The sequence below is a fragment of the Pinus tabuliformis genome, chromosome 3_1 (genome assembly GCF_031772625.1).
Source record: "Pinus tabuliformis cultivar Carrire ecotype Pingquan chromosome 3_1, CPIR1, whole genome shotgun sequence".
Lineage (NCBI taxonomy): Eukaryota > Viridiplantae > Streptophyta > Pinopsida > Pinales > Pinaceae > Pinus > Pinus tabuliformis.
In genome coordinates this window covers 369546930-369691108 of record NC_142301.1, presented here as the reverse complement: position 1 = coordinate 369691108, position 144179 = coordinate 369546930, and positions in this window count along the sequence as shown.

Below are 144179 nucleotides of genomic sequence, written 5' to 3'. Positions count from 1 at the left end.
TTATTATACTTACATAAGGTTAAACTTCAAAATATTCCTATAAAAAAATTAATTTAATTTGTAAATTTTGAGATAAAATTGTAATAATTAAACTTTATTTTAATAAAAAAAAAAAAAAAAATTAATAAACTAAATAATTAAATTTATAATTAATTTAATGAATTTTAAATGCAAAAAGTAAACTTTAATTTAATAATTAAATTAATACTCCTTAAGATTACTATCAGCTTTGCATCTTGAACATCTATTTATTGAACTAAATGGTAGACCAGTCTTTCATAAATCTTTCTCATCCTGATGATGAACCACCGTTGCTGGTTCGAAACGTCAATCACAACAACAAACTTAATGTGATATGAATCCAGAAAATGATTTACACAAATATGAAGATCGCAGAAACTTGAAATCTGAGAGAACTTTGACATAGTTGCTATATATATTAGTTGTGATTGTTTTGAAAGGTTGTAGACTTATTTTGAGGTTAATTTTTGAACAAAATCATCACTGAAAGTTTGGTGATAAAAAATGTCACATAACATTCCTCAAGGAGACCAAGGATACATGGGATCGAAATCAAGGGATTATAAGGATGAAAAATGTTATTTCCCTTGTAGAAATTGTAGGGGCTTGAGGCCAAGGAGAATTCTACTAAAATCAACTAAAAAGCATTATAGAGACTATGGACACAATGAAGGCAGATATGAATATCATCTATTTGTAAGTTATTTATTATATTTATTTGTATTATAGATTGTTTTGTAAATGTTTATATGTATATTGTATTTTAGATTGTATGTCTTTGTATTGTAAATTGTATTATATTTCTATTGTAAATGTATTTTATAATATTCTTTTGGGAGGTGTTTGAACTATGTTGTCATCTTGATGTGGACTAGAAATATTATTTGATTATTTTTGTTAGGGTCGTTTAAGGGGTTAGGTCAAGTTAGGGGTTAATTACTTTATGGGCTTATGGATAAGGGGTTATTGTTTAATGGTTTAGGGGTTAGGGGTTTAAGGGCTTAGGGGAATGGGATTAAGGTGTTAGGGGGTTAATTTGGATCTAGAGGATTTAGAGGTTAATCATGCATTTTTTTTATTTTTATTTTTGTTTAACAAAGCCGGTTGCTGTATTAATAGTTGAAAAAAGGAGGGGAGTCAAGAGTCCTGAAATACATTGAGTGTTGAGGGCAGCCTGGATCAATGGAGTTACAAAACAGATATCTCTCCTTGATCCTACTCCTACTTGTTCTACCTTGAAGGACTGCTAAACTACTGTAAACTCTTACATATTGGAGCAGCAAATATTGACATTTGCAGAGCATTTCTAATCTATGTTTATATGACTAATGTGCCTTGCAGTAGATTCCTCCGGCTTTTCATCCCTTTCTACTTGCTTGGCGCTTGAGGAGCTTGGAGTTGCGTTGTTGCGTTTGTCCATCATGTATTTCAGGATCGTTATGGACTCTTCCGCATGGTTGCACCTGTTTGACAAATGATTGAACTGTTCATGAAGTGAAGAGACCCTGTGCAAGAAGAGATCAATTTTTTCTTGGTATTTGTCATTAATGATGCAGTTCTGATCACTGATTCTGGCTTCCAAAATCCTCTACTGGTTCTCTAAAATATGCTACTGGGCTCTGATTTCTTCCATCTCAACTTGCAGGTCCGCACAGTGCAAGCAATCCTCATTGCGAGCCATAACTGATGTTGTGGATGGGGAGATTAAAGGGCAGATGGGAATGAAGAGAGGCTGCCAGAAGATTCGATTAACAAGGCGGGAAGCAGAGACCTTCCAGGAAACAAAGGCGAAAGAGGAGAGTCGGCTTGCGACGCAGCACAAATAGGACTTCCTGAGGACCTGGTAGTTCCACTTGTTGTCGGAGGCGGGGATGAGAGGGTCGCAGAGGGGAGCAATCGGGAGACAGAACCACCTGGAGACAGAGGCGGGGGAGAAAGAATCGCAGAGAGGGAACCACCTGGAAACAGAGACGGGGATGAGTGAATCGCAGAGAGGAGAAATCAGGGGATGGAGCGCTGGAGTAAGGAGGAGGGAGTGAAGATATAGGGGGAGGCGAGAAAGGAGGGAGCCGATCACGGGAAAAGAGAGGGAATCCTGAGAGAGGCACGGGAAGATCAGAGAATTGTCCTGGATAGCCCGAGAGACTGGACTGAAAAGATAGAAACCGACAGAGCTATTGAGATTGATAAGAGGAGCGAATCTATGCCATATCCCTATGCAGATTGCGATCTTGCTGAAGGTCTGATAGGGCTGATTCCAATCGTTGCTGTCAGTGTTGTCTGATCTGATGCAGATTAGCTTGTTTTGAATCATGGCAGGGGTTGATGGACCTCCTCAGAGTTGCAATGTAGGTTACCTAATGACCTTTCACACACTCTGTTGGCGTATCTATCGCCTGCTTGTTGAGATTTCGCAGGATATGGTGGTACTGCAGATCGTCCATTGTCTGATGCAACAGTTGATTGCGCCTGATCACTTGCTGGAGGAGGGTATTGGGCGATTCCTTCTGGTGAACCATGAGGCGGATGACAACAGAGGAATCCCCAAAGATCTTTGCTGATTTTATCCCCAGTTTACTTAACTGAGTTAGTCCCTGAAACAGAGCTAACGCTTCAGCTCTGTTATTCGAGACTTTTCCTAGACCCCATTCGTAATGAAGGATGCGCTCCCCATTAGCGTTGATGATCAATCCCCCTGCTCCGGCTGTACCTGGGTTCGATTTTGATGCCCCATCGAAAAATAGACAGAAGCAGTTGCAATTTTGAATCCAGTTGGCGAACTCCTCCTCTTTTAATCTGACTTTCCAGGAGTTGGTTTCCAGCCTGCGTTGTTCATTCGCCATGCTGCCTTTCTGTGCATTGTAATTTTTTTCCAGAATGTAACTTATAAAATCTCGCTCTTCCACACTATACGTTGCTGCATCTACCCTGCCTGTGGTTTTGATTGAAATAGTTTCCAGGGCGAGATTTTTGGCCTTGTTACAGATGATTCTTGTAGCTGAGCTCTTGTTTTGGAATATCCTCCGATTTCTTGCCAGCCAGATTCGCCATAACAAGGTATAAGGGAGAGTGTTCCATACTCTCTTCGCCAGGTTGCTTCTTTTTTCTTTCCAGGGGCAGCGTTTTCTCCAGATGTGAACTGCTTCAACTATAGAATGCTGAGGATTCCAGGGTAAGTTACCAGTGAAAGATAGTCTTTTCCAACATTCAACTGCAAAGGGGCATTCTACAAAGAGATGGTGCATCGTTTCTTCAGTGTTGCAGCAGTTGGGGCATCTTGATGGGCCGTTGATGCCTCTCTTTTTCAAGTTCTCTACTGTTAAAATCTTTCCTTTCAGCAGAAGCCATATGAAAAATTTTATTTTTGGGAGCGCCTCAGACCTCCAAACTATTTTCCAATGGTTCCATAAAGTCATGGGAAAGGTGTTGTTGCAAAGAAATTGGTGGCCTACTTTAATTGTGTAATTTGTTCCAGTTGAATCCCAACGAAACCCATCCCTCTCATTCTTTTTGATGGGAGCTTTACTGTGGAGGAGAGTCTGTAGATAGCATAGGCTAGGCTTTAATTCACTGGGTATTTCCAGAAAGGACCACCCTGTCCAGATATGGGAGTGGGGATCCCAACTGGAGATTTGATCCAGATGGTGTATACCCCTGTTGTTGAAGAAATTAATGATGGGTATGGCTTCTTCCTGCATGTTTATAGGTTGTTGACCCAAGATTTTATCAGTTCCAATGTTGATTCTAGCTCCCCCCCTGGAACTTTAGAAGTATTCTGAATCATGATAGGGATGGCTTTTTTGCAAAGTTGCCAGATTTTAGAGGAGTCTCTGATGGGGATATTGGAGTCAAGGAGTTGCTGCCTGGGGAATTTTAGGTATTTGGTCTCCAGCACCCTTTTCCACCATGATGAGGGACCTGTTATGAGCCTCCAAACAATTTTCCCACCAAAGGCAAGATTTAAGAACTTAGGCGACCTTATACCAATACCTCCTCTACCTTGGGTTTGGATGACATGTTTCCAGCTGACTAAGTTGAACTTGCTTTTATCGTTCTTCCCTCCTTGCCAAAGGAAGTGGCGTAGAACAACTTCCATTTTGTGGTGGAAAGTAGCAGGAGCTTGATGAAGAGAGAAACGATAAAGGGGGAGAGAGGTGATACCGGACTTGAGAAGAATAAGACGGCCTGCTGGGTTGATCCACAATGATCCCCATTACAGCACCTTCCTCTTCACCTTGTCAATGATTCCATCCCAAGTTCTAGCCTTCAATGGGCCAAGGCTCACAGGCATGCCCAGATAAGAGAAATGAGTCCACTCCAGATTGCATGAGACACCAAATATATTTGCGATACTGTGAATAACCTGATTTGAGGTGTTCCATTCGTATATACAGCTTTTATGCTGGTTGACCAAGCCTCCAGAGTACCCCATAAATTGGTCAAGGAGTTTCTTGAACCTCCTTGCTATTGTGGTGGAAGCTCCTCCAATTAACAAAGTATCATCAGCAAACTGTGAATGATTGATGTTCTTGGCTCCATTCCCGAATTTGATTCCAGATATGAGGCCCACTCTCCTGTTGTGATCCAGAGCTTGGCTGAAGGATTCCGCCATGAGAATAAAGAGATAGGGGGAGAGGGGGTAGCCCTGTCTAAGACCCTGGGAAGATTGGAATGCTTCACCTGGTCTGCCATTGATCAGGGGGGAAATCCAGGGCCCACAGATGCAAGCAGCTATGAGGTTAATGAAGGGCAACTCGAATCCCATCTTTTTAAGGACAGATATAAGGAAGGAGTGCCTAACTCTGTCAAAGGCATTGGCCAGGTCGAGTTTTTAAAGTATATTATGCAATATATGACATGAAGAAAGAATATGACATTAAAATGATGAATGAAAAATAAGATCAATATGTATTTTATTATGGTCATGACTATATATCTCAGAAAGTGTCTCACTTCCTACATGTCAAGAAAATTAACATCTTTCTTAGATTTTTTCAACATATTCTTAAATATCTTGATAAATTGCAAAAACATCATCATTGATTTGTTGTCTTTGTTTTTTGGTCTCACCTAAGTTGCCTTTCTCTTTATCTTTGGTGTCTTTGTTTTCCTAGTATATTACATTTGTAAATTTTTGTTATATATACATTTCAATATTTGCTATATATACTAATATTACTTTATTGATTGTAATTGTATAGTATCGCCCCCCTAGGGCATTGCTCGATGAGGAAGAGGTGGTTGTAGTACAAGCGTTTGTTCAAGAACATGGAGAGATTAATATTGAGGATCAAGCTAATGATCCTATGGAAGAAGATAATGATGTTGATAACATAGTTGAAGAAGATGGGACAAATAGATTGATCCAGGAGACATTTAATAATGTTGGAATGGATGATGATGATGACAACCAGTATGATGACCGTGCTTTTGATTTACTTGTACTTGAGAGGGAAATTAAACCTCTTTATGAAGGCTCAAAAACATCTCTTCTCTTTGTTGTATTGTTGTTCATCAACTTAAAGGTGGTGAATGGTTTTTCAAACACGTGTGTGACACAGCTCCTAAGGTATGTAATATATTTTATGACATTTAATACTATATACATGATAAAGCAATTATTTTTTCCATTTTTTTTAATGGTAGTACGTTGATCTGTATCATTTCATTAATTTGTAACATTTTGATGAAATATGTACAATTAATATTTTTTAGTACATTAACCAATACTATTTTTTATGTTGTAGATTATTAGGTGAATTTATGTTACCATTGTCAAATGTTTTACCTTGTACGTACCAAGATTTACATGTCGTTATGAAAGATATTGGAATGGAGTATCAAGCTATTCATGCATGCCCTAATGATGATATTCTCTATTATAAAGAACATGCGTTGAAAGACAAATGCCCAAAATGTGATGAGAGTAGATATCAAACCGATAAAGTAAAAAAAAAAGTGCCTCACAAGGTTCTTCGTTATATTCCCATAATTCCACGTCTGCGACAATTGTTCAAGTGAAAAAGCATAGCAAAACTTATGGATTACCATGCAAGGAATAGAAGTGAAGATGGTGTTCTTTGAATGCATGTAGATGGATCTGCATTTAGGAATATAGAGGAAAAGTGGCTAGATTTTAAAAGAGAACCTCGTAATCTTAGGCTTTCATTAGCAATTGACAGTGTCAATCCATTTGGAGAGGCTAGATCTACTTACTTGGTGTGGCCCGTTTTTTTTATCAACAATAGCATTCCTCCATGGAAGTCAATAAAGAGAGATCACATAATGTTGACAATGGTTGTTCCATGTAGTAATTTGTTTAGAATAATTTTTTTAGCACAATAACATCTTATTTGTCTTGTTTGTTTCATAATTATGTCCTATATTTTTTTGTTAATTTACTCATATATGTTCAATTATGCCTTATAATTATGTCTTATAATTTTTTTTATTTACTCATATATGTAGTAGTTATGTAGTGTATGTTCAATCAATTAGCTAAGTACTAGGTCAAAGATATGAATGTATATCGATGACTTAGTGGAGTTATAGAATGGTGTCACTATGTATGATGTCTCTGGACCAATAGTAGCACAAAGGGAATTTGAATTCCGTGCAATGCTTGTATGGACGATTCATGATGCCCCAAGGCTAACACATTTTTTATATGTTATAACATTACCCTGCACTTTAATAATGTTTAATTTTATGAAGTTCATTTCAAGTATGTTTTTTAAATAGTTCGACCTTCATTGTACATACTTAAAATAATTGATATAAAAAATATTCCATCTCTTGTAGGTCTTCAAACAAAGGGTAAATTTTCTTGTCCAGTTTGTGGTCCTAAGATTAAATCTCGTCATTCAAGAAGCTTAGGAAAGGAGGTGTTTGATGAGTATATGCACTTCCTTTCTAAGAACCATAGGTACTAAAAAAACATATTTTCAATGGGAGAGAAGAGACCAGAGTAAGAGCACGGAGAATTACACCTTGTGCATGGAAGTTTCAATATAATAGAGTCTCTAAATGTATGGATCGAATTGTCTATGTATCAATACACATTATATGTTTGGATTATTTTATCTTTTTATGGGATTTTGTTCACTATACTAATTGATAGGTTATATTGTTGTTATAATATATTTATCTATGATTCACATTGTAGGTCGTGAAGGCATTAATAACAGGGCACTTCCATGAGGAATGAAAATTTATCCCAAGCAATTCAATAGACTCCCCTACTATGAGCACCTAGAAATTGTTCATTTGTTTGATACAATGCACATTGGGAAGAATGTAACAAAGACCTTATGGTGAATCTTAGATGGAAGGAGAGATAAAGAAAAAATTGTCAAGATTTGTAATGACATTAAGGAGGCTGACCATGCATTGCAAAGTGTGATTCATTCAAATAACGATGGAGACGACCAAAATATAAGCACCCTTCCATGGTTATTGACAGAGCAACAAAGAAAGCATGTTAAAGAGGTTATTGAAAAAATTAAAATTCCAACTAGATTTTCTTCAAACATAAAGAATATTGTAACAAAGAAAGGTGAATTAGGTGGGGTAAGAACTCCTGATTGGTTTACGTTCATTAAGGAAATTATTTTGGTGTATATATATTTTATACATTGGTGAAACATCTTGTTAATTAATGTTTTTTTTCTACTAATCTGGGAAAAAATAATGGTCGGTCATTATTTTTGTTACAGTATGTTCTGTTAGAGCCTAGATTTGCCTCAGGCTGAAAAGACAAGGTTCTAGGTCCACATCAAACCACGCTCAGCCTCGTAGCTAGCCCTACGAGGACAGGAGAGGGCTCTCTCCGAGTCAATCTCAGCGAAAGATGATCTATGGGGCTTGAGATGACTGATTTAACAACTGATTTTAGGCTAGGTATTAAGTACAAGGATTTGTTTTGAGTTTTTGGGGGTTTTGTTGGAAAAAAGGGACAGGAAAATTTTGGGTCCAGGGATGAGGGCCAGTTCTTGCAGAGTTCAAGTTGGGGCGAGAAAAGCAATGGTTAGGATGCCTTAAATTGAATGAATGGATAGAAAGGACTGCTGAGAAACTAAAGAGGGCAAGATTATATCAAGGATCCTCTACAAACTAAAGAAAACATATAAAACTAAACAAAATTCAAAGGCAGAGCATAGCAATTTATGAATTCCACCTTAAGTACTCATCAGTTTAATTTCAGAAGCAAGAGAAGGGAAATGGCATACATAAACATTCATGAACTTACAAATACATGGAGAAAAACACCATCCAAACACAGAGCCACAAGGATCCCAACAAGTGTTGCAAAACCTTGGTCTTTCCTTTGCCAAAATTGCAGAAATGAAATGTACAATAGAGTCCAAGCAATCCCAAGTGTCCAACCCTGAAAATGACTTTGAAATTACATAATATAGACAAGCCAAACCTATTCCCTTGCCTCTAGGGGTCGAGCTCATCATTCTAGGAGTTGTTTGAACTAATTCTAAACAAGGAACTGAAATCTAGGTAGTCAAACCACTTACCCCTATATGCTAGGAAACTGATTCATTCACTCACATTTCACCTTTTGGTGAATGAATCTTCTAGAATAAGTAAAATTGTGCCAATATTACATCATGGTTGTCAAATTACATCATGAAAATTCAAGAATAACATCAAGAAGCAAAAATGGTCAATTTTGGGCGAATTACTGAGCTAAACAGTGAAAAATAGGCAAAAATCCTCTATGCGTCACGCCAAAATCTGTATGCGTCGCGCCACTTTGGAGCTGATTTTGAGGCACTTCCTGAAGTCCAAATTGAGATCCAAGTGTTCTTGTTGGAAAGACCTGCCTGTCTACTTTCCAACCCAAGTGGAATTTCTAAATTTTCATGTCATTTTCCCCTCCAAAACTTCAATCTCCCAAGACTGCTTCCTGTGTGTCAAAACAGGGGCAGTGAGGTCATTTTTTGAGTGTTTTTGACCTCCTTGGGACTCAAAACTTGCCCAAATTTCTTAGCAATGCACCCGAAGCCATGATTTTTCATGAAAAATCCAAAAATATAAACTTTTTTCAATTTGGAGCTCCCTAGAAAAAGTGCGCGCCATGTGGCGCGGTACATAGGGAGAAAACCCCTGTTTTTTGTGCCAAAATTTGTCAAAATGCCAAAAATGCCCCAAATTTCTTGAAATTTGGGCTAGAGCTTCTTCATTAAGTTTCATGTTGGGCCAAAGAGGCTTCGGCCAATATCTGAAGACGATCAAGCTCCCTTTTCCTCTTTTGCTTCCTTATTGCCTTCTTTAATTTTGCCTTTAAATTCCTGATTCGTGCCTTGCTGACCTTGTTCCGTGCCATGTAGTGGAAATCCATGTGTCTCAATAATGCATGGTCCTTATCGGCCTTTTCCAACAGTCCCTCCAAGTGAATGTTGACTCTCTCAAGCCAAGACTCTCGATCATCATTAATCTCTTGCTCCAATGAAGTGAGCTCAACCCTTCTCCTTTGTGCAGCTTAGAGATTCTCGCGGATGTTTTGTAACTCCATGATTGCTTGCTGGTCTTCAAGTTGTTTGTTCCTTTGCTCCAAGTATTTCACAGTCCACTTAGCCCTCTCCAAGTCAAGGGATAAGGCTTTGATCTATGTTTGCTGCTCCTGAATGATCTCTCTAAGATGTGCACTTTGTGGGCCCGTATCTGTATCATCATCATGAATGAGAATGAAGTCAGTCTCTTGTTCACCTGAAGGCCCCTCATCTTGCATTGGCCTCTTGCCTTTGTCCTGTACCTGTGGTGCTGATGTCGGAAACGAGGCCCCTTCCACACCGAGTGGAGATAACACTCGCTTCGCTGCTGCAAACAAATGTCTAGTGCCCCTCTGATATGTGATGAATACCGGCACACCAGCGGTCTCATGGTGCTCATACTGATGAGAAGATCCACCTGTCTCATGTTGAACCTCTGATAATCCCTGCGAAGCTTTGAAGAAGTCACGAGAGATGAAATCATCCCAAGTGATGCCCTGCAATCCAAGCTGATGAACCACCAAAATCTTGATGAGAGCAAAATGGTAAGCATTGTTAAGTTGCTGCTGAGGGGTTTTGTGATGCACAAGGGTGGTCATCCTCTCTATGTTCCGGCAAATGAAATACGGAATGTTCATCATCCATACCCTATTGAAATGCATGAGCAACCTGATGTGATAAGCATAGAGACGAGAGAACCGTCCCTCACAGCTGAAATATTTCATGATCAATTTCATTAGTGGAGCATATTCATCTTTCAGATATCGGAATGGAAACACTTTCTTGAGCTGCCTCAAGAAACCGGTTTTAAGGTATGGCTCATAATGCTGCCGGTCAATCTTCTTCCTCTTGGCACATGGTTCCCCAATGTTTGGTATGCCGGTTGCTAGTGAGACAGATTCTGGTGTAAGTGTGAAGGTGACACCGGCTAAGGTAGCCTGATCTCCATGTAAATGCAACACAAATAGATGGGCCAACTCATGATGAAATTGAACACTAGCCACCTTTTGACAAAACTCATAGCATGACTGATGCTGGAAACAAAACATGGCAAGAGGGCAGGCCTGTAATTCAGTGAGGGTGACTGGTTCTTCTCTGATATGCCTACCTCCTCTATGAGGCCTCCGGGGTGCATGTTCCTCTATGGGAGAGTCACTTTGGGTTTCCATTTCATAATCCGATGAATGCTCAGATGCCATGACTGCTGTTTTTCAAACTGCCTTGGAGAAAAAGATGTTGGTGTATGAAAACTGTTTGGACTGCTCTTTTAGTGATGTGTTCAAACTCTGCCACCAAGGGGAAACAAATGAAACAGGGATTGTTAGGAAAGGGAAATAATATTAAGGGATTAGGGACTATCGGGACAGATTTGTTAGGGAAATATGGGAGAGGGTTTAAGGGATTTATGTGTGGGAATAGGGTTTAGGGTTTCATATTTAAAAGTTTGGTAAAGGGAATTTGGGATAGGGGTTTAGTAACTTTAGGGGATAGGGAACAATGAAGTCAGGGAAAAACTGGAATCAAGGACAAAAGAAAATGACGGAAAAAGAAAAGCTTGGTGGCCAACAATTTTTGAAACCCTAGGCAACAGCTTATATGTGAGGAATTCAAAATGATAGGGTTTGATCATTTATTTGGAAGCTCAACACATCAACCATAACATACAACATAAACTTGGATGATGAATAGTGGAGGAGGAGCTCAACCTACTTGAATTTAAGAAAAAATTTCACGTTTTGGGCGTTTTGAGGCTGTTCTGGAAATTTTTGGGCCAAACAACTGAGTGCGCCACGGCGTCCCAATGCGTCGTGCCCATTCAAAAATACACTGCGCAACTTCTCCAAGTGCACCGCAACTCCCCGGTGCGCCGCGCCACCTACTCTATGCGTCGCGACTCCTTCCAGCTCACAGTTTCGGCATTCAAATATGAAATTCACTTTTCCACAGCTTGACTCAGCTTTCCAACGATCTCTTGGCATACTAATGATGTTTCAAACAATGAAAAACACTTATATAGTGATGGGTTTGATTTTTGCTTCTCGAAAACCCATTTTCTTATGTTTAGTTTTGGCACTTTTTAACACTTTAATACAACTCTATTTTTCAAGTTTCTTTTTGATTTTGGCTTTAAATGATGAATCTTTTTGGCATTTTTGCAGGGACGGTGGCATGTTTTGACCAAGGAAGACCAGGGCTACACCTGGAGAATTCAATAACTGAAGAACTTTAGAAAATGTTACAAAAGACAAAATGTTGACTTTTCTTCAAAACAGAGTTTTGAAGAACAGTCATAATCCATCAATATGACGATGAAATTCACGAAATAAAAAACATGTGTAGAACCTCCCTCTGGCCTGCTGGCATTTGGACACTTTAATGACTCAATTTGTGAAACCCTAGACCTATGATTGACATGACTCTTTGCCCATTAAAAGATCAAACATTGACTGTCATGGACTTTAATAAACATTGATGAAAAGACCTAAGCCAGCAGGTACAAGACATGAGGGGAATGAATGACAAAGCCCTTCCGTCAGATTATGGCATGCTCCTAAATGGAATGCAGATGATCAAGCAGGATGGGACACCTAAAAATGAAATGCAAAAAGAGTTTTCATCTCTGACGGAGGACTGACAAGACCGTCTCTAACATGTTCTACCTTTATCTCTCCTAGAAAACTTTGACAACAATGTCAAAAAAGTTATATATGACCTTGGAAAATACATGACGCAAGTGGAGATTTATGTGCAAAGTGTGATTTTTTCAATAAGTTGTTGTGTCGCATATTTTTCACTACATGTGTTTTGCTTGTCATCATGTGCTATATTATCCTTTTTTTGTTGAAAATTGTGTTTTAATTGCTTCATTTGTTGATGGTTGTCATCTAAATAAATCGATAAAGAAGATATATAGTATTTGAGAAAACAAATTCCTCGTCTAATGTGTGAAATGAAAACATATCTACCTCTGGCATTTTTCAATGCACAATAACACTACCTCATACACCAAGTCGAGGAGATTGAAAAGTGTGGACCTGTACACACAAGATCAATGTGGATGGTTGAGAGGCACTTGAAATCACTAAAGGCTTTGGTCAGACAAAGAGCACGTCTTAAGGGTTCTATGGTAGAGGGATATATGGTATATCAAACCATGGCTTATATTCATCAATATAGTGATGAAATAGGAAAAAGTATTAATGTATTGGATCGCATTTTGGATGTCAACTCCATGGATGATTTTGAAGGGGAGCACCTATTGGGGAAAGGTAGAATGAGAAAAGTGAGATGTAAGTATATAGTGGAGATTTATAGCACATTTGACTTATTTGTTTTTATGTATATCATACATATTTAATTTTTAGTCTTCCTACGTAATCCATTATTATGAAGGTATAACATTGTAACTAATATAATATATGTGAGTTGTTTTATTTTAATAAAGTCGGTCGAGAATGGGATGTAATACATTTATACATTGTGAACAATAAAGATTGGATGAAGGTATGGATTGAACGATGCAAACAAGTTAATAACGGTGGGTTATCATGGTATGGTGTGTCTTAATTGGTCAAAGATTCTCAACGTAGTGGAGATACCAATATTACACAGAGGGAAATTGATTTAGCACATGGTTTAAAAGATTATCAGGCAAGCATATTCACCCATACTACATAGTTTTTTTACAATTATATTGATGCAACATATGGCGTGTTTTTTTCTTAATTTTCAAATTTTGCAAGTATAAATATGCATGCTTATCAATTGGCGATGCATTCTTTATGCGTTTGAATGTTTCAGTTGAAACACCATAACAAAATGTGGTCCAATGCTCGCAAATTTCACATCAAAAGGTTGGATGAAAAGATGAAAACTTTTGATAGTGGGATAACTGCAGTATTTCAAGTTATCAATGTTTCCTCTAGAGGTGAAAAACATCCAGAACTCTCTGAGAATCGATACTATGGGTATCTACATGATATACTTGAGTGTGAGTTTGAATCCTTAAAAATAGTTTAGTTCAATGTTGAATGGTTTGGGATATGAATCTATAAACGTGACCCTGATAGAACTGTTATTGAGCATGCTAACGGATTTACCATGTTTGATACAAGGAATCGTGGGCTAGGATTAGAACCATATATTTTTCCAAGCCAATGTGAACATGTATTTTATGTAGACATTCTGGGTAAAGCGAGTTGGTCATATGTTGTTATATATGATCCCAGAGGAAGGCCTGTAAAGTATAATGTAGCAGAAGAAGATGAAATTGAAGAACAAGATGATGTAGAGGAGCAGGGGGTTCATGAAGTTTCAAATGGAGATGTCGAAGAAGTTCAAGGAATATATTTTAATCAATACAATGTTAATTTGGATTAACAATATGAAATTGACATTGTATTGGAAGAAGAACTTGAAGAAGTTGAACCAAATGTAGAAGAGCATGTTCCAGATGATGATATAGATGATGATGATGATGTTGATGTTGATATGGTGAATCCTTTGTACATGAATTTTGAACTGGATGATACAGATGATGAGATGGATGAGGAAGAATATTAATGATATCAAAATGTTGAAAAGTACGTCAAGTTATGTATTTATATTTTTTCAGTTGGTTTGTTCTCTTTCGTTCACCTTAAATTTTTATTTTCCTAGTTTAATGTTTGAATGTTACTACGTTTCTTTCAAATATATTATAGTAGATAGAATGGGTATGGTGAATTGAGGGTGATGTGAGAAGTGGAAGGGGCCATATAAGCTTCCATATTCATGTGGTTGGCCTTGTTAAGTAAAGAATATATTATTCTTGAAACGAAGAGAAGCTCATTTACGTTTATACCATAATTTCAAATTTTCACTTTAATGGTTTGTTAAGTAGATGTACCAGACGAGTTATGTGATGGGTGAACCAAGCGACAAAGTGGTTGGGTAGACATGCAAAGTAAGGTCAGCCCATGACTTCCCATGAATTGAGTTCCCACCAGGGTGTATCATAATGATTTTTAGAAAATTGACTAAATTAATTTTTAGGTGTTAAAAGTCGGTTTATAATTGATTGATTATGAAGCATGGGATTACTAACAAATGCTAATATTTTGTTTTCATTAATGAGATAATGATTTGTGTTGATTTATTTGCACAGCAGGGTGAACGCCAATGCCCTAGACACATTTGCACAAAGGAAGAGTTCTTGGGCGCCCCTAGGGACGTCGTGAGCTAGGCACGCCAGGACGTCCACCCATTAGAGGCGCCCGTGCGACGAGTTGGTGCGTCAACCTGACTTGGCAAGGAGCACCTGCATAAAAGAAGTAAGTTCAACCCATGACCTATCATGGAAAAATTTCCCACCAAGGGGTCTCATAATGATCTTTATAAAAATGACTAAATTAATGTTTAGGTGTTAAAAGTTGGCTTATAATTAATTGATTATGCAACATGGTACTAACAAATTATAATACCTTTTTGTCATTGATGAGTGAACCAAGGTGAGGCGCCCATGGGGGTGTCACGTTCTACGCATGCCAAGGCATCCGGTGCCCATGGGGGTGTTGCTTGTTGGGAATGCTAGGGAACCCGCACACTAGAAGTGATGTCGGCCCATGACTGCCCAAAACAGAGTTCCCACAAGGGGGTCTCCTAATGATTTTTAAAAAAATAAGTAAATTAATATTTAGGTGTTAAAATTTGGTTTATAATTGATTATTGATCACACAACATGTAAATAAAGAATGATAACATTTTTTTTTCACTGATGATATAATGATTTATGTTCACTAATTTGCACAACAGGTCGAACACCTGTGCTCTTGGTGTGCCCGCACGAGGTGGGATGCTTGGGATCCCATGGGAGCATCGCGTGTTGGGCAAGCCAGGGCACCCAACGCCCATGGGGGCATCGCGTGTTGGGCACACCAGGGCACCCAGCGCCCATGGGGGCATCACGTGCTGGGCACGCTAGGGCGTCAAGAATCCATGGAGGCGTCACGTGCTAGGCACACCAAGGCACCAGCCCAGCAAGGGGCGCCCTCATAAAAGAAGTAAGGTCAGCCCATAACTTATATGTTTTGTATTGTTGATTTTGTTGTGCTAATATCAATTATAGATTTATAAACATGTGCTTGTTTATTGCTTCTTGTGTTGAGGTTTCTTTAGGTTTTTGGTATATGTAAACAGGAAACTTTCCTTAAATTTAATGTGACATTCATGAGCAAAAATAGATTAAATGAACAATGTTGAATTGTAACAGTAAAAAATACAGCAAACCATAAGATAGACACATAACATAGAGTTTTGATGAAGGAGTTCACCCCTCCTGGGTTACATCTCCTTGGTCCAGCTTCCATGGCTTGGGCCTCTGTATTAGCTCAATATGGGAAAATGTTGATTTACAAAGCTCTATGGCTCCTGATACCTTCACCAATGTGTTCAGAATGTCTAAATTAGCTAGGAACACCTCTTTCTGAGCTCAATTTAGTCAAAAATTTCTCTCTCTATGACTCAGACAATTTTTCCCTTGAAAAGTTCCTGTAAATCTGGAAAACTCCAATTAGGACCGCTAAATTTGGGCTTGTCGCCAAGAATGTTAGAGTCTTCTAAACCATGCTAGTTTAAACTCTAGGTTAATTAAATGTTAAGTGAGTTTAACTGGAGTGAGTAGCACTAATCCCGTGGATTAGGCTAACCGTGGTCTGAAACCACTGGCGATCTCGTTGGAGGGTCACATGTATGTGGTTTCGTAGCGTTGGACGCCGCATTAACTAACCTCCACCGAAACCTTGACCTGTTCACATGGTTGTGATAACCATCGGGGTTACGGTTTATGGAGTTGTTAGCATCAATCGTCTACAGTTACCATAGGCGCATTCACATGGGTAGAGACTGTCACAGTTATGGGGTTTGCTGGAGCCGCCCGCCTAATCGTTTACGATAACCTAGTTTATGTTCACATGTGGAGGGCTGGCCCTCCTAAGCACCCATTCCATCCATGATAAACTTTAAATATTAACATAGAACCTTATGGTTAAGTAACACATGGTAGCAGAGGCGGTTAAGGCTTGTGGACTCTATGCCGGAGGTCGTGGGTTTGACCCCGACTTCCACCAAAATTTTGTTCAACTATGCCAAGCCCTGCCTAAGCCTTTGGGAGGTGCCACGTGGTGGCCTCCAGACATGCCATGTGGCATTCCAAAAACTGACCAATCACACTATGCCACATCACCACTTGAAACCCAATAGAAGTGCGCCACTTGTCAAACTGTGATTGCCTATTGACCAAATTGACCCTGCCTAGTCAATTGCCACATCAACAGTATGGACTGCTGACTGTGCAGACTAGGATTTTTTTTCAAATTTCACCTGTTTAGAAAACCAAACAGAACATAATAACTTTCTCATACAAACTCAGTTTTCAATGAAATTAGTTGTGTTAGGATTGTTTTTCTGAGATGGACGCGACCTTTCAAGTTTCAAGTCATTCTGAGAACTTTGATTTTTGAGCTAAATGTTGAGCGCCTGATCATTCCTCCCCACTAGAAGCCTTTTGGACCCCAAAATATACTATCAATTATTCAGCAGGTGAGGGTACATCTCCCTCACCTTCTTGATCTGCAACCATTTGGCTTGAGAAGGATTTTGTCCCTTGAGTCCCACTCTAAGGTATTCGACATCCCCTCTCTTCGAAGTTCTGATTCTTCTATCAAGTATGAGATCTTGCTAAAGCTCATCTAGATATTCTGGCGAGAAATCATCTATTGATGGCAGCTAAACATTCTCTCCTTGATCGTCAATCAAAGGAGGCTCAAACAATCTCAAATTCTCAACATTAACAATAGAGTATATTTGCATATAAGGAGGAAAATCAAGCTTAAATGCATTGTTACCAATCTTTTCCAGAATTTTAAAAGGACCATAATGGATTGGCTTAAGCTTTTTACCTTCCCCTTGAAGTCTCTCTTTGCTAATATATAACCAAACTTCATCGCCAACTTGAAATTTGTGATCAACTCGGTGTTTGTCATGCCTTGCCTTGTAGCTGCTTTGACTTTTCTCAAGTTGTTCCTGCACTGTATGATGTATCAACTGAATTTTCTCTATGAACTTCCTTGCCTTATCGATGTCATTGTGACCATCGATGGTGACATCTTTCTCAAAGATGAAGTCCAATGGCGATCTTGGCAAGTACCCATAACATGCCTCAAATGGTGATGTGTTTGTGGAAGAATGCTTTGCCCTGTTGTATGCATGATGTATGTAATGCAACTGTTCATCCCACAACTTGGGATGTTTGCTGCAATATCCTCTAAGAAGATGAATGACTGTTCGGTTTACCACCTTGGTTTTTCCATATGTTTGTGGATGAAAGGTTGTGCTCTTCTTCAACATAGTGCCCATCATGTCCCACAAATTTGACCAAAAATTCCCAACAAATCGAGAATCTCGATCACTTACAATAGAAGTAGGAAGACCAAAATGAACCCAAATGTTTTGGAAGAAAAGATGAGCTGTTTGTTCAGATGTAATTTTCTTTTTACATGGTGTTAGTATGCACATCTTGTTGAACCTATCTACAACTACATACAAGAAATCATGACCTTTCCTTGACAATGGAAGACCTCCTCCAAAATCCATTGAGATACTCTCCCATGGACATGAAGGTACTGGAAGTGGAGTGTACAATCCAATTTTCCTATTGCTAGGCTTACTTGTTGCACACAAAGAACATCCTCTTATGAAACGAGAACCATTATCAAACATGCGTGGCCAATAACAATACCTTTGGAGATTCGTTATTGTCTTTCCTACACCAAAGTGTCCAGCAATCAATGAAGTGTGTGCCTCCCTTATGATATCGTTTATTTCCCCTTGTGGAATACACAACTTTCCCAAGTGATACAACAAACTGTTATGTACATGATAATCCAACTCTTGAATTTGGTTTCCTTGACTCAAACTTGCATACACTTCTTGAAAGTCATTATCATTTGCATATTTTTCTATGTAACTTTCTTGTAAAACAGAATTTTTCTTGAGTATAATAGATGAATTTACAATAGGCCTTGAGAGCATATCAACTACCATATTGTATATTTTTTATACCTGATAACCAAATGAAATTGTTGTAGAAAACCCGTCCATCTAAAATGTCGTGACTGCTACAACTTTGACTATGACAGTAAGTACTGTAATGGTTGATGGTCGGTATGGATGATGGTCTCCTTCCCCATCAAATAATGCTTCCATTTCTTAACACTTTGTACCAATGCGTAAAGTTCTTTGTCATAAGTGGGATAGTTGGTTACAACTCCATTAAAGATTTCAGAATGAAATGAAATGGGCTTACCATGCTACATTAGAACTGTTCACATGGCATAATCGCTTGCATCCATTTGAATTTCGAATGGTTGTCTAAGATCCAGAAGAGCCAATTCCAGTGCTGAACTTATCTTTTGCTTCAAAGCATCAAATTCTTTCTAATGTACATCTCCCCAATGGAAGACTTGCTTGACACTTGTCAATGCATGTAATGGAGCTGCAATTGAAGAAAAATTAGCAATAAACTTTCTCCAATATTGTGTTTCCCCTAAAAATCTTCTTACCTCTGTAACTGTATTGGGCTTGGGCCAATTCAAAATGACCTTAACCTTAGATGGGTCTATCTTTAGCTCACCTCCTCCAACAATGTTTCACAAATACATTAAAGAAGTCTTGCCAAATTCACATTTCGACATCTTTAAAAACAACTGTTCTTTTCTCAAGACATCTAGTACTTTGTTTACATGCATGACATGTACATCTCCTTATTTTCTGAATATGAGAATATCATCTAAGTAGACAATGACAAAATCATCTAAAAATGGTCTCAACACATCATTCATTACCCTCATGAAAGTAGCTAGAGCATTTTTAAGACCGAAAGGCATAACAAGGCACTCAAACAATCCTTGTTTAGTTTTGAGTGTGGTTTTCCAAATGTCTTCTTCAGCTATCCTAACTTGATGATAACCACTTCGTAAGTCTAACTTAGTGAAATACTTTGCATACCTCAACTGATCAATCAAATCATCAATTCTTGGGAGTGGATAACGAATATTTACCATGATTATGTTCAATGCACAGAAATCCACACACATGTGCCAAGTTCCATCCTTCTTTGGCACCAATACAATGGGCGAACCACATGGCGAAGTGGATGGGCGTATGATACCTTTGTTCATAAATTCTTGAATTTTCTTTTTGATTTCCATACTTTCCATTCTCGACATGTGATACATGCCAATATTTGGAAGTGGAACATCCTGTTGCAAGTGAATCTCATGCTGAATTCCCCTCTTGGGAGGTAACCCCTTTGGTTCCTGAAACATATCACCATGCTTGCTTACCACATCAAGCAAATCAGATTTCAATTTTTCATCACAACCTCATTCATAATCAATATCATTCTTTTCCTTGATCATGAGAAGCACAAAAATTTTACTTGCATTTACTAGTCTCTTCATCTGCCCTGTATTAACCAAAGATATATTTAGCTTTTTGCAATGGGCTCTCACAATGTACTCTACCCCATTCTTGAGCAATATGTATTTGTTGTCATGGCGATAAAATATTATTTTTATATCATACAAATAAGGACTCCCCAATATGATTCCAAATATGTCAATTGGAACTACATCTAACTCAACTTCATCAATGAGCTTTTTAGTAATGGCGAACTTGAATAAACACTTCCTTGTAACCTGTAAGTTTGAATTGTTAACTATCCAACCCAATGGATAAGGCTTCTAATGAGGTATAGTTTCAAGGTTTAGTTTCTTAACCAAGTCTTCTGAAATCAAGTTTTATTGTGACCCACTAACGAATAATGCATCAATCTTTGTATGATTTGAAATCACTCTTATATGAAACAACTTTATTCTTAATTCTTCATTTGGAGTGTCGTTTTGACTATGTGAGGAACTAGTGCTTGCAACAGCTTCTTTCCCTTTTGTGACCATGGCTGAAATATTGGTCTCATCACAAGAATTTGAACCAAGGTCATGTTGTGTGGTAGCAGTTGTCTTTTGTTTTCCCTTATTGTTTTGTTTCTTAGGCCTTAACTCGGGATGTAACTTCCAACAGTGGGATTCATCATGCCAACTTTGGAACAATGTTGGCATATGGTTTTCTCCCCTTCTTTCTTCACACTTGCATTCTTCTTTCCCTTCCATTTTCCACCCTTCTCTTTCTCCTTTCCCTTGAATGGCTTCCTCTTACTACCCTCTTCATGAATGTTCTTTCCTCTAGATTCGAGGTGTGTGGCTTGCACACATACCTCATCTAAACTATTTGGATAAAAATAGTGTGTTTCAAATATGAATGCAAACCCCCAATATATTTCATCAGTGTATCTTGGGAATTCAAATTTACTCTTAACAAAAAATCCCTTTTCCTAAACTCTTGTGTATAATCTTGTACTGTTTGGCCTTTAAGCTACCTAAAATTTTGTCAACTCATAATGGATTTTTGCATATAAGCTAAAGGATAAAACTGTATTTTAATTGCAGAAACAAATTCAACCCAAGAAATTGATATCTTACCATGGATTCGCATTTCCTCTTGAGTCTTTGCTTCCCACCAAACTAGTGTAGCTCCTTCTAGCCTCAGTGAAGCCAACTGGATCTTTATATCATCTTCTTGAAGGTTCTGAATTCTGCAGTATACCTCCAATTGTCGAATCCAATTCTCTAACTTTTCTACATTTACCTCTCCATTATACATGGGAAGCTCAAATTTAATGTCCAATTTGAGTAAGGGGCTTTTTTCCTTTTGGAATTTTTGAATGAATATGGGCAGTTTCAGTGGTGGTGGTAGTGGAAGATGATGTTGTGTGAGATGATGAAGGTGGTGGAGATGGAGGTGGATTTCCATCATTACCCTTGGAATCCTTCTTACCATCTTTTTTGTCTCCTTGGAATACTTCTTGAATTCTTCTTCTTCTGAAGAAGGACCTCCATGTTGTCTTTCTCCAGACATAATGGTTGTGGATTCAGGCTCAAAAACTGGTATTGCTTGTACCTCTTCAATCTCAGTTGAAGGCAAAAATTGAGGAGTTTCAAGTGTAGCTGGAATTGGAACTTTGAGTGTTGAAGACTGTGGCCTTGTAGCTCTCCTTCTTCTAATCATTACCTCAGGAGTTGCAACCAACAATTTCCCTTCTCCTTTCTGCAACTTTAACCTTGTAAGCATCACAATTTTACAAGCATTAAAACCCTAATTGCACACAATTCAAGCAATCAAGCAAATCAAATTGTGCTCTGATACCAACTTGATCTGTTTTTTATTTTTATTTTTCTTGAGCTAATATCAATTACAGATTTATAAACGTGTGCTTTTTTATTGTTTCTTGTGTTGAGGTTTCTTTAGGTTGTCGGTCTATGTAAATAGGGAAATTTCCTTAAGTTTAATGTGACATTCATGAGAAAAATAGCTTAAATGAATAATTTTCAACAGTAACAGTAAAAAATACAACAAACCATCATATAGACACATAACACTAAGTTTTGATGAAGGAATTCACCCCTCCTGGGCTACATCTCCTTGGTCCAGCTTCCGTGGCTTGGGCCTCTGTATTAGCTCAATATGGAAAAATGTTGTTTTAAAAAGCTCTATGGCTCCTGATACCTACACCAATGTATTCATAATGTTGAAATTAGCTAGGAACACCTCTTCCTGAGCTCAATTTGGTCGAAAATTGCTCTCTCTATGACTCAAACATTTTTTCCCTTGAAATGCTCCTCTAAATCTGGAAAACTCCAGTTAGGGCCACTAAATTTGGGCCTGTCGCCAAGAATTTCGAAGTCTGCTAAACCACCCCCAGTTTAAACTTCAGGTTAATTAAATGTTAAGTGGGTCTAACTGGATTGATTAGCGCTAATCCCGCAGATTAGGCTAATTGTGGTATGAAATCGCTAGCGGTCTCATTGGAGGGTCACATGTCTGCGGTTTCATAGCATTGGCCACTGCGTTAACTAACCTCCATCGAAACCTTGACCTATTCACATGGCTATGGTAACCGTCATGGTTATGGTTTATGGAGTTATTAGCGTTAACCATCTGCATTTATCATAGGCGCATTGACATGGGCAAAGACTATTAGAGTTGTGAGTTTGCTAGAACCACCTGCCTAACCATTTACGGTAATCAGGTTTGTGTTCACATGTGGAGGGATAGCCTGCGGGCTATTACTCCTAACCTCCCATTCCATCTACGATAACTTTAAATATTAACAAAGAACCTTATGGTTAAGTAACACACGGTAGCAGAGGCAGTTAAGGCTTGCGGACTGTATGCTGAAGGTCGCGAGTTTGACCCTGACTTCTACCCAAATTTTGTTCAACTGTGCCGAGTCCTACCTAGGCCTTTGGGAGGTGCCACGTGGCAGCCTTCGGGCTTGCCACGTGGAATTCTCTCATTGGCCCAAAAATTGACCAATCACATTGTGCCACATCACCACCTAAAACCCAATAGAAGTGCACCACTTGTCAAACTGTGATTGCATGTTGACTAAATTGACCCTGCCTAGTCACTTTCCATGTCAGCAGTATGGATTGCTGACTATGCAGTGACTGGGATTTTTTTTGCAAATTTTGCTTGTTTAGCAAAGCGAACAACACACAATAACTTTTTCATACGAACTTGGTTTTCAGCGAAACAAGTTGCGTTAGGATCGTTTTTCCAAGACGGGCGCGGTCGTTTAGGTTTCGATCCATTCTGAGAACTTTGATTTTTGAGCTAAATACTGAGCACCTGATCAATAACTGTCCATGAACAAAGTTCCCACCAAAGGGGCTCATAATAATTTTTTGAAAATTGACTAAAGTAATGTTTGGGTGTTAAAAGTCGATTTATAATTTATTGATTATGCAACATGGTACTAACAAATTATAATATTTTGTTTTCATTGATGAGTGAACGAAGGTAGGGTGCCTAAGCAAGGAGCACCCACACAAAAGAAGTAATGTCGGCCCATGACATCCCATGAACAATGTTCCCATAAGGGGGCCTCATAATGATTTTTAGAAAATTAATTCAAGCAATGTTTAGATGTTAAAAGTCGGTTTATAATTGAATATTGATCATGTAGCATGGAAATAACAAATGATAATATTTTGTTTTCATTGATGAGCTAATGATTTTTGTTCACTGATTTGCACAGCAGGGCAAACACCCAAGCCCTAGGCATGCTCGCATGAAAGCGGGGCACCCAAGAACCCATGGGGGCGTCGCATGTTGGGCACACCAAGGCACCCATGTGACGATTTGGTGGGTCGACCCAACTTGGCATGGGGTGCCCACACAAAAGAATTAATCTTGTCCTGTGATTGCCCATGAAGCTAGGTTGTCCTAATCTGATATTGGCAATGTTGGTTTGATAGGAAAAGCTCTAAGGTAAGGCTCTAAGCTATGACCTACGAGCTATGTCAGTCTCCTCAAGTCTAATCAAAATATCCAGTAGCAAGGCTCCTCAAGTCAGGCATGCTAGCTTGGGGTGAATATATCATTATAGAACATGCCTATAAGGTCTTTTGTTCAAGTCGGCCTAGATCCTCTCCTAGGTGTCTTCTTCTAACTAGCACATAGAACTATATCTATGCACTTGTCCCTTCAATATATCCATAAGATGCCTTTCAAACATGCCTTATAGTGGACTATTATTTCCCTTCTGATGATAATGATATCTTCTTTCACAAGCTTGATACTTCCTATAATATTTTCTGCAGTAGAAGCTTCCAAGGTGCTAAGTCAAGAAGCTCTACTCAAGGTGATAGATTGATCCTCTTCTTGAGTTCAAGTCAGAGTTTTGTAGTTTCTCAACACTTACATATAATTTCTTCTTGAGTCATCAATGCTTATGGTTAATTAATGCCTTCTATTGAGTATTGAATGCCATGAATTGAAATTATTTGTTTCAAGATGCTCTTATACTCACCAAAAGATGGATTGAATGCATATTAATGATAGTGATTTCAAACATCCAATAACAATTGATAAAATTATCAACTAAAGTCTACCTCTACTAATTCAAATTACATGAATTTTTTTTTTAATGTAACCATTAGTGTAAATTGATTGTTAATTAATAAAATTAATCACTATTTTCTATCACATAGTTGTTGATTTTTTTTTAATTAACAATTACATTATAAATTATACTATTAAAACAAAAACATATTATATTATTAAATCAAAACCATATTATATTAATTATTATATTATTAAATCAAAACCATATTATATTAATTATTATATTATTAAATCAAAACCATATTATACTAATTATTATATTATTAATTCCTAGCTCGTATATATGTTTTTGGCAGTCATTGCATATGGTTTTCGCATAGACTATGAGTTTTCTTGGTGGCTTCACTACCTTATATGTTTTTTGCATGTCATTGCATATGGTTTTCGCATAGACTATGAGTTTTGTCGGTGGCTCTACTCCCTTATACATTCAATTCTTGCAACATACCCGAGGGTTTTTGGGTGACTCTGCCTCCCACATTCAATTCTTGCATCAGACCTTAGAGTTTCTCTATGTCCCTACTCCCCACATTCGAGTCTTGCAACAAACCTTAGGATTTCTCGATTGCTCCACTCCCTACATTCGATTCTTGTAGCAAACCCGAGGGTTTCTCGGTGCCTATGCTCCCCACATTCAATTCTTGCACCAAACCCTCAAGGTTTGTTGGTGGTTCCGCTCCCCAGATTCGATTCTTATAGCAGACCTTAGGGTTTCTCAGTGGCTCCACTCCCTACATTTGATTCTTGCAGCAGACATGAGGGTTCTCGATGGCTCTGCTCCCCACATTTGATTCTTGCAGTAGACCTCAGGGTTTCTCAGTGGCTCTTCTCCCCACCGTTGATTCTTGCGGCAGGCCTCAGGGTTTCTCGATGGCTTTGCTCCCTATATTCAATTCTTGCAATAGATCTGAGGGTTTCTCGGTGGCTCCTCTCCCTACATTCCATTCGATGTTCCCTTGAGTGTTTCTCGGTGGCTCCTCCCTACATTTGATTCTTGCAAACCTGAGGATTTCTCAGTCGCTCCTCCCTACATTCCATTTAGTGTTTGCTTGAGTGTTTCTCAGTGGCTCCTCCATACATTCAATTTTTGCAAACCAGCCTGAGCGATTCTCGATGTCTCCTCAATACATTCGATTTTTGCAGACCATCCTGGGCGATTCTTGGTGTTTCCTCCCTACATTTGATTCGGCATTCCCTTACCTATGCGGAATCCTTCAAGAATTATTAGTAGTTTGTGAATTTTTTCATCAAGGTTAAGAAATGGTAAGTCCACACTCCTAAGACCTACAATTCTAGGGTTTTCAAAAAATTTCCACAATAGGCACAATCGAGACCATTTATGCCCTAAAACAAAAAATTATAAGAGAGTAGTAGCATGGTTATCAATTAATTAATATGTTCATTCCTTCTTGAGTCCTTTATTTAGTCATGGGCTATGACTTATTCATCCATTTGTGAATATCTTATTTAGTCATGGGCAACCAGAGGTGGTGAACCGAGAAACCCGTTGGTGGTAACATGAGACCAATAAGTTCATATGTGGTACTCGGAAGATGATATGTGGTATCCGGAAGAATTCATAAGGCAAGTTAGGGTAAAGAGTCAATATACTAGTGTTGTATCCCTGCCTCGGGCTACTTTGGACTGTAATTCTGAGTGGTTTGGTTTTTTTTCTTTGCTTTGTCACGTCTTCATTGTTCAAGCTCAACCAACAGCTTAGATTTGTGAAGACCATGGCTATTTGGACCCTTGCAAATAGTGATATTGTTCTCTTCCAAATTTTAATGATTTTGAATGCAAGTCTGCGGTTCTGGACTTGAGAATAGGGCTACATATAGTGCCTAGAACTATGATCCAATTAGCAATGAGTTCAATCTTGAGAGGATGGATTTATTGATTGTTCAGTCTCTTGAAAATAGGCTTAAGACACCTCTGCTTACTTTTGAATAGGACTGCACTTTTATTACAGTGATAAGGTCTTGGATTTATGCTCAGAACTTGGATTTTTACTAAGGTCTCGTCTCCATTGGTGGCATTGTTGTTCTAGGAACTGGTGTACTGTGGTATATTGGCACCCCCTATTGTATATATGCCACCTCTATTATGTGACCTCATTGCATGGTATAATTGGCAAGCATCGTATATATATATGGATCTGTATGTATGATGATCTCGTTGTAACATAATACAACATTGTTCAACTATATAGTCTATTATATTGATATGATATTAGCATGGCATGATTTACACATTGCAATTTAGTATTGGTGTGACACAACATGTGTGCAACACAATAGTATGGCACCATGTTTGATTTATTCATTGCAGTTCAGTATGCAACACAATAGTATGGCACCATGTAGCAAAGGTATCCATGCTATCATTTCTGAAACCTCAAACCTTAGTGACAATATTGGCATGACAGAGTTGATGATATTACAGTAATGACAGTTCAGATATGTCAGTGGTTTCAGTGTTTCTATGGCTAGTGTAAAGTTGTAACAAGTGTCTCTATATGTGAATGATTTTCTTCTTATGTTCCTTTTATTTTCGTTGTATTGTTATTGTTCTTTCTATATAATTGCACATAATGTTATAATTATGCAGTGTTAGTCCATTATCATTATTATTATGATGTGTTTATCATCAAGACAATGCCAATAAAGAAAATCACAATGCAAACAAGAACACTAGAAATAGGCTCCATGCCAAGGGAAAACCCCTGCATAGGGGAAAACCCATAAACTTCTCTTCTTTTAGAAATTCAAGGAATACTTCCAAGACCTTTGATCAAGAAAACTCACCAAGTGATAGGCCAGCCACCCAAACAACAATGCTTATTTATTTAACTCGGTTTGTTTCTCTTCTTTGGCTCAAAATCTGAACAAAGATAGCTTCCTTCCCAAGTATGTGAGCTTTCCAAACAAAGAATTAATGCCCAAGTCAAACAAACAGACTTTTCTTCCTTTCCTCGTTATCCTTCTCTTCTTTCTCACTCTGAATTTTTCTTAGACTTATTGAAGAGTTTGAATTGCTTATCTATCTCCAATGAGGTCGAATACCTCTCTTTTATATAGTCTTTTGGTGAGGTCCAAGGGCCTCTTGTGGGGCCGACTTGATGGGTTGGCCGACCCATCACTTGGTAGCTTCTAGATCTCATTTTTACATTTAAAATATTTATTTTACATCAATTCAAGAGCCCTTCATGGGACTTTACATCATGACCTTGACTTTGACCTTGTCACAACCCTAGAGCACACAAATGGGTGCTAAACCTAAGACAAAATAATCAATGGGAAAGAAACCCATTCTTGAATAAATAATTTTCTTTTGCAAAAATACAATTTTCTTTTCTTTTTCTTTTGACAAGTACATTGATTACATCAAGTCATGGTACATAGACAATTATGAAGACCGAAGATGAGTAAGTATTCACTGAAAATTCCTAACATTTCCACTCATGGATTTGGCAGTCTACATCCACCATCATTTGAGATTAATAATAGGCTTGAGACCTCTCATGTGGCACTTAATGTGGATGTTTTTGTGGGTATGGGTGTCCATAACATGACATGTAGCACTATCCCAATGGAAGGTGGGTCAAACTCTACGTTTGGCACTCTTTGTCCTTTCCCTCCATTGGAGTGGGATTAAGGATTGAGGAGCATAGAGGTTCATTACCTATTCCAAAACCAAGCCACAATAGTCATTGGTATAGGACAAGGCTCATCAAATCCCATGGGAATAGTATTTATCTTGTGGTAGGAAAGGAAATTTCTCTTTATCAAGTTGAGGAATTTCTCAACAAAACATTAGTTAGTAAGTTCTTCAATTGATGTGTTAATATAGGTCATTTTTCTTTGTGTATGCAATAATTTGGGTTTCCTTTTCTCATGTATAGTGTCATTATGTTGAGAGGATGGCATGGTTTTATCCTTTGGTATGAGGAGGGAGCATGGAAGATATTGGCCCAAATGTGGTTATTTAAAAAATTATTATTTTCTTGGGCTTATACTATGGTACCCTTTTTTTTATGTGTGGATATGTATAAATCATATAATGTTTTGATTTGGGTAAAATTGCCCAATATCCCACTTGAACTTTGGAATAATGTAGGTATTAAAGCCATAGGATATGCAATTAGGGCCTATGTTATAGGTGATTATGCGTATGTAGAGAATAAATTGTGGTTAATGGCCTAGATTCTAGTTGAAATCAATGTTAGGTAGGGTTTATATGAATCAATCCAAAATGTTTGTGGTGATATTTCCTATAATCATATTCTTAACTATATGGATATGTCATTCGTTGTTCTAGATTCCATGTAGTGGTCCACTTAATGGTGGATTGTTCTCGATTTTCCTTTACTTGGCATCATGGGGTGGGTATGTGTAATGGAGAAGTTCTTCCCAAGGACATGAATGAGAATAATTCACGTAGAGTAGTTCAAATTGTGGATAGTGGACATCTCATTATTGATCTAGTCAAGGATATGGATCCTATGACTCATCCTATTAAAATTCGTATTGTGATGCAACTAGAGGGAGTAGTTCCATATGGTTAAATGCAGAAAGCGTTCTTCTAACTCACTTGTACTATTATAATGTTCTTATGGTTTCGTCAAGATGTTTCTCAACATCCCTTATGATACTCGCTAACAGTTTTTGTCATTTGATGGAGTTTTATAGGATGTTCAACCAAATAGGTATTTGTCAGATCTATCTTCATCGAGTGATAGAAGTTCAGGTAGGATAGAAGAAATTGACCAAACATCTGCTACGTTATCTAGCAGACGAAGATCAACTAGAGGTGAAAAGATTAGAAGAAAATTTCATAGACGCATGGAAATTTTTCTCGCTAAAGGGGGGTCATGTTCTTATGATAATGAGAGCATAGATGACATTGAGGTGCCCTTGAGGTACAAACATCTATTGAAACAATGGGCACCCAAGGATCTTCCTGAAATAAACACTAATTTTTCTATCAACGAAAGGATATACTGCGTTTCCCCATCGAAATTACATGGTTTGGGGCTATTTTCCATGGATGGCATAAAGGTATGTTACGGAGGATTAACTGAATTGATGGAGTATGTCAGACCCTGTTACAACTACAATGATTGGGTATGACTAGTCCAATATACCAAAAGTATGTGAAGATATGGAGTGGCCATAAATTATATACAACTAAAAGACAATGACGAAAATAAAGGAGAAACTATGTATATTGAGGAAAGGCCAAAAGCAACAAGGAATATTGCAGGGTTTATAAATAGTACACAGTTCATCACCACAAATAGCAATGCAATTTCATATTCGAGGGATGTGAAGGAAACTGTGTATTCATATGTGCCATTAAATCAATAGTTGCAAGGGAAGAGTTTCTCATTGATTAAAATTTGAATAAAATAAATACAAATATTTCTATTATGGGGGTGGTTTGTATTCAATTTTACCCAACATGTAAGCAATGTCTATTGTATGTTATGATTGTCATTTACTACATGAAGTTTCTATATAAATTTATACATATGTCAATAATGGTTTTATTATTAATATAATGATGCTTAATTGTGGATGAATTGAAAATTACACTTATTTGATAAGGGAAGGCACTAGCCTTAGAGTATTCCACATATGCTCATGAGGAAGAGGTTACTGATGATGCATTTTTTATGTTCGTCGATCCAATCCAAGCAATAAGGAAGCTTAAATTCAAAGCAAACAAGAAACTTAATTCTTTAATTTTGATTGAGCCTTAGACAGATGAGATAAAAGATGAAATCATAACCTTGCTATAGCGAGTTCATCGGTATGGGGTGAGCAACTCATTTAATTATCCCAATTATTTTTTATGATTTAGTTATCTCATTCTTTATAATAATAAAAAACTCTTTATTTTATAGGAGCTTTTGCGGATTTCGATCCTCATGCTACGACTACGGTTCAGGCTGACATTAGTAGCAGCGTCGATGCTCCACTTGTAACTGAGTCACTGATCATTGAGACTGATACAACCGCTCAACCATCCACAGCAGGATCTGCACCCCCTCAACAACGTATGTCATGGTCTACACATGTGGATGCAAAGCATGATACAATTGCACAATTTGAAATGAGATTTCTTGGATATTCCTATGTTACTAGCACAAGATCACTAATGATCACATTTTTGGTAGATGAAGACAATGTCCCTATGAAAATAGAGAAACTTCCAGGTATTTAAGAATTGTTTTAAATATTAAGTACAACCAAAATGAAATTAATGTATAGTTTGTGATTATTTTAAACTAATGATAATATCATTTTGTAGGAAATGATGTATTTTATAGGCATTTGTATGACATAACCTTGGAAATATTTGGGCTGACCATTCGCACAAACTAGAAATCCCAAAGTTCCAAGTTAAAATAGGAACTTATTAACAAGATGGTTCGCCTGTTTGGTGATGGTACCTTCAACAAATATGGAGTTACCTCAAAGGCAGGCCTACATTTAAAATATTTGTGGGACCAATATAGGTCTCAATTGGAAAGGGTCAGGTCGCATGAGCACCCTTTGTCAATTCCAGAGATGGAGTGGAGAGTGCTCGTGGCATATGCACATGAGAAGGCACTTTGAAAAGTAGGGAAGAGTCCACCTAGACCAGGAAGGTATGAGGCACGTTTAATAATGTAATTATGATGCTTTATCATCATTGTGAAATCTAATTATTTTTTTCAAATTTTTAAATATAGGCTCCCAGATACTTCCAAAGCCACACTGGCTAGAATAGCCAAACACGGGTAGCATCATCTTGGCCTGGGTGGTTACTCTAAACTGGCCACAAAATTGTAAGTATATAAAAAAATAACTTGCATCCAAATAATAAATTGTTAATAATTTTAATTTAATATCACAGAAGAATAAAATTCCATGTTCTAATGCAAAATTGTAGGGGACACAATTCAAAGAGACTCCCATGAAGGAATACCTACAACTTGCTTTCAAGTACGACTATCAAGTCGTGGTTGAACGGAGGACAAGTTTGGCATCTTCACAGTGTTCTAGCATCAAAAATAACACTGAGGCAAATAAAAACAACTAATAGCATTTATAAATCATTACTTGTACAATATATTGGTTATTTTTTTAGCCATAAAGTAATGTGCTTGATTGTAAAAAGCAGGATCAATGTACATAAAACACATGAGCCTACTAACGGTGGAGTTCCTGATATTGAGACTGATGTTTATCTTGGTATTAGAGGTATTTCATGTGTTATAAAAAAAATTGTAGTATGGAATGCAATTAAAAATATTTAAATGCAAATGGTGTATTAATTATAACCTTTATTGGTTCTACACCAGAGCATATACATGATGTGGCTAGAGAGGGGATGAACATATATACACATCTGAAATTGTTTTGCTTCCCTCCACTACCGAAGCAAGTAAAGAACACTCTACTACTCTTTTTGTTAATAACATGTTTGTAATAATAATAACTATAAATATGAATTTAGATTTTCTTTCTTCTTGCATTTGATGCTTGGCCCCACTTGCAGCAGCACAGTCGTAGGACTTGGTCAACAACAAGAAATATTACACTAGAGACCACAACAACTGAAGGGGCCAAGATCAAGACATCTTCATTAACTTCATATTCAAAAAAAGTGAAAGAAATGTAATAAAAAATGACTACACTTGTTTATTTAGAGCCTGTTTTTTGAATACCATATTTTTTACTGAGAGATTGAATATCTCATGGCATGTGCACATGTAACTTTAGACTATCTTAATAAAAAGTTGTGATTTTTCTGTTGCAAAAAAATTAGAACGATTTTGTTTCATATTATGTAAACATATTTTTTGTGATACAAGGAGGGTGTAGAATACCATATATTTGATAAATTCATGGTATAAGTCAATTAAATTTGTTACGAACACCAAGAGCCTATAATCAGATTCTCGTGTTAAACTAAGCCTTTACAAAATTCGTGCCCATGATAAGTCAACCATCTACTAATTTATATACCTATCCCACTCCACCATACACTACCACTGTAACAGCCCTAGTCAAAATCCATGTAATAAAGTTAATAAAGGCAAAATAAGGCCTTGGTCATGGGACATGTATTCCAAGTTTAATGTTGGGAAAAAACATGGTGACGGGGATCACTTGTGATTAATTAATGGCTATGGAAATTGGAAAAATCAATGGCAAAGGCTTCAGAAATGCAAAGTGGCATTAATTTACATTTTATTTATGAAAATAATGGAAAGTAGGAGAAAAGGAAGGTGAAAGGTCACGGGTTGCATGTGAGGAGGAAAATGAAGGAAAATAGTGGAAATTGAAGAGAATAAAGGCCTCCTCAATAAAAAGGATTATGAAGATCAGCTTAAAGACTTTTCTTAGTTCAGTTTTGGAGCCCTCTCTCTATTCTCTCTCACGCATACTCTTGGACACTTAGAGTTTTCTCGGAGCATTGTTGGAGGATTGTGGCATACTTGGGATTTGGAGCAAGAAGGAAAAGGAAAAGTAGGAAAGCGAAAGAGGACATCTGGATCAACAGCTGCAATGAGTTTTCCTTGCAGATACTGAGTTGCATGTATAATTTCCTTGCTAGTTTCAGCATGCATGGCATATGCATGTGGTTCTTTGGTTATGATCTTTCATTGGGATGGAGGATTGTCTAGATTGACAGTGGTTTTGCCTAACCTTTCCATTTCCTGGATAGTCATCATGTTGTGGGTTTACTTTTTTTTTTTGGTTGGTTCTCATATTCCTTACGGTTGTGGGTTGAGTTATTAGTTCTTGGAGCCTTGGTTGGACAAACGCTCCAAAATCCCTTGTAACAGCTTGGGTTGAATTACTAGTCCTGGAGCCTTCGTTGGACAAACGCTTTAGAGCCCGATAGTAGTTGTGGGTTGAGTTACTAGTCCTGGAAGCCTTGGTTGGAACAAATGCTTTAGAGCCATGGAAAACTTGGGCGGAGACCAATTTGGTGATGGTTAATGATGTACGACCGAGAAGTGGAATCACTAGTTGAGGGTTGAGGTGGTTTGGCCTTGAGAAGCCCTGGTTCGGTTTTGTTGGATTTGTTTCATGAGATCCCACATTCATGCTTGGAATATGACACGAGGGTGATTTGCTGAAAGAGATATTTAGTTCAGTCCAATCTATGGCCAGGTGGTTTGTCGAAGTCCCATACCTGGTCGGCGTGTTACACAGTAATTTGTCACTGCCTTCACTCCAGTCCTTCTACTGTGTCATGTGACTAAGTCAAACATGCTCATATTGAAAAAATTCTCTCTTGTGTTGCCAAATGACCCACTTTTCCTAAGTTATCTGCCTCATCGCGACTATGGACTAAATATACGCGCTGAAGGGCGCTCGTAAACAGTCTAGCTGCGCTGCCAGTGCAGAAGTACATCTAATTCTCGTGACAGTCCGATTTCATGCTCCAGCGCGAGGTTACGTATTATCTTTAGCGATGATCTGACTAGCTACATTGCTCACTAGCGATGTCAGCGCTAAATCTCAGTTATGCACCCGCGATGATCCAGATTGGGCGAATTTGTTCCAACAGTCAGCCTTCTGGATGACTCCAGACCTAGTTGTTGGCATAGTTTGTATCACCCTCCTTTCTCTGGCATGGTAGTTCCATCATTTTTGCTACCTTCCTTGGGGATAAGCTCACTCTTCCACCTTTCATGGAGACTCCTTCTCCTATTTAAACTCTCACCATTGCTATGCACTGCTAGTTTTTGATAGTTGGCTAGTTGGTAAATTCTTGGATTGAGCAGTGTTGTTAGTGTAGTTGGTGTGAGTGTGCCAAGTGTGAGATTGTTGATAGTTTGTGTAAGGTTGTGAAGTGCCTTTAAATTTGTGTAAAACTTATGAGTGAGAGAGACTTCTATGTTGGGAGATCCATCTTCAAAGAGTGAATGCTTGAGGAACATGTTGGCTGGATCCCTCTGAGAAGGCTTGCGACGTCAAGACTTTGGTTGTAAGCTTGCTCTTATTTCATTATTAATACAATCAATGATGTTTTCCTATGTCTTGTATGTAATTTACTTGATAGCTCATGACTTCTTGACTTTGTGAGTAAATAGATCATTGTTGTTTTCCAGTTACGTGCTTTGTTGTATTTCCTTTGCATTGTTTCATGTTGATCACTCATTAGGAGAAGGAAACGGAAGCTAGAGCAGCGCAGCCAAACTCCATCGACCACCGGTTGAGGTAGGCCTCCAACTATGACTGTTTAAGGAAAGCTATTGTTGATCTATCCTTGTTTGTGACTAGACCCACTCTAGGGCTAGAGGGGTTGCCTCTGTCCGCAGAGGGAACACTTTCCTACATCACAAATTGGCAACTCCGCTGGGGAGTTTGGCCTTTGTTCTTCCCTTGTTTGCTCTTGTTTTGATTTTTGATTTGGTCTCTTTTGAGGTTTGGGGATTAGTTATCAGTCTTTTGAGTTTCCTGGCTTGATCTGGGAAATACCTCTATTTGATTGAAGGATTGACTGTATTTGATTTGGGAGTTTTTTGTTCGCTTGTCATTGTTTTGAACATCATCGTGGATTTAAATTTAACAGTCGTGCTGTCATCACGCTCACCCTTTTGTAATATCCTGTGCATTATGTAATTACATCTCACAGTCGCGACGGTTCTGCAAATCCGACCATCGCGGAAAAGTCGTGTACTTCCATGCTGATTACCAGCGTTGATTGCTGTAGAATTGATTTTCTCAATTCTGCCTCCTGAGTCCATCAGTCCTGCTGGTCCCTTGCTTAGTAGCTTGTTTTTCACTGTTTGTGGTTACGGCACTCTCTCGTTGGCTTTGTTGAGTGAATCTTGCTTTTTGCCTGTGTGACCTAGTTCATTATTTCAAATTTCTTGAATCAGTTGGCTTAGTTGTTGGTTTCTTCAAGGTTCGTTTGCAGCTTTTTGTTAGTTTGATTGAGCCTTCCCCTTTTCTTGTTTTTGGTTTATTGTTTAGTGAATATTATTGAACCAATCTTTGGCATTGATTCGATTTCTTTTCACTACCGAACATAGATCACAATTGTTTGGATCAACCGGTTTTTTCCACACTTGCTTCTTGCTTTTTTGTTTCTTCTATATTTAAAGACATCAAAATTGAAAGGATTGCATCCATTTAGTATATGAAAGTGAAAGTGAATTTGCATTTCAAGTTTGCATATTGGAAAGTGAATGATTAAATCTCTCATTAGTAGTATTCATGCACTTTAAGAATTGGTGTCTGTATGCATTGAGTGACCGTCTTTGTTTATCTTGGTTTTCTTGGTTTGGGAATGATCTCTCTACCCTCCCGTAGGTAGGTGTTCATTGAAGAAAAATGACATTCCATTCATTCTAGTTGCATCCTAGGATTTTTTGTATACATACGGTAAGGCCTGAAAACTGAAACATAGTTCAAGATCAACTCTAAAATGAACTGAATAAACCTAACAACGCATTGGAACATAACGCACACTATTTAGAGGTCTAGGTTAGAGACGTGCTCCGGCGTCGTTAAACCTAGTCACTTTTGTTTTCACTCAAGGTTGGGTGATTCCTCCTTCTGTGACTCAATAGTGGTCTAGTATGGAATTGCGCTCCCAGGTACTGTCGAGTATATGTTGGGAGACACCACTAGGTTATCATCCTTTATCCTTAGGAAGCAGTGTCTGTTGCCTTGCAAACCGTAACGCACCGAACACAGCATTCCGGAAGATTGACTGTCGTACGGAAAGTCCTTGGTTTTCATATGATTGCCCAGGTGTATATGCAATTTTACGGGTTGTTTGGTAAACCTTTTTCCTAGTTCTCCAGAGTAGTCACTTTCGTTCCTTTTCGAACTCCCTAAAAGAAAAGGTCCATCTGAGCACTTGTCACTTCAGGCTCATTAAATATTCGAAGGCGACTAGAGTCATCTTTTTGTCCTTTTCTCGACTCTTTAAAGATGAAAAGGTCAAGTTCTGTTCCTGTGTCTTAAAATTTATTCGGCCATGTTCACATTTACTCTATTAGATCTTTTTTGCGTTAGCTTGAGTAGGGTTCTTTCTCGTTAGTTTTCCTAGGATTTTTCAATCGAATCATCCTGACGGAATCACTAATCCCGTCTCCCATTCCAAGTGACCAAGGGTCTCCCTCTTCTGTTGCTCCTAAGATACCAATTGTTAGTGATACTCTCCCTGTTATTCCGAGCATCCAACCGATTAACTCTCGCGCTACAGAAGACGAGTCTTACAATATTCACTAGAACCCCATTTGGGAGCCTTTCTAAGAAGATATTCCCGATACTCCTCCTAGTGTTTCGGTCCCAATTTCTTCTTCTGACATGGATGACACATCCCCCATCACGAGTGAAGAATCCGTTGTGATGAGCGGTGAAATTCCTATCCCAACGGAATCTACACCTTTCCATGTCACCCCTCTCGGTGTCATGTTGCCTTTACGCTATAAGGCTTTGAGGGATGTCATGGGTTCTAGGACCTCCCTTACGAGTTCCATGTGGTCTCATACCGTCACTCCGACTTCGAAGTCTTTTATTCCTCAAATTCACAATGTGTCTGTCACCTTAGTCCCAACTATTCCAACTATCTGTGTGGCTTCTTCAGCCCCTGTTGTTGGTGCCGTCACTGCATCCTCAGTTGTGACCATTGTTGCTGGACCTTCGTCCAGATCGGAAAATAGTGGCCCATCAGCATCTGCATCTGAAGTTGTTGATCCTACACTAAATGCCCCACCTTCTTCTGGTTCCATTCCAGCAGGGGGGGCATACGATCAATATTTACAGGCTCTTCAGAATCCGGACCCCCAAGATCCATTTCATTATTACGATTCTCGAGGAGCTCATATTTATTACCCCGGACCTTTGCCATCTCAACCTGCGGTTGAGGTCACGGTCTCGTTATCCGTTGCTTGGGGTACCATCGGTTATCATGGTGGCCAAGTACCCCCTGCCAATTTTCAAGGACCACCCTATCAAGGTCAATCGTCTTACACGCAGCCCTCCTATGGGCAGCAGTATTATAGACAACCTTATCCAGGGCAACCTGGAGGCCCACAAGAACAAATCTTCTAGGGAAAACCTTCGGCCTCTGGTGGTTCATCTTTTACTTATTTCGGGCAACCTTCTGGTAATCCGGGACAACCTTACATGCAACAAGGCCAACCTGGTGTCCAGCAAGGCTACCCTTCTAGGCAAGTCGGTCAGCCTTACGTTCAGCAAGGCCAACCCACTGTCCAGTCTGGTCAACCATCTGGACAAGTTGGTCAGCCTCAAATCCAATCAGGCCAACCAACTGTCCAGTCTGCTCAGCCATCCGGTCCATCAGGACAACCCTCAGTTGTGCAAGGACAACCCAATACCCAACAAGCTCAACCTTCTGGGCAAATGGGTCAATCTCAATCTCAACTAGGTCAACCTTCTGGCCAGATGGCTCAGCCTCAATTCTCTCAAGGACATCCTTCTGGGCCTGCTCAACCGGGCACTCAAATGATTGTTGCTTCTCAAGCTCCACCCGGTTTTCAGCCCCAGTCTGGGCTCCAGACCCAATCCGGTCTTCAAATGTAGGTTGGATCCCAATCTCAACCTACTTATCAAATGCAGCCTGGCTCCCAGGCTCAGTTTGGAGCCCAGCCGCCTTATGGTTTCCAGCAATCCCAAGGGCAAACCCAATTTTCCCCGTACCAAAATTATCAACAACTGCAGGTGAGTCCTTATCAGAATTACCAGCAACCGTATGTTGCTCCTGCAGGCCAAGTTGGTAATCAATGGAATGCTGGGGGGAAGATCCAGGGTCAGCCATCCAATTATAGCTATAACCCCTATGGACAAAATCCCTACGGACAGAACCCTCCTGGGCCAAATCCGTCTGGACAAAATCAATGGGGGCAACAAGCAGCTGGCTAGAACTCTGGTGCTACCTCCTACCCACGGCCTCAGATGTCCTTTAATCCTCAATTACCCTTCTTAGCAACGTTGGAGTTACCGGATGTGTCCAAACTGAAAAATGATCCTATTCTTCATAATCCGTATTGGCCACCAGTTCTAACTAAGATTCCTGGTAATTGTCCCAAGTTTAACGGTAAAGCTGGAGAAGATCCCCAAGCCCACATCATGACTTATCATCTATGGTGTTCGTCGAATTCGTGGCTTGATGATTCAATCCGGCTCCACCTTTTTCAATGGACCCTCACTAGATCTACTGCTAAATGGTATATTGAGTTAGCTCACTGATCTTTTCGGGACTTTAACTCGTTGGCTATGGCATTTTTAACTCATTTTCAGTTGCTAATTCGATATGAAATGGGCACACACCTCCTGACATCCTTGAAACAAACAACGGCTACACATATCTCCGATCATATCCATGAATGGAGACAGCATCGCCATTTGATTAAGTTTTGGATTCCTGATCAGCTTCTGACCGACTGGTTCACGACCTCATTTTTCGGTCCGATAGTGCAAGACATTGCTATGGGGGCATGTGTAACTGAAGAGCAGGCTATTGTGCGTGCTCAGTACCTTGACTTGGTTTACTCCCAGTCCGGTACATTATATGATTATTTGCCTGATGCCCCGAGGCCCGGAACTTCCAAAGCCCTGCCAACACCATTGGTTCTGTTAATCCGTCCTCTAAGAAATCTTTTGCGAACCCTGGGAAGCAAAATTCGAATGCTCTGAATGAAAATTCTTCTCAGGATGTATCCAATTCTGGTAATACTTCCGAGGTTAACGTCGTCCAGTCCACCACGGTGGACAAAGCCTCGAAAGGAAAGAAGAAGGGAAAAGGAAAGAATAAAGCTAATCAACCCAAGCAGGATTCCCCTAAACCTCCACCCGAGGAAGGTACCAAACGCAAGCCTAAGTATCCTTGTCTTATCTATGACGAGGATCACTATACCAAAGACTGCCCGAGGCGGTTTGAAGTTAGTCGTTTGTTGAAAGGTGCCCACGGGACTCCTGTCCTGCTCAAAGAGCCTTTTCTCGCACATTAAACACAAATGGTGGCTGATCCATCCCAATCCTCTTCTCCCTTTGGTTCAAGTGTTTATGGCTGGGACGATTCCCATCCACATTAGTACTCAAGTAAAATAATATATGTTGCCTGCCGGGAAAGAACCTGAGGTCCCCTCTAGCGCTCTTCCGTCCAGTTCTGGTCCCCTCCATATCGAGAGACCTAGCACTGAGACGCCCATCTGACCCCCTCCTAAAGGTGTACTCTGGAAATCTTCTTACAACCCTAATGCTCGTGCTGCTCAGCACTATAGCATCATTGAGGACTTAGCCCAGGCTCCATCAGCTATGTTCGCTTTAGAAGTTCTTCAGAGCTGCCCCTCTCAGAGGAAGTCCTTGTTATTGGCCATCGGTGGCATCGACCCGGCCGACTCAGATTTGATCACTTTTGACCTCGACAGTGATATACCGAGACTGCCTCACCAAATCGCCTTCCTTATCCAGGTCATCATCAATTCTAAAATGATCCATCGCCCCGTCATTGATGAAGGTGCTTCGACTTGCATAATGTCTGTTGCTTGTTGGAAGGCTATTGGTTCTCTGACTCTAAGCCAGTCTCCTATGACCTTGGAAGCCTTTGATGGGAGAGAGTCTCACCCTTATGGTATACTCCAACGCTTGCCTTTTACTTTGGAAGCGAAGACAGTTGAAGTGGAAGTTGAAGTCGTTGATGCCAACCTAACTTACAACCTCCTTTTGGGACGAAGCTGGACATATGCCATGCGAGCCGTGGCTTCATCTCTATTTCGTGTCATTCGTTTCCCTCATCAGGGGAAGATCGTCACAGTAGACTAGCTGTCTTTCTTCGCCTCCTCTTCCGATGGCAATGTGCCTTTTGTGGAGCATACCTCCATCCCATGTGAGAGTGTGGGAGCTAGACTCTTTAAAGATCCTGCCCTTATGGGTGTTTTTTCACTCCCACCTCCCAACGTCGCTCCTATTAATATGATTTATGTTCGCTCTAATCCTTGGGTTCTTCCCCCCGTTGATCAGATAGAATCCTGGGGCAATGAGATGTTGTTGAGTCCTACCGAGCTCAACTACATCGAAATTGTTTCTGCATCGGCTCCACCCCCTGAATCTGCTCCTTCGAGTAGAGCTCTCGACTCGTACGCTCATTCCCCTTGGCTTGGAGACGACACTTCTTCAGACCCTTTAAAGGAAATTTTTCCTTCTGATGAAGCCATTATTGAGACCATGTCTCTCGAGGAACCCCCTTGGTCCAATCATCACCATCGTTCTTCGTTTCTCCCTACCCACTGGGAAATGCTTCCTTGTCTTGAGTGATTTGCTTCTAGTTTCCCATTGCACCCTGTTGTTACCATCGGCCCTTTTGTTGAATGGGGCATTGATTATATGACTTGTAACCCTCGCTTGGTCGGGGGGCATGGGTATATCATCGTTGTCATTGATTACTTCACAAAATGGGCCAAGGCGATGCCTACACTATCCGGGGACGGTCACACAGCGGCGCAACGGGATAAGCCCCGAAATGGGCTTTACTTGAAAAAATATTATGCGTGAACTTCATGCACTTTGATTTGTACATATGTGTGTTTTTAGTAGGTGTGTTGTGTGTGTGTTTTCATGTTTTGGCTTGGTGTGTAGGCATAATTGCCGCTTATTGTGTCTTTTGCTTCTTGTTCAGATGTCTGGTGCACCTTACGTTGGTTTTGCTGATGGTGCCTGCCGTAGTACCTGCAACCTGTCTTCTGCGGCATGGGTGATCTACGATCCTCACGATGAGTTAGTAGACCTTCAAGGTTTTTGTCTAGGTTGTACCACAAACAATGTCACTGAATATAGTGTTATTATGAGTTACTGACCAAGGCTGTCAATCTCAGTATTCGTACATTGGTTGTGAACCTGGATTCTCAGCTTGTCGTCCACCAGCTCAATGGGCAACATTCTGTCAGAGACCATCGGATTTTAAGGTTGTATTTATGTGTTAAATTACTAGAAAGGAATTTTGATTTTATCACATATCAACACATTCCTAGAAGATTAAACACGTTAACTGATGCATTGGCAAACCATGTATTAGACAGACATTTGCGTAACATGTAATCAAAATAGCGTATAAGAAGCATGCAAAACACAATAATGAACCATAGGAATATGTATATATTGTTGGAAATAATACTGAGGGGGGGGGGGGGGGGGGTGAATCAGTATTATCAAATCAAACACTTTTTCATTTCCATACTCAGATTCATATACGCTACTTCAGTGAAGGGAACCTGCATGTACACGCAACTATGTCTAATGCAACTAGCGTATATCCAGTAAACTTATGATTCAGTTAATCCATTAAAAGTTGATCTTTAGTTAGTGCATCAGAACTTTTATTAACCATATGAATAGTAAACAGGAGTAGTAAAATAGAACAGATCATCACACACAAGAAGCACACATGAACACCATGATGTAAGGTGGAAACCCAATGTGGGTGAAAACCACCTGCTGCAAGTCGTCTCAATCTTCTTTTTAATAAGAAACTTCTTTTACAATGATTCTATACTGGTGCAGTCTTATACTAGTACACAGGCTTCTACCTGCAGAAGGCTACAACCTTCTCTCATTCTCCAGCTTCTCCTCGAAGGGAGCTACCACCCCCTAGCTCTTGTACTAGCCGATCCTTTTACTAGTAAGTAGGTGCCGGCCTACTGAATGCTCCAACCTTCACTCGTTTTCCAGCTGCTACTAGAAGGGAGCTACCACCCCCTTAGCTCTTGTACTAGCTGATGTACTAGTATGTAGGTGTCGACCTACAGAAGGCTACAACCTTCTCTTTCTTCCTCCAGGTACCACGTTTCATAAATTTTCAGACTGGATACTCCTGAAGCACAACACCACAATCTGAAGGCCACATTTCATCTAATTTTCATACTGGACCCATCAATATCATTGAAGCACACAATCAATCAACACTAGCATCATCAATCTTTGAATCACTGAAACCCTGTCAACAAAATGCAGTCACCAAAACACAGAGCAGAACACTGAACTCTGCAACAATATTCAGAACCAACTGTATCATCAAAAATCATGCATCAGAGTGCATACACTACTTGGAAGTGCTAAACCAGCGTGTATACGCAACTTCACCAAGGCGAACCAGCATATATGTCATTAATTACTTACTTATAACTTCGCTCCACTTCCTAACTTCATACATACCCAGATTATTACATATACAAAGATAATATGTATGTTAGCAACCAGATCTAGTTCATTAGATCCATTATAGATCTCATCCATCAATACTGAAGCTAAACATAATCAACCAATCTGAATATGCAGAACACTGACACCAGTAAACAGTCATCAGAACTCATCAACAACCAGAAACACCTATAACTTCAAACATTATAGCTCATATGGTATACGCTACTTGGATGTATCTAACCTGCGTATGTACGCGCTTTTATCATAGTCAACCAGCGTATATATCTATAAATATTCATTCATGATTTGCAGCTATTCCAAACTTGAGTTATACCCAGATCATAAAATTTACAGAACATTACATGCGTCAGTATATAGATCTAGACTAAACAAAACCATATAGAGATGATTCATTCCAATCCATTAGATCCCGATCTATCCTTAGATCTTGTTCTCCATCAACCATTGAGATTCCTCCTTAGCTTAGATAAGCAATGCATCATGAACCCATAACCTGCACAATGGATCGCATCCTTCATCAGATATTCAAGAATTTCTTAATTGCCTTTGCCTAATGATCTTCTTCTCCTTTTATAGTCTTAGGCCTTACTCAATACCATGGTCCAAAACCATTGAGAACCAATACTAGGGACCCAATACCTAGGTTCAACACTTCGGACGCAATGCCAAGGACCAAAACCATAGGTCTAAATACCACAGACCCAAAAATAAGCTTTCCCACATGTACGTGCTTTTTCGTGCATGAAAGTGCGTGCATACGCATATGCGACCTTTGATCAGAAATTCCGCGTGTATACGCATCTTTGTATATAGTGAACCTGCGTATATACTCTTCTTTCTTCATTCTTTGTAGTCTGATCATCAACTCTTTGTTACTGACCTGCTACACTATGATCTATCATCTGTGTGAGTTTCCATCAAGGACAACACTTGTATCATAATGCCAGCAATCTCCCCCTTTGGACTTGATGGCAAAGCTAACTTGTCGTACTGAGAACTGTCATCTGATTCCTTTGAGCTATCCAGCATCCCATGTATTCGGTCACATCTTATATCTCTTCTGTAGATTCATCTAGTTATATATAAGTGAGTTGTTCTTCTACGAGTGGGTTGCCATCTAGTACAACACATGCATCATAATGCCAACAATCTTCCCCTTTGGACTTGATGGCAACAACCCAAATCACTCTCCCCCTTTGACATCAAGGGAAAAGGGCGAACCAAGATATTCTCTTTCCTTGATAAACATTCCGCTGTCCATACTCCCCTAAGTACCTGCTGAAATTCATGAATGAGCTCCCCCTTTGTATATGCCAAGGTGTACCAATTTTTCCATGCTAAAGTCTCTGCTCTATTGAAGTGTGTTGTTCATGCTCCCCCTGATTGTAAGCAAGGTCTGCAAAAAGATGTTCTACAAGAAGAACATGACTCTATCATAAATGACCTTCCTGTCACCAAGGACTCATACATACATCCATCTCCCAACCCAGTGGGGATATACCAATATTGACTCATCCACCCAACCAAGTGGGGATATGCCAGATACCAAATGTTTGAACTATTACATCATCCTTCCCATGCATAGTGGGGGTACAAATTACATCATATGACCAAAATGGATTCATCAAATGACAACAATAGATAGAGACAAACTATTACATCATAAGTCTTGATATGACCTTTACATGACATTTATAACAGAGACCAAACATCTAAATAAGATCATGATAGTCATCAGCAACTATCATACACAATGTATGATCTGCTCCATAATCATCTGACAACAGCATCTAGACCAACAACAAGGTATGTCTGCATCAACTCATCCTTTTGAACAGAATTCTGCATATGACATACAGAATCATTCACATTATATCATATGTGAAAAACACCATAGCCATCTCATCAACATCAAGATCTGCATGATCCAAGTATCATCACATGGGAACATTTGCATCAATCAACATATGTAAGTATCAACCTATCATCATATAGGTAAGAACTTATCATCATCATGTCTCCAACAATGCAACTTTGAGTAAACATTCATGTATCTAGCACTATGTATCTTGAGCTCAAGATCATTTGTCAAGACTTCTTGATATCATCAACAGCAACAATCCTCATCCACATGAGCGCCAAGAACTATAGGAATCCTGCATCATAATTGTATTATATGATCTTTATGCATATGACAACAGCAGCATATGAGTGACTCATCATCAAGTGTATTCAAGCTTTGTACTTCTCCTTATCCTTATGAAGATCACCATGTAAGAACCATATATGCATCCACAAATCTGATCAGAACACCAACTATGTAAACCCAATAATCATATGAGATTTTGTCATGGACAACTCATAACCATATCATAGCACGATGTATCATTTAGCCATATAAGCATCATCACTAAGGACTACTAACCATAATGCCAAAAATGCATTATTAAAATCATATGCTCCCCCTGAACCTATGCCATCTTGCTTACTGTCAAATCTGATCATGCATATATCAGCAAGAAGTATCATCATCCACAAGTTAAGATCAAATCATTCCTAAACATCTTACAAGTATCAAGACATTTCCACACAAAATAAACAAATTGTAACCATTATGAAACAGAGCAAATAATGGACTAAATCATATCAGACCCCTTTTCCTGAGCCTGTCCCACTGCTTTTCCTCAAACTAACATATACGCGACTGTGCAGTAACCAACTCACGTATATACGCGACTTCCCTTTATGAAACTTGCGTATGAGATTTAGGACACTGAAGTTTTGCACTTTCAGGTCCCTCTAAGTCTGTTATGTCTGTAAATTGTGCTATGCCACATCTTTCTGACTGTACTTCCTTCTTCTTCCATATCTTCAACTGTAATGATGTTTTCTCCTTTTGGTATGGTACCCGTACTTTTTTCTTGCATTCCTTTTGCTGTATGTCCAAGCTTGTTACATGCATAACATCTTACATGTTTCATATTCCTTCTATAGCAATCAACAGCTCTGTGACCAAACATATTGCAAGCAAAGCAATATCCCTTAAAGTACCTGGAACGTGATGATCTTTCTGAGTGATAGTCTTGAACCATTCTTCTTCTGCATCTGGCTGCAACATGTCCAAGATTATGACATACATAACATTCAACATTATTCATTTGAGGAATTGACCGACTATTATTTCCATAGTTAGGAATAAAAGATTTTCTTTGAAGAATTTCTTTCCTTGGTTGTTGATGGGATTGACCTCTCATCTCCTTGTTGAGCATTTCAGATTTTACATTAGAGTCCCTTGTCTTACTTTGTGAACTAGATTCTCCTTCAACAGATTCATGAAAACCAAGACCCGTTTTGATAGCAGGAGACCTTTGACTACTAAGAATATCATCCAAGATCTTAGTACTATCTTGAAATCGTAAGAGCTTATCCTTTTCTTCTAAGTTATCTTTAAGAATATTTACCTCAACCTGATGTTGCTCCTCCTTTTCATGATACTGCTTCTTCATGTTTTCTTCAGCTTTTCTTCCTTCTTCCAACTGATGTCTTAGTTCAAGAACTTCGTTTTCTTGTTTTTCAAGAGCTTGGAGTAGTTCTTTATTCTGCTTATTTGATTCTTCAAGATCTTCTTTTAGCGAGAGGATTATAGCTTCAAAACTTTCATAGTAACTGGATCTATATCTGAGTTTCTTGATTGTTGTGCTCCTTTCATTAACTTCATTTCTTAATGATGTCACCTCATCCTGCAACTTTTGACATTGATCTTCCTTGTCCTTGAATAACTTCCTTACCTTGTTTCCTTCCTCTAGTTGAGCTTTTAATTTGGTAGCTTCTTCTTTGAAGGCACATTCCCTTTTTTTCAATAGATCTTGTTGATCTCTAATTTTGTCTGTAAGCCTTTTAAATTCTGCCTCTATTTGATATCTTTCTTGCTCACCCATAAGAGAAAATTCAGTTGTTTCGCTATCACTTTCATCATCTTCAAATGGATGGATAAATGTATCACAAGAGGATAACAAATTCATACCTGATAGTTTTTTTATTGTTCATCTTCATTCTGAAGTGATTCTGAATCTGAAGTGCTTCTTCTACATATTCCCCAATTGATTCTCCCACTGTCATAGCTCTTCTGAAATGTTTTCTTCTTCTTAGGCGCTTTCTTCTTAAGCTTCTTTCCCATTGATCTACAGATCTCCTTCAAGCGATCAAGCTTCTACCAAAGGACCTGCTCTGATACCAATTGTTGGAAATAATACTGAGAGGGGGGGTGAATCAGTATTATCAAATCAAACACTTTTTCATTTCCATACTCAGATTCATATACACTACTTCAGTGAAGGGAACCTGCGTGTACACGCAACTGTGTCTAATGCAACTAGCGTATATCTAGTAAACTTATGATTCAGTTAATCCATTAAATGTTGATCTTTAGTTAGTGCATCAGAACTTTTATTAACCATATGAACAGTAAACAGGTGCAGTAAAATAGAACAGATCATCACACACAAGAAGCACACATGAACACCATGATGTAAGGTGGAAACCCAATGTGGGTGAAAACCACTTGCTGCAAGTCGTCTCAATCTTCTTTTTAATAAGAAACTTCTTTTTACAATGATTCTGTACTGGTGCAGTCTTATACCAGTACATAGGCTTCTACCTGTAGAAGGCTACAACCTTCTCTCGTTCTCCAGCTTCTCCTGGAAGGGAGCTACCACCCCCTTAGCTCTTGTACTAGTCGATCCTTTTACTAGTACGTAGGTGCCGGCCTACTGAATGCTCCAACCTTCACTCATTTTCCAGCTGCTACTAGAAGGGAGCTACCACCCCCTTAGCTCTTGTACTAGCTAATGTACTAGTACGTAGGTGCCGACCTACAGAAGGCTACAACCTTCTCTTTCTTCCTCCAGGTACCACGTTTCATAAATTTTCAGACTGGATACTCCTGAAGCACAACACCATAATCTGAAGGCCACGTTTCATCTAATTTTCATACTGGACCCATCAATATCATTGAAGCACACAATCAATCAACACTAGCATCATCAATCTCTGAATCACTGGAACCCTGTCAACAAAATGCAGTCACCAGAACACATAGCAGAACACTGAACTCTGCAACAATATTCAGAACCAACTGTATCATCAAAAATCATGCATCAGAGTGCATACACTACTTGGAAGTGTCGAACCAACGTGTATACGCAACTTCACCAAGGCGAACCAGCATATATGTCATTAATTACTTACTTATAACTTCGCTCCACTTCCTAACTTCAGACATACCCAGATCATTACATATACAAAGATAATATGTATGTTAGCAACCAGATCTAGTTCATTAGATCCATTATAGATCTCATCCATCAATGCTGAAGCTAAACATAATCAACCAATCTGAATATGTAGAACACTAACACCAGTAAACAGTCATCAGAACTCATCAACAACCAGAAACACCTGTAACTTCAAACATCATAGCTGATATGGTATATGCTACTTGGATGTATCTAACCTGCGTATGTACGCACTTTTATCATAGTCAACTAGCGTATATATCTATAAATATTCATTCATGATTTGCAGCTATTCCAAACTTGAGTTATACCCAGATCATAACATTTACAGAACATTACATGCGTCAGTATACAGATCTAGACTAAACAAAACCATATAGAGATGATTCATTCCAAGCCATTAGATCCCGATCTATCCTTAGATCTTGTTCTCCATCAACGTTGAGATTCCTCCTTAGCTTAGATCAAGCAATGCATCATGAACCCATAACCTGCATACTGGATCTCATCCTTCATCAAATATTCAAGACTTTCTCAATTGCCTTTGCTTAATGATCTTCTTCTCCTTTTATAGTCTTAGGCCTTACTCAATACCATGGTCCAAAACCATTGAGAACCAATACTAGGGACCCAATACCTGGGTTCAACACTTCAGATGCAATACCAAGGACCAAAACCATAGGTTTAAATACCACAGACCCAAAAATAAGCTTTCCCACATGTACGCGCTTTTTCGTGCATGAAAGTGCGTGCATACGCATACGTGACTTTTAATCAGAAATCACGCGTGTATACGCGTCTTTGTATATAGTGAACCTGCGTGTATACTCTTCTTTCTTCATTCTTTGTAGTCTAATCATCAACAGTTTGCTACTGACCTGCTGCACTATGATCTGTCATCTGTGTGAGTTTCCATCAAGGACAACACTTGTATCATAATGCCAACAATCTCCCCCTTTGGACTTGATGGCAAAGCTAACTTGTCGTACTGAGAACTGTCATCTAATTCCTTTGAGCTGTCCAGCATCCCATGTATTCTGTCACATCTGATATCTCTTCTGTAGATTCATCTAGTTATATATAAGTGAGTTTTTCTTCTACAAGTGGGTTGCCATCCAGTACAACACATGCATCATAATGCCAATATATATATATATATATATATATATATATATATATATATATATATATCTTGTATGGCGCACCAAGGCGCTCAAAAAATAAGTGTATATGTCCAAATAGAGTCTGTGTTCTCCATACATCTGAGACACATGTCTCTCAAAATCATTAGCAGGAAATAAAACCTAGGCGTCTACTGCGGTGGGTTATGCTCCCTATAGCACACCACCGCTCATGCCACCCGCCTCAACAGGCGATGCACCCTGGGTACCACTCCTACTGTGTGAATCTGGAACGCTATGGGGACCTCCTCAATCCCCATATAATTAGGGATCCCCACCGTCATGCCCTCAAGATTTCGGGCCACTGTCTCCACTAGATCATCAGCTGGGGGAGCCAAGGCCAGCGCTGCGATGCCCTGTGGATCCCTCCGTGCCTCTGGTGCCAACCCTACAGGCCTCATTGGTCCCACATCTGCGAATACCATAGATTTCATCATTAGGACATATACATGAAAAAATCTAAAAAACATCATAAAAATAAAATGCAAAAATAATGTGATCAAGTGTCTTACCACCATCATCCCACTACTCACCAGCGGGCAACTGCATGTCAAGATCTCTGTGAAAGTCCATGCCAGCATATGGCCAATCTTCAACGAAGATCATCTGGCGCTCTAGCCACTCTCGAAACAGTGTCCCCCACGACACTGGTCGTCCGCCACCTCCTCGTGGCATAACGTGTGCCCACCGTGTGATCCTGGTCTCACGTGGTCTGGGCAAATCCAAATCCATGTCCTGCAACTGCAGTGCCGGCACCCGCTCCAGCATGAGCGGGACTAAGATGGACCCATAGCCAAACTGCTTCATCTCTCCTCGACGGTAGTTGGTAAGTTGTCTCTTCATATTGGCCGTCACTGTTTCCACCCAGTTGAACATGGTTGGATTGAGACATTCGAGAGCCAACCGGAGATGGGTCTTCGATGCCTCATGTTGGGCTTGGGAGCCCGCTGCCCGTGTCACCATAAATAACATTGCACAAAGAACCATGTCTTCCACTGTTGGGATTGCCACCTTCCCGCTTCTCAATTTGCATGCCCGTGGGCACACTTGTGCCATCAGCATCTCTAGAGAATCGCCCCCGGGTCGCTGCCCCTCTAGAATGGGCCTCTCACCGCGACAGGACAGCCCGATCAGGAAATATACGTCTGTGGCATCGAACTTGATGTCTCAGCCTCGGATTATGAATTTCCCATCTGTTGGATTCCAGGCACGGATCAGTAGCTCCAGTAAATCGGGTTGGGACCTGAAGGTGCGGAGTAAGGAAGAATTTTAGCAACCCGCATGCCCGTAAAGCATTTCGGCACCCAACATCAACAAAAGCTTCCACATCGTTATCATCATGCATTCGTTCTTGCCAGACAAATGCCATTATGGCTTGCATAATGAGAAAAAATGAATTAGAACTTCGTTTGCAAATTTCAATCCATAATTTGCACAAAAAAATAGTTTTGCATCGCCATCGCGACTGTTTTTAAAACAGTCGCAATGACGCGAGGTTGCCAGTTCAATTTTCTCGTGGTCATCGCAGAAGTACATCACTTTCCCGCGATGATCGGAAAATGTTATGTGTAAATATTTTCGGTCATCGCGGACCCGAGCGGTATACCCGCGATGACCGAGCGGTGGAGTCCGACTCAAAAAATCCGCCTAAACTCACATGCCTAATGTCAAAATGCATAAAAAAGACACTGAATTGAAGTGCAGGGAGAAGTCTATCTACCTGGTAGAAGTTTCAGGATGAACGGTGGACGAATGGGGCCGAAATCATCTCGCCAACTTTGGTGATCCAAATTGCTCCAAGGTGAAATGAACAGTGCCAATGGTAAAAATGAATGAATTACCCCCCCCCCTTTTATAGTAATTTTTGAGAATTAGAAAATTATATTTTAAAAATGTGGGTTTTTTCTCATTTTTATAACATGGTTAATTAAAATTTGGCTTTTTAACTATGTTTCCACATATATTGTTCATTTTATATTGAATGGGTTTACGTTTGACGTGTTTTTGTGCAGAGCTACAGGTAGTGGAGTTATGTCATGCTTCGTGTACACTTGATCCATAAAGTCATCTTTAATGCTCTTTTCCGACTTGAAAAATGAAAAGATAGCCGAGTTGTTCCTCTTGACTCGTTAAAAGAAACAAGAGGCGGTCGCCTTTAAGCTCTTTTCCGACCGTGTAAAAACGAAAAGATTGTCGGGCCTTTGTCGTTTCGGGTTCGTTACTGGTTACAAAATGATGTGATTTCGATCGCTTTTCTACTTTTTCAGGTCGAAGTCACTAATCACGAAAAGTACTCCTCGATCGTAATGGTTGGGCGGTTCTTTCAAGTATCATTTTATACTTTTTCGGGCTCGAGAGACACAAATCTACGAAAAAGGACCCCCCTGGAGTTTTCTTTTCCGTGTCTTTTTCAAACTCTCTAAACATGAAAAAGACTCCGAGTTTTACCTATGTCGGACTCGTTAAACCCTGACAACACTGGACTTGTCACCATGACGAGACTCGAGATTCTTCTCCCTAGGGCTCGTTAAACTATTACTAGGTTGGATTCGACCGACGGTCGAACTTAATTTGCAAGCATATGTTATCCCCTTCAAGCTTGTTTTCAAAAATAATAGGGGTACTCGCTAGAAATGGTGGGGAAAATTCGGAAATCATCATTGGCAGCTAGTCACTCTTGAACATTGACACTTTTGCTTCTTGTCGGGTTGGGACATCCATACATCGTCGTTTGGCCTTCCATGGGTTTGGGTTGCCATTTAGCCTCATTCCATTTGATTCACGCCGTCTCCATCAAGCCTCTGATCCCTTGGTACCTGAATGCTGCCACCCTCCGGAGTTGTGTCGCTGACATTTTCAAGAGTATAATCCCTCTGCAGTTTACACCCTTGTCCTCTGATACTCTGTTTCTCTATCTACTGCTTGTTCCTTATCTCGTGTCGTTGATGGGGGAAGCATTATGGCCCTCCTGCGATGAATCGTCTCCTGTCGACATCATCTCATTATCCAGGAGATTGATCTAGAGATCCCCTTTGGTACCTTAGAGCTTGCATGCCTCAATGGCAAGTTCTTCGCACCTGACGGTCAACTTTCATCATTGGTCATCGATTGGGTGATTCCACAAGTGTTCGACTTCAGCTCCTTTTTCACACTTTGTGGATTGTGCTAGATAGTACCTTGAGAACCATTGGCATTATTGGTGGTTTCTCTCGTGCTTGTTAACGGTTTTCATCATTGACCGGTAATCAAGTGACTTTCTATATGCTCGACCTCAGCACATCTAGTCGCATGCTAGAATTTGTGCTACGATCAGTTGGTTTCAAGACCCCAAACTCAGGTTACATATGTTCGGGCTGCGTGGATTGGTTCGTGATTACATGACTCATTGACGGATGGCTGCGACCATACCTGGGTTGGGACATCCATACATCGTCGTTTGGCCTTCCGTGGGTTTGGGTTGCCATTTAGCCTCATTTCATCTGATTCACGCCGTCTCCATCGAGCCTCTGATCCCTTGGTACCTGAATGCTGCCACCCTCCGGAGTTGTGTCGCTGACATTTTCAAGAGTATAATCCTTCTGCAGTTTACACCCTTTTCCTCTGATACTCTGTTTCTCCATCTACTGCTTGTTCCTTATCTCGTGTCGTTGATGGGGGAAGCATTATGGCCCTCCTGCGATGAATCGTATCATGTCGACATCAACTCATTATCCAGGAGATTGATCTAGAGATCCCCTTTGGTACCTTAGAGCTTGCATGCCTCAATGGCAAGTTCTTCGCACCTGACGGTCAACTTTCATCATTGGTCATCGATTGGGTGATTCCACGAGTGTTCGACTTCAGCTCCTTTTTCACACTTTGTGGATTGTGCTAGATAGTACCTTGAGAACCATTGGCATTATTGGTGGTTTCTCTCGTGCTTGTTAACGGTTTTCATCATTGACCGGTAATCAAGTGACTTTCTATCATGCTTGACCTCAGCACATCTATTCGCATGCTAGAATTTGTGCTACGATCAGTTGGGTTCAAGACCCCAAACTCAGGTTACATATGTTCGGGCTGCGTGGATTGGTTCGTGATTACATGACTCATTGACGGATGGCTGCGACCATACCTGAGTCTTCATGGATGGCTGTGACCATACCTTTGTTATTATCATGGTCTTATTAGCTGGATGGCTGCGTCCATACCACAGACCTAGTTCATATGTCTTTTGGATGCCTAGACTACCTATACTTTATTATCAGAGATATCAGTTGTACTTGTATGCAGGTTCTTCCGGATGGTGTTCCATCTCAGTCAGTTTCGTAAAGCATTCCACCCCTCCCACTCTCTCGGGCTTCATACTTTAGGGGGCATCTGTTACACAGTAATTTTTCATTGCCTTCACTCCAGTCCTTCTACTATGTGATGTGACCAAGTCAAACATGCTCATATTGAACAAATGCTCTCTTGTGCTGCCAAATGACCCACTTTTCCTAATTTATCTGCCTCATCGCAACTATGGACTAAATATACGCGTTGAAGGGCGCTCATAAACAGTCCAGTTGCGCTGCCAGCACTGAAGGGCGCTCGTAAACAGTCCAGTTGCGCTGCCAGTGCAGAAGTACATCTAATTCCCACAATGGTCTGATTTCATGCTCCAGCGCGAGGTTACGTATTATCTTTAGCGATGATTTGACTAGCTACATTGCTCACTAGCGATGTCAGCGCTAAATCTCAGTTATGCACCCGCTATGATCCATATTGGGCGAATTTGTTCCAACGGTCAGCCTTCTAGATGACTCCAGACCTGGTTGTTGGCATAGTTTCTATCGCCCTCCTTTCTCTGGCATGGCAGTTCCATCATTTGTGCTACCTTCCTTGGGGATAAGCTCACTCTTCCACCTTTCATGGAGACTTCTTCTCCTATTTAAACTCTCACCATTGCTATGCACTGCTAGTTTTTTATAGTTGGCTAGTTGGTAAATTTTTGGATTGAGCAGTGCTGTTAGTGTAGCTGGTGTGAGTGTGCCAAGTGTGGGATTGTTGATATTTTGTGGAAGGTTGTGAAGTGCCTTTAAATTTGTGTAAAACTTATGAGTGAGAGAGACTTGTATGTTGGGAGATCCATCTTCAAAGAGTGAATGCTTGAGGAACATGCTGGTTGGGTCCCTCTGAGAAGGCTTGCGACGTCAAGACTTTGGTTGTAAGCTTGCTCTTATTTCATTATTAATACAATCAATGATGTTTTCCTATGTCTTGTATGTAATTTACTTGATAGCTCATGACTTCTTGACTTTGTGAGTAAATATATCATTGTTGTTTTCCAATTACGTGCTTTGTTGTATTTTCTTTGCATTGTTTCAGGTTGATCACTCATTAGGAGAAGGAAATGGAAGCTAGAGCAGCACAACGGAACTCCATCGACCACCAGTTGAGGTAGGCCTCCAACTATGACTGTTTAAGGAAAGCTTTTGTTGATCTGTCCTTGTTTGTGACTAGACCCACTCTAGGGCTAGAGGGGTTGCCTCTGTCCGCAGAGGGAACACTTTCCTGCATCACACGGCGTATGCATTGATTAATAAGATCTCTTTATACTTAGTATTTTATGTGTAAATGTATTGGTTTATACGTGGATTTTATGATTGTTATATTCTCTTCATTTATGTTGTTTATATGTTGGTTATGAGTATGTTTTATGAGAGTGACGATGTATGGCTCTCATCATGTTTTGAATTGTAAATGAATGAACAATGAATATATGACCTAATAGATGATAATGCAGCTAAAGTGATAAGGCATCAATGCTTCTTAGCGATTCTCAAATAAGTATGAGACCCCAATGCTCAAATTTGTTGTTATGATTTGTAGAATGCATATTTGTGACGTGCTTGATGAAATGCATGTCATGTCTAGTAGGGGTCCAATCAATTCTTTGTTTAGGTATTTGCATTAGTTTCATTGTTTCGATGTTACTTTTCGTTTCTTGAAGTTCCATGAAGTTCTGAGCATTGGCATGAGTGTCAACCCTAAAAAAGTGGCACAAAATCTAGGGTCTCGGGCTCAAAACTCGCTGGAAAAGTCCCTAATCGTTGTCATGCCCTTATTGTGGGAGTGACTGGAGGGTCCCAGGCGCATCCATGCCCATGTCATGGGAGAAACTGAGGCTCTAGGTCAGTAAAATGTCAAGTTACCTCAGGGGTCGATCACCTGGAAGGTGTTGGTAAGCTAAATTGTCCTATTTTTTAACCTCTATCCTACTCTAGACACATGACCTAAAACTCTGTTTTAACCTAAGAACCTATTCATTCCTATAACTTTTTCTAAAATCATGCACATTCCTACACCCTCTTTATATTTTCATATTTAAAGGCTTATCATGGACTTAATTACTTATTTATGGATTTTATACCTTTTTAATTATCCTCACAACTAATATTTGTATTTCCTAAAGTATTTGATAAACAAATGTATTAATTGTTGTGATAGAATGGTCGAGTGCAATTAGGATTCCTGCACCAACTGGTGGATTCTTGCACTCCCGTGACAGCTCACCAACTGACGCATATCTTTGGTAAAGGATCAGTTGACCTCGAGTTGGGCTCAGAGCAGGAGAGAAATCAGTGGATTGAAGATCATGACCTCGGCCAGATATCTTAGATTAGCATTTTGTAAATAGCCGAAAGGCTTAGTTAAGCTATTGTTATGATTTCGTTACGGTCGTAGGCCTGAAGGCTTGTATATAATGTAAAACTCTAATAGGAATTAAGGAGCGATGTTATGGTAAAATTTTTCTAAGAGATTGTAATTATTTTGGAGTATCGCCTCTCTGGGCTGGATCACAGATTCAAGATGTATTTTTTCTTCTAAAACTAATATAAAGGAATGTGCCAGTTTCATTTTCCATTTGCGTTGAAATGAATCTTTGACCAACTGCATTTCTCAATTTCTTAACAGGGAAACGAGTTGGTTGGCCAGGGCCTGGCCCTGGCCAACCCAGCTTGTTCTCCATTTCTTTAAAGGTGTGTTAATTTAATTTAAAGTGTAGGCGTGAATTTGTTATTTACTTTGATTTTCCTCACAAGTTACAGATTTGATTTCATTTATAGTTATTGTGTTACGTATCCATGGTGTGCAGGGTTAGAAGTATTTGATTTCAATTTCCATAAGATTTCATTTTAATGTTTGATTTCATTTCTACAAGATTGGTACAAGCACGTTGCCTGTACAAGCGCATTTCTAGTTCTGCAAGTTCATTTCATTGGTTCAGCTTCGCAAATCTTTTACTCCTTTCCTTTCGCAAGAGTTCTTTATTCCTTCTTGCAATAATGATGTTTGTTTCTAAACTAAGGGCATTATTAATATTTGAGGTTTCACTTAAGATTTAATTGTGTTGTGATGAATATGGAATAAACGTTGTAGTAACTTACAGGTCTGTGCTTGCACTAAACACTTTCGAAGAAAGGATTGAAGTCCATGATTAATTATTAAATGGACCTTCAAAGTTAAAACATTAAAAATATATCTAAATTATATGCACATCTATCTCAGAAAAATCCTGTTTACACAACCAGATAATTTCCGTAATTACATAAAAGAGTTTTCTATTTTAAAGAAAGATTTACTTTAACTTTTGAAAATCATTTCATGTCTAGAATATAAGTTTGGTTGAAGCATCTTTATGCTTGTGAGAATTTACTTTCAAAATTTTTTTGCCTTTCACTCTATTTCACTTAACACACTTTTTATTCTTCGAAAGTAATCTAGAAACCGAGTGCAAAAATATTGATTATCTGGTGCAGGAACCTCAGATCCGGTACAAGATCAGAGTGTTCTAGCCCGGAGACTTAGAACTCCTACACGAAGGTCAGAACTTCAGTACAAGTACAAAACATCCTTCCAGTATCTAAACCTCATTCCAATGCAGGCACAACGTTCTGGTACAGGAACGTTGTTGTAGTACAGGAATAACAGTTTAGTGCAGGAAAGAATCTTTAAAGAAGACAGATACATTGAATAACTTATTTATCACATTGTCTCACTAAAGGTAAATATAAAGGGTCATTTCATTAGTTAAGATTGTTCACAATGAATTAAGAATCCATTTTAGTTTCTGCAAAAGTACTTTTCATTTATTCCAGCACCAAACTTTCTTTGAGTATCAATTGCCGCTTGATCATCATTTTTCTTTCGATTCTGTAAATTTTTGATTTAAGAAGTAGGAATACAATTAGAGAAGGTTCATATCATTTCTTGGCATTTCCTGTGCTACGCCTCGAAGTGTACGAAACCCCGGGTTGACAAATTAAGTGTTGAAAGGAGCTTGCTTAATTGCAATTCCTGCACCCAACAGAAGGGTTGGTTGGCTCTTGAAGGTTCTGTAGCATGTGTAGAAGGTGAGATTGGTTGTGTTTTGTTGATTCCACTTCCTTAACTGTACATGTGGAGTTGAATCAGATCATAGTAGCGTAGTGTCACATGTTTACCCCAGCAGACCGATTAACTTGGGTAAATGTGGGAGGAGGGGTTACATAGTGGTATCAAAGCATGGTTCAACCCTTGAACTGGATGTGTGGTATGTCGATCATGCATACATGTCGGTTGCATATGTGTTCCTTATTCTTGTGGTCTATGTGCTTGTTGTGTATGCATGGTGGTGGTTGTGGTTGCATTTGTGTCACCAAGTGAAAGTTGATGGTGTCGTTACTAATTGTATTTGTTGTGAATATATGTCAGTTATGCATTGGTTATGCATGTCAGTGTTTATATGTTGTTACACATACATTGACTTGGTGATGGTTGTTGTGCATGAAGTCATGGTATGTGGTCAGTATAGTCATGCATTGATAACTGGATAATGGTTGAAATGATGATTATATGTTGACTTGATTATGTTTATCTATGTATATTGCTAATTTTCTTGGCCTTCCAGACAAGATATCCTCCATGAATTATACTAATTTATGTTGTTTTGTTTATGATTTGGTTCAGGTGACATAATATATCTTGCAGGAAGAAGAGAACAAAGATGGCTAGTAAAATGGGAGACTACAGTTCATGAGAATCTCCCTATGGATAAGATGAGCAACGTGGTGTTGGGAACTCTTCTGACATAGCAGACACATTGATAAGCTTTAAGGAAGAAATAAGGATTTGCAAAGAAGATAATGGAATAATCATGCAGGCACATGAGAAATAAGTAGAGTCAAAGTAGTAATTCTTCAGAGTTTGTCAGAATTGCAGAGATAAGGACCACTTCAGATCATCCATGGATAGGAGGATATGATGAATGGGGCATATGGTAGTAGATCTCATATTGGCCATAGGTTGGAGAGATATGGCAGGTTTTTGGACACTCTAGATAGGAGAGGCGATGGACACAGGTTCTATTCTAGTTTTGTCATTATCATCTTTATAGGGGGGGTGACAGGGGATATTTATCAGATGAATTCAAGAAAGAAAAGCCACCTACATTTGATGGGGAAATGAATAAGTCACAGGATGTCAAAGCATGGTTGCTTGGGATGAATAAGTTCTTCAGGTTGCATGATTACTCAACGAACATGAAGGTTAGAATAGCTACATTCAGTCTTAAAGGTAAAGCAGACATTTGGTGGGAAGATGTAAAGAATGTCAGAGGCATTCATGAAGAGGAGTTGACTTGGAATGAGTTCAAGAGACTATTCAGGAAGAAGTATCTATCAGAGAGATACTATGATGACAGAGCAAAGGAATTCTATGAGCTGAAAATGGGATCTATGACTGATGAGGAGTACACTAGTAGATTTTTGGAGTTATTGAGATATGTGCCTTACCTCAAGGAGGAGAAGGCCAAGATTCAAAGATTCATCAGTGGGTTTCCGATAGAATTCAAGGACAAGATTGAATTTGATGAGCCTAGATCATTGGAGGAGGCCATCCGGAAGCTAAAGCATTGTTATGAGAAATCAAAGCATAGATATGAGACTAAGCAGGACTGGAAAGGTAATGATAAGAATAAAGGAAAATGGGACAAGAAGCGAACAATACCTCAAGATACAAGTAACAAAGAGAATGCAGCACCACATAATAAGTTCAATGCATCTAATAGAGGACAAGGATTTCGATTTGAGCAGAACAAGGGTGATGATAGGAAGCCCTTATAGTGTTGGACTTATGGAGGAGAGCATTGCAGGAGAGATTGTCCACAACATCAGGGTGGTAGACCGCATATCTAAAGTGCTCAGGAGGCGCACACAATGGGGGATGTTAGACAGAGTATTCCTCGGCTCTATGCATCGTTGGATAATAAGCAAGCAAATCACTAAGCATCTATTATTGAGATAGATGGTAAGATTTGTGATCAAGTTGTTTCTATTTTAATTGACCCTGGATCTAATTATAATTATGTTAATTTTGACCTAGGGGATAATTGTGGTTTGAATAAAAAAGTGCATGCATAATCTTGGTTAGTGCAGTTAGCTACAGGTGAAAAGAAGTGAGTTCATCATTAGGTAACAACTTGTGCATTTGAGTTGAATGGTATGCCTACATCAACACATTTGAATGTATTGTCGTTGGGGTCGTATAGTATGCTTTTGGGTATGGATTGGTTGTATCTTCATGGGACTAAGGTGGAATGTCATGGAAAATTTATTGAGTGCTTGGATGACAATGGAGAATGGATAATTTTGCGGGGTAAGAAGGGAACATCAGTTAGAATGGTGACAACTATGCAGTGAAAGTGGAGTCGCATGAAAGGGTGTGTGTTATTTGCAATGCATATTTCCAGTGACAATGGTAAGGAAGTTGAGGATGAGGATGTCTTGAGTAGGTACTCGGTTCTACAAAAGTTTCAGGATGTGTTTCCTGTAAATATTTCAGAGTTGTCGCCTCACAGGGAAGTAAACTTTTCTATTGAGTTGGTACTAGGGGAAGCACCAGCACCAAAGGCACCTTATACGATGAGCACACTGGAGTTGGTCGAGTTGAAGTTGTAATTGAAGTGAATGTTTGCAAGGGATGCATTAGGCCAAGTGTGTCACTTTGGGGTGCACTAGTGTTGTTTGTGAAGAAGGATGGTACTCTCTGGTTATGCATTGATTACAGGAAGTTGAACAATGTGACCATTAAGAATAGGTATCCAGTGTCGAGGATTGATGAATTGTTTGATCAGTTGAAGGGAGCAGCAGTATTCTCAAAAATTGATATGAGATACGGATATCATCAGGTATGCATTAAATAAGAATACAACTACAAGACTTCTTTTTGGACCAGGTATGGGCATTATGAGTTTTTTATAGTTCCATTTGGTTTGACTAATGCTCCAACTACTTTTATGTGCTTAATGAAGAATTTTTTGCGTCCTTATCTGGCCAAGTATGTTATTGTATTCATTGATTTTATATTGGTATATTCTAAGAATGAGGAAAAGCATGCCAAACACTTAGCAGCAATATTGAGATTACTAAGAGAGCATTGGTTGTATGCCAAGCTTAGAAAATGCAGTTTTTTTCAGACATAGGTACATTACTTGGGGCATGTGGTTTCCAAGGAAGGCATAACAGTGGATCTGGAAAAGATAAGGGTTATCATGGAATGGGAAGCTCCTAGAAATGTGGATGAGGTAAGATCGTTCATGGGGTTAGCAGGTTATTATAGGAGGTTCATCAGGAACTTCTCTCGCATTTCTTATCTAATTACATCGTTGCAAAGGAAAGGTAAGAAGTTTGAATGGACAGAGGAATGTGCAACAAGTTTTGAGCAGTTGAAGCAATTGTTGACAAATGCTCCAATGTTAAAGATTGCATATTCAGACAAAGAATTTGTGGTATGTACAAATTCTTACAAGAGAGGACTTGGTGGAGTTCTTATGCAGGAAGGACAGGTGGTATGCTATGAATCAAGGAAACTAAATGAGCACGAGCAGAATTATCCAACACATGATCTTGAGTTGGCAGCGATCATCCATGCATTGAATATGTGGAGACACTATCTTTTGGGTGGGAGGTTTTTATTGATGAGTGATCACAGTGGATTGAGGTATGTATTTGAACAACTGAATTTGAATGGCATGCAAGCTAGATGGTTGGCCATGATCAGTGAGTTCAACTTTGATATCAGGTACATTAAAGGTAAAGAGAACATGGTTGCATATGGTCTTAGTAGGTGGATACAGGTAAATCATATATAAACTATGAGTTCTTATGGGACAGATTTACAAGATCATATCTTATAGGCGAGACAACAAGATGACAGGTACATGGAGCTTATTCATAGGCTACAACAGGTTACAGGTGACCAGGATGTAGACTACCGTCTCACAACAGATGGCTTGGTTAGATTTAGGGACAGGATGTATGTGTCGAACGATAGTGAGCTCAATAATATTATCCTAAGGGAATCTCATGCTAAGTCGTAATCAAGTCACCTAGGATATCAGAAGACATTGATAGTGGTGAAGAATTTCTACCATTAGCCAAATCTAAAGAGGGAAGTGGAAAATTTTGTGGCTAGATGCTTGGATTTTCAATATTAAAATCAGAGTGTAAGCATCCAGGTGGATTACGACAACCGATTTTGATTTCAGAGTGGAAATGGGAATTCATTTCCATGGACTTCATCACAGGTTTTTCGAGGACATCAACACATCATGATTATATTATGGTTGTGGTTGAAAGGTTGACAAAGGTAGCGCACTTTATTCTGGTAATGTCTACATATTTAGCTAATGATGTAGCACAAGTATTCATCATAGATGTAGTGAGGTTGCATGGTGCACTGAAGGAAATTATGTCAGAGAGGGATGACAAGATTACTTCTAGATTCTAGAAAGAGTTATTTGTAGGTTTGGGTACATAGTTGGCCTTCAGCACAACTTATCATCTACAGAAATATGGACAGATAGAGAAGTTCAATAAGATTCTAGAGGACATGTTGAGGATGTATGTGATGCATCAGCAGCAGAAGTTGGAAGAGTATCTTCCACTGGTTGATCTTGCTTACAACAATGGGTACCAAGAATATTTGAGGATGATTCAGTTTGAGGAATTGTATGGGCGAAGTTGTAATACTACCATCAGTTGGAGTGATCTAGTGAACAGGGTGTTGATAGGACCAGACATGTTGGCAAAGATGGAATAGAAATACAGGTAATCAAGAAGAATCAGAAGGTAGCATAGGATAGACATAAGAGTTATGAATATCATAATAGAGTGTTTAAAGAGTTTCAGGTTGGGGAACAGGTGTACTTGCGCATCAAGCCCAAGAAGATATCCTTGAGGATTGGATCATGTGCCAAGTTGGCACCTCAGTTTTGTGGACCTTTCAAGATTCTTGAGAGGATTGGACTAGTAGCCTATCGACTTGCATTTCCCCTAATAATGAAATTCCATTATGTTTTCCATGTGTCATTTCTTAAGAAGAATGTTAAAGATGTTGATCATGTGATTGACTAGTTTGTATTGTAGATGGAGCCAGAAGGAGAATTCCAGTCAGAACCTCAGTGAATTTTGTATAAAAAGATGCTCACACTCCAGAACCGAGGAATCAAGCGGGTTAAAGTGTAGTGGAAGCACTTTGGGCCTAATGAAGCAACATGGGAGATGGTGGATCAGATGTGGGCTATGTATCCTTCTTTATTCGTTGGTTGAGCAAATTTTTTTGGTATATGTTTTGGTGCGATGTTTTGGTTCATGCATATATGTAGATGGATGTAAATACCGCCATGAGTTGTGTTATAAAGCTCCAATAAGTGGTATGGTTGTTATTTCGTTATGGTTTTCATGTTGTTATGTTTATCATAATGGTTTGATTTTAGCAAGCTGATTATTGTAAATACTACATTGAGTTAAGTTATAAAGCTCCATGGGAAATATGTTTTGTTTTTCAATGGTCTTGCTAGTTATAGGTTTCATTGAACACCGAGGACGGTGTTCCCCAAAGAGGGAGGGCTCTCTAATAGCCCCAGTCAAAAATCCATGTAATAAAGTTAATAAAGCAAAAGTAAGACCTTGGTCATGGGACATGTATTCCAAGCTAAATGTTGGGAAAAAACATAGTGACGGATATCACTTGTGGTTAATTAATGGCTATGGAAATTGGAAAAGGATTTGGAAAGGAAAAGTGGCATTAATTTGTATTTTATTTATGAAAATAATGGAAAGTAGGATAAAAATAAGGTGAAAGGTCACAGGTTGCATGTGAGGAGGAAAATGAAGGAAAATAATGGAAATTGAAGAAAATAGAGGCCTCATTAATAAAAAGGATTTTGAGGATCAGTTGACAGACTTTTGTCAATTTAGTTTAGAGCTCTCTCTCTATTCTCTCTCTCACATACTCTTGGACACTTAGATTTTTCTTGGAGCACTCTTGGAGGAGTGTGTCATACTTGGGATTTGGAGCAAGAAGGCAAAGGAAAAGTAGGAAAGCGCAAGAGGACATTGGGATCAGCAATTACAATGGGTTTTTCTTGCAGGTACTGAGTTGCATGTATGATTTCCTTGATACTTTAGCATGCATGGAATATTCATGTGGCTTTTTGGTTATGATCTGTCATTGGCATGGAGGATTTCCTGGATTGACAGCGATTTTGCCTAGCCTTGCCATATCTAGGATAGCCATGGTGTTGTGGGTTTATTTTTATTTTCTAGTTGGTTCTCATATTCCTTATGGTTGTGGGTTGAGTTATTAGTTCTTGAATCCTTGTTTGGAAAAATGCTTTAGAAGGCTTGTAACATCTTGGGTTGAGTTACTAGTCCTGGATCCCTTGGTGGGTTGAGTTACTGGTGTTGGATCCTTGGTTGAATAAAATCTTTGGATCCCGACAATAGTTGTGGGTTGAGTTACTAGTCCTGGAAGTCTTCGTTGGAACAAATGCTCGGGAGCCCTAGACAACTTGGGTGGAGACAAATCTGGTGATGGTTAGTGATGTCCGAATGAGAGGTGGAATCACTAGTTGAGGTTTAAGGCGGTTTGGCCTCTCGAAGACCTGGTTCGTTTTTGTTTGATTTGTTTCATGAGATCCCACATTCGTGTTTGGAATATGGCACGGGGGTGATTGGTTGAAAGAGAGATTTGGTTTAGCCCAATCTATGGTCAGGTGGTTCATGGAAGTCCCATACCTGGTTAACTTATGCATTCATTAATAATATCTCCTTCTCATTGGTATTTTATGTGTAAATGTACTAGTTTATATGTGGATTTTATGGTTGTTATATCCCTGTGATTTCTGTTGTTATATGTTGTTATGAGTATGTTTTATGACAATGATGATGTATGCCTCTCATCATGTTTTGATTTGTAAATTAATGAACAATGAATATATCACTTAATAGATGATAATGCAGCTAAAGTGAGAAGGCGTCAATGCTTCTTAGCGATTCTCAGATAAGTATGAGACCCCCATGCTCATATTTGTTGTTTTGACCTGCAAAATGCATATTTGTGACGTGTTTAACGAAATGCATGTCATGGCTAGTAGGGGTCCAGTCAATTATTTTTCCAGGTATTTGCATCAGTGTCATTGTTTCAATGTTACTTTTCATTTCTGGAAGTTTCATGGAGTTTTGGGCAGTGGCATGAGTCTTGGCCGTGAAAAATTGGCACAGAATCTAGGGTCGCAAGCTGAGAGCTAGTTGAAAAAGTCCCCAGTCGTTTCCATGCCCTTGTTGTGGGAGAACCTGGAGGGTCCCAGTCGCATGCATGTCCATGTCATGGGAGCAACTGAGGCTCTAGGTTAGTAAAATTTCAAGTTACCTCATGGGTTGGTCACCTGGAAGGGTTGGTTGGCTCTTGAAGGTTTTATAACATGTGTAGAAGGTCAGATTGGTTGTGTTTTTTCGATTTCACTTCCTTAACTATACATGGGGAGTCGAATTAAATCATAGTAGCCTCTCGTCACATTTTACCCTAGAGGAATGGTTAACTCTGGTAAATGTGGGAGGAGGGTGTTACAACCACACTCCTAATTTAGGTGCTAGCTACTCTTGCTTCAATGCCTAATCACAACAATTTGTGATTATGATGATAATTTAAGTACATATGTGTGTAATGTCCATGGTGGGATGTATGAATTGTCATCCCCAAATTGCCCGTCAATGATTATAATAACCTTGAATGGGCTAGCACTGGTTTGTCATCATCATCTCAAAATGACCCAACAGATGAAAATTTTCCATGTTTGTCATCATCACTTCACACTATCTCATGGATGACCCTTTTTACAGATTATATGTATTAATTTATGGAAGTTGATCCCCTCTACCTATCCTATGATTTATTGTGACAGTAAGTGAATAAAGGACAATTAACAGATCTTTGTTGGCAAGATCCCCTATTTATAAATTGTACTTTGTTCACTTGTTCTCATAATCAATCACAGGCTAGGTAGATTGAATGGTCTGCCAGAAATTCATGCATGTAATCTGTAGAAGGGATCATTTATGAGACAATGCGAAGTGATGACGACAAACATGGTAAATTTTCATTTGTCGGGTCATTTGAAGATGGTGATGACATACCAGTGCTAGCCCATTCAAGGTTAAAATCATTGATGGGAAATGTATTGAGGACAATTCATACATCCCATCATGGACATTACACTCATGCGTACTTAAATTGTCATCATAATCACAAACTATTTTGAGTTTACAACTAATATATGTTAGAATTTTGTTAGACTAATATATATTAGAAAATGAAACCAATATATAAATTAGTTGCAATAAATATAATGGAAATTAATATAACATCCATTCATTCCAACAATGTCAACTGGTCTATATTGAGACTAATCTTGATGCTTCATGGGATGGTGTATCAACTCGTCTCATGCTTTATCGCAATAATCATTGAATGTCATAATGTTGGTCTGAGGTTCTATTCAAATTTTGGCAATTTATAAGACTTGTATCCTTCCATTATTTGCACAGCTATCTAGCTTCAAGTTGTACACTAAGTCTAGGTTAATGAGTATACGTTTAATGAAGGTAGTTTGTTTTCCTCACTCCATAATCAGAAAATCTTGCAAACATTTTGTCATAGATATGGGCTCCTATAGGTTATTCATATTCTTTATTTTCTTATTTTGATCGATATTAGAAGTTTCATGCTTATAAGACACACACATACACATATTCCAATATTTATCAAATATTAATCATTTAGATATATGCATCGAACATAGGTCTCATGTTTTATAGTCTTTTTTAGACTTCAGATCTTATATATGTATGTGTAGGACCACTTTGTCCTATTCAAGTACGGTGACTGTAGTTTTCAGACTAGGTCTAATCTTTTAACAATGTGTTTTCAAACTTAATTTGGATACCATGTTTAGAAAGTGAATTTTGGTCTTTAATCATGATCAATATTTGTTTCTGGATTTTTGAAATGGTGCAACAATTCAGATGCCTAGTTTCAAAAACAATGCTCATGCATCATGTTTGCATGAGACCTAATATGTCGAAGGATAAATCTACAATTATTAATTTTCCAATGCTATTAAATTTCTCATTTTAAGCATCTGAAAACATCATTGACTACACTCTTCCCTAAATATTTTATACAAATGCCTCTTATGTATTCCCCTAAACCCATAAGTATTTTGTGTCTATGGTTACTGAATGAATGAATGTTATATGTTAATGAATAATTGATATATGTCTCTTTATGTACATGACGTTGTTTCATATTATGTAAACATATTTTTTATGATAAAATTTATTGAGATGAAATATTTTGTGGATTTACGAATGAATGAAAGTTATATGTTAATGAATAATTGCTATATGTATCTTTATGTACATGACATTGTTTCATATTATGTAAACATATTTTTTATGATTAAATTTATTGAGATGAAATATTTTGTGGATTTATGAATGAATGAAAATTATATGTTAATGAATAATCTCTATATGTCTCTTTACGTACATGACGTTGTTTCATATTATGTAAACATATTTTTTATGACAAAATTTATTAAGATGAAATATTTTTTGGATTTACGAATGAATGAATGTGTGCTATTTGTGTTTTTATGTATCTTAATGTATTGTTTCAACTATTTCATATATAGTAAATAGATTGGGTACTGGGGAATTCAAAGTGATGTGGTGCGCTGGGGATGAGATCTTCCACCTTCACGTGGTTGTCCCTATTCAATAGAGAATAAATTAGGATTTGGGTAATCTTGGATCAAAACACCCTCAATCCAACAGAGCAACAACAAAGTCAATGTTGACTTCGATGTTGCTTCATCAAGTGGAGGGAGGTTTGTTCGACCAAGATTAAACTACTCCAAAAATTTATTCTTGAAACCAAGAGGATCTCATTCAGGTATTCATATTGTCTATATTAGAATCTCCATATTAGAACGATTTTGTTTCATATTGTCCATATTAGAATCTCCATATTTCCTTTGTTGTCCTCTTCTTGGAAAATACAACGTTCAACCATTGTAGCATCTCCACAATCCATTAGTGATTCATGTTTAAAAAAAAAATGACAGATGTTAACAAAACCTAAAACTGATCTTCAAAATTTTAAAGTACTCCAACAATTTATTCTCGAAACCAAGAGGAGCTCATTCAGGTATTCATATTGTCTATATTAGAATCTCCATATTAGAACGATTTTGTTTCATATTGTCCATATTAGAATCTCCATATTTCCTTTGTTTTCCTCTTCTTGGAAAATACAATGTTCAACCATTGTAGCATCTCCACAATCCATTAGTGATTCATGTTTAAAAACAAAATGACAGATGTTAACAAAACCTAGAACTGATCTTCAAAACTTTAAAAAATAAAACAATTACCACAATATCAAAATGGAAAAGTACAATTTTGCAGATACTTCTCAAACAAAGCATCAATATTGATCAAGAGAGCCAATATTTCCTCTTGTCTTCACCAGTAGCATTTGGGGCATCTATGAATTCCAAACATACTCCTGCATAGATGCCATACACGCTACTGGTGAAGATGGGAGGCAATATTGGTTGTGTTGACTAGTATCGACGCTTTGTATGAGAAGTATCTACAAAATTACACTTTTATGTTTTGATATTGTGGTAATTGTTTCCTTTTTTAAATTACAGTGTCAACTAGTGCATGAGGTAAAGAAAACTCCAATGTTATTTTTATTAACGAATAATAACAAAAAACATCAATTTAACATTTTGTTAGGTCCCTATAATATTAGTGATTCCCTCAGCATTATTGTCATTTTATCACTTATTGTTATTGTTGTGCCCCTATTGTCCCCATATTGTTATTATTGTGCCCCATAGAAGCCCACTATTGTTATTTTTGTGCCCTTATATTATTATTGCTATGTCAGCTTAATTATATTGTGACCCTTTAGACTCCTATATATATGAAGGAGGTTTCGTCATTTGTATCATCCAAGAATTGTTCATTTGTGTAATGTAAAGGAGGTTTACCCCTCGAAGAGGCTGTTTGAAGTCATAGATCTATCTTTTCTTCTATTATGTGAGTTGGTTGCATAATATTTGGTATCACAGCTTTGGATTCTAGGCTTTTGCCACTCCAAACAAGTCATTCTGGAATTTTTGCTATAAATTTTTTTCTACGACGTTTCAGAAGCTGAAATTAAAACCCATTTGAACCAAAATCTGGATGAACCTTGGATCCTAATTTCCTATCTTGTATTGCTATATTTTAAGAGATATGATCCAAGGAAGTTAGGATTTTGGCAGGCTCCAGAATTATATCTCAAACAGGTGACTTGGGTAAAATCATCATAGCTTTCTCTTTAAGCATCACATTGAAATTTCATAAAAAGGTACAAAAAGAGGATAGACTATAGTTTTTTGTGTATCGGTTTCAAGTCCGAAGGTCTAAATAGTGACACGTGGAACTTCGTAAAAGTTCGCTCTACTGAAACAGTCTATAATCAGGACATCATGGGAGATTTGGCATAACTATTTCTTGGAGAATCCAATCATGATCATAATTGCAGGGTTGGAACGAGGACGCAGAGTTCTACAACAGTATGGAATTTCAGACCTAGGAAATCCCCAATTATAGAGATATAATAGATTCAATATCAAGCTCCTACAAAGCCAAAAAAGGTGTGTAGTCTTTTTAAAATTTTGCATAAGTTTGGTTTGAAAAATTAGTTTGAAGGAATTCAAAAGACATAGTGAAGCATAATTATCATTAATTGATGCCCCGAAGAAAGAAAATGGAAACACCTAGTAAGCAACCTGAAAGCTCTAGCATGACTCATGAAGAAGAGGAAGAAATGCAACATGATATATCAAAATTACGAGACCAAGTGCAACAAATTTCACTCTCACAAAAAGGAACAGAAGCTAAGATGGATGGTTTAAAGAAAGGTGTGGAAGCTAATATGGATGGCATGGATACTAAGATAGAAGCAAAACTTAAAGGCAACATGGAAGATTTGAAGATAGATTTGACAAAGTTGCTACAAGAAATGCTTACTAATGGCGAAAGGGTAGTAAACGAAACTCATGATGAGAAAAAAAGAAATGCTAAGCATGATTTCATAGACTCTCATGCTAGATTGAAGACCCACCATGTTCCAAATATCGATATGAGTAATTTTGATGGCAAGGATCTCGTAACATGGATACTACAAATGGAGCAATATTTCGATCTCCATAATGTACAAAACACACAAAAGGTATGCATTGCAACTTTATGTTTGGAAACTGTTGATGCCCCATAATTCTGTTGCAACAACATGGGGGATAACCACCCGGTCCGAACTTTGGAAGCAGCTCCTTTTCCGTATGGTGTGGTGGCTTCGATCGGGGATAATGGGACCAGTTTCCCAGCAAAGATTGATATGATAATGATGTTGGGTTGATATAATATATAATGGAAAATGATTTAACTAAAATGATCTATTTAAACATTAAAACACATGCATCTATCTATTCTAACATTATTTTACTATATACCCGGGAATAACTCAAATCATGTGATCTACAAATATGTCTTAAAGCAAAAGGTAATAAAGATCATTCTTTTTCTATAAGAAAAGAAATTGTTTAAAGATAATTATTTTGACTAAATAGTTAAGCAAAATAATTATGAAAAATATATCACATATCAATTGATCATGTATTCAATAAGGGATTATAGCTGAAACATTTATAAAAAAGTGCTTTGATGTTTAACTATAACTCAGATTTCATACATAACACAATAAAAGAAAGATTATTGTTAATTCATAAATGAAACATAGTCATAAAGATAGAAGTACCAGATATGAAATGTCCTACCCATAAGATCAGCAATATTGATCTATTTCTCTTTAATTAAATCTACTTTAAGAGTATAGAAATACAAATTCAGTAGAGTATGCTTTAATCTCTAAGAAAATTAGATCTTGTTCAATTATCTCATAAAAACAGTCACAAAAGTACAGAAGTGCAAGCTCTTGCAAAGTGTTTTTGATAAAATTCTGGACCCTTCTCTAAATGCATGAGAGGGGTTTAAATAATACACATATGTTTCAAAAATTACATAAAAAATTGAGGTTTCAAACAAGCTTCCTTAGAATAAGTGAAAATAAAAACTAAAAAAAAAATAAAAAATGATGACAAGATTCTTTAAATTGAATGGTCATATTCAGTGATTCGTTCCTTGAGCTCACAGATGTCTAACATTGGGTTAACCTGGGGAGGCTAGCCAATTCTAGATCTCAGTTGTCCCGTGAATACAGCATCAGTGAGAGGTGGCACCATCTTTTGAGAAGAATTGGTTAAATAGTGTAGAGTCATCCAATGACTGTGTGGTTTTACCAGAAACTGCCAGTAGGTTTCCCAGTCAAGCTTAGACAGTTGCTTGATTGCCTCTGCATTTGTTTTGGCAGTTTCTTTCCATTGTTCTTCTAATTGTTTAATGTATGGGAGAGATTTCGGCCTGCACTATTTGATAAGAGTTCCAGTGTGGAGGTTTTCATTGACAGCCTCAATGATGTTGTTTGATGTACTAGTTGCTCTTGTTGATGCCCTTTCTGCTTGTTTTAACTGTATGTCCCAATCTGCGAATAAGATGTCCTTGTGGGACTCCTTGATCTTTGGTAGATCGGCCTTTTTTCCTTCTTCAGATTCTTGCCAAGAAATGAATTCTGATATCCTCTTATTTAGCTCTTCATATTCTAATCTTTGATCAATCACTTGATTGTTTAATTTATCACTTGATTCACAATAGGGATTGATCAATGAGATTCTTTGATAGAATATTTCTTGTTGTTGTGCCAAAAGAGAATTTAATTCAAGTGCCTCTTTAATGAATTCATATGTTTGAGGATTGTCTTTGAATTTATCCAGTATATCCTGCATTTGGTGAATCTGTGCGTTCTTCTCTGCAATGTCTATCTGATGTTGTACTGTCATTTGCTCAAAATCTTGTTGAAGTTGTGCCATTTGTATTTCCACTTGCCTATTGGTGCTCTGTCTTTCCTGCTCAAGTTGTTGTTCAAAAAGTTGAACCCTTTCAAAAAGTTGAACTTTTGTTGCCTTATCAATTGTTGAAGTTGCAATTGCATACGGGACTGCAAATTGCGATAGCTTTGTAAGATTTTCTGATGGGAAAATGGGGGTGTCTTTCCACACTACCTCTGTTGATTCGCTTCCAAGAGTTGCTGTTGCCGATAAATCCAAGTTTCTTTCTTCCTTTTCCTTTTCACTATAGCCTTATGTGTAGGGTTGTAGAATATGTCTAGTGGCAGTATTTCCTCAAACTTTTAAAACAATTTCTAAAGTTGGGTGTGTCGGGATGACTTCAATTTCTTAAGTAGTTACAATCTCTTGTATTGTTGTTTCTCGATTTATAACTTTCTGAGTGTGTTATGGAGTCTGGAATCCAGAAGTGCCTTCAAGACTAGTCTATGTTTGGAGATTTTTATTGAATTGCTCCCACTCCTCTTCCAAATTGATGATTGGGATCTTTTCTGTTTGAACCTGTGAGGGACCAGTTTCCATGTGTTGTTCAATTGAGTCCTTTTCAGTCGTTTCTTCAAGATTTTCCTTTGTGTCTTGTTCAGGGTCTGCCCCAGGGCTTCCCTCTTTATTCTCAGATTGGTGTTCAGATTCTTCTGAATCTTGAACTTACTTTTCTTATGATTCCTCATCGGAATTGTGCTTGGAACTCTCCTCTAGGCTTACGCTGGCAGTAGGTTCTCTTACTTCTTCAATTTGTAACAAGTCCAAAGGGACCTGTTCGAGCCTTCTATTTCTGTATATGTAGAATTCTTTGAGGTCCATTGGGTCTAGTCTTATTTATGCTAAATGTAAAACTTGTGAAAATGTCTCGACTTTCTCAAAGAGATTATCAAATTCATCATTTTCATGAATGAATTGCTTGATTTTGACCATATCAATGAAACTCTTGGTGATATTGTTGGGGTCATATTGTCTTCCTGAATCCAGATTCAAAGACGTGATGTTCTATATTTCTTTTGTTGCATGCCAAAGATCATGTAACACAAAAGCACCACAATGCAATGGGAAGGTTGGCCAAATGGATTTCTTCTACTCTTTAAGGGTTTTGGTTATACCATCACCCACTGTCTAATAAGCAATCTCTCTTGCCAGTAATTTATCCAGAACATAATATGGAAGAACATGGGGAGCTATAATACTCCCGAAAACTCTGATATAAGTAAATAATTCCTCACCAAACCATCTTGCCACCGGAAAGATGTCTATCTTTGCTTCTTCTGAAAGCCTGGGGGCTTTCTTATTAAAAATGGTCTGATAAATTGGCAACATGATGCCATGACAAATTTTATAAAAATGGGAGCCAAACTGTGATTCCCACAAAATTTTATGATAAACATGGATGGGTGTAGGATCCTTTAAAGTCCATTTCCAACCCATGTTTGGAAAATGTGAGCAAAAACATATAGCATCCATGACATAAGCACTCATGTAAAAGGGAGGGATAACCCAAGTGGAGACAATTCTATTACGCATGTATTCTCTAATGGCCATGGCTAAATTGTCTGACAAAATAGTACTCCAGTTCATAATCATAACATTTACAATTGCATCAATCAAGGGAACCCATTCAATAGAAAACTTGGTGGTATCATCTTTTCCGAATAGCCTACACAACATTGCAGCTGCAAAATTGTGTGGGGCTGACAGAGGTGAAATGGGGTACATACTGGTTTTCTCCTGTCTGAATTTGTTGGAGCCAAACCTTCAATTTTGCATAACATCCATTGGGTCCTCATTCTCTTTGGAAAAATTCTCATTAAAGGCTTTATCATAGATCTTTTGTGGTGGCGACAGGTGGTACATTTGGTTCAAATTGGCTGGTTTGAATGATCCCATGACTTCTTACCTAGAGTTTCTGAATGTTTTATCTGAAACATCCACATCATCAATAATCCATATTACCATATCCGTGTATGGTAAGATTTTCGGCCTTGCAACAATCCTATGTAGGAAAGAACATGTTGCTTCAAAGTAAGAAGCATCAGATGAATCTATGGCATTTTTTGTTGCTTTAGGTTCCAGGGGCCTTCGGTTTTCTCTTCCAATAAATTATACATTGTCTCCCAAGATTTAGTTCCTCCATCCTTATTACAAGTGGTATCAGAGAAGAGTGGTTGCATGTCTGACAGTTCAGGCGTAGTAGCCTCTACGGTCTTTTTCCCTTTCTGAACCATTTCTGTGAGTGTTGTATCCTTCGAAAACTTCCTGAAATTCGGGAAAATGGAGAAAACAGGATAAAAGCGGTAAATATAAGCAGAAACCCAATTAACACAGTAGATTCTGAAAGAACGTCAGGATGGAGCTTTTATTTCAAACACGAATAAGAAATATATCAATCATCTCGAGTCGTTAACGAATAATTTCATTTAAACCCGATTAACTATGCATTAATGCTTACACAATATTTCCTTTATGTCTTGTCAAAATATCGCATCGCAAGTTTCAAAATGATATTTCACGTTGGTTTGTGTCATGTGTAATACTGATCTTGCGATTACGATAAATCGCAATATCGGAATATCGGATGATCGCAAATATTAGAATATCGAAGACCGCAATATCGGAATATCGGAAGGTCGCAATATCGGAATATCGTAAATCACAAAGAAGAAGTAGACCAATTTAAATTTCCTTTGATATTTTGTGATTTGCGATGAGCAATATACTTTTTACCTTTCAAGGTGTTTTTTCTTTATGCGGAGGCTTAATTCATTAAAATAGATATTTACGATATGCTGGACCTGATTGAAGTTTTATAATAGTTTTAATATTCCGTCGGGTCCGAATCTCATCGCATTTCGCATTTTCTCTTTGGTTTGTATGTCTTGAGCTCTTATAAAGGTCGCAATGCGATTAAGATAAATACTTTAAAGAATATATTAAGCCTTAAGTATTATAAAACTTTAATGTTATCTTTGAGTATTTTACAAGGTTTCTTTTATCGCATTTCGCGGATTCCCACTTACGACTATCCTTTATTACTTCGGATCCTGCGATTTGCGACAAAGCGGGAATGCCTAATCACAAAGTGACTTGGTTAGATATCTTAGTTTATCCAAAGTTTTATTTCGAATGGTTTCAAAAAGGCAAGCTTTTATTTGCTAAGTTTTTTGAAAAAAACTAAAGGGTCCCCATTTACTAATATAATACTAACTATTAATATTACTAAATGGGGGAATTGTTGAATAGTACAACAATTGGCGATTCACTGGAAGAACTAGTTATCTCTGATAATTTTGAAATTTCTAAAACTTTCAAAATAAATATAGTTCAAGAAATAAGAATTGTATGAAATTTAAGATAAGTAACATTTATCTGAATAAAAAACAAACTCACCTAATTAAAATTCATTTGATATCCTCTTCAAAATGAAAATTCCTTTGTCTATATCAATCTTTACTTAGTTTAAAGATAAAGTAGGGGGCTCTTGCAGATCAGCTTTTAGATGTACTCATTTGTCACAGGTAGAGCCTCTGCTGCCAGTAGGTGTCCATAGCCTCGACAGGGTTACCTTTTAACCATCAATGATTCAGTGTCCCATCCAGATAAGAGTGCAGTTTTTAGAGATAAATTCAAAATCATATACTTATTTTCTTCTTTTTTCTTTTTTCTTTTTTAAACAGTTTATTTTTCAAAAAAAAATATTTTTTATTACTTAAAATTCATTGTCTTGGTTTGGTGGCAAAATAGTGACAATGCCATTCACTGGTTGTAATTCAACTAAACAAGCTGGCTCGTGATGAGACCCCTTGTCTTTTGATTAAAATAATCTCAAGCCATTACCCTATTTTGATATGCAGTATTGGTAATGTCAGTCTATTATTTCCCTATGAACATGGTAAGCAGGCTCTTGATTAGACCTATTATCTTTTAGGTTTTAGCATATTTTAGAATTACACTTTAAAAAGAGAAAATTTTACTAGATGGGGAGAATCATTGACTCCTTAAGCATTTTTGATGACAATTATAGAGTCGAATATGCTTATCTGTGAAGAGTCCTTACTTTGTTAAAGATACTTTACTTGACTGATAATAGAACAAAAGTCTCTTTATAAAGTTGGAGGTTTCTCAAAGAATAAATAATTTTGGTGGAAACAAGCAGATTTCAGATAGATAGAACCTAGTTAATTTTCAAATGTCATAATTATTCCCTTAACAATCTCTACTTATAAAAGTGAAAAATAAACATATTTCAAGATATTTTTTATTGTAAGGCCAAAATAAAATACTATTTAACTTTTATTTTCCTAGGAAAAGTAAAGGCGGTAGTGTACAAGCGATAGAAGAAGTTATCTCCTATGAAAAATATTTCTTCAAAATCTGCCCATTCACAGGCCGAGAATCTCTCTTGCCTGTTAAGTCTTGCAATAGAAACATTGATGGGTCAATTTGTTCTGCAATCTGAAATGGTCCAAGCCACTGTCAGGCCAGGTAGTAACTCCGTTAGGCAGAAAAGATGATTCGATTTATTACACTAGGTAGCTATTGTTATATACAAGAATGTGACTACTCAGTTCATCTTCTTATGACTGTTCACATTCCAGATTCACCCAACCGCAGAGGATTAGGTGTCAACATTCCCCCCCTTAATCTGAAGGGATGTTGGTGAGTCCAAGCATCATTCTGAATCGTTCAAGCTTTTCCTTTCCAAGTGCTTTGGTGAAGATGTCTGCAATTTGCTCATTTGTGGAACAATGACGGAGATGGATTGTTTTGGCCTCAACATGATGTCGAATCAGATGATATTTAGTATTGATATGCTTTTTTCGATCATGGAACTTTGGGTTCTTGGCCAACTTTATTGCAGAGGTGTTATCAATCATGAGTGGAGTTGATTGTACTTGTTTTACTTGCAAATCTTAAAGAATTTTCCTGAGCCACACAATTTCTTTCGTTGCTTCAGCTGCTGCCACGTATTCTGCTTCTGTTGTGGAATCTGCTGGAACTGATTGTTTGTGTGATCTCCAGGAGACAGCTCCTGATCCAAGACTCATAGCATATCTTGAAGTAGATACCCCAGTTTCTTTGTCTCCATCGAAGTCTGAATCAGAGTATCCAATCAAGCTGAAGTCGTCCACCTGTGTATACTTGATTCCAAGGTCTTGAGTTCCCTTCAAGTACCTTAGAACTCTTTTTGCAGCAGACCAATGTCCCTCACAAGGCTTTTGCATGAACCTGGAGATGATTCCAACAGTAAATGAAATGTCTGGTCTGGTAGTAGTGAGGTAGATGAGACTTCCTACAAGCTGTCTATACTTTGTTGCATCCTCAAATTCCTTCCCTTCAACAGATGTGAGCTTTAAGTTTTGTTCCATTGGAGTAGAAAGAGGATTGCACTCTGTCATGCCAAATCTGTTTAACAAATCTTCAATGTATTTCTTTTGAGAAAGAAATATGGATTTTGGATGTTGGGTTACTTCAATGCCAAGATAGTAATGAACATAGCCCAAATCAGTCATTTCAAAACTTTTCCCCAATTCCTTCTTTATGAATGCAATGTAGCTTTCATTGTTCCCTGTCATTAAAAGATCATCTACATATACCACAAGATAAACAACTGTTTTGCCAACTTTCTTGACAAATAAAGTTGCATCATCAAGATCAAAATGATTGAAGTTGAGTTTCAGAAGATGCTCAGTTAGTTTTTCATACCAGGCTCGCGGTGCTTGTTTGAGGCCATACAAGGACTTCACAAGTTTGCATACTTTATGTTCATGTCCTTTCACAGCAAATCCTTCAGGCTGGGACATAAAAACATTATCTTTTAGATCTTCATTCAAGAATGCAGTTTTTACATCCATTTGATGGACTTTCCAACCGTTCTGAGCTACTAATGCAAAGAGTGTCCGGATGGTGGCCCATTTTGCTGTGGGGGCAAAAGTTTCCTCATAATCGACCCCTTCCTTCTGTGCAAAACCTTTTGCCACAAGCCTAGCTTTGTGCTTGTCAAGTGAGCCATCAGCTTTGTATTTGTTCTTGTAGACCCACTTGCAGCCAATTGGTTTGGTTCCAAATGGAGGATCAACCAGCTTCCAAGTGTCGTTCTTTATGAGGGCATCATACTCCTTTTGCATCGCTTCTTTCCATTCATCATGAGAAGCAACTTCTTTCAAGGAAGTTGGTTCAAAATCTGTAGACAAGTTCAATTCACAATCATAAGTAACATCCATATCAACAGGTGAATTAGAGTCATCTACATCACCTCCATTTTGTTGGTTTGAGTTTATGGTTCCTGTTTTTCCAATTTCATCAGGATGAACACTTTCAAGTGTCTTTGTCAGCCACTTCGGGGGACCTTTCTGAGATGGTCCAGGCTACTCTGTTGATTGAGTTGGGACTGAATCAAGATTGAGTCTCCCAATTCTATCAATTACATCACTTAAAGCATCATCCGTTGTTGGAGTTTCATGCAGGGGAGATTGTTCTTCAGAAGAAAATTCCACATGTTGATCTAGTATAGGAATCCCCCCTTCAAGATGTGGAATCTAATTATCAAATTCTTGAAATGATTTCGTTTTTGCGAATCTATCCAAGCGATCAAGTTGCCGCTCAACAACATTGTCAGATTTGGATGATTCAAGAAAAATGACATCTCTAGATACAACAAACTTTTTATTTACGTCATCATAGAGGTGGTATGCTTTAGAGGTGTTTGAATACCCCAGGAAGATACACTTACGACTTCTAGCACCAATTTTGTTTCTATGTACCTTTGGTATCAAAGCATAACAGGTGGAACCAAAGATCCTGAGATGTTTTACCGAAGGGACATGTCCATACCACAATTCATAAGGAGTCTTGTTTCTTATAGCATTAGATGGACATCTATTCTTTATATATGCAGCACATAGAACAGCATCAGCCCAAAACATTATCTTTACATTTTTGAAGAAAAGCATGGACCGTACCATATTCAAGATTGTTCTATTCATTCTTTCAGCTACACCATTCTGTTGGGGATTATAAGGCACTGTTGTTTGATGTTTGATCCCATGTTGGCGAAGATAGTGTTCAAATTCATTTGATGTATATTATTTTCCATTATTAGTGCGAATAGACCCAATATGAGATTGTGCATCATTTTCAATCCATTTATGAAAATTCTTGAATGTTTGAAAAGCATCAGATTTGTTCTTCAATAAATAAACCCAACACATTCTGGTGTAATCATCAATAAATGTCATGATATATTTATTTCCATTTGCAAAAGGAACAGGCATTGGACCACATAAATCTGAATGAATGAGTTCAAGCTTCCTATGTGCTCTTGAATGTGAATCATGAAAAGACTGTTTTCTATGCTTTCCTAGAATGCAAGCATCACATTGCTTATGTTTCCTAGGAATTGTAGGCAAACCAACAACACCATTTTTCTTCAATAAGCGGAGACTGTCATAGTTTAAATGTCCAAATCTAGCATGCCATAATAAACTTGATGGAAGTGTACCTTCTTCATGATGAGTAATATATGAGAAATGTTGTGCATGAGCAGAGGTTCCTTGCAGTTTGAGAAGTCTTTCTTCTTCTATTCCCCTCATGACAAGTGAGTAGTCAGATGCTTTTCTTACCTCTAGTTTGCCATCAAACATATGAATGGAGTGACCTTGCTGGCGGATGTGGACCAAGGACAGCAAGTTTCTCTTGAGCTGTGGGAGATATAGAACATGATCCAAAAGAAAGTCTGGAAGACCATGCAGTTTAAGCCTGATTGTGCCAAGCCCTGATGGCTTGATTTTTGACTGATCTGCAAAGTATACTGCTCCATCAACATTGTCAGTGAAATCTTCAAAAAAATCTTTTATATGAGTCATATGACAGGTTGCTCCTGAATCAAGCGACCAATCATTTTTCGAAGAAGCAAGTGAAGCATTAAACAAATCTTCATTTACTCCAATGTTACATTGTGCCTCAATATAGTGAGCGGATTCAGGTGCTTTACCTTTGTCTGTATCATCAGTTTTACCTTTCTGCTGGTTTCTTTTCTGCTCAATTTTGTCCCATGGTAGCTTGCATGTAGAAGCATCATGTGATCCATTTCGTTTGCAGCGAATGCAATGCAGATCTGCCTTTTCTCCTTGAGAATGTCTTCCCCCCCTACCTCTGAAGTATCTTCCTCTTCCTCTTCGTCCACCTCTTCCTCTTGTAGAATCTTGAGCAAGATGCTTTTCTTTATGAGCAAGGCACACAGTCTCTTTAGAAGATTCTGGAGTTGTCTTCTTTCCAAAGGCTTTCTCTCTTTCAGCAAACTTTTTCACAAGAGAGTCAAAGGTTATATCTTTAAGATTTCCATTTGCTTGTAAAGACTCAAGATAATTGGAGCAGGTAGGATAGAGTGCCTTGAGAAAAGCAATAAGAGGGATATCCAGCTCAACCTTAGTGGATTTAATATCATGCATAATAGACTTTACTTCAGATGCAAGAGCAAGAGGATCATTATTTTTCAGTTCAAGAGTGAAGAGTTTAGTCATGAGCTGAACAACTTCAAGTGCAGAATGTGAGTCATAGATTTCTTTCAGCTTTTGTAAAGCTTCAAAGGCAGTTGAATATGATGAAATATGGCGACTTACTTCTTCATTTACAGATGTTGCGATTAATGCATAGGCTTTGTTGTTCTTGTTTTCCCAAATGACGAGCTTTTTGTCTGATGTAGGTTGCACTGGGTCATTGTCTCCTTCTCCGACACACACTCCTTTCCACAACTCATTGAAGATGAGGGTGTGTTTTATCATCCGGGACCATTCAGGATAGTTCTCCTTGCCAGTGAGAACTATTCCTACCAGAGAGATGATTGAATGCATTCTGTAAAAAATACTTCTGCTGATAAAAAAAACTTTTGCTGATAAAAAGAACTTCTGCTGATAAAAAACTTCTGCTGATAAAAAAAAAACTTTCGTTGATAAAAAACTTCTGCTGATAAAAAAAACTTTATGCTGATATACAATGAAGTTGTACTCAAAAGGGCAACTCAATAGATTTCAAATCCACAATGTGACCCCTATAAATCCATCATTGTATAAATTCACCTTACATAAACCTCATATAAGTTTCATATAAGTCCATCATATAACCCTCATAAAACTTCACCTTATAAATCTTATATAAATCTCATAAAACTTCACCTATAAATATCATGGTCATGCGCATTCTTTGAACTGTAATTTACAGCGGTCAACTTCGGCAAAGCATTAAACCAAGTTATGGGTGAACCAAGTTATGGAGGCCAGCGCACAAAACTTATTTGAAATTCGAACTATTCAAAATGTATTGAAACCATTCACCACACCTTTTGATCGTATACCATTCAGGCATGTCAAAAATACCATTCGAACTTATTTGAAACAGGCAGCAAGCGTATTTATTTGAAAAATTCAAAATATATGTCAGCAGCATTCAAAACCGCGTTCAAAACTTATGAGAGTTTCGCAGCAGTAATTTAAAAAACGCGCAGGCAGCACTTATTTGAAAACAGCAGCATCATTCCGCCAACCTTAAACCAGTACAGTGCTACACCATTGAGCCACAGCGACAACACTTATTTGAAAACAGCAGCATTTGTTTGAAAGCACCACGAACAAGGGAAGAGACCTGGGCTCATCAACGCTTTCACTACCATTCGATATCATTCGATATATGACAATGTTCATACAATATGACAGGACAGGCAGCATTTATTTGAAACAGGCATTCGATACCATTACCAATAGAGATATAGCGCAGGCAGCCCGAAATTTCTCAACATTCTGTGCTACAGCGTGACAGCGTACCCAAACAACGGGGCCACGTCCTGCGATTATGGACGACAACGACTTGGACAATCTCTATTACGAACCCCACGAGGAGGAACCTTCGTTGCCATTGAAGAAGGTACCGACAGGGGACGTGTTCGAGGCTTGATGTGGAGCGCCTCAGGTATCTGCTGGAATTGGGCGTCAACGTCAATGTGAGGGACAGCGTTCAATACCACCATACACAGTCAATTCAACAGCGTTCCAATTGAACAGCGTTTCAATGGAATGGTGCGAATGGGCGCCATAATGGAGATTCGAACCTTGACTGTTCAATTTCAGATGCGGTCAGGCCTATGCAGGTCAGAGACAAGCGTTATGGACAGAGCGCAGTGGCAGAGGTAGATTATTTCAGAACAGAAGGGAATAAAGCAGAGGCAGAGGCAGAGGTCAGGACAGAGGAGTTACAAGGAGCATAATAGCTAAAACAAGGAGCTGGCTCTGATACCATGTCAGGCCAGGTAGTAACTCCGTTAGGCAGAAAAGATGATTCGATTTATTACATTAGGTAGCTATTGTTATATACAAGAATGTGATTGCTCAGTTCATCTTCTGGTGACTGTTCACATTCTAGATTCACCCAACCACAGAGGATTAGACGTCAACAGCCACATTCTTTGGAATTTGGTATCCTTACCTTTTTCCTCATGTGCTTTATCCCACTTCAATACAAGGTCTCCAAGTTGAAATGATTCTGGACTTACAAAATTTGCATCAAAGGAAGATTTAACTAATTGTTGATGATGAGCATGTATGATTTTGGCTTTCTCTCTTTCTTCTTCTAGTTTTAGGAGATACGATTGCCTTAATTGCAAAGAAGAAGAAGGAATTTCTTCAATAAATTGAACTAGGGATAAAGAGGGAATAACTACATTTGTAGGAAGGATAGCTTCTTTCCCATAGACCAGATTAAATGGAGAAGTGCCTATTGAGGCTTTCTGTGTTATCTGATTTGCCCATAGAGAAATTTTAAAGATTTATGCCAGTTTCTTTGACTTTGATCAATAGTTCATTTAATGATCCTAATGATCTTTTTATTGGTTGATTCAGCTAACCCATTTCCTTGAGGATAATAGTTAGCAGAATACTTAAGTTTGAAACCTCTTTTGAGAGCGAAATTTTGTCATAGTGTTTCTTATGAAATAAGATGCATTGTCAAACATCAAGGAAGTTGGTAAGCCAAATCTGGTAATGATAAATTGATCAATAAATTCGATAATGTTCTCAAAATTGGTTACCTTTAGTGGAATTGCTTCCACCCATTTAGTAAAGTAATTAGTTGTTGTAAGGATGTATCTATGTTGCTTTGAAGAGTGAGGAACGATCTCACCTATTATGTCCAGTCCCCATTGCTCAAATGGTTGTTCAATGTTGACCGGCTGTAATGGCAATGCGGGTTTCCTTTGTCTTCCAGCAGCAATTTGACATGTTTTTCACTTCCTTACATATTCATGTGCATCTTTGAACAAGGTTGGCCAGTAATAGCCAACATGCAGGATTTTATGTGCTGTTGTGTCTCCTCCAAAATGTCCACCAGCTAGTCCATCATGGAGTTCCTGCAAAACCTTTTCTGCCTCAGATTTTTCAAGGCACCTTAGTAAAACATAATCATAATTCTTTCTAAAAAAAACATATTGCTTTGCTTTTAATCTCAAATCCCTTTTTTATTTTGTAACTGAGCTGCATAGGGGCATATCCATTTTTTAAATAAAAGATGAGATCAGCATATTGAGATTCAGTATCGTTGAGGCTTACCTCAAATATTTGTATATCATCACCTGAATCTTCTTCTGCTGGTAAGTTGGATGCTCCAGCTAACATTCTGCAAAAACCTTGACCCCTAACAATTTTAGCTGGTCTGATTTCGACATCATATTCTTGCAGTGTGGTTACCCAGTTGGCCCTTTTTTCTCCTACTTCTCTTTGCACCAGTAATTTCCTTACTGTTGGGAATGGAACTATGATTTTGGTGTGAGTTTTAAGGAGAAATGGTCTGAAGTGATTTATTGACTTAAAAACAACAAAGGCCTATTTTTCCACAACAGATTAATTTAACTCGACACCTTGTAGATTTGAACTAAAAAATGAAATTGGTGCTTCAATTTGTTGATCATTGAGCTGTGTCAAAACGGCAGCATATGATGTTTCTGATGCAAATGTATATAAAATAAAATGATTGGAAAAATTAGGAGTTGTCAGGGAGGGAGCATTGATAATAGCTTGTTTGATTAAATCAAATGCTTCTCTTTCATTGTGACCCCACTTGAAAACTAAATTTTTCTTAATCATAGACTGTAAAGGTAAAACTATTTGTGAAAAGTCAGGGACAAATATTTTTACAAAATTTATTTGACCAAAGAAGGACTGCATGGATTTCTTATTATGGGGTAAGGGGATTTTTTCAATTTCCTTAATCCTTTCTGGATCAATATAAATACCCTTTTTTGATACGACAAATCCTAAAAGCTTACCTTCACTTAAGGAAAAATAAGACTTCTTTGGATTGAGCGAGATCCCATATTTTTTACATCATTCAAAGATCTGCTTGAGGTCGTTCAAATGGCTGCTTCTCTTCCTGGAATAGACAGTGATATCATCTAGGTAAATAACAATTGATTTGTTAATGAGTCCTTTAAAGGCTATATCCATAGCTCTTTGAAATGTGGCACCTGCATTAATCAAACCAAAAGGCATTTTTTGATAAGCATATGTTCCCCATTTAGTTTTGAACATGGTTTTTAATCTATCATCTGGATGAACTAGGATTTGGTTATATCCTGAAAACCCATCAAGAAAAGACATGAGCTCAAAACTAGCTATTGACTGCAGCACTTGTTCCATGGTTGGAAATGGGAAGTTGTCTTTCTGACATGCTTTATTCAAATTTCTGAAATCTATGCATATGTGAATGTCACCATTATTTTTCCTAACAGGCACTAAATTGGACACCCATTTCAAATGCCTAACAGGAAATATGATTTTGGCCTTTAGGAGTTTATTTAGCTTCGATTTGATTTGACTTTCAAGGTTCAGGTGAATCTTCCTTAGTTTCTGTTGCACTGGTTTAACATTAGAGATCATAGGAATGGTGTGTTGTATGACAGAAGTATCATAAGTTTTGAGATCAAAATAATCCCAGGAAAAGATACCTTTGTATTTCTTCAACAATCGAATGAATGATGATCTTTCATCAGAGGATAGACCAAGACCTAGATTAATGTTCTGAGGCTTGTCATTAGCGACAAGGTTTATTAATTCAAATCCCAGGGTTGAGCTTTGGATTTTGGCATTAGTTACCTTCTTAAATCTGTCTTTGAGATCATAAAGATCTTCTAATTTGACTACAAATTTAGGTATTGGATTTTCCTCAGCCTTCTACTTTAACTGAAGGTCATGCTCATTTTCATCTATGATTTGGTCATCGTATGACCCCTCTGATGTTAGAAAATTTACAATATCACAATCATCATTGAAGACGTTGAAGACTCGCCAATTAGTGACATTGTCAGGAATGGATGGTCTAAAAATTAACTCAATTGAAAACCTATCAGGACTATAATCTTCAGATGGTATGAGTTTTGATGCAACATTAGCCAACATATCTGCACTAGAATTTTGCATTCTAGGTACAGGAGAAATATTAAATGCCAAAAAATGTGATGTAAGATCCTAGACTAATGATTGATAATGCTTAAGATGTCCAAAAAGGCAGTGAATAGTATTTCTTACCTGTTTAATGATAATTTCTGAATCTCCAAAAACCTACAGATATTTGATGTTGAGGCCAATTGCTTTGTATAATCCTTGAACCAATGCCTCGTATTCTGCAGTATTATTTGTACATTCGAATTCTAATCTGCAAGCTAACATGGTTTTTTCTCCTTCTGGGTTGAATAAATGCAACCAACTCCCGCACCATCGTTAGATTTGGAACCATCAAAGTATAACGCCCAAAATAATGTTAGAAAATTATATATTACAGAGCAATGGAACACATAAAATATTGCAGATATATAAACACAGAAAACGCACAAAACAAGAGAGACACAGATATACGTGGTTCACCCAGTTTGGGCTACGTCCACCCCGAACAGCCAGTCCTTCCTTTATATTATCCAGCAAAATGAAGAGACACAACCTACAGCAAATCCGCTGTAATATCCTCTGTTTTCTATCACAGTTTCACCTCTCTGTTTCTCGCTCACAGAATACACGTCTATCACACAGCCTCAAATACAATGCCCTCATACAAAGAGAGGGGTTGCCTTCTAGGGAAAAAAACCCTAAGCTAAACATAAGTTCTACCGTCAGATCATCCGCCTAATGAACGGCCCGGATTGACTAGAAATTACTATACTTTTACAAGGCAATTTTACATTTATTTTTGGCTTCGGGGGCGCTGCCCCCGAGCCACCGAACCCCCGTGGGGGGGACAAGTCCCCCCCGCACCCCCCCCCCCGCATGGAGCGGTGTACAAGACTTCCTGGGGTATACATCCGGCTGAAACAAAAACCTCTGAACAATCATGCTCCACACACAACAAATAAAGTATTAGCTATATGTTTATTTACAAAATTTTTACACTTGGAAGCATCTGTCTGTGAGAAATTTTCAATCTGTGAGGTGACAGCATTATCCAAAAAGGGAGACTCGTGTGCTTTAAAGTTCCCTAAAAATGACTCAGCCGAATAGTTTCCAATAATGTTATTATTGAATGATATCAGCTCATTATCACCTTCAAATTCAGTCATTGTGTGTTTCATGTGTTTCTCTCAATCAACTCTAATTTGATTTGGCTTTCCATTATATGGCAGCCACATGTGAGACCAGTTTGTAGCAAAATATCCATGAAGTTTCTCAGACTAGTCTCTACTTAGAATTAGACCATAGAATTCAGGAATGTCAGTGACCAATATATCAATTATTTGACAGATTTTGGGATTTTATGAAAGTCGAATGCTAATAGAATTTATTTCCTCTAAGACCTCTACCTTAGTTATGTCAAGTTGTACTATGTGAACAACAGACTTTTGAGGAGTGACATTCAACTTAGCACAAACTATTGTTGGCATTATATTAGAAGAGGCTCCTGAGTCAATCAAACAATTGTGAAGGTTCCTATTGAAAATTTCGTAAGTTAAGAGGAAAGGAGGTGTGTGTGAGAGAGATCGGTCACCGATAAGGATAGAATTTGTAGGATTGACTTTGTTTGAAGGAGTGGGGGGTTTACCCATGCCTTTAGCAGCTTGAGATACAACAGCAGCAGGTAGGGGCAAAGTAGGAACTGCATTTAGTTCTCTAAGAAAAATTTTATGTTGTTGCTTCAGTTTGCTAAGTTCATGTAGCGAAATATTGGCTCTAGTCTTCTTCATGTCTTCCACAATGTTATACTCCATGGTATCAGTAACTATCAAGGTCTTTGATGTAGATTAAATATTTGATGAAGATGGATTTGGTTGTAAAGCCTTAGGAGAAGACTTTTTGCTAATTTCTTTTTATTTAGCAGCAGGAGTTGAATTTTTCTGCTTTTGATTTGACTGAGTTGTATCAGCAGGCCCTTTACTTCTAGTGCTAACGGGCAAAGCTTCTTGTTCTTCTTCGTTTGGAAGGATAAAGTCCCACATCCCATTTAGTTCGACCACTTCTTCTTCTTCAGTTTCTTCATCAGTCATAGTGTTTTCTTCTTCCTCTTCTTCTAAGTCGAACTCAGCATTAGATATGGTATTTGGTGGTTGAGAACTAGAAGACTGATTCCTCCTAAAAGATCTGAAAGGTTTTTTAGTAGAAGAGGATTCAGCAACTTGTTTCTTCATTTCAACCATTTCATTAGACATGGTTTTCAATACTTTCTGAAGGCCTTCAAGATCAAAAGGATCTTTTGGGGCTTTCTTTTTAGAGTCATCTCTAAAAGTAACTTTTTTAGATTTTTTTTCTTCCTGAGAGGTCTTCTTTTCAAGAGCAATTATGTGTTTCTCTATAGAAAGAGCTTCCTTCATGTTCTCGGCTAATGTGGCCAAATTCGCTCTATCTACAAAAAGGGCTATATTGGAAGGAAGGGAAGATATGTACCACTCAATTTTAACATCAACACTAGGGGTTGATGCAGTTGGAATTTTATTGAGTAGTTTGTTGAATCGAGAGTTGAAATATTTGACCTTTTCTTTTGTTTTAGCCTTAAGATTAGACAATTCATTGATGAGTGATGCAATGGTTCTATCATCTCCAAACTTAGCTAGGAATTGTTCTTCGAACATATCCCAGCTAGTTATGGAGCGAGGAGGCAACAAAAAATACCAGGATCCTGCTGATCCTGTAAGAGTATATGGAAATAATCTAACGACACAATCTTCTTCATCGACTCCATTTAAATTGATGGCCAACATATAGTTATGGAGATGTTCCTCTACTGGTAATCCATCATTAGGATTAAATTTCGGCAACCATCTTTCAGGATTCTTAGGAAGAGGGTGAAGAGGAGTTGCCATTGCTACAGCATCGGGATTACTCCATGGGTATACTCACGGTGGAAGCTGTTGTCCTGCCATCAGATTTTGAGTGTATGAAATGATAAGATGGGTTTGAGTGAATGAGGATGTGGACGGAGTTTGAGTTGAAGAAGATGCAGGTTGGTTGCTTGGATTAGAAGAACTAGCACCAGTAGTTGGAATGGAAGTTGTTGGAATGAGTGGAAGGAATGAAGGGGATTGAGGTGGAGAATTGGAAAAAACCTCACTAGTGGAGGTCTATTATTCAGACTTATTGGTTTTCTTTCGGAAAAGAAGATATGGGAAATTCAATAGAATGAAATCCAGTCTTCTCACTTTGAGAACGAGTCAAGACTCGTCTTGGTTATAGAAAAGAGGAAATGCTTCCTTCAGATGACTGAGAACTTGTATGTTTTTCAACTGAGATAGAGATTTTCTCTAACTTCTCTATTAAATTCTAAACTTCTAGGGATTCAGGGTTGTAGTTTGAAGAAGGTATTCTTAGAGATTCAATAGGATATTTTGGAGAGGTTTGTTCAACTTCTGATCTTGAGATGGTAGTTCTAGATGGGGATCGAGAAGTTGGAGGAGATCTAGAGGGAGAGTGACTCTTAGGATGGTTTTTTGATTTGTGATCAGTTCTCTTTTCCATTCGTAGTCATGGCCCTCCTTCTAGTGCCAAAATGTTGATTCCCCGAAATTCCGTTGCAACAACATGGGGGATAACCACCCGATCCGGACCTTTAAAGTAACTCGTTTTCCGTTTGGTGTGGTGCCTCCGACTAGGGATAATGGGACTAGTTTCCCAGCACAGATTGATATGATAATGATGTTGGGTTGATATAAGATATAATGGAAGATTATTTAACTAAAATTATCTATTTAAATAGTAAAACACATGCATCTATCTATTCTAACATTATCTTACTATATACCTGAAAATAACTCAAATCATGCTATCTACAAAGATGTCTTAAAGCAAAAGGTAATAAAGATCATTCTTTTGCTATAAGATAAGAAATCGTTTAAAGATAATTATTTTGACTAAATAGTTAGGCAAAACAATTATGGAAATATATCTCATATCAATTGATCATGTATTCAATAAGGGATTACACCTACAACATTTATACAAAAGGGTTTTGATGTTTAACTATAACTCAGATTTCATACATAACACAATAAAAGAAAGATTACTTTTAATTCATAAATGAAACACAGTCATAAAGATTGAAGTACCATATATGAAATGTCCTACTCATGAGATCAGCAATATTGATCCATTTCTCTTTAATTAAATATACTCTAAGAGTACAGAAATGAAAATTCAGTAGAGTATGCATTAATATCTAAGAAAATTAGATCTTGTTCCAATTATCTCATAAAAACAGTCACAAAAGTACAAAAGTGCAAGCTCTTGCAAAGTGTTTTTGATAAAATTCTAGACTCTTCTCTAAATGCATGAGAGGGGTTTAAATAATACACATATGTTTCAAAAATAGATTATTACATAAAAAGTTGAGGAGGTTTCAAACAACCTTCCTCAGAATAAGTAAAAATAAAAACTAAAATAAAAATAAAAAGATGACAAGCTTCTTCAAATTGAATGGTCTTATTCATTCATTCGGTCCTTAAGCTCGCAGATGTCTAACATTGGCTTAACCTGGGGAGGCTGGCCAATTCTAGATCTTAGTTGTCCCGTGAATATAGCATCCGTGAGAGGTGGCACCATCTTTTGAGAAAAATTGGTTAAACATCGTAGAGTCATCCAATGACTATGTGGTTTTACCAGAAATCGCCAGTAGGTTTCCCAGTCAAGCTTAGACAATTGCCTAATTGCCTCTGAATTTGTTTTGGTAGTTTCTCTCCACTGTTCTTCTAACTGTTTAATGTCTGGGAGAGCTTTTGGCCTGCATTCTTTGATAATATTAGCAGTGTGGAGGTTTTCGTTGATAGCCTCAATGATGTTGTTTGATGTACTAGCTACTCTTGTTGTTTCCCTTTCTGCTTGTTTTAACTATATGTCCCAATCTGCGAATAAGATATCCTTGTGGGACTCCTCGATCTTTGGTAGATCAACCTTTTTTCCTTCTTCAGATTCTTTCCAAGAAATGAATTATGATATCCTCTTATTTAGCTCTTCATATTCTAATCTTTTATCAATCACTTGATTGTTTAATTTATCACTTGATTCACAATAGGGATTGATCAACGAGAATTTTTGACAAAAAATCCTTGTTGGTGTGCCAAAAGAGAATTTAATTCAAGTGTATCTTTAATGAATTCATCTGTCTGAGGACTGTCTTTGAATTTATCCAGTATATCTTGCATTTAGTGAATCTGTGTGTTCTTCCCTGCAATGTCTATCTGATGTTGTATTGTCATTTGCTCAAAATCTTGTTGAAGTTGTGCCATTTGTATTTCTGCTTGCCTATTGGTGCTTTGTCTTTCATGATCTAGTTATTGTTCAATCAGTTGAACTATTTCTTCATTTTCTTTAAGAACAAGTCAAACTTTTGTTGCCTTGTTGATTGTTGCAGTTGCATAGGTGCCTGCAAATTGTGATAGCTTTGTAAGATTTTCTGATGGGTCAATGGGGTTTCTTTCCACATTACCTCCATTGATTCACTTCCAAGAGTTGTTGTTGCCAATACATCCAATTTTATTTTCTTCCTTTGCCTTTTTACTATAGCCTTATGTGTAGGGTTGTAGAATATGTCCAGTGGTGGTATTTCCTCAATTTTTAAAACAATTTCTAAAGTTGGGTGTGCCAAGATGACTTCAATTTATTGAGTAGTTACAATCTCTTGTATTGTTGCTTCTCAATTTATAACTTTTTGAGTGTGTTGTGGAGTCTGGAATCCACAAGTCCCTTCAATATTGGTCTTTGTTTGGAGCTTTTTATTGAATTTCTCCCACTCTTGTTCTAGATTGACGACTGGGATATTTTCTGTTTGAACCTATGCGGGACCAGTTTCCATGTGCTCTTCAATTGAGTCATTTTCAGTCGTTTCTTCAATATTTTCCTTTGTGTCCTATTCAAGGTTTGCCTCGGGGCTTCCCTCTTTATTCTCATATTGGTGTTTAGATTCTTTTTAATCTTAAACTAACCTTTCTTGTGGTTCCTCATCGAAATTGTGCTTGGAACTCTCCTCCAGGCTTACACTGGGAGTAGGTTCTCTTACTTTTTTTATTTGTAACAGGTCCAAAGGGACTCGTTCGAGCCTTCTATTTTTGTATATGTGGAATTCTTTGAGGTCCGTTGGGTCTAGTCTTATTTATGCTAAATGTAAAACTTGTGAAAATGCCTCGGCTTGCTAAAAGATATCATCAAATTCATCATTTTCATGAATGAATTGCTTGATTTTGACCATAGCAGTGAAACTCTTGGCGATTTGTTGGGGTCATTCTGTTTGCCTGGCATGGTAGCCAGATTCAGAGATGTGATATTCTGTATTTCTTTTGTTTCATGCCCAATATTATGTAACGCAAAAGTTCCACATTGCAATGGGAAGGTTGGCCAAATGGATTTATTCTGCTCTTTGAGGGTGTTGGTTATACCATCACCCACTGTGTGATAAGCAATATCTCTTGCCAGTAATTTATCTGAAACATAATATGGAAGAACATGGGGAGTTGTAATACTCTCAAAAACTCTGATATAAGTAAATAATTCCTCACCAAAACATATTCCCACCAGCAAGATGTCTAGCTTTGCTTCTTATGAAAGCTTGGGGGCTTTCCTATTAAAAATGGTCTGATAAATTGGCAACATGATGCCATGAAATTTTTTATAAAAATGGGAGCCAAACAGTGATTCCCACAAAATTTTATGGTAAACATGGATGGGTGTACGATCCTTTAAAGTCTATTTCCATCCCATGTTTGGAAAATGCAAGCAAAACATATAGCATCTGTGACATAAGCACTCATGTAAAAGGGAGGGATAACCCGAGTGGAGACAATTCTATTACCCTTGTATTCTCTAATGTCCATGGCTAAATTGTCCGACAAAATAGTACTCTAGTTCATAATAACAGCATTTACAATTGCATCAATCATGGGAACCCATTCGATAGAAAACTTGATGGTATCAGCTTTTTCGAATAGCTTACACAACATTGTAGCTGCAAAATTGCGTGGGGCTGACAGAGCTGATATGGGGTACATACCGATTTTCTCTCGTTTGAATTTGTTGGAGCTAGACCTCCAATTCTGCATAACATCCATTGGGTCTTCATTCTCTTTGGAAAAATTCTCAATAAAGGCTTTATCATAGATCTTTTGTGGCTGTGGCAAGTGGTACATTTGGCTCAAATTGTCTGGTTTTAATGATCCCATGACTTCTTGCCTGGAGTTTCTGAACATTCTATCGAAAACATCCACATCATCAATAACACATCTTACCATATCTATGTATGGTATGATTTTTGGCATTGCAGCAATCTTGTGTAGGAAAGAACACGTTGCTTCGAAGTAAGAAGCGTTGGATGAATCTATGGCATATGTTGTCGCTTTATTTTCCAGGGGCCTTGGGTTTTCTTCTTCCAGTAAATTATACATTGCCTCCCAAGATGTAGTCCCGCCATCCTTATTACAGGTGGTATCAGAGAAGAGTAGTTGCATGTCTAATTGTTCAGGCACAGTAGCCTTTGCGGTCTTTTTCCCTTTCTTAACCATTTCTGTGAGTGTTGTACTCTTCAAAAACTTCCTGAAATTCGAGGAAATGGAGAAAATAGGATAAAAACGTAGAGCGGTAAATATAAGCGGAAACATAATTAACACAGTAAATTATGAAAGAACGTAAGGATGGAGCTTTTATTTCAAACACGAATAAGAAAGATATCAATCATCTCGAGCCGTTAAACGAATAACTGCATTTAAACCTCATTACTATGCATTAAGGCCTACACAAGATTTCCTTTATGTCTTGTCAAAATATCGCATCACAAGTTTCATAATGATATTTCAAATTCAGTTTGTGTCATGCGTAATATCGATCTTGCGATTGTGATAAATCGTAATATCGCAAATCACAATATCAGAAAGATCGCAATATCGAAATATCGGAAGATCACAATATCAGAGGATTGCAATATCAAAATATCAGAAGATCGCAATATCGAAATATCGCTAATCGCAAATTGCAAAGCGGGAGTAGACCAATTTAAAGTTCCTTTGATGTTATGTGATTTGCGACGAGCGATATACTTTTTACCTTTCAAGGCGCATTTTCTTTATGCGGAGGCTTATTTCATTAAAATAAATATTTACGATATGTTGGACCCGATTGAAGTTTTATAATAGTTTTAATATTTCGTCGGGTCCGAATCTCATCGCATTTCGCATTTTCTCTTTGGTTTGTATGTTTTGCGCTCTTATAAATGTCGTGATGGCGATTGCGATAAATACTTCAAAGAATATCTTAAGACTTAAGTATTATAAATGTTTAATGCTATCTTTGAGTCTTTTAAGGGGTTTCTTTTATCGCATTTCGCGGATTCCGACTCACGACTATCCTTTGTTACTTCAGATATTGTGATTTGCAATAAAGAGGGAATGCCTAATCACAAAGTGACGTGGTTAGATATCTTAGTTTATCCAAAGTTTTATTCCGAACGGTTTCAAAAAGGCAAGCTCTTGTTTGCTAAGTTTTTTGAAATTTTTTTAAAGGGTCCCCATTTATTAATATAATACTAACTATTAATATTACTAAATGGGGGGGTTGTTGAATAGTACAACCGAACCCAATCAATTTGTATGGTGTCGATGGCTTTGCTCTCATAAAAAAATTGTCACTTCGGCAATTTTTACAGAAGAAATGATAGCACATTAGGAGGATACAAAAGGCAACACCTTTTTTAGCCAATTGATAAATCTCAAACAAAAGGGTTCAATGATGGAGCACATTGAGGACTTCCAAAAATCGAATATAAGGGTAAAAGATATTCCAGAGGAGCATAGGATTGATGTGTTCATAGGGACTTTAAAGGATAACATTCAACATGAGGTTCGCCTTTGGGAACCCGATTCATTGGAGAAGGCATTCAGGTTGGAAAGAAAAATTATGGAAACAAGGACTCACAAATATAAAGATGGAAGTGTTGTTGCCCCTATCCTTCCACAACCTATAAGGTTGACACCACAACAAGGAAGAAAAAAGAGAAAAAGGTCTTTGTTACAGTTGTGATAGCAAATACAATAAAGGTCATAAGTGTGTTGTGAAGAAATTATTTTACACAGATTGTTAAGAGGAGGAAGAAAAGGAACAAGAAATGTCAAAAGAAGAGGATATACACCAGGAACAAACCCTAGAGAAAGAAGAAATGAATCCAACCATATCATGTAATGCATTGGCTGAAATTACCACTCCTCAAACTATCAAGGTATAAGGACATTTCAAGAAGAAAAAGGTGATAGTGCTAATTGATTCGGGCAGTACCCATAATTTTATTCATTGTAAGATAGCCAAGGAATTGAATTGCTTCCTATATCCATCACCAAAGAGTCAAGTGATGGTTGCAAGTGGAGAAACCATAAGTTGCTCTAGAAAGTGCCATAATATCAAGTTATCCATGGGATAATATGTATTGAATATCCCAATGCTTTTCATTCCAATGGGTGGTACTGATGTTGTACTAGGAGTCCAATGGCTACAATCTTTGGGTGTAATTTATTTTAATTTTCAATAGCTTTTCATGATTTTTTTCAGAAGGAAAGGAAGTTGAATTAAGGGGTATTGCAGGGAAACTGGGAAAGATAACCAACTCTAACGGAATGACAAAGCTTCTAAATAAAGAACAACGAGGCGTAATTACACAATTATGTTTGCTAGAGGTTCCGACATCGAAATCATCTATTTCTCCATATCTCCAAAAAGTCCTAAACAATAATTACAAGGCATTTGAGACTCCCGAAGGCCTCCCACCTATTCTTGATCATTATCATGCTATTCATTTCATTCCAGGAAGTGTTCCTCCAAACATCAAGCCTTACAGATATCCCTATGCCCAAAAGAGTGAAATTGAACATATGGTTGCAGAAATGCTAGAGGCTGGTATAATTCAACCTAGTCAAAGTTCTTTCTCTACTCGAGTATTATTGGTGCACAAGAAGGATGGATCATGGTGCACGTATCTGGATTATAGGGAGCTCAACAAGCTCAATATTAAAGATAAATTTCCCATTCCTGCCATTGATGAATTATTGGATGAATTGCATGGATCAATCTACTTCACCAAGTTGGACCTCCGTTCACGATATCATCAAATCAGAATGAAGATTGAAGACATTCCAAAAGCAACATTTAGAACTCATGAGGGTCATTATGAATTTTTTGTCATGCCTTTTGGTCTTACCAATGCACCTTCTACATTTCAAGGTTTGATGAATTCCATTTCCAAACCCTTCCTTAGAAAATTTGTGTTAGTATTTTTTGATGATATACTAATCTACAACACGTCTTGGAAGGATCACGTTCAACATGTTGACGGGATGCTAAAACTATTGGAGGAGAAACAATTATATGCAAAAACCTCCAAATGTTTCTTTGAAGTACAAGAGGTGGAATATCTGGGTCATATTGTATCTCATGAAGTTGTTAAGGTAGACCCTAGAAAAATTAAAGCCATTAAGGAATGGAAAATACCCACATCCATAAAGAATCTGCACGGATTTCTCAGGTTGACAGGGTATTATCACAAGTTTATTAAGAATTATGGGAGAATAGCAGCACCTCTAACAATATTATTGAAGAAAGATGCATTTTCATGGACTCCAGAAGCAATGAAGGCCTTTGAACGTCTTAAAGAGGCAATGTGCCAAGTACCGATCTTAGCTACGCTGGACTTCACAAAAACCTTTATTATGGAATATGATGCCTCATGAAACATAATTGGTGTTGTTTTAATGCAAGAAGAAAGACCCATTGCTTTCGAAAGACGTCCAATCAAAGGAAAGTATTTACAGAAAGCTATTTATGAGAAGGAAATGTTGGCAATACTACATGCACTTAAGAAATGGTGACCCTACCTAATGGGAAGACACTCCAAGGTAAAAACAAATCATGATAGTCTTAAATACATTTTAGAACAAATATTATCTTCAGAAGAGTAGCAAAAATGGGTCACAAAGATGTTGGGTTATGACTTTGAAACCATCTACAAAAAAGGGAATCAAAATGTTGTGGCAGATGCACTCTCAAGAATGGATGAGGATGTGGAAGCATTGCTTTGAGCCATTTCTACTATCCAACCAGATTGGATAAACGAAGCAAGGGATGAATGGAAGAATGATGAAGAAGTGTGGGCACTCATTCAAAAGCTACAACAATATCCAAGTACATCTGATACATTTAGCTGGAAAAATGATTCGTTATGGTACAAATATCGCTTAGTATAATCAAGGTTGGCCAAGGTGGGAGCTTCAAAGATAGCTTTCTTAATCTAATCAAATGCATACCTAGAAGAGACATTCCATTTGACTTCATGATCCTTTCAGAGCATGCCAATTATATATTTTACAATCTCTACATAATTTGGGATGAATCTCCTTAAAAAATTAATCTTGCCCAAAAAAGCTTGAATTTCTTTCTTGTTTCTAGGTAAGGTCAATGTTTCAATGGCAGACACACACTTGGGATCAATCACCACTCCTTCCTTTGAAATTATATGGCCCAACAGTTTTCCTTCTTTGATAGCAAACAAAGACTTTTTAGGGTTCAATGATATCCCAAATTTCCTACACCTGTCAAAAACCTTGATCAAGTGCTTTAGATGTTTCTGATCAGATTTAGAAAAAACAGTAATGTCATCAAGATAAATAACCACAAATTTGTTTACTTGACCCATAAAAGCTACATCCATAGCTCTCTGAAATGTTGCTCCAGCATTTGATAAGCCAAATGGCATTCTAGCATACATAAATGTACCCCAGGGTGTAGTGAAGGTTGTCTTTTCCCTGTCTGTTGGATCAACATTTACCTTATTATAACCTAAAAAACCATCAAGCATAGAAAGTCTTTGTGCTCCTGAAACCATTTGAAGTAACTGATCCATTTTGGGCAAAGGGTAATTATGTCAAATTTCTAAAGTCCATGCAAAGTCTGATTTCTCAATTCTTCTTCCTAACAAGGACTAAATTTGCAACCCAATTAGAATATCTAAGAGGGAGAATGATTTGAGCATCTAGAATTTTCTTAATTTCCTTTTCTACAGTTGGTAGAAGGGCTGCATTAATCCTCCTCGGTTTTTGTTGATAAGGTATTGCTTCTGGCTTCAAATGGATCTTATGTTGTATTAATGAAGTATCATAGGTTTTTAGATCAACATAGGTCCAAGCAAAAACATCCTTATAATTTTGAAGTAACTTAAGATATTGAGTTTTAATCTCAGGGACTAAAGATGCACAAATTTGGATGCTTTTGACATCATCATTTGTTCCAATGTTAATTTCCTCTATGTCCTCTTCTGAAGAAATGGACTAAGGATTTCGGAGGACATCATTTTGATCAAACAATTTTTCTAAAGGTATCAAGCCTTTGGGAATAAAATTATTAGACAATTGAATAATATCATGATCAGCAATTTTTTGAACTGAAATCTGAAGTATCATTCCCACTTGTATTTTCATTTATTTCAGATCTATCTTCATCAATTTGTAGAACAGAAAATTGATCTACAAGTTGCAGAAAAGATTTCAAATGTTCATCATCTTCAAATATCTGCCAGTGTTTTAGATTGTCTAGGATAGATGGTTTATACTTGACTTGTATTTGGTAGAGTAAATTTGTCTGAATAGGAATTTTAAAGGAACTGGTAGAAGAAGCTAAGGCATATGCATGAATATTCTGATCTCTTGGAATATAAGTCAAATTAAAAGCATCAAAGAAGTTTTCAACTGAATCCCATACTTCATTTTGGTAAGACCTAAGTCTGGGGTGTTTAGTCTAGCAAATATTTCTCCCTTGCTTGAAAATAAGTTCTGAATCAGTAAAAGAACTTAAGTTTTGAACCTTTAAGCTTTTGGCTAATTGCAAACCCAAAAGTAAAGCTTCATATTCAGCCACATTATTTGTAACTTCGAAGTTGACTTAAATTATTGGGTAATGTTTTCTTTTTATGGTGATATTAAAACTACTCCAGCTCCTGCTCCTTCTTTTGTATAGGAGCCATCAAAAAAAAGTTTCCATATATCAGTTTGATTTGGTGCTGGACTTTCAATTACATCTTCAATTTTAACTTGAGTTTCATGCACTTGATTTGAAGAGAGTTGAAAGCAACCAAAATCTTGGTCAATTGCATAAATGGGATGGTTCCTTGGCTGGTTTGTTTTGCAAACAGTGTGCACAAATCTCACCTCTCTATATAATCTTAGTTGTTCTCCCCCATAAACTCGAATATTAGCATAAGACATATCCATCTGAAGAGTTCCCCCTAATTTGGCACAACAAGACCTAGAAAGGAGCATTCCAAATTTGGGAGGGATATCTATGACAACTATATCAAGTACTACACTTTTCACTGGTATTTGGGCAAGGGTGACTACTAAATCATTAATCAATCCTAAGCAAGGTACCCTTTTAGAATCAAAGGTGTACAAGTCATGATAGGATCTAGTTATGTCAAGTTTCAAATGATGCATGATATTTTTTTGGCATGAGGTTATGTGATGCTCCAGAATCAAGCATACAATTATACAACTTGGAATCATTTGTCTTGAGAGTTACATAGAAAGGAGGCATTATTTCATCTATCATATCTGAGCTAGGGCCAAAAACAACTGTTGGTTTTTCACCTTGCAAACTAATGATATCATCTTCAGCATCAACCCAGGTATTTTGTATCCATTTGGAGACCTGATTTTTATACCCATGGTTTTTAGAAAGTTCTGAAAGACGAATTGGGATTTTAACTCTTTCTAGCTCTTATTCAACATTAAATGTAGTCAAAGCATTTTTGTCATTTTGAGGAGTATTAATTGACTGTTATAATGGTCGAATAAAATTCGTTTGAGTTTGAGCAGTTTTGGCACGGGGTTCAATTACTGGAGTTTCCTTAGGAGGTCTTCCAGGGCTAGGCCTAGGCCTAAGGTCATATATTTTTTTCAACTCTGCAATTAAAAATTCAGAGAAGGCATGGTATTTAGAAACCTGTGAAGATTCTTGATATTCTTGAACATGATTTTGTTGTGTAAGAGGAACAATAACTGTTTGATTAAAGGAAGTATCCATATTATTTATATCTTCAGTGATGGTCATAGTATTATCATCAGGTTGTTGATCATCTATCAACAAAGGAGTGGGAAATTGTTGATCATTACTAGGTCTCTGAAGAATTTTTAATTGTGGATTTCTTTTATAACTGACCTTGATTTTGATTTTGGGGTCTGGTAACCATTTTTTGAATTGTCCTAGGCTGAGTCTCAATCTTGGAAATTCTATTTGATAGATTTCTAAGAAGAGAAGTTATTTCATCTATTTTAGAATCTTCAGTTTTAGTCTTAGAGGAACTAGAAGCCTCTAGTGTCGATTTAAGTTTTCTTTGGGCCTTTTCTTCTTTAGCTTTCAAAGAAGTTGAAGCATCCCTGTTTTCTTCTACCTCAATAGCATTTGTTTGCATATCTTCAAGAGTTCTTGAAGTTCTATCTCTGAGCATAATAGCAAAATCATCATCAAAGGCTTTAGAAAATCTAGACTTTGTTGCTGCTACAGGGGGTTTACAATCAGGGGGCATTTTATGATAAAGCTTATTGAATCTTTTGATAAAGTCTAATACAGGTTCACCAAAATTTCTTTTAAGTTCCTCAAACTCAGTGAGAAAGTAAAGAGGATCTTTTTCACACCCCACTAGTTTTTAAATATGTTTGTAAGTTCTTCCAATTTCTAATGGAATTTTTCAAGTAACTACCTAAACCAAATTCTTACATTTCCTTCAAGTGATTATACAAACAAACTCATGTAAACATTTTCTTGTTCAATATTCATGTTATCTGCAAAGTCTAAAAAGGCTTGAAGAAGGTCCTCAGCAGAGGGACCAGTTTCTCCATTATACCTGGGAAGGTATTCCAAGTATCTAGCTGGGAGTGCATCGAGATTAGCAGGTAAGACTAAAGCTGCATATCTAGCCTGTACAATAGGTCGGAAAGCCATAGTGGGAGGTGGTGTATGAGGAGTTTGTGTGGATGAAGAAGGGGTAGAAAAAGGTGATTGAGGGGGTGAAGAACTAGTTGGAGGTGAAGAAGGAGGGGATCTCCTTAATGATTTCGAACGAGTCTTAAGAACTATCTTCTGGACCCGTGGATGAATACCTTGTTGTCATTATGATAAATGTGTTGTACTTGATGGCAACCCACTTGTAGCAGAACAACTCACTTGTACATGGTAACTAGATGAATCTACATAAAAGATATCAGATGTGACAGAATGCATGGAAATGCAGGGCAACTTCAAGAAATCAATTCAGAAGGCAACTCTCTCAGATGAAAGATCACAGCATAGCAGGTAAATAGCAAGAATGAAGAAAGAAAGGTATACGCAGGTTCACTATATACCAAGCCGCGTATACACGCAGGTTCACTATATACAAAGGCGCGTATATCGTACACACGCACTTCCGCAGAAGGAAAGGCGCATACATGTTGGAAACTAAGTTTTGGTCCGAGGTATTTGGCCCATGGTATTTTGGTATTGGTCCATGGTATTTGGTTCGAGGTATTGACCCCAGGTATTTGGTCCAAGGTATTGGTTCTAAGTGGTTTTGGACCATGGTATTGAGTAAGGCCTAAGACTATAAAAGGAGGAGAAGATCATTAGGCAAGGACACTTAGTAAGTCTCGAATATCTGAAGTAGTGTGAGATCCAGTATGCAAGTTATGGGTTTATGATGCTTTGCTTGATCTGAGCCAAGGAGGAATCTCAACGGTTGATGGAGGACAAGATCTAATGATGGATCGGGATCTTATGGCTTGGAATGAATTATCTCTATATGGTTTGATCATGCTTTTTCTAGATCTGTATACTGATGCTTGTGATGTTCTGTAAATATTATGATCTGGGGATAACTGAAGTCTGGAATAGCTGCAAAATTATGAATGAATATTTATAGATGTATACGCAGGTTGACTTTGATAAAAGCACGTATACATGCAGGTTAGACACGTCTAAGTAGCGTATACCATATGAACTATGATGTTTGAAGTTACAAGTGGTTCTGGTTGTTGATGCAAAGTTCTGAGTTCTGGTGACAGTATTCTGCATATTCAGATTGGTTGATTGTGATTAGCTTCAGTATTGATGGATGAGATCTAATAATGGATCAAGATCATAATGACTTATCTTTATGTGATCTAATGGACTAGATCTGGTTGCTAACACACGTATTATCCTTTTGTATGTAATGATCTAGGTATGTCTGAAGTCGGGAAGTGCAACAAAGTTATAAGATGACATATACACTGGTTCGCTTTGGTGAAGTTGCGTATACACGCTGATTTAGCTCTTCCAAGTAGCGTATGCACTCTGATGCATGGTTTTTGATGATACAGTTGACTATGAATTTTGTTGCAGAGTTCTGGGTTCTGCTCTGTGTTCTAGTGACTGTGTTTTGATGATAGGGTTTCAATGATTAAGTTGTTGGGTGATTCTGAGAGTAATGACTGAGTATCCAATGAATGGGTAATGAGATAGTTGTATTACAGTGGTGATTGATTTTGAGCTTCAATGGTGTTGTGTTCCATGACTATCCAGTTTGAAAATTTATGAAACGTGGTACATGGAGGACGAAAGAAGGTCGTAGTCTTTTGTAGGTTGGCACCTACATACTGGAACATCAGCTAGTACAAGAGCTAAGGGGTTGTAGCTCCCTTCCAGGAGAAGCTGGAGAACAAGAGAAGGTTGTAGCCTTCTGCAGGTAGAAGCCTGTGTACTGGTATAAGACTGCACCAATGCAAAATATTGTAAAAAGAAGTTTCTTATTAAAAGAAAGATAGAGACGATTGCAGCAGGTGGTTTTCACCCACATTGGGTTTCCACCTTAAATCATGGTGTTCATGTGTGTTTCTTATGTGTGATGATCTGTTCTGTTTTTACTGCACCTGGTTATTGTTTATATGGTTAATGAAGTTCTAATGCACTGATTAAAGATCAACATATGATGAATTAACTGAATCATAAGTTTGCTAGATATACGCTAGTTGCATTAAACACAGTTGCGTATACACGCGAGTTCCCTTAACTGAAGTAGCGTATATGAATCTGATTATGGAAATGAAAAAGTTATTGATTTGCTAATACTGATTCACCCCCCACCCCCAGTATTATTTCCAACAATTGGTATCGGAGCAGGTCCTTTGGTAGAAGCTTGATCGTTTGAAGGAGATCTGTAGAACAATGGGAAAGAAGCTAAAGAAGAAAGCACCTCAGAAGAAGAAGACATCTCAGAGGAACTATGATAGTGGAAGAACTGATTGGGGAATATGTTGAAGCAACACCTCAGATTCAGAATCACCTCAAAATGAAGATGAACAAGCAAAAGAACTATCAGGTATGAATTTGTTATCCTCCAGTGATACATTTCTCCACCCATTTGAAGATGATGAAAGTGATAGAGAAACAACTGAATTTGCTCTTATGGGTGAGGAAGAAAGATATCAAATAGAGGTAGAATTTAAAAGGCTTACGGATAAAATTAGAGATCAACAAGTTCTTTTGGACAAAAGGGAATATGCCTTCAAAGAAGAAGCTACCAAAATAAAAGCTCAACTAGAGGAAGGAAACAAGGTAAGGAAGCAATTCAAGGAAAAGGAAGATCAATGTCAAAAGCTACAGGATAAAGTGACATCATTAAAAAATGAAGTAAATGAAAGGAGCACAACAATCAAGAAACTCGGAGATAGATCCAGTTACTATGAAAATCTTGAAGCTAAGATCCTCTCGCTAAAAGAAGATCTTGAAGAATCAAATAAGCAAAATAAAGAACTACTCCAAGCTCTTGAAAAACAAGAAAACGAAGTTGTTGAATTAAGACATCAGTTGGAAGAAGAAAGAAAAGATGAAGGGATCATGAAGAAGCAGTATCTTGAAAAGGAAGAGCAACATCAGGTTGAGGTAAATATTCTAAAAGATAAATTAGAAGAAAAGGATAAGCTCTTACGATTTCAAGATAGTACTAAGATCTTGGATGATATTCTTAGTAGTCAAAGGTCTCCTGCTATCAAAACTGGTCTTGGTTTTCATGAATCTGTTGAAGGTGAATCTAGTTCACAAAGTAACACAAATGCAAAATCTAAAATACTCAACAAGGAGATGAGAGGTCAATCCCATCAACAACCAAGGAAAGAAATTCTTCAAAGAAAATCTTTTACTCCTAACTATGGAAGTGATAGTCGGTTATTTCCTCAAATGAATAATGTTGAATGTTATGTATGTCATAATTTTGGACATGTTGCAGCCAGATGCAGAAGTAGAATGGTTCAAGACCATCACACAGAAAGATCATCACGTTCCAAGTACTTTAAGGGATATTGTTTTGCTTGCAATATGTTTGGTCACAAAGCCATTGACTGCTATAGAAGGAATATGAAACATATGAGATGTTATGCATGTAACAAGCTTGGACATATAGCAAAGGAATGCAGGAACAAAGTACGAGCACCATACCAAAAGGAGAAAACATCATCACACTTGAAGATATGGAAGAAGAAGGAAGTACAGTCAGAAAGATGTGGCACAGCACAATGTATAGACATGACAGACTCAGAGGGAGCTGAAAGTGTGAAACTTCAGTGTTCTAAATCTCATACACAAGTTTCATGAAGAGAAGTCATGTATATACGCGAGTTAGACACTGCACAGTCGCGTATATGTTAATTTGAGGAAAAGCAATGGGACAGACTCAGGAAAAAGGGTCTGATATGGTTCAGTCAATTATTTACTCTATTTGATGATGGTTACAATCTGTTGATAATGTGTGGAAATGTATTGATACTCATAAGATGTTGTTTTTGATCCTCACAAGTTAACTTGATGTATATTTTATTAATGATGATGCCTTGATACTTCTTGCTGATATATGCATGATTAGATCTGACAGTGAACAGATGGAACAAGTTCAAGGGGAGAACATGATATGCTTCTAATAAAGCATTGTTGGCATTATCAATGATAATGATGCTTATATGGCTAAATGATACATCTTGCTATGATATGGTTATGAGTTTCCCATGACAAAATCTCATATGATCCTTGGGGTCACATAGTTGGTGTTCAGATCAGAATTGTGGATGATTCTCTGATGATGCATCTATGTTGCTTACATGGTGATCTTCATAAGAATAAGGAGAAGTACAAAGCTTGAATACACAACTTCATTATTTGATGATGAGTCACTCATATGCTACTGTCGTCATATGCATAACGATCATGTTCCTATAGTTCTTGGCTCTCACATGGTTGAGTATAGTTACTGTTGATGACATCAAGAAGTATTGACAAAAGATATTGAGCTCAAAGTTTGCTAAATACATAGTGCTATATACAGTATGCTGGATACATGGATGATTATTCAAAGTTGCATTATTGGTTGGCCAAGATAATGGAGTTATTACAGGTGACATGAAGACATAGCTATTTGAAGACATGATGATGATGAGTTCTTACCTATATGATGATAGGTTGATACTCACATATGTTGATTGATGCTTATCAGATGTGGGATGTTCCCGAGTGATGATACATGGATGGTATAAAAGATCATGCAGATCTTGATGATGATGTGATGACTATGGTGTTTTTCACATATGATATAATGAAAGAAAAAAAATTATGACATATGTAGAATTGATTCATGGAAGGTTATGATAATGCTCAAGATCAAGAGGATGAGTTGATATCTATATGCAGACATACCTTGTCACAGGTTGATGATATCTACACTAATGGACATATACATGTTGCTGGTCTGGATGCTGTTGACAGATGCTTATGGAGTAGATCATACATTGTGTATGATAGCTATTGATGACTATCATGGTCTTTAGTCTCTGTTATAAATATCATGTATATCATTCGATGTAAAGGTCATATCAAGACCCATGATGTAATAGTTGTCTATGTCTATTGTAGTCTTTTGTTGAATCCCTTTTGGTCGTATGATGTAATTTGTACCCCTACTATGCATGGGAAAGATGATGTAATATTTCAAGTCATGTATAAACAATTGGTATCTAGTATATCCCCACTTGGTTGGGAGAATGAATGTATGTATGAGTCATTGGTGATAGGAAGGTCAAACTCACATAGTTGAGTTATCGAGTCATGTTATTTTTTTGAAAATATTTGCAGACATTGCATGTGCTCAAAGGGAGCATGGATGATACAATACATCTCAGCATGAACAAAGGGGGAGTTCAATCAAAGAATTCAGCATGTGCCTATGGGGAGCATGATTAATTTTCAGCTATTCAGATATGAAAATATTATGCTCTTAGGGGAGAAGATATTGGTCCGCCCTTTGCCCTGGATGTCAAAGGGAGAGAATGACTTGGTGTTGTTGTTGCCATCAAGTCCAAAGGGGGAGATTGTTGGCATTATGATAAATGTGTTGTACTTGATGGCAACCCACTTGTAGCAGAACAACTCACTTGTACATGGTAACTAGATGAATCTACAAAAAATATATCAGATGTGACAGAATGCATGGAAATGCAGGGCAACTTCAAGAAATCAGTTCAGAAGGCAACTCTCTCAGATGAAAGAGCACAGCATAGCAAGTAAACAGCAATAATGAAGAAAGAAAGGTATACGGAGGTTCACTATATACCAAGCCGCATATACACGCAAGTTCACTATATACAAAGGCACGCATATCATACACACGCACTTCCATAGAAGGAAAGGCGCGTACATGTTGGAAAACTAAGTTTTGGTCCGTGGTGTTTGGTCCATAGTATTTTGGTATTGGTCCATGGTATTTGGTCTGAGGTATTGACCCCAGGTATTTGGTCCAAGGTATTGGTTCTAAGTGGTTTTGGACCATGGTATTGAGTCAGGTCTAAGACTATAAAAGGAAGAGAAGATCATTAGGAAAGGATAGTGAGTAAGTCTCGAATATCTAAAGTAGTGTGAGATCCAGTATATGATGCTTTGCTTGATCTGAGCCAAGGAGGAATCTCAGCGGTTGATGGAGGACAAGATCTAATGATGGATCGGGATCTTATGGCTTGGAATGAATCATCTCTATATGGTTTGATCATGCTTTTTCTAGATTTGTATACTGATGCTTGTGATGTTCTGTAAATATTATGATCTAGGGATAACTGAAGTCTGGAATAGCTGCAAAATTATGAATGAATATTTACAGATGTATACGCAGGTTGACTTTGATAAAAGCGTGTATACACGCAGGTTAGACACATCTAAGTAGCGTATACCATATGAACTATGATGTTTGAAGTTACAAGTGGTTCTGGTTGTTGATGCAAAGTTCTGAGTTCTGGTGACTGTTTACTGGTGATAGTATTCTGCATATTCAGATTGGTTGATTGTGATTAGCTTCAGTATTGATGGATGAGATTTAATAATGGATCAAGATCATAATGACTTATCTTTATGTGATCTGATGGACTAGATCTGGTTGCTAACACATGTATTATCATTTTGTATGTAATGATTTGGGTATGTCTGAAGTCAAGAAGTGCAGCAAATTTATAAGATGACATATACGTTGTTTCGCTTTGGTGAAGTTGCGTATACACGCTGATTCAGCTCTTACAAGTAGCGTATGCACTCTAATGCATGGTTTTTGATGATACAGTTGACTCTGAATATTGTTGCAGAGTTCTAGGTTCTGCTCTGTGTTCTGGTGACTGTGTTTTGATGACAGGGTTTCAATGATTAAGTTGTTGGGAGATTTTGAGAGTAATGACTGAGTATTCAATGAATGGGTAATGCAATAGTTGTATTATAGTGGTGATTGATTTTGAGCTTCAATGGTGTTGTGTTCCATGACTATCCAGTCTGAAAATTTATGAAATGTGGTACCTGGAGGAATAAAGAAGGTCGTAGCCTTCTATAGGTTGGCACCTACGTACTGGAACATCAGCGAGTACAAGAGCTAGGGGGTTGTAGCTCCCTTCCAAGAGAAGCTGGAGAACGAGAGAAGGTTGTAGCCTGCTGCAGGTAGAAGCCTGCGTACTGTTATAAGACTGCACCAGTGCAAAATATTGTAAAAAGATGTTTCTTATTAAAAGAAAGATAGAGACGATTGTAGCAGGTGGTTTTCACCCACATTGGGTTTCCACCTTAAATCATGGTGTTCATGTGTGTTTCTTATGTGTGATGATCTGTTCTGTTTTTACTGCACCTGGTTACTGTTTATATGGTTAATGAAGTTCTGATGCACTGATTAAAGATCAACATATGATGAATTAACTGAATCATAAGTTTGTTGGATATACACTAGTTGCATTAAACATAGTTACGTGTACACGCAAGTTCCCTTAACTGGAGTAGTATACGAATCTAACTATGGAAATGAAAAAGTTATTGATTTGCTAATACTGATTCAACACCCCCGCCCTCTTAGTATTATTTCCAACATACCTTCCTTTGTTTCACAAAGTGGATTCGAATACACAGAGACAGTCTCTTTAGGTTGTTCAGAAGTCAAAGCTTCAGGTTGTCTAGAAGTGGGAGGAAATGAATAAGTGGTAGGGGATATGAAATCCATTGGTTTGTATTCTGGTAAATTAACACCCAAATTAGACTCAGTTTTAGGTCATCCTGGTGGTAGTGAGGGTTCTAGATGAGATTCAAATGAATAAATAAGGAATGTTGATTTAAAATCAACTCCCCTATCTAAGAGTTCAACGACCCTAGGTGATAGGTGGGAGTAATCTGGATTGGATGGAATGTTACTATAAGAATCAAATGATGCTAAATCTTCAGACTACAAGATTGAAGAGGAAGAAGAAGAGGGATGATGTCCCCTTTTAGAATTGGCTTTTCTTAGAATTTTTCAGGGTCTGATAGAGGATTAACTAAGTCAGCCTCTGAACGAGATCTGGTGTGCTTAAAAGGTGCTAGTTTGGGAGAGTGGAGTCACTAGGTGAAGGATTTTAACCTTTCTAGACCTTTAATCACCTTAAAGGAATAGAATACATATCGTTGCCCCAGGAAAACTTAATGAAATTCGAGTCCCCGGCAACGGTGCCAGTTTGATGTTGTATCTCTGAGATAATAATGGTCAGCTATTATGCCAGAGCATCTAAGATAATTGTTTTGGGGGTTTTGTTTTAATTTGGGAGACCAATGGATGAAACAGATATAGAACTGATGTGCCTAACCTCTTGAATAATATCAATATCTCAGCAGAGGGCTGCTATAAATATTTACACAGTGAAATAGCTTTAGTGATGATGAGCAGAAACAGAAAAGTAATATGATTGCCATAGTTTTCAAATTGAAAGCTAGATAATCATAAGTATGAAAACCTTTAAACTATGTTTAAAGGTTTGAGAAAATACACATGAGCTTACAAAAGATGCTGATGATTTATTAATTTTGAGGGAATTAATTAAACAAACAATCCATTAATTCATTCTCTTTATAGATTATCACTTCAGAAAGCTTATAGGAATAGATTGAAATACAATTATTCCTACCCAGTTATCTCTGCAAGACACATGCATATGAAGAAAAAACAGTATGAATAACACTAGAAAAACTTACAGGAAACACAAACTGTGTAAAATAGAATTCAGAATCCTTTGCTTCGTATTAATGATCCAAAAAAATTAATTACATCAGCTGTCTAGAAATGCTTCTTCAAGGGTGCAACCTTTAATAACTCGTGAAGAGAGTTATTTATACAACAATAGGATGAAAAATATCCTGAACTACTTTTACAAAAATAGATTATTTACACAATCAAAAATAAAATTGTCTAATGATCTCGCACTATTTTGGTGTTGCGTTGTTTGATGACTATTACTGAAAAAGTTGAAAAATGGTTGAAGTTCGTTGATTGTTCCCTCAAAAACTAAATTTTGTTCAATAATCCTTAATCAAGTAAATCTGTTAATTCTTCCCAGCGTTTTTTATCTAAGATAGAAATCTTTGTTACCCTCTAGTAGATTTCATCCATCTTGGTGTATTTAGTAAAAGTGGGTTTTACCAAAAATATATGCTTGATTTCATCCAGGATGAAGAAAGAATCCCTAAGTGTTTTTACTATGAGAGCTAGTGTTGTTGATCCTTTGATATTGGCGACTAAAGTTGCATGGGTGCCCACCTCTGTTAACTTCTTGACATAATCCTCAATTAGCATTAATTTATCATTAATAACCATCATAGAAGGTAAACCTTTGTTGACCAAAGGCTCAATCTTGTTGAAAAATATCTGAACTATGTTGTTAACATTGCTGCACTTTTCTTGTAGCTGAAGGGTGAGATTTTTCTTAGTGATAATATTCTTTACCTCTAATATGGTTGTAGTTTTGTCACTTATCCTTAACTCCTCAATCTCATAGTCATCCTTGCAATTCAGGAATTTGATTATATCAGAGGCAATCTCTGGCATATCCTCCAGCTGCTTAGTTATGGATTCCACTGCTTCCTGAGCTTTTTCCAAGAGATATTTCTGATTGAATATTATCTTAATGGAGGGCCAAATCTCTTTGATTGTTTCTGTGATTTCTTCCCACATAATTTATTTTGCTAAACCAAACTTGTTTCCTATGAAGGAATCTGTGAGTTCTCTCTGCAACATTTCCACTTGGCCTTTGAGTCTGTTTGTTTCAGTTGTGTGTGAACTGTCTGATATAGACTTCATAAGTTGTAATTCTTTGAGTTCATCCTTTAGTTTATTTATTTCTCATGTCTAGATAGACAGGTTCTAAACAGCTTCAGTAAGTTGTTCAGCTCCTTCTGTTGTACCTGTTGTTGATGTAGTGGCTAAAGTAGAAACTCTGGTGATGGGAACTGCTGCAAGAGAGACTACATCCACTGAAGTTTGAATGTTCCTAATAGCTTCCTCCTTCTCCTTAACCAATTTCTCCATCTGCTCCTCCATTTGTTTTATTTGCAAATTCTATTCTATGATGAGCTTCATCATATCTAACTTTTGAGTCTTTGTCTCCTCGATTTCTTTGGCCATTGGATCCTCAGATGCTGGTAGTTTCAGTTGTTTCTTTAATGCTGCAACCTCAATGTTCTTTTTCTTAATGAGCTCCTCTATAGCATTTATGTTTGAGGGATCATATCCCATCCTTAGCACTAGGTTTTCCAAGGATTGAATCTTGGTATCCTGTGCTAATGAGGAGACCTTCTCCAACTTTATTTGTGCCTGAATGTTGGCCAATGTAACCTGCATTTTTGACAAAATTATAACAGTGTTTGTCAAGGTTGAAGCAAACATCTATCCAGTTTGTTTATGCATCTCAATTTGATCAATTGGATGCACATCCTTGACATTAAACTCAAAAGAAGTGTGTTTCTGGTATTGTGTTGCAGTCCTAGGCTGAGGAACTTGGGCCTGAAAGAAATCCATTTGCATCTTCCCCTTCTCAAAGTCTAAGACTGGAAGAAGTCTGGCTTGAGAGCTAGAAGAATGCTTGCAGAACTAGGTGTAAGTATTCAACGTCAATTATTCATTCTTTCTTTTGATTTCACAAAAGGCATGGCAGATGTCTTCCTCCTTATTCTCTAGAATGCCTCCAACAATTTGGACTATCTGTTGTTCATGAGAACTAGTACATTGAGTTGGAAATTGTATAGACTGTCCACCAGACTGTGAATCAATATTCATAGAGACCCTTTGTTTCTTTTTCCTATGAAATACCTTGAGGCCTTGGCTTTTTGCCTTCGTTGCAGGTGAATATTGTTCTTCCCTCCCTCTCTTGGCAGTGTTTTCCTGTGCAATGGGAGTTTGCATATTTGATGTAGAGACTGCCTGCTCCTCAGCCTCCTAGACGGTATTCTATGTCGATTCCAACTGATTCTTGAATTGTTCTATCTCAGGCCTATCTGTATGATGATATGGTGTGAACTTATTTTCCACCCTGAGTTTGGAGATGACTCCCAATGGGTCATATGACCAAGAGAAACTGAGAGCAAATTTCATTTCTTTTAACAGCTTATCAACTTCCTCCCCTACTGCCCTGGTATTACAAATGAAGGGACCAACTTGAGCTTTGAGCTTAAATTGTGATTTCTTTTTGGCAACTACAAAATGTACTTCATTTGCATTCAATCTTTGCCTCAAGTACTCCAATGCAAAGATTCTAACAGGGAGGTACTTTGGCAGTTTGTAGGGTGGAAGCTCACAGCCAAAAACCCTGATTTTTGTGTAGTTTTGGTAGCAATACCAATCTCCTATTGCAGCTTGATCTATGAACTGAAGTTCTTTGACAATCTCCTCACTAATCCTTGGTAATGGAGTGTTGCTCATAAGGCTGAGGGCTGGATGAATAAATAGTTCTATGAATTGCTTATATGTGAATTTTTCTTTCTCCTTCATCCCCATTGAAGTCCAGAAAATCATTCACTGTTGTTGTCCTTCTTCATCAAGTTTCCACAAAGGAAATTGGAATTTGTCTCCCTGAAAATATATAAAAAGATACACAAGTACTGAAGCATACTTGAATACTTCTTCAGTGTTAAATTTGACAAACTGCTCATGTATGGTTTCAGCTATGAAATGACTGAAATCATAAATAACAGTAGGCTTAGAATCAAAAGAAAACATGGATAAGAAACCAAGGATGGCTTCATTGACAGACTGATCAGAGTGATAACCAAGCAAATAGGACAGGATAGTAGTAATATGCCTGGTTCTATCAAGAAACATAGATGAATCATAAGGGGGATTTCTCTTTGGTAGAGGACTACCAATTGCTAAAAATAGTTCCAGGGTCTGGGATCTCTTGGTAAAGTCCAGTTTGTTATAAGCTTCTATCAGGTTTTCATGGGAAAAATGATGAGTTGGTATAGTGGCAGGGGCCTGCAACATTTTCTCAATTGAATCAACGTTAATGGGACAGAGGATTTCTCTAGTAGGTGAGATAATTGCTCTCTAGCTGGATCATAGGATTCATGGCATTTTCTCACAAACTCTGGAGCTTTGTGTATTTGTGGAAAAATATAGTGGGGTAATTGGGATTCCCATAGCCCAATTTCATCACTCTGGTCAATTAGCTGCTCTTCCCACCAGCAATAAATTTCAAATAAATCAAATTGAGAAGAAGTTTCAATGATTTTGCAATCCTTGTCAACTAATGGAGTATGGTGGAAATCAACCTGTGGGTGAATTAGAGGATTTGAAACTTCTGTAATTGTTTTTCCCTTGGGAGGCATTTTGTCAAACGAAACTGCAGACTGTAAATGAAAAAATGGTTAAAGGAGTTACCAAAGTTGAGACAGCAAACTGACAAGTGGACCTGGAAAATGTGCTTGCGAACAGGACAAGTGGCTGATAGAATGTCGGATAGTGACTTAGTTGTTGAGCAGACGGGCTTGAAGAATAATCTTGGTCGCAGAAGTTAACTGTGTAACCTTTGAAATGCATGACAGAGTGTTTATAAAGAGAAAAAATGGATTGGGAGGGTGGCACTGAACGTTTGAAAGTTCATTAATTATCCAACAGGTTAATTAATGGACATCTGGTTATAAATGTTTGGGAGAAGAAATGAATGGGCAACGAATAGGTGGCAGATGATTGGACGGGAGATATGAAGTGAAACGTGACGTGGAGGTGACGTGGGGCGGCGGTAAACGGCTATGAAGGATACTACGTTCGGGGGTAAGACGGAGTGGTTTGTGGTTTTGGGATTTCTAGTCCCAAAAGACTAAAAGGTAAGTTTTGCGGTTTATGTAGGCAGTATTAAAGACTGCCCATTCCCCCCCCCGGGCGATAAACTTTGGACGACGAATGAGGGCCGAAAGGGAGTGTGGGTCGTATGATTGCGGAGGAGTGTGTGGGATGAGAGGTGAGGTGGAGGGAGTTTAACGTGTGAGTGGGGAATGAACGGTGGGGTTGCAATATGATAGGCGGACGCAGTGGCTATGGGTCTGGGTGTTTTAATGAATGGAGTGATAGCATATGAATGAAATAAGATAAAGTCAAAACTTTGGTTATTCAAACTCCCGTCATCAATATGTTTCCTAATGTTTTGATCTTTAGGAAATAACCATTTCAACATCTCAAACTTTCACATTTCTACCTACCCTTCTATTCCTAACATTTTTACTTATCCTTTCAGAGTGCATTTAAACTAGCAACCCAATATTTTCTTTTTATGAACAATCTATCTCTATACCTTATTCCCTCCATTGGCTCAGATTAAACTGTTGAGCCAATTTATTTTCTACCTATGAGAATTAATTTAAAACAAATCCAATTATGATGCAACTGTATAATTGGATAAAATAACCTAGTGTGGCATCTAAACAAATTGCACACAACTATTATTTTTCAAACTGAATTTAGAACAAAGTAGTGGCATTTAGATTTGCAACACTTTCAAAGTTGATTTCTTTTTCTTTTCTGTCTAACCTAACATTTTATTTTTGCCTTCATTTTTTAGGGCATCTACCCTAACATTTTCTTTGATATGGACATATTTATCAAAATATTTTCCTAACATATTTTATTCAATATTCTTTTTGTCCACCTCCTATCTTAACATTTTGTAAATATATTTTCATTTTTTGTCTAATTTATTCTAACTTATCAAGACCAAAAAATGCTACAACATTTGCTCCAACTGGGGACTGCTTTCTCCTGTAGAATGCAGAGGACCTGCAGATCCATGTGACTTCCCCTCTGGCTATGGAGTCCTTTGCTGTAAAAAATCTCACTGATAGCTCGAAAAGTAAAAGAAACCTGAGTTTTTACAATGAAATGAATTCCAACTTCTTAGTACTGAATGAAATGTTTGAGAAGCCTTCCTTTTACAAGATAAGTGGAATATAGTCCCTCAAGATTTTGTAGCACAAAAGTGTTATTTCCCTTCACTTCAGCAATTGCTAAAGGACCAAACCATAGGTTACCAAACTTGCCATGCTTTCCCTTGTCCTCCCTCTTGGAGTCCCATCTTAGAACTAGGTCACCTTCCCTAAAGTCTCTTTCCCTGGCTCTTCTGTCAAACAAGCTTTTCATCTTATTTTAATATTTCTTCAATTTGTATTAAACTTCATCTCTGTTTTCATTTAGTTCAATAATCTAATTTATCCTTATTGAAAAATCATCAGGTTCATATGTTGAGTCCTTCTAAGAATTTTAAAATTGGGAAAGCTAAATTGGTGGGAAAAATTGCATCTTTCCCATAGACTAACTAAAAAGTTGATTTTCCAGTAGATCTTTTTGGAGTTATTCTGTTTGCCCATACTGCATAAATTAAATGAGAGTCCCAGCTCTTTTTGTGATATGCTAGGGTCTTTTTTATTACCTTCACCAGACTTTTATTTGAGGATTCTGCAAGGCCATTACCTTGAGGGTAGTATGGAGTTGAATGATGTAACAGAATATGATATTTCTGGAAAAACTCAATCATTTTAACACTAGAGAATGTTGTTGCATTATCTGTGACAATTTGAGTTGGGCAACCAAACCTAGATAAGATATTTTCTTCAATGAATTTAATTACTACTGAATCGGTAGCATTTCTTACTAGAATTGCTTCCACCCATTTAGTGAAGTAGTCTGTTGTTGTGAGGATCCATCTGTGCTGATTACTTGAAGTGGGATGGATCTCTCCAACAAAATCTAATCCCCATTGAAGGAAAGGTGTTGAAATTATTAATGGTACTAGTGGAAGAGCTGCTAGTTTCTGCTTACCAGCAAACATTTGACAAGGAACACAACTTCCGACTTTTGCCCCTACTTGAAAGAACAATGTTGGCCAAAAAAATCCTCCCCTTAAAATATTGTATGTTGTCGCTCTCCAAGCATAATGTCCTCCACAAAATCTTGTATGAAACTGATCAATGATTCCTTCAGTTTCTGATTCTGTTAAACATAATAACAAAATATTCAGTGGATCTTTCTAGTATAAATTTGCATTTATGATGCAGTACTTGACTTCTTTCAGCTTAAGAGTTTTACATTAGGCTTTGGAGAATGATGTTGGGCATTCAAAATGGAGTAGAAAATTTACAATGTCCTGATACCAATCCAACAATAGAAATTTTTCATCAATATGTAAAGGGTTGATCTGATCTGAAGGTAAAGGTTCTTGTGGATTCTTTTCTAGAGGTTGAAGAGAAGGTTCTTGTGGATTCTCCCTTTCTACAAGGACAGAAGGTTCTTGTGGATTCTTCCCTTGTAAAATTAGGAAAGGTTCTTGCGGATTCTTCCCTTGTGCAAGCACAGAAGGTTTTTGTGGGTTCTTCCCTTGTACTTCTAAAATAGAATTGATTCCAAGCACTTTGCAATTGGATTCAGCTAGAAGCTTGGCTAATCCTTGGCCCTTTACTTGCTTTGTAGTTTAGATAGTTATATCAAACTCAAGTATTTGAGTGATCCACCTACCTCTTTTCCCATCAGTGTCAGGTTGAGTTAAAACAATTTTTACAGCACCATTACGAACATAAGTAGTAATAGGTGAATGTAGGACATACATCATGAAAGATTTTAGGGCTTGAATGAGGGCATAGGCTTGCTTCTCGATTATGTCATACTTAAGCTCGGCATCTCTCATAACCTTACTGAAAAAGGCTATGGGTTGGTCATGGGAATCTTCATTCTTTTGTAATAGAACAATAGCAAGGGTTGTTTCTGAGGCAAAAGAAAAGATATTGAATGGTTTAGTATAATCAGGGTTGGCCAAGGTGGGAGCTTTAGAGATAGCTTTCTTGATCTAATCAAATGCATGCCTGGAAGAGACAGTCCATTTGACTTCATGATCCTTTCGGAGCATGTCAGTTATATCTTTTACAATCTCTACATAATTTGGGATGAATCTCCTTAAAAAATTAATCTTGCCCAAAAAAGCTTGAATTTCTTTCTTGTTTCTAGGTAAGGTCAATGTTTCAATGCCAGACACACGCTTGGGATCAATCACCACTCGTTCCTTTGAAATTATATGGCCCAACAGTTTTCCTTCTTTGATACCAAACAAAGACTTTTTAGGGTTCAATGATATCCCAAATTTCCTACACCTGTCAAAAACCTTGATCAAGTGCTTTAGATGTTTATGATTAGATTTAGAAAAAACAGTAATGTCATCAAGATAAATAACCAAAAATTTGTTTACTTGACCCATAAAAGCTACATCCATAGCTCTTTGAAATGTTGCTCCAGCATTTGATAAGCCAAATGGCATTCTAGCATACATAAATGTACCGCAGGGTGTAGTGAAGGTTGTTTTTTCCCTGTCTAATGGATCAACATTTACCTGATTATAACCTGAAAAACCATCAAGCATAGAAAGTCTTTGTGCTCCTGAAACCATTTGAAGTAACTGATCCATTTTGGGCAAAGGGTAATTATCCTTTAATGATGCTTTGTTCAAATTTCTAAAGTCCCGCAAAGTCTGATTTCTCTGTTCTTCTTCCTAATAGGAACTAAATTTGCAACCCAATTAGAATATCTAAGAGGGAGAATGATTTGAGCATCAAGAATTTTCTTAATTTCCTTTTCTACAGTTGGTAGAAGGGTTGCATTAATCCTCCTCAGTTTTTGTTGATGAGGTATTGCTTCTGGCTTCAAAGGGATCTTATGTTGTATTAATGAAGTATCATAGGTTTTTAGATCAGCATAGGTCCAAGAAAAAACATCCTTATAATTTTGAAGTAACTTAAGATATTGAGTTTTAATCTCAGGGTCTAGAGATGCACAGATTTTGATGCTTTTGACATCATCATTTGTTCTAATGTTAATTTCCTCTATGTCCTCTTCCGAAGAAATGGACTGAGGATTTCGGAGGACATCATTTTGATCAAACAATTTTTCTAAAGGTATCAAGCCTTTGGGAATAAAATTGTTAGACAATTGAATAATATCATGATCAACAATTTTTGAACTGAAATTTGAAGTATCATTCCCACTTATATTTTCATTTATTTCGGATCTATCTTCATCAATTTATAGAACAGAAAATTGATCTACAAGCTGTAGAAAAGATTTCAAATGTTCATCATCTTCAAATATCTGCCAGTGTTTTATATTTTCTGGGATAGATGGTCTACACTTGACTTGTATTTGGTAGAGTAAATTTGTCAGATTAGGAATTTTAAAGGAACTGGTAGAAATAGCTAAGGCATCTACATGAATATTTTGATCTCTTGGAATATAAGTCAAATTAAAAGCATCAAAGAAGTTTTCAACTGAATCCCATACTTCATTTTGGTAAGAAGTTTGGGGTGTTTAGTCTGGCAAATATTTCTCACTTGCTTGACAATAAGTTCTGAATCAATAAAAACACTTAAGTTTTGAACCTTTAAGCTTTTGGCTAATTGCAATCCCAAAAGGAAAGCTTCATATTCAGCCACATTATTTGTAACTTCGAAGTCGAGCTTACATGATTGGGTAATGTTTTCTTTTTCTGGTGATATTAAAACTACTCCAGCTCCTGCTCCATCTTTTGTACAGGAGCCATCAAAAAATAGTTTCCATATATCAGTTTGATTTGGTGCTGGAATTTCAATTACATCTTCAATTTTAACTTGAGTTTCATGCACTTGATTTGAAGAGAGTTGAAAGCAACCAAAATCTTGGTCAATTGCATAAATGGGATGGTTCCTTGGCTGGTCTATTTTGCAAACAGTGTGCACAAATCTCACCTCTCTATATAATCTTAGTTTTTCTCCCCCATAAACTGGAATAGTAGCATAAGACATATCCATCTGAAGAGTTCCCCCTAATTTGGCACAACAAGACCTAGAAAGGAGCATTCCAAATTTGGGAGGGATATCTGTGACAACTATATCAAGTACTACACTTTTCACTGGGATTTGGGCAAGGGTGACTACTAAATCCTTAATCAATCCTAAGCAAGGCACCCTTTTAGAATCAAAGGTGTTCAACTCATGATAGGATCTAGTTATGTCAAGTTTCAAATGATCCATGATATTTTTTGGCATGAGGTTATGTGATGCTCCAGAATCAAGAATACAATTATACAACATGGAATCATTTGTCTTGAGAGTTACATAGAAAGGAGGCACTATTTCATCTATCATATCTGAGCTAGGGCCAAAAATTACTGTTGGTTTTTCATCTTGCAGACTGATGATATCACCTTCAGCATCAACCAAGGTATTTTGTATCCATTTGGAGACCTGATTTTTATACCCATGGTTTTTAGAAAGTTGTGAAAGAGGAATTGGGATTTTAACTCTTTCTAACTCTTTTTCAACATTAAATTAAGTCAAAGCATTTTTGCCATTTTGAGGAGTATCAATTGACTGTTGTAATGGTCAAATAAAATTCGTTTGAGTTTGAGCAGTTTTGGCATAGGGTTCAATTACTAGAGTTTCCTTAGGAGGTCTTCCAGGGCTAGGCCTAGGCCTAAGGTCATATCTTTTGTTCAACTCTGCAATTAAAAATTTAGAGAAGGCATGGTATTTAGAAACCTGTGAAGATTCTTGATCTTCTTGAACCTGATTTTGTTGTGTAAGAGGAACAATAACTATTTAATTAGAGGAAGTATCCATATTATTTATATCTTCAGTGATGGTCATAGTATTATCATCAGGTTTTTGATCATCTATCAACAAAGGAGTGGGAATTTGCTGATCATTACTAGGTCTCTAAAGAATTTGTAATTGTGGATTTCTTTTATACTGACCTTGATTTTGATTTTGGGGTCTGGTAACCATTTGTTGAATTGTCCTAGGTTGAGTCTCAATATTGGAAATTCTATTAGATAGATTTCTAAGAAGAGAAGTTATTTCATCTATTTTAGAATCTTCAGTTTTAGTCTTAGAGGAACTAGAAGCCTCTAGTGTCGATTTGAGTTTTCTTTGGGCCTTTTCTTCTTTAGCTTTCAAAGAAGTTGAAGCAACCCTGTTTGCTTCTACCTCAATAGAATTTGTTTGCATATCTTCAAGAGTTCTTGAAGTTCTTTCTCTGAGCATAACAGCAAAATCATCATCAAAGGCTTTAGAAAATCTAGACTTTGCTGCTGCTACAGGGGGTTTACAATCAGGGGGCATTTTATGATAAATATTATTGAATCTTTTGATAAATTCTGATACAGGTTCACCAAAATTTCTTTTAAGTTCATCAAACTCAGTGAGAAAGTAAAGAGGATCTTTTTTCACACCCCACTAGTTTTTAAATATGTTTGTAAGTTCTTCCCAATTTCTAATGGAATTTGCAGGTAACTGCCTAAACCAAATTCTTACATTTCCTTCAAGTGATTGTACAAACAACCTCATGTAAACATTTTCTTGTTCAATATTCATGTTATCTACAAAGTCTAAAAAGGCTTGAAGATGGTCCTCAGCAGAGGGACCGGTTTCTCCATTATACCTGGGAAGGTATTTCAAGTATCTAGCTGGGAATGCATCAAGATTAGGAGGTAAGACTAAAGCTGCATATCTAGCCTGTACAATAGGTCGGAAAGCCATAGTGGGAGGTGGTGTATGAGGTGTTTGTGTGGATGAAGAAGTTGAAGAAGATGAAGAAGGGGTAGAAAAAGGTGATTGAGGGGGTGAAGAAGTAGGGGATCTCCTGAATGATTTCAAAGGAGTCTTAAGAACTATCTTCTTGACCTGTGGATGAATATGTTCCTTTGTTTCAAAGAGTGGATTTGAATACACAGAGATAGCCTCTTCAGGTTGTTCAGAAGTTGAAGCTTTAGGTTGTCTAGAAGTGGGAGGAAATGAATAAGTGGTAGGGGATATGAAATCTGTTGGTTTGTATTCTAGTAAATTAACACCCAAATCAGACTCAGTTTTAGGTGATCCTGGTGGTAGTGAGGGTTCTGGATGAGATTCAAATGAATGAATAAGGAATGTTGATTTAAAATCAACTCCCCTGTCTAAGAGTTCAGCAACCCTAGGTGATAGGTGGGAGTAATCTGGATTGGATGGAATGTTACTATAAGGATCAAATGATGCTAAATCTTCAGACTGCAAGACTGAAGAGGAAGAAGAAGAGGGTTGATGTCCCCTTTTAGAACTGGCTTTTCTCAAAAAAATTTCAGGGTCTGACAGAGGATTAACTAAGTCAGCCTCTGAACGAGATCTGGTGTGCTTAAAAGGTGCCAATTTGGGAGAGTAGAGTTGCCAGGTGAAGGATTTTAACCTTTCTAGACCTTTAATCACCTTAAAGGAATAGAATACATATCGTTGCCCCAGGAAAACTTAATGAAATTCGATTCCCTGGCAGTGGCGCTAGTTTGATGTTGTATCTCTGAGATAATAATGGCCAGCGATTATGCCAAAGCATCTAAGATAATTGTTTTGGCAGTTTTTGTTTTAATTTGGGAGACCAATGGATGAAACAGTTATAGAACTGATGTACCTAACCTCTTGAATAATATCAATATCTCAGCAGAGGGTTGCTATAAATATCTACATAGTGAAATAGCTTTAGCGATGATGAGCAAAAACAGAATAGTAATATGATTGCCACAGTTTTCAAATTGAAAGCTAGATAATCATAAGTATGAAAACCTTTAAACTATGTTTAAAGGTTTGAGAAAATACACATGAGCTTACAAAATATGCTAATGATTTATTAATTTTGAGGGAATTAATTAAACAAACAGTCCATTAAGTCATTCTCTTTATAGATTCACTTCAGAAAGCTTATAGGAATGGATTGAAATACAATTATTCCCACCTATTTATCTCTGCAAGACACAAGCATATGAAGAAAAAAACATAATGAATAACACTAGAAAAACTTACAGGAAACACAAACTGTGTAAAACAGAATTCAGAATCCTTTGCTTCGTATTAATGATCCAGAAAGATTAATTACATCAGATGTCTAGAAATGCTTCTTCAAGGGTGCAACCCTTAATAACTCGTGAAGAGAGTTATTTATACAACAGTAGGACGAAAAATATCCTAAACTGCTTTTACAAAAATAGATTATTTACACAATCAAAAATAAAACTGTCTAATGATCTAGCACTATTTTGGTGCTACGTTGTTTGATGACTATTACTGAAAAAGTTGAAAAGTGGTTGAAGTTGGCTGACTGTTCCCTCAAAAACTGAATGTTGTTCAATAATCCTTAATCAAGTAAATCTGTTAATTCTTCCCAACGTTTCTTATCTGGGATATAAATCTTTGTTACCCTCCTGTATATTTCATCCATCTCGGTGTATTTAGTAAAAGTGGGTTTTACCAAAAATATATGCTTGATTTCATCCAGGATGAAGAAAGAATCCCTGAGTGTTTTTACTATGAGAGTTGGTGTTGTTGATCCTTTGATATTGGCTACTGAAGCTGCATGGGTGCCCACCTCTGTTAACTTCTTGACATAATCCTCAATTGGCATTAATTTATCATTAATAACCATCATAGAAGGTAAATCTTTGCTGACCAAAGGCTCAATCTTGTTGAAAAATCTCTGAACTATGTTGTTAACATTACTGCACTTTTCTTGTAGCTGAAAGGTGAGATTTTTCTTAGCGATAATATTCTTCACCTCTAATATGGTTGTAGTTTTGTCACTTATCCTTAACTCCTCAAGCTCATAGTCATCCTTGGAATTCAGGAATTTGATTATATCAGAGGCAGTCTCTGGCATATCCTCCAACTGCTTAGTTATGGATTCCACTACTTTCTGAGCTTTTTCCAAGAGATATTTTTGATTGAATATTATCTTAATGGAGGGCCAAATCTCTTTGATTGCTTCTGTGATTTCTTCCCACAGAATTTCTTTTGTTAAACCCAACTTGTTTCTGATGAAGGAATCGGTGAGTTCTCTCTGCAACATTTCCACTTGGCCTTTGAGTCTGCTTGTTTCAGTTGTGTGTGAACTGTCTGATATAGACTTCATAAGCCATAATTCTTTGAGTTCATCCTTTAGTTTATTGATTTCTCCTGTCTGGATAGACAGGTTCTGAACAGCTTCAGTAAGTTGTTCAGCTCCTTCTGTTGTACCTGTTGCTGATGTAGTGGCTGAAGTAGAAACTCTGGTAATGGGAACTACAACAAGAGAGACTACATCCACTGAAGTTTGAATGTTCCTGATAGCCTCCTCCTTATCCTTAGCCAATTTCTCCACCTGCTCCTCCATTTTTTTTATTTGCAAATTTTTTTCTATGATGAGCTTCATCATATCTGACTTTTGAGTCTCTGTCTCCTCGATTTCTTTGGCCATTAGATCCTCAGATGCTCGTAATTTCAGTTGTTTCTTTAATGCTACAAACTCAGTGTTCTTTTTCTTAATGAGCTCCTCTACAACATTTGTGTTTGAGGGATCATATCCCATCCTTAGCACTAGTTTTTCCAAGGATTGAATCTTGGTATCCTTTGCTAATGAGGAGACCTTCTCCAACTTTAATTGTGACTGAATGTTGGCCAATGTAACCTGTATTTTTTACAAACTCATAGCATTGTTTGTCAAGGTTGAAACAATCATCTATCCAGTTTGTTTGTGCATCTCAATTTGATCAGTTGGATGCACATCCTTGACATTAAACCCAAAAGAAGTGTGTTTCTAGTATTGTGATGCAATCCTGGGCTGAGGAACTTGGGCCTGCAAGAAAGCCATTTGCATCTTCCCTTCTCAGAGTCGAAGACTGAAATAAGCCTGGCTTGAGAGTTGGAAGAATGCTTCCAGAACTAGGTGCAAGTATTCAACTTCAATCCTTCATTCTTTCTTTTGATTTCACTAAAGACATGGAATATGTCTTCCTCCTTATTCTCTGGAATGCCTCGTCCAATTTGGACTATCTGTTGTTCATGAGAAGTGGTAGATTGAGTTGGAGATTGTATAGACTATCCACCAGACTGTGAATCAATATTCATAGAGACCCTTTGTTTCTTTTTCCTATGAAAGACCTTGAGGCCATGCCTTGTTTCTTCTGTTGCAGGTGAAGATTGTACTTGCCCCCCTCTCTTGGCAGTCTTTTCCTGTGCAATTGGAGTCTGCATATTTGATGTAGAGACTGCCTGCTCCTCAACCTCCTAGAGGGTATTCTCTGTCCATTCCAACTGATTCTTGAACTGTTCTATCTTAGGCCTAGCTGTATGATGATATGGTGTGAACTTATTTTCCACCCTGAGTTTGGAGATGACTCCCAATGGGTCATATGACCAAGAGAAACTGAGAGCAAATTTCATTTCTTTTAACAGCTTATCAGCTTCCTCCCCTGTTGCCCTGGTATTACAAATGAAGGGACCAACTTGAGCTTTGAGCTTAAATTGTGATTTCTTTTTGGTAGCTACAAAATGTACTTCATCTGCATTCAATCTTTGCCTCAAGTACTCTAGTGCAAAGATTCTAACAGGGAGGTACTTTGGCAGTTTGTAGGGTGGAAGCTCACAACCAAAAACCCTGATTTCTATGTAGTTTTGGTAGCAATACCAATCTCCTGTTGCAGCTTGATCTATGAACTGAAGTTCTTTGACAATCTCCTCACTGATCCTTGGTAATGGAGTGTTACTCATAAGGCTGAGGGCTGGATGAATAAATATTTCTATGAACTACTTGTATGTGAATTCTTCTTTCTCCTTCATCCCCATTGAAGTCCAGAAAATCACTGACTATTGTTGTCCTTCTTCATCAAGCTTCTGTAGAGGAAATGGGAATTTGTCTCCCTGAAAATATATAACAAGATGCACAAGCACTGAAGCATACTTGAATACTTCTTCAGTGTTAAATTTGACAAACTGCTCATGTATGGTTTCAACTATGAAATGACTGAAATTATAAATAACAGTAGGCTTAGAATCAGAAGAAAAAAAAAAAGGATAAGGGATAAGAAACGAAGGATGGCTTCATTGACAGACTGATAAGAGTGATAACCAAGAAAATAGGATAGGATAGTAGTAATATGCTTGGTTCTATCAGGAAACATAGATGAATCATAAGGGGGATTTCTCTTTGGTAAAGGAATAACAATTGCTAAAAAGAGTTCCAAGGTCTGGGATCTCTTGGTAAAGTCCAGTTTCTTATAAGCTTCTATCAGGTTTTCATGGGAAAAAGGATGAGTTGGTATAGTGGCAGGGGCCTGCAACATTTTCTCAATTGAATCAGCGTTAATAGGACAGAGGATTTCTCCAGTAGGTGAGATAATTGCTCTCTGGCTGGGATCATAGGATTCATGGCATTTTCTCACAAACTCTAGAGCTCTGTGTATTTGTGGAAAAATATAGTGGGGTAATTTGGATTCCCAGAGCCCAATTTCATCACTCTGGTCAATTAGCTGCTCTTCCCACCAGCAATAAATTTCAAATAAATCAAATTGAGAAGAAGTCTCAATGATTTTGTAATCCTTGTCAACTAATGGAGTATGGTGGAAATCAACCTATGGGTGAATTAGAGGATTTGAAACTTCTGCAATTGTTTTTCCCTTGGGAGGCATTTTTTCAAACGAAACTACGGATTTTAAATCACAAAATGGTAAAATGAGTTAGTAGAGTGGAGACAAGCAACAGACAAGTGGACCTGGAAAATGTGCTTTCGAACAGGACAAGTGGCTGATAGAATGTCGGATAGTGGCTGAGTTGTTGAGCAGGCGGGCTTGAAGAATAATCTTGGTTGCAGAAGTTAACTATGTAACCTTTGAAATGCATGACACAGTGTTTATAAAGAGAAAAAATGGATTGGGAGGGTGGCGCCGAACATTTGAAAGTTCATTAATTATCCAACGGGTTAATTAACAGACATTTGGTTATAAATGCGTGGGAGCGGAAATGAATGGGCAACAGATAGGTGGCAGATGATTGGATAGGAGATACAAAGTGAAACGTGACGTGGGGCGGCGGTAAACGGCTATGAAGGATACCGCGTTCAGGGGTAATACGGAGTGGTTTGTGGTTTTGGGATTTCTAGTCCCGAAAGACTAAAAGGTGAGTTTTGTGGTTTATATAGGCGGTATTAAAGACTTCCCATTTTGCACCCCCCCCGTGATAAACTTCGGACCGCAAATGAGGGCTGAAAGGGAGTGTGGGTTGTATGATTGTGGAGGAGTGTGCAGGATGAGAGATGAGGTGGTGGGATTTTAACGTGTGAGAGGGGAATGAACGATGGGGTCGCAATATGATAGGCGAACGCGGTGGCTGTGGGTTTGGGTGTTTTAATGAATGGAGTGATAAAGTCAAAACTTTGCTTATTCGAACTCCCATCATCAATATGTTTCCTAATGTTTTGATCTTTAGGAAATAACCATTTCAACATCTCAAAATTTCACGTTTCTACCTACCCTTATATTCCTAACATTTTTACTTATCCTTTCAGAGTGCATTTAAACTAGCAACCCAATATTTTCTTTTTATGAACAATCTATCTCTATACCTTATGCCCTCCATTGGCTCAAATTAAACTGTTGAGCCAATTTATTTTCTACCTATGAGAATTAATTTAAAACAAATCCAATTATAATGCAACTATATAATTGGATAAAATAACCTAGTGTTGCATCTAAACAAATTGCACACTACTATTATTTTTCAAACTGAATTTAGAACAAAGCAGTGGCATTTAAATTTGCAACACTTTCAGAGTTGATTTCTTTTTCTTTTCTGTCTAACCTAACATTTTATTTTTGCCTTCATTTTTTAGGGCATCTACCCTAAAATTTTCTTTGATATGGACATATTTATCAAAATATTTTCCTAACATTTTTTATTCAATATTCTTTTTGTCCACATCCTATCTTAACATTTTGTAAATATATTTTCATTTTTTGTCTAATTTATTCTAACTTATCAAAACCAAAAAATGCTACAACACTATGTCTTCGTCAAGTGGGAGTTACATAAAGTTTTATAAGAAATAACAATCTTGTCCATGAAAGAAATTCATGTAGTATTTGTCATTCTTTGACAATTGTGTTTTTAATTGAGTAAAAGACCATAAATTGTGATTTTTCATGCAAGGAACTAGGAGAAGCTCTTACTCTATTAATAGGGCATAAGGAATTGCTATGAATTTTCTTCTATTGTATTAATTATTTATCGCATCTAACTTCTCCTCCTTCTTTTGTTTTGCAGATACTTTCATTCACATATTTGGATTTGAAAGATTAACTACGGTTGGAGTCATATACGCAAAAAAAGAAACTCATCAAAGTACTGCTCAAATTTAGCCCACCAAGCACTTGGCTACCAGGTGTGTGATTTAGTTTTGCGTTGCATTTGATTTCAAGCAATTTTTTATTTCTACATTGCAAATCTTCCAAGACCATAGATGTTGAGAAAAACTAGGGCAAACAGAAATAGGTTTTCTTTTCTGATGTTTTCTCTTGTTATATTGACAATTCTTGTGATATAATGTTAGTTAATCATCATCATTATTATTTTGTGTTCATCATAAATACAATGCCAATAAAGAATATCACAATGCAAACAAGAACACCAAAAATAGGCTCCAGGCCAGGGAAAAACCCCTCCACAGGAGAAAAACTTAAAAACTTCTCTTATTATAGAAATTAAAGGAAGACTTCCAAGACCTTTGATTAAGACAACTCACAAAGTCATAGGCCTTCCACCCAACAAAAATGATTTTCTCTATAACTATGTTTGTTGCTCTTCTCTAGCTCGAAATTTGAATAGAGGCAACTTTCTTCCTATATGTGCGAGCTTGCAAAACAAAGAATTGTTGCACAAGCCAAACAAATAGACCTTCTTGATTTCCTCGCTATCCTTCACCTCTTTCTCGCTTTGAATTTGCCTCAAAATTCTTGAAGAGACCGAATTACTTGTGTGACTCAAATGAGGTCCAATACATCTCCTTTGTTGAGAAATCTAGAGCATTATGTGAGTTAGATTCTTCAATTTTATTTCTCTTATCATGAAATTTACTTCTGAAATTATATGTTGATTATGTTAGTGTTTCTTTCATCAAATAAATTCCAACATGAAGATCACAAACACAAGAACACAAGACGTAACATAGTCAGGGAAAAACCCCTATGAAGTTTGATTTTTTATAAGACAATTTGCATCCTTCTTCACCATGAACCAATTGTGCAAGTTGATGTGATCCACCAAGTTATTATGCCTTCTCCTCTCCACACGCTTGGCTATATATATGGGGTGTATGGATAGCAAAGGGTCATGTCCCTTCAAGTCCTATGGGGTTGACACATGACACCCATGCAAGTTGACTCACCAAAATTCTTTGCCCAACACACATCTTATCCATGCAATATACATAACCATTCGCTCAAGTGTTGATTGGGTTGTGCATTTAACTAATTGCACCCACTTGTTGCACATGCTAAGTCATGTTATGTGATGCTCACCAAACTCATTGACCAATTCATGATGTGATGCATGATTATAGATAGTTGTGCTCATACTCAACTCATCTAAGTGTTCTCTGAACGGTAGACTTTTTGCACAAATTTCTCTATGCCTTCTCTACACACTTTGACCATTCTCCTATCCACAGTGCCAAAAGACTAAATTTTCTCAATCCTTATTCCTTTACACTCAAGGCCTTTTCTATCCATTTCCTTCTTTCCCTCTATCCACATTTCATGAGAAGAGGGGGAAGTATGTGTTAATTTTTCATAGGGCTATATTGTTCTTTGCTTTTATAATTACATTTCTTCATTAACACATTAAATTCACCCCATAACATAATAACATTATGCATATTTACATCATTATTCTGAAGCACGTGCAGTTATGTAGAAAGAACAATATTATCATCATCAATGCAGCGGAACATAAAGGAACAACAGAAGAAAAGCATTCACACATAGAGACACCAGGATTGGTTGGAGACTAGGGAAAAACCAACTATGGGGAAAACCCTTGCAACTTCTTCCTCTTATAAATTGTCATCAAATGATTCAGCAAAAGAGAGTACAATTATCCATATCTTCATCTATGCAACTTACCAGCAAAAACAACTACAACTTCCATGAAATAAACCCAACAAATATTATACTCAAAATAATGATTCAGAAGTTAGTATTGAATTGTCACTGACTGTAGTCAACTCTTGAACCTTGATGTTACTAAGCGAAATCATTGGACAACTCAAATGTAGGTTTTAACCCTGTACAGAAATTACCTACAGATGAATTCTAAAAAAATAGAAAATAAACAATGACGAGAATATAAAACAAATACATGGAGATTTCCCTGGATCCCAAAACCAAGACTACCAGGTTGATTTTTTATTATTTCCTTTCAATGTTATAATAAATATATATACATGTCGAAACATTCATAAACCCTAATCCATTAACCCTGAATTAGAACATAACTGTATTTCCCTTAACCGTATCTACAAAATACCAAGGGCAAAAAACCATCATGCCCAAAACCATGTGCAAAACCCATGCAAAAAATGATAGGTAGGTCCACCCACTTAATATAGGGTCCAAACAAAAATTCACAAGGCATTTCCCTGGACCTCGTGCAAGGGGGCAACAAAACCCCCTGTTGCACCCGGCGCAACAAACAAGTCAAATTGATCATGGAAAGAATATAACACACACCCAACATTATCTCACTTGTTGTTTTCTTTTCCACACAAGAGAGCTTAGTCATTGGTCCAGCCTTGCAACACCCATTGTGTCTCTACACCAAAAAAACTTCTCAGTGCTAACAGACTTTGTCAATATATCTGCAACATTCTTGAAAGTGTCCACCTTTACCAACAACACCTTTTTGTCCTCAACCATATCCCTCACAAAGTGATACTAAACATCAATGTGCTTTGTCTTTGAATGATAAGCAAGGTTCTTTGCCAAGAAAATTGCACTTTGGCTGTCACAGTCTATCCTTATAGCTCGTTGTACTAACCCCATACTTGAACACAATCTCTGCAACCAAATTTCTTCCTTGCTTGCATGAGTGGCTTCCATGTATTCTGCCTTTGTAGTTGAAAGTGCCACTACAGACTGTCTCTTGCTCATCCAACTGACTGCACCTCCAAATAGGTTAAACACATACCCACTTGTAGATCTTCTCTGATCTAGATATCCAGCTCAGTCTACATCAACAAAGCCATGGATGTACAAATTTTTGTCCAATCCTGGTCTTCCTTGGCAGCAAAAACCATAATCACGATTGCCACACAAATACATGAAAACCCGCTTTAATGTTGTCCAACGCTCCTTCTATGGTTTTGACATAAACCTGCTCAATACTCCCACTGCATGTGCAATGTTTGTTCTAGTACAGACCATTGCATACATCAAGCTATTGATTTCACTTGTGTATGGAACACATGCCATGTCCTCTTCCTCTTCATGTGTCTTGGGACACTGTTTAGCAGATAACTTTACACCCACAGGAATAGGAACCTTCACTGTTTTACTATCCTAAATATTAAACCTCTACAGTATTGTCTTGATATACTTCCTTTGGTTTAACCAGAGCTTCCTCTTTGCTTGATCTCGTTTAATTTCCATGCCCAAAATATTGTTTGCAGCACCAAGATCCTTCATGTCGAATTTGGAGGACAATTGGGTCTTCAAATCCTGGAAAATTTCTTTGTCATTTCTAGTCAGTAACATATCATCCACATACAAGACCAGATAAATAGCATGGTCACCAATGAATTTAAAATACACACAGTGGTCTGCTTTGGTTCTAGTGAATCCAAGTCCCCGTATATATGTATCAAATTTCTGATACCATATCCTTGGTGAATGTTTTAACCCATACATAGAATTTCTTAACCTACATACCAGATCTTTCTTTCCCTTCACTACAAAGCCTTCAAGTTCCTTCACATAGATCTCTTCTTCCAAATCCTCATGAAGAAATGTTGTCTTCACATCCATTTGTTCTACCTCAAAATCAAAAGTAGCAGCAACAAATAAAAGTAATCTAATAGAAGCTACCTTGGATACAGGAGAAAAAATATCACCAAAATCAATTCCCGACACTTGGGAATAACCTTTTTCTATCAACCGAGCTTTGTATTTCTCCACCTTGCCTTCTGCATTCATCTTCTTCTTAAACACCCATTTACTTCCAATGGGTTTCCTTCCAGCCAGCAACTCCACCAGAACCCAAACCTCATTTTTATCCACAGATGCCATTTCATCAACCATGACCTCTTTCCAGAGTTTTCCATCCCATGAATCTACTGCCTCCCTAATAGTTCTAGGATTATCATCAGTAATAGATAAAATCAAAATTTGAATAGAAAGCAGATGGACTATACCTTTCTAGCTCCCTTCTTTCTTAAACTGGTCTTCTCACAACTGGAGTTTGTGGCTCTTCATCTTCTGATTCCTTTAACTCAAACTCTATATTATCAGGTTCCTTTGGTAGTACTTCATGTTTAATAACATCTATCACCTCTCTAAACACCACATCTTGACTGTACACAACCTTCCTTGTTTCTGGGTTCCAAATCTTATAACCTTTTAAACCATCCTTATACCAAATAAAGATGCACCTTTCATATTTACTATCCAACTTGGTTCTTTTCTCCTTTGGAACATGTACATATGCATCACAACCAAATACCCTAAGACGTGAAAGAGAGGGTTTCTTACTATTCCATGCCTCATGTGGAGTCTTATCCTCCAACGTTGATGAAGGTGATCTATTAACCAAGTAACATGCAGTCTCCACCGCCTCTACCCAAAATTCATGTCCTAACCTGACACCACTAAGCATGCTTCTTGCCTTTTCCATCAACGTCTTGTTCATTATTTCCGTAGCTTTGTTTTGTTGAGGTGTGTATGGAGTAGTATTATGTATTTCTATACGACACTTCTTACAAAACTCTTCAAATTCTTTCTTGCAGAACTCTCCACCATTATATGTCCTCAACACCTTTATCATTTTCTCTGTCTGGTTTTCCACCAGAGCCTTAAATTCTTTGAACCTGTCAAAGACTTCATATTTTTTCCTGAGGAAATATATCCATGTATTCCTTGAGAAGTCATCTACAAATGATACATAGTCCACAGACTTAGCTAGTGATGGAACCGACACAAGGCTAAACACATCATTGTGAAAAAACTCTAATACCCCTTTCACCCTCTTAGCACGAGAGGGAAAACTCACTCAATTCTTCTTCCCATATACAAAATGTTCACAAAAATCAAAATCCAGAGAGCAATTAGACATACCTTCTACCATAATTTTACCATGAAGTATTCTAAGGCCCTTCTCTCCAATATGTCCAATCCTTTGATTCCATAGCATGGTCTTTTCTCTAGAGACCACTATATTTTCTGCTCCACTTTCAAGAACCATGGAACTATTTCACCCATGAATAATAGTACTACCGAGAATCTTGTATAGAGTTCCAATCTAAACTCCCCGCTTCAATACTAGTTCTCCCCGAACCATCTTTCAAGTATCTTTCTCAAACATTATTTTTACACCTGCATCATCCATCTTGCTTATAGAAATCAGACTTTTGGAAAATGTGGGAATATGTAGAACACTCGGAAGTGTTCTAATCCTTCCACCTTGCAACTTCAACTTGAATTTTCTGTGCCTGAAAACACTAGCCTTCTTGTCATCTCCTAAGAAGACATCGCCACTATCATATTTCTCATACTCGCAAAACCACTCTACTTGAAGAAGAAGCCAAGTACACATCCCCACCTTCATCTGAGGTAGTTTTCGCCTCTGCAAAAGGAGCATAATCAGATCCATTTCCTTTCTCGGGAGCCTTAGACCTACAGTCCTTTGTGAAGTTCCCTTCCTTTCCACATTTCCAGCACACCTTTATATGTTTTCCTAGAGATTTAGTTCTCCCTCTATATTTAGATCTCCCACTCAAGGACTTATTTTTGTTTCCATTCTGGGACCGTCCTCGTACAAACAAGGCATCTCCATTATGGTCGTCCATATTTTTCTATCTCATCTCCTCCGATAGCAAGGATGAGACTATTTCATCAAAATTCAAGGTAGTTTTATTGCTACGTAGCTCTTACAACAACCAGACTATCCCACGAATCTGGTAGAGAACACAACAAACTGATACACTTATCTTCTTCTGAAATTTTAATATCAATAGTTAACAACTGGCTTAGATCTCCCACTCAAGGACTTATTTTTGTTTCCATTCTAGGGCCGTCCTCGTGCAGACAAGGCATCTCCATTCTGGCCCTCCATATTTTTTCGTCTCATCTCCTCCAACAACAAGGATGCGACTATTTCATCAAAATTCAAGGTAGTTGTATTGCTACCTATTACAATAAGCAGACTATCCCACGAATCTGGTAGAGAATATAGCAAATTCATGCACTTATCTTCTTCTAAAATTTTAATATCAATAGATAACAATTGGCTTACTACAGTATTAAAGGCATTCATATGCTCTGTCATCGAGTCTCCATCCTTCATCCTCAGGTTATACAGCCTTTTCCGTAAGAACAATTTGTTCACTAGAGACTTAGATTGGTACAAAGTCCCTAACTTGTCACACAAAGCCTTCGTTGTAGCTTCCCCTGATACATTCAACAATATTGGATCTAAGATACACAATTGTATTGTGCTCTTTACTTTTCGATCCAACTCTGCCCAGTCTTCATCTGACATTTTTGTTGGTTTAGTACCCAAATCTACCACGATCCATTGATCTTTATCCACCAGCAGATCCTCCATCTTGAGTTTCCACAACCCAAAACTTTGACCCTTAAATTTCTTGATCTCTTTCTTTCCACTGCTCGCCATCTTCTTTCACCGCAAGAATCGATCGCGCAGATCTCCCACTGAACAGGGTCTACCATAAGCCCGAGAAAAACCCCTCAACAATAAAGGCGTCCCCTTGAAGCCGAAACAACTTTGATACAAAATGTAGGTTTTACCCCTGTACAGAAATTACCTACAGATGAATTCTAAAAAATGGAAAATAAACAATGACGAGAATATAAAACAAATACACAGAGATTTCCCGTGGATCCCAAAACCGAGACTACTAGATTGATTTTTCATTATTTCCCTTCAATGTTACAATACATATATATACATGTTGAATCATTCATAAACCCAAATCCATTAACCCTAGATTAGAACATAATTGTAGTTCCCTTGACCGAATCTACAAAAAACCATGGGCAGAAAACCATCATGCCCAAAACCATATGCAAAACCCATGCACAAAACCATAGGTAGGTCTGCACCCAACATGTGTGCAACTAGTCGTGGAAAGAATATAACACAAACCCAACATGAGATTTCATCTTTTAGTTACCAATCACATGAAGGAGGAGTCATCAGAGCGACTATAGTTGCTTGGTCACTCCCTGAAGCACTACAAGCGAGCGATTGTGGTAAGATCTACCTAGATTTGTCTTTGAGATTCTGTCGCACACTTCAACATGTTATGCGAGCAACTTTGGCTTCCCATTTGCACTCTAAAACACTGTGAGTGAGTGACTATAACTTCTTGGTCACTCTCTTAAGCCTGGTCTGCAAGTGATTGGGGTCTGCAACCAGAAATCTAAAACCCTCCTAGTCACATAGATGGAGCGTTTTCTGTGAGACTGGAAGGCTCTAGTCGCATGGATGATCTTGTGTGCAAGTGGTTACGGTCAGATCCATCTTGTGTTGTGCCTGCAACTGTGGCATAAAACCCTAGATCTGAAATGCAAGCTTCAAACCCTGCAATTTCACCTCAGAGAAAACCCATTCTTCTACGGACAAGCCTCAGACCTGTGCAAGCCAAAAACCAAGATATAAGAGTGTCTCATGATTTTGTCCAAATGAGTTATAGGTCACTTGTATTTATAGCCTTCCAAGAGGGTTCACTTTGCTTTAGGGTCGACCTTATCAAATATGGACATGTTGGTTTTTATTCATAAATACACCTTCCCTTATCCGATTTGAGTGATATTTAGGTCGATTTTGGTCCTCTCGAAAATAGGATTTAAATGCAAACATCTTGTCCATTAAGTGAGCTATCAAAAGTGGAATTTAACCGCAATTTCATATTTTTAACACTCTCTCTCAACTAGGGATAATTACATCTACCAATATCTAACCATCGATCAACATGGCATCATGTCATCATATCCCATCCAGTCTCAAGTAACATCATGTATCATCACATATCACCTTAATTCATCTCTTACTTATTCCTGCTTATCTCTTGATTGTCCTTGCTCATATGTTTAACATTCTATCTAAAAGAAGAAGAATTTGTTAACAGAAGGGAGCTTAAGATACCACCCTCTATTCATCAGGCAATTACCAGGTATCTCTGTCAGCAGGCTACTATCCATAGTATCATCAATGGGGAATCAATTTGCATCATCATCAGAGAGCATGTCATCAGGTAGAACATCTCAACCTAGAACTACATCGGGGAGCACATCTCGACCCATAAGCTACTATGACCTCATATCAAGAAATAGGATATCCAAACACACAGGGGGCACATATCAACCATGTAATCACATTAGGGAGCTTAATCTCAACCCAGAACTGCACAGGGGAGCAAATATCAACCCAGTCCCATTGCATGTTGATCTTCCCATCGATAACTCTAACTAGTCATGTGGTAGAACACCTGCATCATAATCTAGATTAGATGAGATACCTGAATTACCAAGAGGTAAGGATCACACGCCTCCAAGCCTCCTGAATGCATTGGCCAGACGGGGAGGGACAATCCAATAACCCCTGCTTGTGGGTATGATGCCAACTAAAGTATACTCTACATAGACCAAATAGGGGAGTAGCATCTTCGAACCTATGAAGATAGGGGAGAATCATCCCCAACCCTATGGGTAACAGATAGGGTGATACCCTATTGTCTAGAGTTCCCTCAACCCCAGGAGCCCTCCATCTCAATTCCTCACCCTGGGAGCTCAGATAGGGGGGAATATTTGGCTTAATGTCCTCGATCAATGATGCTCTCATCATACTCATATTTGGTATCAACTTGATCATCATGTAGAAATAGTAGTTGTCTCATGCTAATCCAGGTCATCAAATCAAATATCATATTAGAACATAAATAATCATATAAATCACAAAAGGATACCATATTCATCCTCCCTCTCAAGGAGGTGCCAACCAAAAGCTTAAGCTTGTCTCATACAGCTTTACTATCTCAACAAAAGTATCTCAGTCCCAACTATATATGGGATTCTATGCCAATCATATCCCACTCTTTTTCATCGCAAAGTATCCATGTCATATTCAAAACTTATTTAGACGACTCTTTATGGAGCTTCTTCATCCTACCTCATAGCTAGCGATGTTAGCAACATCGTACTCAACCTCAGTCATGCTACAGACCTCTTATCCAAGATATCATGGACAATCACATACTAAAGAAACATCCAAATGTGCTCACCAATAATAATCCCAAACATCATCAGTGCATTCATGTAGCCAGCCACATATTGTAGGATGAATATCTCATATCAAAATTGATCGTCTCATGCAAGTATCTCAAAGGGTGCTTGGTGGAAACTTAATGTGTATGAAGCAGCTCAATAAAATCAGGTTCTTTGCACATCATATATATATATATATATGGACGAATGTTTAAAACAGAACAGTTCAATGCTTCAATCAACTGTCAGTTGTCAAGTTGAGTTCAACAATAATTCTTCACAACATCTTAAAATTCAATTGGAGTGTCCAAGGATTTTCATTTCCACTTACCAATACTTCTTAAATATCTTCACAATATAGATTATCTTTTCCCAACTTCATAAATTGATTCATCATGTCATGATTCATCATTCTAAGCTTCAGAAGTCGTCTCCCTCTTACTTGGATCATCAAAGGTTCATTACCTAACAATAGTAGATCATTAGCATATAAAACCAAAACCAAAATCAAAGTCATACCTGGAACAATTCTAAAGTAGATTTTTGTATCAACATGTCATCTTGACTTCATCAAATAACTGCTCAAATATGGACATATCATGATCAAGGAGCTTGCTTTATATAATGCTCAAAACACTTTTCGAAACCAATATTCTCCACCTCGCTTAAATCAATATTATACAGTCAAATCAACTAAGTCATCTTATCGAAGTTTAGATGTTAGATCAGAACCAATATCAAAGTCATCAATATCACAATATCAATTCTTTAGACCAAATGACAGGAAAATCTTTCATCAATTCATGACATCATCTATTGTCAAGTGTAATATCAATCCAAACTTCATCAAGTCATTCTCATGATCATAATACAAGTCATTTCTATCACTAGATGCAAATGCATACACCAAGGATAAGTCATGTAGGTTCCATATTCATACTGAATCACAACTATCAATACTTCAACCATTGTGCTAGGAACAAGGAGGCCAATACAAAACCATTATCAAATACCAATATTAATCACTGAAAGTCACTATGCCCACATAGCATTGTCATCGAGGAAAATCATCAATCGTCAAGTCAAATCATGAGTCATCATGTCAAATCCTAGATTTGCTATCATAGTGAGATATATAGTCGAAGACATGTCTCAATTATCGAGTCAAATTTCTAAGTCATTGTAATGTCAAAAATCCAAACAATATTCATCTATATCAATAAAACAAATCTAGTCAAACTCTTGCAGCACAAAATTCAATGGTTAAATCATAATGACATATCTATATGCATATCCTGGTCACTTGCAAACACAAGTTAAGTCTTCATGTTCATATTATAGTAATCATTCAAACTTTCCTTCTCATAGATATTTTTGTTGTTTGCTTCATGTCTGTAGGAAGGCTCCAGTCGCACGAATGAGATTCTATGCAAGTGGTTAAGGTCGGATCCATCTTGTGTTGTGCCTGTGACTGTGGTCCAAAACCCTAAATCTGAAATGTGAACTTCGGACCCTGCAATTTCACCTCAGATCAAACCCATTTTTCCATGGATGAGCCTTAGACAAGATAGAAGAGTGTCTCATTATTGTGTCCAAATGAGGTAGAGATCATCTGTATTTATATCCTTCCAAGAGGGTCCACTTTTCTTTAGGGTCTACCTTATCACATATGCACATGTAGGTCTTTATTCATAAATACACCTTCCCTTATCCAATTTGAGTGATCTTTGGGTCAATTTTCGTCCTCTCGAAAAGAGGAATTAAATGCAAACATTATATCCATTAAGTGAGTTCTATAAAATGGAATTTAACTGCAGCTGCATATTTTTAATAATATGTCACCTTCCTCCACTCAGGCTTCCCACTCTGACTTCAATGCTTGTCAACGTAGGCGAGTACTTCATTAGGCATATATTTAGGAAAATTAAGGATGGTTTGTATGGGCCTACTCACAACACGCCATAGGGAAACCAATCAATGCGTAAAAACCATTCAATGTCCATGCAACAACCCACCACAGGCTTTCCCTCTTAGAAATTTGGATTCGTATGTCCCTCCATTCAGGCCAATCATCAATTTATTTTCACAAATAAATAATTTACATAACTAGGTTTATATACATGGGTTTTTATGGAAAAAGAGTTGTTACACATTCTCCTATTCTAGAGTATCTTTCCATCACAAAAAATACTCTCTCTTCTGATTGTTGTTGATAACCATAACTCTATAAGCCACAATATCCTCTAGCTTCAACTCTAGGTGATCAACAATGAAGGATGCTATGTGTGATGGCATTCTTATAGTCTTCAAAATAATACTATATATATATATATATATATATATATATATATATATATATATATATATATATATATATATATATATATATATATATTTAGATAGATATAGATATAGATATAGATATATATATATATTTATTTATTTATTTATTTATTTATTTATTTATTTATTTATTTAGTTATTTATTTAACGCATATCTCCATTGTCAGTGAACAAACTTGTGTATTATATTTTTTTTAATGGTTTGTTAGTCATATTCTCCTCACATTCACATCAAGTACAGTTGAGGGTACATTACTATTGCAAGTTGACCACCCTTAGTCTTGTTTTTGTTGCACATTCTACACATTGTATTACTTCACTAAGCCTTGCGGGTAGTTCAAATTCCAGTATCATGATTTGGTTTGAGTGCGTTGGTTTTGGCTATGCTAAAGTTAAATTTGCTAGTTAAGTTGAGACTAACCAGGTTATCATAATCCATATTGTTCAACAATCCAATTTCAGTCAAACCTAAGTAATATTAGTTATTGGATCGTTATTTATATACATTTGGAAATTGTAAAATGTATTGTTCTAGAAAGGGAACATTAGGATTACAAGTTGGCCATCCTTAGTCTTGTTCCTGTTGCATATATTTTACATGTTATATTTCCTCACTATGCCTTGGGGGTTGTTCATCTTCCACTTTCTAGTCTCACAATTTAAATTGTGAGAGTTGGTCATGTTCATTTTGCTTTTCTAGTCATTGAATCAATATGTTTGTCTTTGTAAATTATGTTAGTTTTCGTAATTGATTTTAGTTTTAGGCTTTAGCTTGACATAATATTTGTGGTAGTTCATTTTTTTTTGATATCATAGCAGGATAAAGGACTCCGCTGGAATGGGATCTTCAGAAAAAATGAAAATATTGAGCATGAATAACAAAACATTTCCAGTGAAACCAAGTGAATTGTGAACCATGATATGTGATAAAAAATAAAGCTGGAGTACATAAACGAGTACCTCCATTCATGAAAGTCACCAAGGCACTACCTATGTTTGCAAGATTTCTAAATTTGTTTCATTGTGTTAAAAGAGTAATGTTTATTTGTGGCTATCATCTATTGACAAAGCTACTTGTCCACCAAAGGAGCCACTTGTCTGGAATCCATGTGGGGTTAGTCTGACCAACTCGTGGTCTTTGTGGAGAACACTGGTATACACAAGTGATATTCCACATTTGAAGTCCAACCATTTCTTGAATCTTAATACTTTTTTAGGACAAATAGTAAAAAAATTGTGATCTTTTATGGATTTTAATTTATGGTTGTAATGTTTCATAATACACTTTTGGTACATGAACAACATATTTGATGAAACCACTTGAATCTTAATACTTTGTTAGGACAAATAGTAACAAAATTGTGATCTTTTATGGATTTTAATTTATGGTTGTAATGTTTCATAGTACACTTTTGGTACATGAACAACATATTTGATGAAACCAACTTGGATTGTGCTTATGTTTTTGCTTGGATGTTGGCTTATCACCAATACTTGGTTATTTGTAATGTGATCTAGAAATTCTTGTAATGTATGTCTCTATATAGATCATTTATGATGAAGATGAGATGTTTGATTCAGGTTATTATACTAGAAGACACTTATATATCGAGTATTCCATTGAATCAATGTTGTTGTTGCCTTTAAAAAGATGTAGGAAACTAGTGTCTAATGGAAGTTCCACTGATAAACCCTCGGGTATGCTGCTATAATCGAATGTAAAAGAAAAATCATCGTCTATAATCTACAGGATTCAAATGTTTTGAAAGTATAAAGCAGCGCAGCCACCGGGAAAACCAACAGTCTATGTGTATTATTATTATTTTTTAATGCATATCATTGTTGAATATTCGACGGCATAGGCAGGTCGTAGAATATTGAACAACTTTTAGTTGGGGTACTCGTCGGATATTCGACGATAGAAATAATGGACAGAAGCATCAGTATCTTAACACTCTTGTCATATAGAACTCTCGTTCATTACATATCTGACGCTTCACCATCGGCATTAAAGCGTCAAAGCGATAACACTTCTGTCGCGAAAAATATTTATGTTCTCAATTACTCGACGCCTCATTGTCATTTTGTTCCATCAAGAAAAATGACCTATCTATCGATGATCTGTTAATGAAAAAGGTATTATAGACATTATGTGAATTTGCTTATGTTACTTAGTGCAACAGATCGGAAAGATTGCAAATAGCATAAACACATAAATAAGTTGAAAACACATTCAAACACATCAACACAGCAAAATTTAATAAAGGAGTTCACCAGACTTCCTGGCTACGTCTCCTGGTCTTTTAGCTTCTAGCGCTGACCTCTTTATTTTGTCTTCAAAATGTTGTTACAAGTATGAGCTCAAAAGCAGAGTCTCAAATAAGAAAATGGACTTCACCGTTGTGTTCAGCTCGAAATTTCAAGTCAAATGAGTACAAACTCGACCATATTTGGCCATTGTAACCTCCAGACCCCCTGGAATGGTCAAAACCCACCTCAGTCTTTGCAAAACCACTCTTTTCTGACACAAAACCACCTTAGCCTACTCCAAATTGTCTCGGTCTGCGCGCTGGTGGTATGGCGGGTTCGACACCTGCAATTGTTTACATAAAATATTGGTGGCTTGGTTAACCAAGTCCCACCCCTTGACATGTTGGTTAGTGGAGGTGTGTTAAAGCATTGCATATATATGGTTTTGGTAGGTCGAGGGTTCGAAACCCCCGCCTGACCATTCCGTCGTTTGTTATGTTGTTACAACGTATATGGTTCGTTTGGTGGTGATATATGATATATCTGTTGGTTTAAACATTAATCATATGGTATTAATATACCACATGTTGTTGTGACTTGCGGTGAATGTGGGATATTGCAATGTGTTTCGAACTATATGATAACGATAATTCCAAAGGTCTGGCGGTCGTGGGGTTGACCCCGACCGTCCAGCCTTTTTTCGGTGAAAAACCCGATACACAATAAATACAACCTGTTCGCTTCCGTTACCAAGACCTACGGTAGCTCATCCGGTGAGCTGGTTCTAGCGAAAACGTAGCCATTCCAGGAGGTCAGGGGTTTGATCCTCCCTGATCCCCAAAATTTTGGAAATAAGGCCACATTGGGCAAAATCTGGGCTGCCACGTGTTAGCACCAGATTGGCCCATATGAACCAATCACAATCTACCACGTCACCTCCTCTGTTGACATCATCCAAGACCTGTGGCTCATTCCCAGGTTGACACGTGTCCCTGCTGACGTAGGCATTGACTGTTGATCGTTGACCATTGACTGTTGACCTTTGACTTTTGACTTTTTTGCCCTAATTTTTCGAAAACTTTGACTGGCTCTAACTTCTTCATCCGAACTCGGATTTATGCGTCGTTCACACCATTGGAATCATATCGATGAGAACTTAAACTTGATCCCACTTTCATCTGCAATTGAAGACTTTGATCTGGAGGCAAAATTGGATCCATTTTGGATCACTCCTCCCCACTGGAATCTTTTGGACCACCAAAAGTTGGTTTTTAGTTGTCGAGTAAGTGAGGATATAGTTCCCTCACTTTTACGATTTCTATCCATTGTGCTTTACTTGGATTTGTACACTTTGAGTCCAACTTGAAGATACTCAACATTTCCCCATCGTGAAGTCCTTATCCTCCTGTGAAGAACTGTCTCCTCCTGTAGCTCATTGAGATACTCGGGCAAAAGATATTCAATGGAAGGTAGTTGACCTTGCTCTTCAGGATCTTCAATCAATGAAGGCTCATATAATCGCAAGGTTTCAACATTTACGACGGAATAGATCTACATATAAGCTGGTAGATCCAGGCGGAAATCATTTTCACCAATTTTGTCAAGTATTTTGAAAGGACCATATCTAATTGGTTTCAACTTTTTACCCTCCCCTTGCAGTCTTTCTTTGCTTATGTACAACCAGACTTGATCACCAACTTGAAAACTATGCTCAACTCGATGCTTTTCATGCCATGCCTTATACTTTGCTTGGCTTCTTTCCAACTGTTCATGTATTGCATGGTGAATTTCCTAGATTTGTTCAATGAACTTGGTTGCTTTGTCCACATCACTATGTCCATCAATTGTTATTTCTTTACCAAAGACAAAATCCAAGGGATACTTTGGTATAAAACCAAAACAAGTCTCAAAAGGAGATCTCTGAGTAGAAGAATGTTTTGCATGGTTGTAAGCATGTTGCACATAACACAAATGCTCATCCCAAAGTTTGGGATGCTTGCTGCAATATCCTCAAAGCAACTGTATCATTGTCATGTTAATGAAATGTCGTGCTCTTATTTAACTTTGTGTCCATTAATTCCCATAGACTTGACCAAAATTTCCCGACAAATCGAGAATCTCGATCGGATACAATAGAAGTGGGTAATCCAAAATGAACCCATACATTTTGAAAGAACAACTTTGTAGTTTGTTCAGTTGTGACCTGTTTATTACATGGTGTCAAAATACACATCTTACTGAACCTATCCACAACTACATAAAAATAATCATGACTCTTTCTAGACTTTGGCAATCCCCCAACAAAATCCATGGAAATACTTTCCCAAGGACGAGAAGGAATTGGAAGTGGAGTATACAAGCCTAATTTTCTATTACTTGGCTTGCTTGTAGAACACATAGTACATCCTTTAATATATCTAGAAATTGTATCATTCATCCGTGGCCAATAGCAGAATCTGTGTAATTGTGCAATTGTTTTACTTACACCAAAATGACCTGATATGAGAGAAGTATGTGCTTCTTGAATTATATTAACTCTTTCAGTTTGTGGAATGCATAACTTTCCCAAATGATATAAGAGCTTGTCCTTTATGAAATAATCCAATTCTTCTACCTGCTTGCCATGACTTATATTTCCATATACATCCTTAAAATATGTGTCTTGAGCATATTGTTCAATGCAACTTTCATGAATTACTGAATTATGCTTAAGTATTGTGGATGCATTTATAATTGGTCTGGATAACATATCTGCAACCTTATTATGTATGCCTTTCTTATATCTGATAACAAGATGAAATTTCTATAGAAAACCCATCCACCTGTAATGTTGTGACTGTTGCAATTTAGTTTGTGAGTGTAAATATTGAATTGGTTGATGATCTGTGTGTATGATTATTTCTTTACCCATTATGTAATGTTTCCACTTTTTAACACTCTGAACTAATGCATATAATTCCTTATCATATGTAGGATAGTTAACTACTGTTGATGTGAATGTCTCAGAATGAAAGCATATAGGCTTTATGCGCTGCATCAACACTGCCCCCATGGAATATTCACTTGCATCTGTCTTGATATCAAATGGATGTTGAAGATCTGGCAATGCTAGTACTGGCACTGTACTGATCCTTTATTTCAATGTGTCGAAGGCTTTTTGTTGTTTTCCTCCCCACTGAAACACCTGTTTCACACTTGTCAAAGCATGTAAAGGAGCTGCAACCAAAGAAAAGTTAGCAATGAACTTTCTCCAATATTGTGTTGCCCCTAAGAAATTTCTAACTTCTGTAGCAGTATTAGGCTTAGGCAAATTTACAATGACTTCGACCTTAGAGGGATCGATCTTTAATTCACCACCCCCTACAATATAACCCAAATAATTCAAATATGTTCTGCCAAATTCACATTTTGACAGTTTTACATAGAGATTTTCTCTTTTCAAAACATCTAAAATTTGCTTTACATGTTCATCCCATGTTCTACTGAAAACAATAATATCATCTAAATAGACTATTACAAAATCATCAATGAATGGTCTGAATACATCATTCATGACTCGCATGAATGTAGCTGGAGCATTCGTTAAGCCAAAAGGCATAACCATCCATTCATAGAGTCCTTGCTTTGTTTTGAAATCAGTGTTCCATACATCCTGTTATGCAACTTTAATCTGATGGTAGCCACTTCGCAAGTCCAATTTAGAGAAGTAAACTACATCTTTTAACTGATCTAACAAATCATCAATACGAGGAAGAGGATAACGATTCTTTATTGTGATTTTATTTAATGCTCTAAAATCAATGCACATTCTCCACGAACCGTCTTTCTTTCACACTAACACAATAGGTGATCCGCATGGTGATGTGCTTGGTCGAATAAACCCTTGATCAAGCAACTCCTATACCTGCTTCTTTATCTCTGCATTCTCTAGAGCTGATAACCTGTACATTCCAATGTTAGGTAGTGGAGCATCTTGCTGCAAATAAATCTCATGTTCTATCTCTCGCTTGGGTGGAAGCCCTTTAGGCTCTTGAAACAGAATATCATAATCGGAAACAACTTTAACTAGATCTGCTTTCTGTTTAGGATTACAGCCTTGGAAAGCATCGGATTTATCAATATCCTTTGCTTTTACAATCATAAGTAAAAATTGTTTACTTGAATTTACAATTCTTTTCATCTGTCCTAAATTTATGAGAGAGAAGCTATCATTAAGTTTATGATCCCTTACAATATA